The sequence below is a fragment of the Dipodomys spectabilis genome, unplaced genomic scaffold (assembly GCF_019054845.1).
Source record: "Dipodomys spectabilis isolate Male_0828 unplaced genomic scaffold, ASM1905484v1 ptg000301l, whole genome shotgun sequence".
In the NCBI taxonomy this organism is placed as follows: Eukaryota; Metazoa; Chordata; class Mammalia; order Rodentia; family Heteromyidae; genus Dipodomys; species Dipodomys spectabilis.
The window spans coordinates 13,237,937-13,382,115 of NW_024870978.1; the positions used below are offsets into that span (position 1 = coordinate 13,237,937).

General features: G+C 38.9%; 1 pseudogene; it reads right to left on the reverse strand.

Annotated features, from left to right (window-relative positions):
• Positions 1 to 16,951: 16,951 nt before the first annotated feature.
• LOC122127479 lies at positions 16,952 to 17,051 on the reverse strand (annotated as a pseudogene).
• Between the last annotated feature and the right edge of the window lie 127,128 nt (positions 17,052 to 144,179).

A 144,179-nucleotide genomic window follows, 5' to 3' on the forward strand; every position in this document is an offset into this window, starting at 1 on the left:
GCTGATTATTTTAGCTATTCAGGAGGCTGAAGTCTGAATATACCAGTTAAAAGCCAGTCCAAACAGGAAAGTCTATGGAGCTTTTATCTGTGTGTGCCAACCTTGTGCTTGAATTCATGTAGGAGCACTACCACTCCCAGAGTCTTGGTAGTTAGTTGATGAAAATCGTCTCATGGATTTTCCTGCCAAGGATGGCTTCAACTACAATCCTCAGATTTCAGCCTCCTATGTCTTTCTGGGCTTTACATGAGATTCTTATCTCCAATTAACCACCAAAAGGAAGAAAAATAAAACCTGGTGATTGAACTGTGGCTCCAATGGCAGAAATGAGAAAATGATTTCTGGGAAAGCATCCAGACCTTGATATACACAAACACACACACAAAGTATAAAATAAATAAATGTAGAGAAGGTAGGATAAGAAACAGACAATTTCAGAGATGAAAATGAGCTAAGCTTAAGTGGCACACACCTCTGATGGTAGCCACTTGGGAGATTCAAATCTGAGGATCACATTTGAAAGCCAGCCCTGGTAGGAGAATTCATGGACTCAAATCTAAGTAGCTACTTAAAACAAAACAAAAAGTAATAACCACAAGTTATGCAGTGGTTCGTGTCTTAGTGTTCTAATCTTGAATAAAAATTTCTGGGACTGCCTTTGATTTTTCGACCCACTACCAGCATACACAAGGAAATAGAAATACAAATAAAAAGGTCTAAGAATGGCGGGGAATGTGGCTTAGTAACAGACTGCTTGCCTACCATGTTTGAATCCCTAGGTTTGTTTCCTCAGTACCTCATAAATGAAAAAGACTGAAAGCGGCACTGTGGCGCAAGTAGTAGAGTTCTCACCTTGAGTAGCAGAAGTTCAGGGACAGTGCTCAAGCCCTGAGTTCAAGCCTCAGGATTATGAAAAAGAATAAAAATGTTGTGAGAAAATCCAGTTGAAGTTTCAAAATGAGCAATGCATGAAATTTTGGTCAATATGTGTAATCCTAGTGTCAGAAGGCTGAAATCTGAAGGTTGTTGTTCATAGCCAGCCTGTACAGGGAAGTGCATAAGTCTGCAACTAACCAGCAAAAACCGCCAGAAATAAAACTGTGGTTGTAGTTGTAAAGCAACAGCCTTGAATGAAAAACCAATTGAAACAATGCCCTGACTCAGAGATCCAGCCTCAGCATCACAATAAGAAAATTAATTGGTTGGAAGTAAGAACCCAGAACTGTTGGTTCATGTCTGTAATTCTAGAAAAGCAGGAGGCTGAAATATAAGATCTTATGTAAAGGCAAACCCAATCAAGAAATTCCAGGAGACTGTTTTGTTTGTGGTGGCCACACTGGGGATAGGTTTTTGTTGATTGATTGGAGATAAGAATTTCATTGATTTTCCTGCCCAGGCTGCTTTCAAACCATGATGGCCAAATTTCAGCCTCCTGAGTCAGGCCAATACTTGCATGAGTTCGAGCTCCAGGACCAACACAAACAAAAACAATGAAATAAATGAAAAGAAGGGTAGAAGAAGACAAGAAAGACCAAGTAACAGAAGTTTCATTGGGGACTAATGTTTGTAATTCTAGCTACTTAGGCTAAAATTTGAGGATACTGTTTAAAGCTCAGCTCAAGTATAGGTGTTCATAAGACATGTGTGTTTGTGTGTGTGTGTGTGTGTGTGTTTACCAGTCCTGGTGCTTGAACTTGCACTATTTTGCTCAATAATCTACAACTCTCAGATTTTAGTGGTTCATTGGAGAAAAGAGTGTCATGGACTCTCCTCAATTTTTAGCCTCCTGAATCTGGCTTAGCTAGACATGATTCTTTTCTCTCCAATTAACCAACCCACAAAAGCCAAATGTTATGATTGGTCCCATGTATGCCCTGAGACAACATCTGAGCTTCAATTTCCACTCCCAGAACAAGTATAAAAGAAAAAAAAGAAAAACAGGTGGAAGCAAGCACATATTAAAGTTTTAAAATGACCCAAATGTTGATGATTATATGTGTAATCCTTTTTACACAAGAGGCTGACAACTGACAATTGCAGAGTCAAGTTAGTCTAGGAAAGAACATGCTTGAGATTCTTATCTCCAGCTACACAGCACAAAGCCTTGAGCTATGGCTGAGGTGGTAAAGCACCAATCTTGAGTGTAAAAGCTAAGATATAGGCCCCAGAGTCAGAGGTCAAGCCACAGGACCCATAAAATTTTCAAAGGAGAGCGGATGAAGACAGGCTGAAATCTGAGAATCGTTGTTCAAAACTACCCCATGCAAGAAAGTCCATGAGGCTTTCTCTGTGTGTGCATCTGTGTGCTATGTTTGGCTTGAATTTATGCTGTTTTGTTCAAGGATAGAGCTTTACCACTCCCAGTTTTTCAGTGATTAATTGGAGCTGAGAGTCTCATGGGATTTCCTGCCTTTGTTGGCTTTGAACCCTGATACTCAGATTTCAGCCAACTGATTCATGCTGGGCTTTGCATAAGACTCATCTCCTATTAACTAACAAGAGTTAAAAAAAAACCTGGAATTGAGCTGTGGCCCAAGATGCAAACTGGGCAGTCACATTCTAGTACAGCACCCAAGGCTTTAGTTCAAGCACAAAGACAAAACAAGTATTGCCACAAGCTATACTTTGGCTTATGTGCGAAGCCACTAGTCTTGAAGAAAAAAGCTCTGGCATTGCATCCGGGCCCTCATATATAGCCCCAGGACTAGAACATATACAAAAGTTAAAAAAAAAACAAGGAAAATTATAACAAGATAAAGTGGAAAAAAACATATTAATATTTTTAAATGACCAGTGAGTTTGTGGTTCATGTGTGTAATCGGAGCACCTCAGAAAGCTGAAATCTGAGGATCATGGTTTGAAGCCAGACTACCCAGAAAAGTACATTAGAAACATGTCAAATAAAAAAAGCTAGAAGTGAAGCTGTGGTTGAATTTGTAAAACATCGTCCTTGAGTCAAAAAGCTAAGAAACAGAAGGGCACTGCTGGCTCTACACTGTAATCTCAGGAGGCTGAGATATAAAGACCATGGTTCAAATCCAGCCTGGTCAGGAAAGCTCATGAGAATCCTGTACTCCAATTAACCACCAGATAACCTGAAGTGGCTCTGTAGGTCAACTGGTAGAGCATTTGCCTTGAGTTGAAGAACACAAAGACAGTGTGTTCAACCCCTACCTCCCTTCAAAATAACTAAGAAACAGCAATGTGGCCCAAAGATCAGATCTATTGGACAAAATAAAAAAGTACTGAGTTTGAAGGCAAGAAAGAGCTAGTTAAAAATATTAAAATAAGATGGGCACCAGTGGCTCATGCTTGTAATCCTAGCTACTCAGGAGGCTGAGATCTGAGGAGCACAGTTCCAAGCCAGCCCAGGCAGGAAATTCTGTGAGACCCTTATCTCTAATAAAGCAGCAGAAAACTGGAAGTGGTTCTATGGCTCAAGTGGTAGACTGTTTGCCTTGAGCTGAAGAGCACAGAGACAGCACCTAACCCAGAATTTAAGCCCCACGAATGACCAAAAAAAAAAAAAAAATTAAAATGTCTGCGGTTGATTGCTCATGCCTTTAAATCCTAACTATCCAGGAGGCTGAAATCTAAGGGTTGTAGTTCAAATCCAACCCAAGCAAGAAAGTCCATGAGACTTGTTAATGTAATTACAATACTAGGGCTTGAATTTGCCCTGTTTTACACAAGGCTAGATAGAGTTCTACTACCCACAGCTTTTTGGTGATTAATTGGAGGTAAGAATTTCAGACTTTGCTGCTCAGACTGGCTTCAGACCAAGATCAGATTTCAGCCTCCTTAGTTGTGCTGGGCTTTGCATGAGATTTTTCAAAAGAATGAAGCTGGAAGTTTATCTGTGGCTCAATTGGCAGAACTGAGAAAAATCTCTGAGACAGTGGCCAGTCCTTACATGCAGAAAAAAAAACATAAAAATTTTCTTTTTTTAAATTTTTATTTTTTATTGTGACCATACTGTACAGAGTGGTTACAATTACATGGGCAAGATAATGAGTACATTTCTTATCAAGCATTGTAGTCTCCTCTTTTGTTTCCCCTTCCCATCCCTTCCAATCCTCCCCCACTCCCTCACCCAATCCTCCCCGCTACCCCCCTTCTCCCGCACCAAAGTTGTAAAGTTCATTTTTCGACATAACGACTTGTACATCTCATTGTTTCAATGGGTCCACCTGTACCCCTATTTAAACGATTTGTTTTTCCCCTTGCTCTCCACAAATTATGCAGACATCAAATACAGTGAAAGCAGGAGTTATACTGTGGGGAAGGGACATACAAAGCAACAAAGAAATCATCTTATAAATGTGTTAGAAACAATCGCATAAAAAAAAAAAACATTTGAATACATATCTTCGGGTTCATTTCCCTAACATTTTCAAAAGTAAATAATAGTAGTTTTATAATATAGAAAAAAAATCAAAAACTATGTTTAATACGATACAAAGGAAAACTATGTTTCTTTTTAAATGTAGCAAATGAGAACATAGTATAAAGTTTCAAAATGAAATGATGAGAGTAAGGGAAAAGGGAAAAATTTAAAAATTCATGTAAATATTAAATACAAGCTGACATGACCAAAATATAATGTGATCAGAAACTTATCTATCACTTGCAATTACTTACAAATTATTGTCCCTCAAGTTTCAGCAGCTACCATGGAAATTTAAACATGACCTCTCTATGCAGCCTAGACTGTGTAAGGGTCTTCCTGTTTTAGCCTCTTGAGTTAGATCTGCAGGCATTGCCCCCATTTTAATATATGAGGTTTCCTTTAAAATTTAAAGTTAATATTAAAATAATGGATTATCTGTAAAGCATGACTAAACATCAGAGATCCACCAGAGATCTTCTAAGGAATACAATCAAAACATTAGAAAAGCAACTACCACTCAAGGTAGGTAACAGAAAGAAAATTTAGCATTTTTTGGATGTGCTGGTGATGAACGCAGGGCCTCATGCTTGCTAGGCATGTATAAAATTCAGTGACATTAATTATATCCACACCATTACCTCTATTTGTGAACTATCTTTTTGATACTGATGAAATCCACACAATCATTGAGTAATAATCACCCCAATGACATGCCCCAGAAATTTTAATCTTCCATTTTCTGTTATAAAATGGTTTAGTCAATGTTTCACATAAATAGTAGATTACTTTTTGTGTCCATCCGTGACAGACATATATTAATTGCAGCATTTTTGTGGATGTCATAATCCATTAATGCATACCTCATATTCTGTAAACCTGTTTATCTGATAGACTCCCCAGGAATTTCTAACTTCTTGACTATTGTGAACTTTGCTGTTATTATTGGCATAGGAGCTATTAGTTTTTTCTTTTCAGCTCTTTTGGTTATGCAATGAGCAATGGAATTGCTGGGTAATGTGGTAATGCTCTGTTATGTTAGAAGAATGTGTCATATTGTACCATAATTGCTATATCACTTTTCATCAGCACAGAAATGTACAAATGGTCAATAAAATGTATTTCAAATGTATTTCAAATCTTCCACAGATGTGCCCTAAAGAATCTTTTTTTTTTTACTTTTTACTTGCTTTTATTTAGGCCATGCAGGCCTGGAGCTATGTAGCATTTTCTAGAGCTGAAGTGAGAACAATACCAAATACCACTGACCTTGCCTCCAAAAACATTTAATCTAGTAGCCATTTTTTCTAGAGATAAAATTTAGTGATTATATGCATTTTTACTCTTCTAAAATAAGGTTTTGAATTTTAAAATGAATTATATAAATGTAACACCTGTGTGTACCTTCTTTTTTTAAGAAGAAAAATTATATTTACAAAAAATATTAAAGGACAAAAAAGCTTCTCAGCAGGAAAATACATTACAATCATAGTCTGATTCTGACCAAAGCACATACAATACAATACAAAAAATAATACAATAAGAGCTAATCTAAAGTAAAATGAAGAGTAAGGCCAGGGGCAGGGGTCAAGTGGTAGAGCTTTAGGTTGTCCAGCACCAGCTCTGAATCAAAACCGCAGTACTGCCAAGGGATAAAATAAAGTATTGAAAGTTAAGGAAGCATGCAGATAAAATATGACGGACAACAAAGAGAGACACAGCTGTAATCACAACACTTGGGAGACTAAGCAGTAGAATTATGAAGTTAAGATCAGACTTGGCTACATAATGAGACTGTATCTTAAATAACATAGAATAAATAAATCAAACAAAAATTTTAATGACTAGGTGTAGTTTAAGTGTAATTAAAGTAGTTTTTGTATGCACAAAAATTACATGCTTTGATAACTACAACATTCAGTTTACACTGTAGTACAAGGTGCCCCGTGGATGCAATCCCTCCTGAGGAAATCTAAGGCAGTTGATGCAATTGTATTCTTGGCTGGACTGAGGGTTTTGCTAGGCAAACAGTGTTTTGATCTCAATTCGTGGATCCCACTTACAACTCTTTTTTTTTAGTACACCACCTACAAATCTCTCCCATCTCAATAACAGGGCCTTCTACCTTTCAAGTGAAGTTATCTTTGATATCTCTTAGGGTTCTTCTCCCCTTTGTCTGGAACTGCTCTGTTCCTGGGCCCACATTCAGCAGCTTATTCTGAGAAGATTTGTAACTATTTGCTAGCCATCTCTATCCACTGCCATCTCCACCTCAAATAAGTCTTTGGTATCAGTATGAGTCTGGTCAGATGATAGAGCCAGCCTGGGCTGGCTTTGAACTATGATCCTCAGACCTCAGCCTCTTGAATAGCTAGGATCATATGAGTGAGCCACTGGCACCCGGCCATCATTTCTTTCCTGCAGGAAAATTTAGGGGGGTGGAATAGCACAGCAGCACACACATTTGATAGCAAATGCCCCAGGGTGACCCAGATGCTCAGATAAAACCACTGACTTTGATATTGCCTTTGGTATCCAATAGGATATTGTTGGAATTAAGGTCTCAGTGTGTGATTCTGTTCTGGTGTGGGTAGTGAACAGCACTTACAATTTGTGTGAAGAGCCTCTTGGTTTCATCCTCATATAGGCGGCAGATTTTGAGATCCACCCCAGAAGGTATCTCCTACTGGCCAGATCCATTGATGAGATATACATACTCTTCTTTCTCCATCACCTGGTACAACCTGATGGTGAGTTTGTGCCATACCTTCTTAAAAATGTCCACCTCATTCTTTAACTGATGACTGGAGGACTCTCGCTGTTAGGCCATGGTTGCAAGATCCCCCCCCCCCCACGCCCCGCAAGAAGACCACCGAGAGTCAGACTCTACAGCTTTTTTATTTAAACGGGCTGCAGCTTGGGCCTCGTCCTACACTCTGACACAGCTGAGCCTAGGAGGAGAGCCCAGAGCTAAGGATTTGCAGGTCTTATAAAGGCACACAATCAACCAGGTGTTTGGATTACCACCGCGTGTTGTTTTGCTAGACAGAAACAAGCAACAAGTGGTCACTGTCTCAAACTTTAACCTTTCATTCACCCCCCCCCCCTTGATTTATGGTCCTGAGCCACAATCTTGTGGCTCTGGCCCCAAACTAAACTTCAACAGCTCTTGATCTTGAATGAGTATACCAATAACAATCAGCCCATTTTTCTTTTCTTGTGGCGTATGTGGAGTGGTTGGGTAGGATGCTTGGAGACTTCCCATGTTTCCCCATGGTCATCCAGGGCAAAGAGGTCAGCTGGTCTGGCATGGGAGCAGTGGATCCAAGCAGCAACGCCGTCCACCTTAAGGGCAGTGGTTGTAGCCAGTAGCACCATGTAAGGTCCCTTCAATCGTGGTTCCTGAGATCGCAAGTTGTGCCTTCGAACAAACACCTAGTCCCCTGGTTTAAACAAATGTGGGGTAGGAATAGAAGCAGAATCATATAATGCTCTAAGCTGGGGCCACATACTCTTATGCACCAGCTGTAAATAGTCAAGCTTACACAGAAATTTAGTATCATCCAAATTAGCAAGCAATTAAAGACAAGCCAATAGGGTGAATTTCTTATTCTAAACAAGGCAAAAGGAAGGAGCGATACCCAGTCTGCACCAGTCTCCAAGGCCAATTTAATTAAGGTCTCTTTTAGAGTCCGATTCTTACCTGCCCTGAACTCTGGGATCTACAAGAACAGTGCAATTTCCAATCCATCCCAAATGCCACGGCTATTCGCTGACTTACTTTTGAGATAAAGGCCGGTCCATTGTCTGATCCATTGGGGGATGGGAAGCCATACCTGGGTAGAATTTCTTCCAGGATCTCCTTAGCCACGACGTTTGTGGTCTCATGCTTTGTTGGGTAGGCTTCAACCCATACTGAAAAGGTGTCTACAAAAACTAGCAAATTTTTATATCCAAATTTTCCAGTTTTAATTTCTGTGAAGTTTACTTCCCAATACACACCTGGCCTAACTCCATGGAGGCGAGCTCCTTTTGTAACCGGCTGATTGGGGACACTGGTGAGCTGACAGGCTTTACAATTTTTAACAATGTCCTCAATGAGTTGGTTCCCTTGCCTAATTTTTACTTCTGAGTGGCGGAGCAAGTCCTGCATTCTTCAGGTTCCCATGTGAGAGACCCGATGGATTCTCTTAAGAATCCCCTTGGCCAATCTTTGTGGCAAGGTAAGTTTCCCCTCACCAGTTTTCCACCAGTCATTATTTCCTTCTCTGCCCGGGGATTTATAGGCCTTGGGAATTTTCTTTATCCACTCCAAGTCTTCTTGGGAATACTGAGGCTCAGGAGGCAAAGCTCGTGGCCCTGGGTCTACTAGAGTCAGTACTTCCACTCTGGGCTGGAGGGCTGCCTCCTTAGCTGCCTGATCAGCCAAGTTATTTCCTTTGGTTATTGAATCAGTTCCCTTTTGATAGCCAAGGCAGTGCATAATGGCAATATTTGCTGTTTCCCATAAGGCCCAGATGAGGCTTAAAATTTCTTGTTTGTTTTTAATAGTCTTTCCCTCAGCTGTCAGCAGCCCCCTCTCTTGGTAAATGGCTCCATGGACATGCACGGTGGCAAAAGCATACCGACTGTCTGTGTAAATGTTTAGTCTCCTCCTTTTTCCCATTTGTAGGGCTTTTTTTACTGCCACTAGCTCTGCTCTTTGTGCAGATGTTCCCTGGTGGAGTACTTCTACCCACACTATCACAGTGTCCGTGGTGACTTTTAGGCCCTCATACCTTTTTCCATCTCGAATGAAACTGCTGCCATCTGTGAACCTGGTATGCTCAGCATGCAATAGTGGCGAGTCCAACAAATCTGTCATCTTTTCCTTGGTCTGGTTTCTCTTTTCATGCTCCATTTTACGTTCTCTGTCCTTCCTTTCCTGACTTTGCTCTTCTGTTTCTCTTATTGTAAACCTTTTCTGCCACGTCTACTAGATCCCTAATAGACTTTTCACCAAGGCTGTCTAGAGCCTGCAACTTTATGTCTGGTGCAGTTTGATTTATATAGGCAAACATAATCATCTGTGTCGACTCCTGGGTCTCAAGTTCATATGGGGTATATTGATTAAAAGCTTCCATGAGATGCTCAAGATATGCTGTTGGACTTTCATTTATTCCCTGTCTTACATCATAAACCTTGGCCATATTAGTAGGTCAGCAAGCCGCTGCTTTGAGACCTGCCAACAGAGCCTGGTGGTAGAAGAGGAGTGGCTCCCTACCTTCAACTATATTTTAGTCCCATTTTGGTCGGATCTCAGGAAAATAGGCAGTGATCAGGGCAGGATCGGTGATGGGCGTTCCTGTGGGGCCATGGATATGTTTCTGGCCCGTCGCTCAGATACAGTCTCTCTCTTCAGTAGTAAAAAGAACCTGTAAAAGCTGACTGCAATCATCCCAAGTGGGCTGATGAGTAAAGAGAATAGTTTCAAGCAAACGAATTAAATCCTGGGGTTTCTCAGAAAAGGGGGCATTTTGAATGTGCCAATTTTATAGATGACTGGTAGAAAATGGACACTATTGGGTTGCTGTTGACCATCCACATCCACAGTACCTATGGCGTGTAAGGAAAAAACAGCTGCATTAGATGGGGGGTTGATCCTACTGTGGCGTTGAGTGACTGGCTCCTCAGAAACTTTAAAGGCAGTTGCCAAGTGTTCTATAGCTCCCTCCTCCTCTTGGTCATTCTCAGGTTCTGCAAAAGGAACCTGGGAAGGGGAGCATTTGTGAGGAAACATTTCTTCTTCCAAGTTATCTCCCTGAAAAAACAGTGGGTACACTTTCTTTTCCTCTTTCTTAGTTTCTTTTTGTAAGTCGAGGAGGCTAGATGGAGTGTTGCCCATGGTTTCCAGTCCTGTCAGTCATAAAGTACAAAAGACAATAAACAGTACAAACAAAACACATGCAAGCCTGACAGTTACAAAAAAAAAAAAGCTTACAAAGTGGAGATCTCCCAAGATGGTCTGCTGACTCCTGTCATGGTTCCATACCCATGCCCCACAGCAGAAGGAGTAGAACCACAGTGGGCGAGTTGGGCCTCGGTTAGGAGGGTCTCTTGGTCAGTTCAGGCCCCAAACCAAACCAACCATTGCCCCACAATTCACACGCCGAGGTTCCAAGGACCCCCCCGCCCCACAATGGGGTTCCAAGGACCCCACCCCACACGGTGGGGTTCCAAGGACCCCTGCTCCACACAGCAGGGTTCCCCCTCCCCACAAGAGGATCTGCGACGTCTCTCAGTTCCTCCAGGGTTGTCGTGCAAGTGGGTCCACTTTGAAAGCCCTTTACAAATTTGAGGGGATATCCTCACAAGGGAAAATGAAAGTAAAACAGACAAACGAGAGGACAAGACAAATTAACAAAGACAACACTGTTTTACCTTTGGAGTATGAGGTCTCGGGGGTCTTTGAGGGGTATCTCAGACGAACCCCACTAATATGTTATGCCATGGTTGCAGGACCTCCTCCCAGCAAAAAGACCACCGAGAGTCAGACTCTACAGCTTTTTATTTAAACAGGCTGCAGCTTGGGCCTCGTCCTACACTCTGACACAGTGTAGCCTAGGAGGAGAGCCCCGACCAAAGGATTTGCAGGTCTTATAAAGGCACACAATCAACCAGGTATTTGGATTACCACCACGTGTTGCTTTGCTAGACAGAAACAAGCAACAAGTGGTCACTGCCTCAAACTTTAACCTTTCATCCCTTCAGGAGTATTTTAACTGCCACTTCCATGTGTGTGAGGTGTGGATGGCCAGCTTCACTTGTCCATTGGTATCATGGTCGATGAGCTCTTTCATCTGGTATTGATTGATGATCTCTTCATTCAAGAATATGGAGGATGATTCTTTGTATTCTTCCATCCTTCTGCTTTGATGGCAGGTAGCAAGTCTACCTAAAATTAACTAAATAAAATAATGGAAACCCAGAAAAAATAAAAAGAAATACCAAAACCAAACGACAACTCACCCCCCCAAAATCAGAAAACTAATGAATTTTGTTTGAGTCAGTCCAGCGTGTCACCAATCAAGAGCTCCTAGATGTGTAAACTGACATAGGTTGGAGCACAGTGGCTTCCTATATACACTGCATGACCTCTCAAAACGGAACTATCACAGCCCATCATAGTGACATATATGACTTAGGCTTGTGATTACCTCAGGATAAGAATATAAGAGCAGTGAAGCATAGAGGACAGACAGAATTTTAACTAGCTACTCATAGGCTGAATCAGCTTAGGTAGTTACTCAAGAGGCTGAGATCTGAAGGCCACTGTTCAAAGCTAGTCAAATCATGAAAATACATGCGATTATCTCCAAAAAACCAGAAGTGGAACAGTGGCTCAAGTGGTAGACCACTACCTTTGGGCACAGAAGCTTAGGAATAATGCCTACTCAATATCAAGCCTCAAGAATAATGAATGTATGCATGAGCACATGCACATGTGTGTGCGCGTACTCGCACGAGTGTGCACACACACACAAATGAATATTTCAATGTGAAGTTCTTTAATTTTAACCTTGCTGTACTTTATTTCCCTGTATTAGTTTACAAATTAACAAAATCAGCTAAGCACTTATTTACATAGAACTCATGTTTCTCTAAAGTCTACTCTCACTTTGGAAGCATGCTTTTATTTGACCCAAAAGTAACTTATTCAGGAAGTCAATTCGTCTCTCTCAAGTCTGTTGTATTAGATGATTTTTAGGTTCCTCCTAGGAATATGATTTTGTGTAATCCTGCATCAAGCAGCATATTTCTTTCACGAGAAGGGAAGACCCTGTCAAACAATAATAGGTTTTTCTCCTCCTGGCGAGCATCTGTAGTTTTACTAACTTCATAAAATTCATGATCTGTCTGTGTATGCCAAAGACTGCTGTGCAAATAAAAAGACCCTTCTCAAAACTTAGCATTTGTATACTATTCATAGGTATGAGGTGTTTAAATATTACTGAAATTTCTTTGGAATAAATAATATTCATCTTGACTATCTTGAGAAAGAAGAATTGGTTTCTCAGCACTTTAGGTAAGAACATGAGTGAAAGAAACAAAAGGAAAAGTGAAGAACAATAATCCATATATTCAAATGAAACAAAACAACCCAAGAAAACATAAATTAATTCAGTACTGAAGAACCTGCAGAAAATGCAAATATAAAAAAAAAACTATGACAAGCTTATGAATATCCTGACTACATGGGAGTGAACTGTTGTAAGGATAGTGCTTAAAGCCCAGACTGGACAGAAAGATCTGTACACAATGCCATGCACCTGTTATTTTAAATTCCAGGAAGAATAACATAAAGTGTACTGAGCCCAAAATCAGATACAAGTAGGAAGCCAGATTCTATCTGAAAAATAATCAGAATAATTTAAGTCTGAGGACATGACAAAGTGGTAAGAACAACCATTTTGGGGGCACAAGACACTCAATTCAAACTCTAATATTATGGGTATTAAAGAAAAAACTATGATTTTAAATAATTGTAAAATTTGAGTATTTGAGTGGAGAAAAATCCATGAGAGAGATAGAATGAACCCACATTGCAATACTTTCTACTTAAGTGATAATGTTTTGTGGTACTTCAGACAAAACAGTTACCTTGCAAATGAGTATGGATGTGCACTTGGGTGATGGAAATACTCTACTTACACAGGGGTAAATTAAATAGATTTTTTGGGGTAGATTGTACTTCTTGAACTAAGAGCCTAGGTGATGTCCCTGAGCTTTTTCTCTCAAGGCTACCACTCTACCACTTTCATCCACAGTTCCAATTCTGATTTTCTGTTGGTTGTTTGGAGATAAGAGGATCATGGACTTTCCTGCCCAGGATGGCTTCAAACCACAATCGTCAGATCTCAGCCTCCTGAGTAACCAGGATTCCAGCCATGAGCCATCAATGATTTTAATAATTTGGTAAATTGTGCAGTTTCAGAAGTTATAAATTATCTTTATAACCTGTGTAATATATGTGTGTATGTATATATCAATGCATACGGATAGAAATATTTTAGCATATTTTTGTATCTACAATAGATTTGTGAAATCATCCTACATTACAAAATAAAATGGTAGCTGGGTGCCGTTGGCTCATGCCTGTAATCCTAGCTACTCAGGAGGCTGAGATCAGAAGATTGCAAGTCAAAGCAGACAGAAAAGGAAGTCTGAGAGATTCTTATCTCCAATAAACCACTCAAAAACCGGAAGTGGCATCGTGGCCCAAGTGGTAGAGTGCTCGCCTTGAGCTGAAGAGCTGAGGAAAGCACCCAGATCCAAGTTCAAGCCCCACGACAGATGAAAAATAAATAAATAAAAATAAAATAAAATGGAAACAAAACTTAATAAGGAGCAAAACAAAGGGAATTGTCACACGTTTCTTGTTGTTGAATGTAATATGAATTGTGAGAATCAGTTTGGCAAAATCATCTGTATTTGAACAAAATGGATAATAGCTATTAAATCCAATTAATCTATTTACCCATATTGTGCATCCTCACACATGAGTGTCAAAATCAAACCACAGTTTCTGCCTTTGTATTTAACTCACCTGTTATAAGTTAGAGGATAGATGAAGTAATCAAATAAAGATTAAAATAATAGTAAGTGAGGCTATGAGTTAGAGCTGAAAATGATTTTAAATATGATAATAGCTAATTAAATTGCATATTTCTTACCTTTACACTATTGTCATGTCCCTCATTCCCACATTAGAAAAGTACATAGAAGTTTCTCACTAAATAATATGTACAATTATGAAAAAAAGTATTGAAAAAATATGGGCACCGTGTGGTTTTAGCTTATTGTGACCTGTAGGGGGTAGTGTGTTTTTGAGGATTTGCAATACGTTCTAATGGAGATGAAGAGAGGGATGTGCTTATTCTGGAAAACTGACTAGAAGATTGTTCCCAGAAAGATAGTGATGAATTCTTCCAAAAGGTTACAGTAAAATCACTTTCACGACCATGTTCACTGCTGCACTATTCACCGTAGAAAACTTATGGAAACAGCCCAGATGCCCTTTGGCAGAAGGATGGTTAGAGAAAGTGTGGCACATATACACAATTGTATTGCACCCATCCATTATGAAGATTGTTACATTATTTGCAAAGAAATGGATAGATCTAAAAATATGTTAAGTAAACTAAGTCAGAGACACACATACAAAGGACCCATGCTCTGTCTCATATTTGGAAGATAGAACTTTATACAAGTTTTCACAGCAATATTAACCAAAGCATGCTATTAGCAGAGGAGAATTTAAAAGGTGTATTTTCTTATAAAATTGAATTTTTAATCCAACAAAATGAATACCAGGAAACTATCACTTAAGTTAAGAGGAAAATTCAAAGGGAAGGATTAAAAAGAGTTATGGAGTAAGAGAGTGAAGGCATAATATTCAATACAGATAGTATGAAAGTAGAAAAAATTAAACTGGGGTGAGATTTGGAAGGGTGTGGGGAAGTTATGTAAAGATCCATTGTACATAAAAACTGATTTGTGGAATGGAAATTCCCTTGTACAATTATTTAAGATAATAAAAATATAATTAAAAACAATGGAGACACTTTTTCTTAAACTGTGTTCTCTTAAACCATGAGTCAATATAATAGTTTCCTCCTCAGAAATGTTCTTTGCAGGTATTTTCCTCACTGTAACAGAAAAGTGATCAATGCAATGTATATCAATACATAACTTTGCACATCATAAAGAGACACATTGTAAATTCTATTTCCATCTCTTTTAAAAATAAAATTTTTTGCTCTATAAATTGATCAGAGGCATGGATTTTGTGGCTAGTTAGTGCATTACACAAGTCTCTCTCTTCCTCTCTCTCTTTCAAGGTTCTCATCGATAATATGATTGCTCCATAATTATCCTAATTTATTTTACTTTTATATTTTTGGTTGCATCATTTCACTTTCTGCTCTGCCATTTCTCAAATCATTTACATAGAAGGTATTATTTCCTATTTTCTCATTCCTAGAATAAGCTGCACATGAAGACACCACTGGTCCTCATTTTCAGTCTGTACCTTTTAATACGGAGGAAAATCTTTCCTCTGCTTTCTATCAATTCTCTACTCTCCAGTTAGAATATTTAGAATAGTAAAAATGGAAAAAGAGAAAACAAATCATGGTGAAAAAAAAGATGCAGAAAATTCACCAGTTTTTTCTGACTAGTTCAACCAATGTGAACTATTGGGGAAATACATGGACACCTCATTCCAACTGGTACTCAAAGTCTCTGGTTAGGCAATTCTGATGAAGACAAGGAACAAGATGAAAAAGTGAGGAATGGTATCATTTGCAAAAAAAAAAAAAAAAAAGTGGAGAAGGATCCAAGCAAATTTCTTCTTTGGGCTGCCTAATTAATCGGCTTGCTACAGTGTGGAGAAATCTTTCCAAAAAGGCCACTCGTGTGAATACTAGGGATGAAGATGAGTATACCGCTCTTCATCGGGAAGCCTACAGTTGATACTGAGACATTGTCCATGAGTTGGTGGCTCGAGGCAGATATTCATGCAATAACTGTGAATGGCTGGACACACCTGCACAGTGCTTATACGTGGAATACTTCCGGTGTGGCTTCTTTATTACTTCATCATTATGCAGATACCAGTGTCTAAACTAAAGGCCTCTTGACCCCCTTGCATCTTGCTGCTGGGAATAGAAACAGCAAAGATACGTTTGATCTCCTTCTGTTGAACCATTATATTAAACCAGGTCTAAAGAACAGCTTGGAAGAAACTGCATTTGATACTGCCAAAAGATAAGTATGTATGACTACCTCTTTGAAGTTGTGAAAGGCTGTACAAATTGTTCTCCTACGTCTTAATGATTTGGTTAAGTTACTTAAATTTCAAAAATGCCAGTCCATCCTTTGTCTCTGTACAAAATATTTTCACAATACAAAGCAACAGCAATATCTTACTTTAAAAATTCATGGATTCCATGGTATTCTTCCAAATGAATTGCCTGACTTTGATTTCAAAATATATTCAAGAGTTGTTTGTGTACATCTATAATGATTTCTGTAGAGCTTGTGATTTTTTAAATCAGAAATAATTTTAACGTATCTGTTGAAATGAGTAGTACAGAAACTAAAGATATTTCTGGTGCTTGTCTGAAGAAAGTATATTTTAACATATTCTGTATTTTGTTTGTAAGATGTCCATAATCTATTTCATTCTTTCCTAGATATAATACTTTGAATACTACATTGTTCTATATTATATATATTCATTAATAAATGTGTCCTTACAGATTGCATTCCATATAAAAACAGTTTAAGATTCTTTTTTCTCCTAGGTCCTTATAGTATTTTATTTCTTTGGGATAAAATTAAAATGTTATCTAATTTCAAAGTTTTGTAAAGTTATGCTATGTAAAGACCTTTCTAAGGTGAAGATGTAATACACTGATGCCAAACTAACTTTTAATTATATGAATCGCATGTGATGTTACACTTGTATTTTTGTAATCAACTTTTTAATAACTGTTTTTCATTTCTTGCATCTGAAGAATGAAAAATATGGAATACTTCGCATATTTTCAGATCATCCCTGTCCAAGTGGCATGTTAATCTCTATATTGTTGTAATTTATGTATACGTGCTGCCGAAGCATGTAGTATCCTGTGAATTTAAGTATTTAATGATGCAATCTTTATACAGGCATATATCCTTGGTTGCCTATTTGTAACAAGGAAACCTTATTGTTACTAACAATGCTATTGATCTTATTTCTCTGAAATTCTGTGTATAGTGGAAAAAATATATTGTTCGGTAGATTGCTCACACTTGCAATTATTTTGCCAATGACTATTTTAAGTCTTTTTCATTTTAAATTTCATCATACTTTGAAGCCTTTATAGCTAGATTCAAAGATATGGCTTTTCAAGTACTTATTTATCAACTGAGTTAGCTTTGTGGAGCTAATGGATTCAAAGTAAGCCTTGCTGAAGAGCTACTTCTAAAATTTTGCAGCTTAAAATTTCCCAAATGAGGTCTTACTGGCACAAATGTCTACTGGCCCTTTACCCTTCTTCCATGTAGTAACAGACCAACCAGAATATCTTACCCTGACAGCAAAGATTATCTTACTGGAAAAAAACTAATCTTAGTTACAAGGGATCATGGAGAAATAAACAGTTCTGACTAGAAAGTATTTTATCAAAATATAATTGTTTATTATACCTACCATTTCAAAAGTAGCTAAAGCCAAAAAGGTGAAAAAATTGTTCTTATGCATGATTACCTAATGTCCTGACCTGTCTACCATCCAACCAGGCAGGAACTTACACTACTGAATTTCTGTCACCAAATATTTCCATAGCTCCAGGAGAAGTCCATATTTTTTCCTTGATATTAGGCCTTAAATTGGTAATGTTTTAATCTCAGTGTTTCCTCTTGCCTCTAGGCTGTAAATCTACAAATGGTAAAGCTTTAGGTCTAACTCTACCAAACTCTGAGGTAGAGATAATGGAATAATACTGTAAAACAGAGTTGCCTTTGATACCCTAACCACAACAGAACAATGAAAAACATTCCTTATATTACATATAGTTATATATTTTATATTTATATGTGCTAATTTTATGTTTCACACAATGAAACTTACTAGAATTAATCGATAATTTGACAAATAAATTGATATTTATTACAATAAATAGATTGGAATATAAATAATTAAGTTTAGAATATATATTAGAATATAAGAAGTATCAATGCAATGTCTTCGATATAAACTTGTGATACCTTCTAAGTGTTCTTAGACTCCTGAATTCACATGGCAAAAAAAAATGTTGTTTTCCTTTAATATGTAAGGCATTTTACTCTGCTGCTCTGTATATTGTTTTAACTCGCTGGACCCAGAATGGTTTTCTCCATATTTCTGATCATAACCAAATTTTGCTGATATGATGTCCAAAAGGTATTATTCTTCTACAGGACCCACGCGTCCTAGGATCCCAGGTCCCAGTTATCTGTATCATCAGATAACAAGGGCAAGTCCTCATACCTAGGCCCATGCCACATGCCAACAGAAAGTAATTGAAGACTCATCTCAACTTCTCATTTCCTATAATAATGCAGGGCCCCAATTACATAGGATTTAGCAGTAAGCAATTGTGAAATGCAAGGCAACTTAAAATGAAAGATGAGATCACAAAATCTGAGAGAAACTTCTGTAATTCACACTTTCAATTTACAGATGACCAGCCCATATTAGTGAACAAGATCACAAATATCACAAGAATATTTTTAATACCCCTCTCCTAATGATTAATGAAAGATTTCAGTCCAGTATAAGTAGGCCAAAAAATAGTTCCTGGAAGGATAGATCCATAATTTTTCTACCAAGCCTAGGAAAACTTGACTTAGAAGTCAAATATAATTCAGAAAAACATTAATTGAGAAGATCCTTAGTGCTTCAAAACACTGGTACTTCAGTAAAACTTGGTTATGTAGTATAAAAAGGTTGTCATTCTCAAACCAATGGTAACCTATATTTAATCTCCTGAAAATATATTCCTATTCAAATAATTTTTTTAGGGGGTCCGGGCGTGGGGCCTGATCTCTGAGCCTTGGCGCTGTCCCTCAGCTCTTCAGCTTAAGACTAGCACTCTATCACTTGAGCCACAGCACACTTCCAGATTTTTTTCTTTTTGGTCATGTGATGCTGGGGAATTGAACACAGGACCTCATGCATGCAAGCAAGTGCTTTACCACAGAGCCACCTTCCCAGCGCCTCAAATAAACTTTTTAAAGGCACATTCGCCAAAATAACATTTGACGATTAGATGATACTTAGTAACATTACAAGTTTTTCAAGTGGAAGGAGCAAGTTAAAATAGAGTTGATTTATTATCCAGCACTAACACCAAACAGGTTCAACTATTCCTTAAATTATAGAAATAGTAGCCCCCACCATTTGTGTTGTTCAGTAGATGCCTTCCAGAAATGTGTTATATAGATCAGCCTTCCATATTTCAAGCCTAAACTTTAGCTAATAAAGTAAAGTTCATCAAATAATAAGGTACATTTTAAAAGATCACGAATAGTTGCCTTATCATGTTGTTTGATGTTTTCCTTAAGAAATATGAGTTTAAGTCTTGAATATGGATACTCATCAGAGATGTGACAAACATAAAATCTGTCTTCTATTTCTATCATATTCCTCCACAGTAATAAATTTTAGTTTTCTTCTTTTCCCAAAAGTTATACATAGTAGAGAATATTATCCCATGTAAAATAAAATAATCACAAACCATTGTACAAAGCCATTTATAAAAACTGGTAGTTAGGAAAACATTCTAAGCCATTTTTAAACTTTCTTGTTGACTAAATATTAATCTTCCAAATGGATGAGAATCAAATCATGTATAGGTGCTTCACGACTTCAGTCTTGCAAATTGTTATTGCAGATGAATTAATTATGGAAATATAAGCTGATATCAGTTCAAGTATATGCAGGATAGAAATGCCATAGAATGCATATAAACCTGTCAAAGTATGAACAGACAGTTTAACAGAATGACTATCAAAAAGTTGAGACCAGAGAAGAATATTAGTAAAAACATAGAATGAATGAAAAATGAAAAAGTGGCAAGTACAACTAGAATACTCAATGTACACATGTGATAAAGGAAGTGGTAAATCTGAAATAAATCTTGGAAAAGGGATTGGTTGAGAATGATAGAAGGAGTGACTCTGATCCAGGAGCATTGGACAATTACATGGACATATTTAATTGTAACACAATTGCACAACCTTTTGAAATTTAGTTAAAAACACAACAAAAACCAAACACACAAAAATCACAACCAAACAGCAACCTCTAGAGAGTATGAATATGACCTCTCAAAATTTTAAATAGTTAATCAAGGGCAGTATGGGAAAAACAGACCAACTGTTCAAAGAGGGCAGTTTGGGGTAGGGGAGAATTTTGAACAGATTTAAATAGATTGTCTAAGGTTATAAATCACTTACATCTGCAGCAAATATTTTCTAATGGGAGATCTCTTTGTCTGAACTGGATATTCCAGTCCTGAGATACATTTGATAGCTGGTGAATATAGAATGGAAGAAACAAGATCAAAACTCATTACTCCGTTGGAGAGAAAACAGTCCTCTATGTTTTCTCTCTTCTCTCTTTACTACTCTTTTTCATACTTTTCAGTCAAGTGATTTTGAATTATATCTTTCCTTCTTTGTTCTGGCAAAGTAATCGGTCAAAGTAATTCACTAAAGATTATTTGCCATTTTTTCTATTACGCTGTTTACTGTCCAAGCGAATCCATTAAACTTCCCTCTTGCATTTGGTTGCCACGAAAACCCAACATCTATGATAATGAGGACAAACTCTCATGTAAAACGTTGTCTCCAAAGAACCAGTCTAAGAAGCTGTGATCACAAATATTTAGCTATACTTTTTTTTCTTTTATCTTGAAAGTCTTCTTATGTCTAAAGTGCCCACAAAAATAAGTACTCCACCACTTTTTGTTTCAATTACTTCTAACCTCAAAGATATAGTTTGCTAACAAGATGCTTAGAGGAAACTGAAGAATACTCCACTTTTATCTTCTCACTTAAGACTCTCATTAGATACCATATCAGGAACAGTGAAGTTATTCTTTGCAAATTTACTTCAATAGATTATTTTTCTCTTGGTCTTGCATTTGCTTAACAAGATGTATGGAGAAGAATAGAGTTAAATCACCGATACCTTGGATGACAGTGTCTGTTACAAAGGACAATACTTCTATGTCCTATTTCTATGTCCTCCTCTTAGCTCTTACCTGATTTCCAATTAATCACAGCTTCTTGGGTTAAAGTCTAGTGAAGTGGAAGGACTATAAGGCCTCCCCCACTGCTAAGTCTTCATGGTTTCTCTTTTAAAACTATTTTATTTGGATGTGGAACTTATTTTTATGTCTTCATTCGATCTAGTGTGCATTGAAGTGAGCCACATAGGCTCTGTAAAACCACTTTATGTAGCAAAAATATTAGGACAATCTATTTTAAAAAGTTTTGGCCTCCCTCCACTGCTGAAGCTAATATGCTTAGCTAGGGCTTCTAAGAACACTGTTTTCTTACGTTTTCCATTTGCTCTTCTTTTCTGATCCCAAAACTTTTTGGCTTACGTAATAAGAGAAGTCTTCAAAGTCTCTTGTTAATAATGATATTATATTTTTGAGCCACTTAGAAATGTGAAATCATTCGTTTGAAGTATCCAATCAGATTTTTTCTGTGTTTCAGTGCTTTACGTGCAAAGACATTGTGGAAAGTATTATAAGCAGAAAAGTGTAAATCCAATATCTTCTTTCATTGTGGAGGGCACTTTCGCCCTAAATAGTTTGACCCCAATTATCTTTTTCAGAGAATTACTGTTTAGTAAGTAAAGGTCAAATCACAATTTTGATATCTTTTTTTTAAAGAACTTTGAATTTAAATTCCACTACAACTTTGTTTCACACAGTAAGAGTATATTTTTTGGGTAAGGACAATTCTCAAGGTAACCTACAGGATTTATAGCAAGGTTTGTGAGGTTTGTTTTTTTTAGTGTGAAAAAGAGCCATCTTCACCCACATTGCTCCCTCTCAGCTAAGTCTCCATGGATTTCTTTGCATGAAAGCCTATTCTCCCAGGCAATTTAAATTTTTTTTAAATAGGCTAAGTTTTTAAAAAGATTGAACAATTAAAATTTACCTGTCATAACTTTAAAACTCTTTTGAATTCCTTTAACAGAATCGCGAATTCACCAATCCTAATTCCATCTTTACCATATTAAACAGTTAACATGTTGTTTTCATGTTATCGTGTCCATGCAACTATTATTTTCCAGGGCCTTTGTTATGTTATATATATGACCATATATGCTGATGCTAAGCAAAATGAAATCCAAGATATGGAAACAGAGATTTTTATTTGCGGTTGTTGTTTTTAATGTACTATGTGATTTCTATTTTCTTTTGACATTTTCCCCTATGGTTTATTCCCTGCTGTATTTGATTTTGATACCCTGTGTATTGGTATACATTTACCTTAATTAGGGAAGGGAATAGGAAGAACAAAATGGTGAGAAACAGGACAAAGGGCAAACCAATGCAATAGCAATGCTCACAAGACAATATGATGAAAATGTACATTACAACTTGCGAGGGGTATTGTGGTGAAGGAAAACTGTGATAAAAATAAGAAAGGGGATAACAAGTTTGAAACATTATGTATTCACTACCTTACAATTACTATAACTCCACTGTACATAGCTTTGACAAGAAAATTAAATTAAATAAATAAGCTACATGAAATAAAATTTCACTGTATTGGCATAGTAAATATTATTATTTTTTAGTAACTTTTAAAAATCAATACTATTTGGCATTCAATTTGAATTAATTACCCCTTTTTAATCAGAGGGCCATCAACTTGAATGTTATCCAACTAGACAATATTTTCACAATATACTTGCCAATATTTTGAAAAAAGAATAAATTTAAACTTTCTCATACTAAAACAGTAAACAGTTTCATTCAATGGAAACCCATAACTTTTAAAAGTAAATAAGTTGTTAAGAGGACAGAATATATGTGTTCTTCAAAATTCCTATGACTAATAACTACTCATTTTCAAATTCTGAACATTCCTACCTGAGAGCTTCAAAAGAATACCTGTTTGCATATTATGTAATTCTGCAATAGATTCATATTCAATAGATTCAATAGATTCCAATGGGTTGCTACAGATTGAGAAGTAAACAGAAAAATAGCCACATTCCGGTAAAGCATAAAACTATGAAGCATCTGTAATAATTAATTCTTCAAGAGTAAGCAATTATTTATCAGAGTAAGCTATTATTTCTGTGACCATCAATCCGAAGACTTATGCCATAAAGTCATCCTAGCAAAACAGTTTCCAAGGTGTAGGGTGCACCTCAAAGTTCCCTTAATTAACAACACGAATAGCTTATCTTTATTGTGAAAAAAATACTACACCTCTGCTAATGTGATGCCCTCCATGTTCTGGAAAGAACACCACAATAAACTGGGTTGCATCATTTTCCCCCCCTAGTATTCTTGAGATCAGACCATTTGCAAATATTACTTATATTAATACTTTTTTAACTATCATAGATACTCAGGATGCTAAGAGCGCAATGTTACAGTTCAAAGCAAGCCCAGGCAGGAAGGTTCCTTAGATGCTTATCTCCAATAAACTTCTCAGCAAAAGCCAGACACAAGTGGCACTGATATTGAAATGGTAGGGAACAAGCCTTGAGCATAAACAAGCTGAGACAGTGTCCAGACACAGAGTTCAAGCACTAGGACAAACCAATAAAACAAAAACAAAAATAAAAACAAACCCCCAACCTAGCATTTTTCTCGTTGTATACAGAGGCACATAATTAAGGGAATTGTTTCCTGTGTTACATAGGTAGAAGAAAGAAGATGTCACACAATTATTCTCCTCATACTATGTTATACCAAAGCCTCAAAAAATTGCTTTTGATAAATTTATAAATTAATATCATGCATTTCTTGGCAACTCTGTCTACATTATTCACATTAACATTTTATACATGAGTTGTGGGAATTATCTATTAACTAATTTCTAATTATATCTCTCTTGAAAGAAAATTCTAGGCAAGTAGACTGCAAGAATCATTTGTGAATTTGTCTATTAAACCGTCTACTTAAAAATAATTTTGGGAGAAAGGCTGGACAAATGGGATTGTATAAGGTTGCATAGCTTCTGCAGGGCAAATGACATAGCTAGCAAGATCAATAGAAAGCCCACGGACTGGGAGAAGATCTTTACTAGCCATACAACGGACAAGGGTCTCATATCTAAAATATACTTGGAACTCAAAAAATTAAACCACCCAACAACAAATCCTCAAAGAAACAACTGCCCAATAAGTAAGTGGGCGAAAGACTTAAAGAGAAACTTCTCTGAAGAAGAAAGAAGGATGGCCAATAGACACATGAAGAAATGTTCAACATCCCTAGCCATAAAAGAAATGCAAATCAAAACAACATTGAGATATCACCTCACTCCAGTTAGAACAGCAAAAATCAAGAACTCTAACAACAACAGATGCTGGAGGGGATGTGGACAGAAAGGAACCTTACTTCATTGTTGGTGGGAATGTAAACTTGTTCAACCACTTTGGAAAGCAGTATGGAGGTTCCTCAAAAGACTCCACATAGAGCTCCCCTATGACCCAGCAATCCCACTTTTGGGCATTTACCCAAATGATCACAAACAAGGCCACACTAAAGCTATCAGCACAACTATGTTTATTGCAGCATTATTTACCATAGCTAAGACATGGAACCAACCCAGATGCCCCTCAGTAGATGAATGGATCAAGAAGATGTGGTATATATACACAATGGAATTCTATGCCTCCATCAGAAAGAATGACATTTCCCCATTTGTTAGGAAATGGAAAGGCTTGGAAAAAATTATATTAAGTGAAGTAAGCCAGGCCCAAAGAAACATAGGTCCCATGGTTTCCCTTATTTGCAATATCTAGTATAGGTATGAGTCAAGCGGAAAAAGTCAGATAATGTGATGTTAGGAAAACGAAACCTCAAATATGTATTTTAATGTTTTTGTTTCTTTCATGCATGTGTTTCTAACGCATTTATAAGATTATTTCTTTGTTGCTTTGTATGTCCCTCCCCCACAGTGTAACCCCCGCTTTCACTATATTTGATGTCAGTATAACATGTGGAGGAGATGGGGACAAACAAGTCGTTTAAGGATTCAGGTGGACCTGTTGCAACAATGAGAAGTACAAAATGTCATGTCAAAACCAGCTTTACAATGTCGGTGGGGGGGGAGGGGGTATGATTGGGTGGGAGGGAGGGGGGAGGCTGGGAAGGGAGGTGAAGGGTAAACAAAGGAGGAGGCTGCAATGCTTGGTAAGAAATGTATGCATTATCCTGCCCATGTAATTGTAACCCCTCTGTACAGTATGTTCTCAAATAAAATAAAATAAAATTAAAAAAAAATAATAATAATTTTGGGGCTGGGAAGGTGGCTCAGTGGTAGACTGCTTGCCTTACAGGCATGAGGCCCTGGGTTCGATTCCTCCGCACCACATAAGTGTAAAAACCCGGAGGTGGTGCTGTGGCTCAAGTGGTAGAGCACTAGCTTTGAGCTGAAGAGCTGAGGGACAGTGGGCAGCCCCAGAGTTCAGGCCACACGACTGACAAAAAAAGAAAGAATTTTGTAGTATCCAATAGAATATGAAATTACAAACAAAACCAAAATATTTATTTTAAATCTCAATTCTAATTTAGCAACATTTACAAAGTCCTACATTAGAAAAACTTTGCTATTTCTCCAGTCTTAAGCTTTTGTAATCCTTCATCATTTCTTTGGAATCCAACAGAATGATGTTTACTTACTTTCTCAAATTTTGGAAGGTAATCATGAGTCATTTTGCATCTAGGAATGTTCTGTAATGGAGAGAGAATTTAAAACACAAGTGAGGATTATATATGTGTTGCATTTCAATAAGAAACTTGACTTCTCAAAAAATGACAAAATTAGCCCAGCCTTCCAACTGTGTATTCCTTTCTTGTTTGGTTTGTTTTATTAAGACAAAATTATACTACCTGCTCCAGGGAAGGTATCACTATGTAATTCCACTCTCTAATCTTCTGTTTTAGTCTGAGTGCTAGAATTCTAGGCTTATATCACATTGCCCTGCCATAGTTTCTTATTTTATTTAATCTAGATACAGATTAGCAATTCTGAATTTCTCCAGTGATATTACCCACTACACTGCTCAGACTGTTCCTGTACTATTTTCAAAAATTTTCTAACATTTGACACAGGATATGAACATTTTCAGATGCACCTGCGGGGTCTCTGATTCATTCCTCAATGGATATGATACCTTTAATAATGATTACTTGACTCTCTTACTATCTCTGGTCCCTACCTATGTAATATTCATAAAACACTTTTGATAAAAGTAACTTTAGGACTTTCTAATATTAAAAATTATCACATGATTCTAGTTTTACTCAGGACATATTTTCTATTGTTTTGTAATTTTTCTACATATTATGAGAGTCGTTTCATTTGTGTATTTGTGTGTGCACATATAAGTGCCTCTGTGTGTATGTGTATGTTTGTATATATGTACATAAAAGCCTCAAGCTCTTATTCATCAATCTTGCTCATGACTGGTATTCCATCACCTGAGCCATTCTTCCAACCCAGCTTTTGGCTCCTCAATTATAGGTACTGTTGCAAAGACTGTTCTACCCTAGCTGGTTGCAAACTGAACTTCCCAGACTCCTTTACATTCTTAGGTTTTATTTCTCCAGGAGTATCAACTTTTAAGCTATAAACATTTTTGTGAGTGTAAAGTCTATGCTGTAGCCCAGGTTTTTAACTCAAGAATTCAAATAAAGACAGATTAATATACCCATTACATATCCTGAATGTACACTGTTAGAAATGTGATCGTAAGCTGAGTGGTGTGAGATCTGAGGATTGGGGTTCAAAGCCAGCCAGGGTAAGAAAGTTCTGGAGACACTTTTCTGCAATTAACTACAAGAAAACTGGAAGTGGCACTGTGGATCAAGTGGTAGAGCATTAGCCTTGAGCTGAATAGCAGAGGAACAGTGCCCAGGCCCAGAGTTCAAGTGCCAAGACCACCAATAACAACAATAAATATATAAGGAAAGAAAAAGAAATATCATCTTAGCCAGCAGTTCATTGCTAGTATAAGCCCTGTTCTCTCAAGATGGATTTTTTTCCAGTTAAGTCCATGCTCTTATATCTGACGTGCATTGGAATCAGAATTATACTTCCATTCTACTTTCTACAGAGTTGTGTCATTAGCAAGTGTGATTTAGAAGAGGAGTGGCCTCATACTTCGTGTTCCACCTAGGAGTAATGCTTTCTCTATATCACTCCCATAAATCTACACACTGGACTTGGCTTTATGGTTTCAATGTTGTCTTATTTGTAGAGTCTCCTATAGTGTACTGAACCCATATACTTTAACACAGAACTTCTCTTTCTCCTATTATTGCTATAGTTTCCCTTACTGTTAACTCATATACACTTGGGAAATAATGTGCTGTACATACACTCACAAAAAGAATGATCTGAGAACCTTCTTCCCATTTACAATTCACTTTAATTTACAGAGACCATAAAAAGTTTGAACTCAATATACTCATGGATAATATATTTATAAGCAATATAAATTTCATATTTTCTCTTTACTAAGTTTTTTCTGAAACACGTGTTACCTCATGTCCAAAGGTGTCCTTGTGTTATTTCAGTGAAGCCAGAAAACATTTATTATACCTCAAACAACACCATTGATTGTTACTGGAAGTAACGGTAACTGGATGTGAAAACTGATCCCAGGAGAGGAATGGAAAATAGAGGAATGACAAAGTTCAAGTTAACTTGTGCTTTCCTTTTTACTGTACAAGAAAAGAATCCCAAGGCTTGAAGAAAACTCTGTCCTGGACTTTTTCGAGTATGTTCTTTACTCATATAAAACTTTTCTGTAAAGTTCTAGTTGGTAGTATTACAAAAAGAAATAATGTGCCAGCCATCATAGAACAAAAGGAAATAACGTTGTTTTAAAAGTGTTCTACTGCAAAGAAACAAAGACACGGAGGTTTAAAGTGCCTTATGGATGGTTATTTCACCCCTGAGAGGAATCTCTATTTGCAGGAGTCAGTTATCAATTCCTTTAGTCTGGTCCTGAGTTCTCCAGAGCAATACGGATTCCAAAAAAGCAGGATCCAGTGAGTATGATCACCAAAAGGAACCTCTTGTCAAATGAGTACTCCTTTAAGGAGAGTCCCAAAGAAATATCTGGGTTATTTTGTTTGCTTGTTTGTTTAGTTTGTGCTGGTTCTGGGGCTTGAACCCAGATGCTGGACCCTGTCCCTGAACAATTTTCTTTCCTGCCCACCTGTCCCCAAAGCTAGTACTCAACTGCTTGAGCCAAAACTCTACTTGTGCTTTTTTGGTGTTTAATTAGAAATGAGTTTGACAGACTAACCTGCCTGGGTTAGCTTTGAACTAAGATAGTAAGAAAGCTAAGTGACATCAACTGAATAGACTTCTCTTTTGAAACAACTAATATTTGATGAAATTTTTTGTAAAGGTAATATTTGACTATTTTTAAAAGTAGAGAATATGTCCAGCAAAGAAGCCATAAAGTAAATAATTCAGCAAAAGTAGGTGCACTGAATCATTTTGGAATTTATTTTAATGCTTGGGAAGATTATTAATCTTGTCGTTCCTTTGGGGGAAACAAAGTCATATTTCACTTTATTTGTTTATCATGGGGCTTGAACTCTGATCCTGGGTGCTGTCCCTCAGCTCTTCAGGTCAAGTTGAGTGCTCTACTACTTTTTCTGCGGCACCACTTCCGGGTTTCCTGTGCTTAATTGAAGATAAGGGTCTCATAGGCTTTCCTGACCAGGCTGGCTTTCAACCACAATCCTCTGGTCTCAACATCCTGAGTAGCTAGTATTACAGGCGTGAACCACCAGCACCTGGCTCATATTTGCATTTATGTGCTCTGAATGACACTATGTAGACAAACAATGGAAATTTGAACCAAATGATGCCATTGCAGCTTTTCAGAAAATTTGAGGTAGCAATAATATGTCCTCATAATATGACTCATTAGCTATGGGATCCCTCCATTAGCATCCTCTACCATCTGTATAGGTGTATTTAGTATCAGGAAATGTTCATAGGAAAATATAGAAAGACAGATTTTTAGAAAGCAAAGGATATCGAGTATGAAAGAACAGCATAGAGAGAGATACATTTATCACACAAAGATTAAGAACTAGCCTAAGAGATTTAGAATGCTAAAGGCAATGAGGAATAAGCCTAGTTGAAAACTAGTTCTTCAATAACCAAAATTGTTTTCTAGAACAATTTCTGGTATACCCTAGTTACTATCATTTATTCCTTCCATCTGGAGTTTTTTCTCTTGTGTCACAACTGTTAATTAGCCTCTGCCTTTTTGTTGCAGTCATTGACCATAAAGGTTTCCAAATGTCACTTAGATTACCCTTCTCTTTGTGATTAGCAGTGACCACACAAAATCCTGGAATCTTTGAATTTCCAGAATTAATCTTCACCTGACATCTAAGCACATTACTGGCATTAATTGCTGTGACCTAATGACCAAAACTTTTTTTTCAGCACAGTATTATAAGTAAAATACATGAATTAGGGACTATTGTCAGGTTTCAGTTTGGAAGGAGCAATTATATATTCAAAGTAGGGATTCTTTATTTTGCATTTACTAATTTTTTCTTTTTATATTGTGAAAATACTGTACAGAATGGTTACAATTACAGGGGCAAGATGAGTACATTTCTTATCAAGCATTGTATCCTCCTCCTTTGGTTCCCCTTCTGACCCCCTCCCATCCTCCACCTGCCCCCAGACCCAATCCTCCTTCCCAACCCCCCCACCAAAGTTGTAAAGTTCGTTTTTGACATAACGACTTGCATATCTCATTGATGCAATGGGTCCACCTGTATCCCTATTTAAATGACATGTTTTTTCCCTTCCCCTCCACAAATTATAACATTATCAATTACAGTGAAAGCAAGGGTTATACTCTGGGTGAGGGGCATACAAAACAACAAAGAAATAATTTTATAAATGTGTTAGAAAGAATCACAGGGAAAAAAACCATTTAAATACATATCTTAGGGTTCATTTCCCTAACAGCAACTTATCTGATCTTTTCTGCTTGACTCAGACATACACTAGTTATTGCAAATAAGGGAAACCCAGGGCTTGCTTCCTTCCTTCCTTCCTTCCTTCCTTCCTTCCTTTCTTTCTTTCTTTCTCTCTTTTTCTTTCTTTCTTTCTCCCTTTTTCTGTCTTTCTTTCTGTCTTTCTTTCTGTCTTTCTTTCTGTCTTTCTTTCTTTCTTTCTTTCTTTCTTTCTTTCTTTCTTTCTTTCTTTCTTTCTTTCTTTCTTTCTTTCTTTCTTTCTTTCTTTCTTTCTTTCTTTCTTTCTTTCTTTCTTTCTAGCTTTAGTTTTCTACATGTAGTTAACCAGTTTTGCCAGCACCATTTACTGAAGAGGCTGTCTGTCTTCCATTCTATTGTTTTAGCTCCCTTATCGAAGATTAGATGGCTATAGGTCTGTAGGTTCATTTCTGGGTTTTCAATTCTATTCCATTGGTCCTGAGGTCTGTTCTTATGCCAATACCAAGCTGTTTTGATTACTATGGCTTTATAGTAGAGTTTGAAATTTGGTATTGATATTCCTCCAGCAGTGTTCTTTCCGTTGAGGAGCGTTTTTGCTATTCGGGGTCTTTTATTGTTCCATATGAATTTTTGGATTGCCTCTTCTATTTCTTTCTTTCTTTCTCTCTTTTTCTTTCTGTCTTTCTGTCTTTCTTTCTGTCTTTCTTTTTTTGCTCAAGGCTAGCATTCTACAACTTGAGGCACAGCACCACTACCAGTGTCTTTTTGTTTATGTGGTAATGGGGAATTAAACCCAGGGTTTCATGCATGCTAAGCAATCACCTAACCATGAATCCACATTCACAAAGCCCTAAATGACTTTCTTAAGATGGCATTATATTTTCATTCCATAACTATATCATAATTTTGGACAGGTGCTAGAAATGATGTAAAAACAATACAATACAATAAGTTCAGGAAGGTTAGATGGAAAATGAATAACCATCATGGTCTACCCAGGGCACAGAGGGGCTTACGTCATGGAACTGTTTCAATAGTCTGAGCTAGACAGCTCCTGACCCACAGCCCACCTCCTGAATGAGAAGGGTACCTTGGGTTCCAGGCACATAGGGACACTGGGCCACCTCATCCAGAAAACATTCAACCAGTTACTATGCGAGAGACGAAGAAAGAAAATCAGAATTATGCTTAAGTTGGGTGCCAGTGGCTCAGAACTCTAATTCTAGCTACACAGGAGGCTGAGATATGAGGATCATGGTTCATAGCCAGTCCGGGCAGAAACGTCTGTGAGACTCTTATCTTCAAACAACCACCAGAAAACCGGAAGTGCGCTCAAGTGGTAAAGCACTAGCCTTGAGCTGAAGAGCTCAGGAACGGCGCCCAGGCCTAGAGTTCAAGACCCACAACTGACAAGAAGTGGATTCTCACATGAAGTGGACTGAATAGCACCCATTGTCCCAAGGAGCATGGTAGAGAAGTTAAGCTGAGCTTCCTGTGACCTTGAGGTCATTAGTAGGTCACCCTGCTTCTCCATGCATCTGTTTCTCAGCTGCAAAACTCAACAGAGTGAAGGATCCCCTTCCTCATGGGGATAGGGTAATGATGAGAGCCATGTTTTGTTTCATAATCCCACACCTGTTGCACAATTAATAACAGACCCCACCTGAGCCCTTTCCGGGTATCTTCCTGTCATATGCTCACAGAATTGCCGAGAACCTTATCTGAGGTATGCTCCCTCTCTGCCTAGCCATGCTCCACAGAACCCTCTGTATAAATCCCTTGTTTCCTCACAACTGCCCTCTGAGGAGACTGAGGTCTGATGGTTTCGGCACTATCCAGAACTTCAGCTGTGGTCAAGAATCTGCTGGCATGGACTAAAAGTTTGGGATAATCTATCTAAACCAATAACTGAGCATGGCACTACATGTCTACCATCCCAACTAGAGAGGACCATGCTTGGTGGAGCATACCTGTCCCAGATAGGAGGATCCCGATCCAGCACAGCCTGAGTATTGATTCTCTTTCTCAGAAATGTCCAAGACAGAAAGGTGGCTCCTCAGAGCCAGGGAGAGGAAACAAGCAGGGGGTCATGGGGACCCCAGCAGAGTGTCTGACCAGCGACAGGGGTAGTGTTGGGTCAGCCACTCACCTGTGCTGCTCAGAGAAACTGTTGGCAGCTGTTCCAGGTGGGAAGAGCAGTGATGGAGGTGGCATTGTGGACACATGGGCACAGAGCAGAAGACCAGGGGCAGAGACCTGGTTGGGGCCTTATGACTGCTGGCAGTGCTCCATTGCCTGAGGTTTGAAACCCAGCACCGCAAGAAGCGGGGAGGGAGCTGGGGTGCTGGTGGGAGCATCAATTTCCTACTATACTCCAAACTCTCCTCGAGTCTCTTGCTCTACCTTCCTCAACTTCTGGTAGTGTTGTAAACAAACAGAGGGAATCCTGGTGCTCCCCAGCATCATGGAATGTGGGCGTGGTCACCATTCTTGTATCCCATTGGTCAGAAAGGAACATGAAAGAATGGGGGTGTGGCTGGAATCCAGTGATGCAAGCAGTATGGGCAGAGCAAGATGACAGCGGCTCCCCTAACCTTTTCCCCAGGGAACTCTGTCCAATGCAGTTGGGGACAAAAGGGTAACCTGCTTTAGCTGGATGGCTGCACAGATTGTTGTGTATGCCTGTTTGTTGCCAGTCCTGGACCATGAACTCAAGATCTGGACACAGTCTGTGAGCTGCTTTTGCTCAAGGCTGGCCCTCCACACTTGATATGTTGGCACTGAAGTTGGAAAGGGGTCTCAAGGACTTTCTTGGCTTGGGTGACTTTGACCATGATCCTCCTTTCACAGTCTTGTAAGTATCAAGGAGGACTGCTGAGAGCCACTGGTGCCTGCCTAATCATTGGTCTTGCTGATGTTCTTGGACAGACTGGTGAGTACCCTATTCTCGTGGTGAAGTGGTGGGAGCTGGGGCCCACAGTTTGAATCCTGATCCTGCCACCTCCAAATGGCAGGAGATCCTAAGAAACTTGTTCCTATCTGTATGATACCCAATGGAATATTATGTGTGTCATGATTGAATGGGCAGTTCTTGAATGCTTCTATGATAAAATTATACACAATTATATTATAGGACACTAATCAATTTTAGTTAATACTTTATTAAGCATTTAAACAATCAAATTCATAAAATGGTGACATAATGAAATACCTAAGAATTGGGCCACACATACTATAAAGGTTCCATTATTTTTCTGCCAGGACTGGGATTTGAACTCATGGTCTGGTAACTATGTTGCACTGTGTGGGAAATGGAAGTTTGCCTCCTTGATGTCAAGAAATTCAAGTCTGTTCCTTAGGCCTGATATCGATCCTCAGCGCTAGAAAACATCCTATTCATGTACAATTTACATATATGATTTATATTTACATACATATGTTGACTATATTGCACTCAGTGTAGTTATTTTATTTTTTTGTTTTGTTCATGTATTGACCATTTATTTTATTGACTATTATGGCACATAGAACATTGATTACATAAGGATATAGGTCTGCATATATATTCCACTTCATACCTGACACCCAGGACATTCACAGAAAAGGAAAACATGTGTTACCATCAGCTTCTTACTGGCATCTGAACTCATGGCCTACAAGGCCAAATTCATGAATGGGTGAGTGTCAGCATGCCCTCCTAGGGCAAATTGAGCTGACAGACTGTTCACAGGACTTGAGATTGAGCCCAGGAGTTAACAAAATAGGAACAGATTGACATGCAGATGGCAGTAAGCTAATAAATATATATCTTTATAGAGTGCCAGAGATGTCTATACATTATTTAGTTATATAGACTACATTCCTACCAATTCTTGGGTATTTATTATGTGTCCATGTAAGTAATGTAATTGTTTTCTTTCTTAAAAGAAATCAGTGTCCTGAAATTATTGTGTTCCAGTAAGTAATAATAATCTTTTAATGCTTCATATATATTAAATAAAATCAATCAGCCTTCTGAAATCATGCTGTCTAATTTTATAGGAGCACTATTCACGAACAACTCATTCTGTGACACTGGCAACATTCCATTGTTATTCCTATGGTTGGAAACCTATTTCTTAGTATCTCCTGCCATTGGATGGTCAGGGCCTATATTGCCACGTGGGCCTAAAGCTTCCCCAATAGTCTGCCAGCCTTCAGCAATGCAAGGTGAAGTACTCTTTGCAACAGTGTAATTCAAACTCAGGAGGGTCACGTGCAAAGGAAGAAAACCTAAAAAGGCCACCGTTTTTCTGTACATTGTTTTCCCTGCAAGGCCTGGGGGTCGAGGATCCCAGGAACAGCTGTGAGTCCAGTGGCTGCACCCCAGCCTAGGGTGATCGAAGCTGAGGCAGAGTTATCACGACCTGAGTTCAAACCCCGTGCTGAGAAAAAGTTTTAAAAAAATTAGCTCCCTGGCTTGCAATTCCAGCTATTTATTCTGCCAGGTGTTGGATTTGAACTAAGGATCAGGGTAAATCTGCAGCAATGTGGATGAAGGGGAAGATCACCGTACTTGAAGAAAAGAAAGTCAGGCCTGTTCACTAGTTCTGAATTCAAGCCGCATCCCTGGAAAACATACTATTTATATACATTGTAAAGATAGGATTTATACTTACCTATAGATGTTGAGTCCATACATGTTTGGTGTGGTTGTTCCTTGTATTTTTTGTTTTATTCATTTATTTACCATTGATTTTACTATATGAAACCCATTTTGTTTATTACATTGATGACATCCTATCACAGAGCACTAGGTTTGTAGAAATGTACTCCATCATGCTTGACACCTAGAATTCTCAGAGAAAAGGAAAACAAGTTTCACACTCAGCTTCTTACTCGATGATCCACTTGTTAATATTGCTGGGATCTGCACTCAGGTCCTAGAAGGAACAATTGGCCAATAAATCAAGGTGAACACACCAACCTGTGAGCAACCAAGGAGCTAGGTCATTCCCAGGATCTGACATTGATCCCCAGGGTGGTCCAGTATAAGTTCATAATTTCATAAGTTCATAATTTAAGCATAAGATCAACATTGACATACATGTGTGGACAGCATCTTGTGTTTGGTCCACTTCTCCTTATTTTGTCTCTAATTCATGGAGGTATTGTTTATTTTACTAAGAATGGTGACAGGTATAACTGTGCTGACATGGACGACAACCTGTTCCCATGGTTATAGGGTTGCCTATGCATTCTCCATCCTCTTCTTTCACAGGAGAGGAAAACGTGTGCAACAGCTGGCTTCTGACATCAGAATGAATCTTTTGTCAGTGCTGGGATTTGAACTCACGTCTGGGTAGCTCTTTTGCACTGTGGGAGAATTGAAGCTCGCCATCCTTGAAGACTAAAATGTCAGGCATGGTCCAGGGCCTGATTTGAAGGCTCAGCACTGGACAAAATAATAAGCCCACCTTTTTTAAACATAAGATCTCTCTTTACCTACAGGAGAGGTATGCATCTTGAGTTCATTGTAGTTATTCTTTTTAATTTGTGTCTTATTCATGGATGTATTGTGTATTTTATTGAGTATGGTGACAGATATAACTGTGCTGACATGGATGACAACCTATTTCCATGGCTATAGAGTTGCCTCTATAGCATTCTCCATCTGTGCTGAGACCCAGGACTTTCGCAGGACAGGAAAAAAGGTGGATCAATTGGATTCTCACATCAGGTTGAATATTTTGTCAGTGCTGGGATTTGAACTCAAGGGCCAGCAGGCCCAATCAGTGAAAGGAACATGTTGAGAACACCAGCCTGTGAGCCACTAAGGAGCTAAGCCATTCCCAGGATCTGAGATCCAGCCCTGGTGGGGGCCAATATAGCCATAAATTCATTATTAAACAGAGGATCTATATTTCTAAACATTGGTGGGCGGCATCTTGTGTTCGGTGTAGTCATTCTCTTTATTTTGTGTCTTATTCATTGATGTATTGTGTATTTTCTTGAGTATAGGATTACAGATATAACTTTGGTGAACTGGATGACAACCTATTCCCATGAGTATTGACTTTCCTATACATTCTCCATCCTAGCTGAGACACAGAACTTGCACAGCCTAGGAAAACAGATGCAACAACTGGCCTCTCACATCAGGGTGAACTTTTGGCAGTGCTGGGATTCGAACTCAGAGCCTATGAGGTCCAACTTCCCAATGGGTTCACATGATCACACCAGACTGTGAGCCACTAAGGAGCTGTGTCATTCCCTGGAACTGAGTTCGAGCCCCAGGGAGGCCTCAATAGTCCTCAATGCATCATTGAATCAAGGGACGTATATTCACATCTGTGTGTGGACTTCATCGTGCATTGAGTGTAGTTATTCTCTTTATTTTGCATGCTATTCGTGGATATATTGTGTATTTTCTTGAGTATATAATGACAAGTATACCTTCACTGACATGGATAACAACTTATTCCCATAGCCACAAGGTGGCCCATTTATTCTCCATCCTAGCTGAGACCCATGACTTGCACAGGAAAGAAAAACAGGTGCAACGATTGGCTTTTGACATCAAGATGAATCTTTTGGCAGGCCTGGGATCTGAACTCGGGACCTAGCAGGCCCAATTGGTGAATGGGTCCACATGAGCACACCAGCCTGTGAGCCACGAAGGACCTAGGCCATTCCCAGGACCTGAGATTGAGGCCCCCGGCAGGGGGAAACTGGGGAGGATAATAGTCACCCACTCATAAGCTGAAGGTAGTATGCAAATAAGTACATATTTGTGTAGAGTAGGAGAGATGGTGACTTGTAATGGAATCCATTCTGTGTGACTACCGTTTCTTGGATCTTTCTGGATGCCTCCATTTCATGACTGTGATGATAATTATCATGCTTCATCAGCTCTTCTCTACAAATAATCAATACTCCATGAGTCTTGCCTATCATTTCCTACTCGCATCATGCAGGAACTACTCATTCAGGGATGAGATCGATTGCTTTCCATGACTCCTCATAGGTTCACAAAATAGTATCACAGGGTCTCCCACAAATCTCTCCTTGTAGGAGGGGGCTGACTTCAAGCTTCAGACATGGAAAAGTTCATCTTACATACATTTTAAAGTTAGGATTTGTAATTCTGTACAGATGTTCAGTCCATATTGTGTTTGCTGTGGTTACTCATTTTATTTCTTGTTTTACTCATTTATTTACCATTTATTTTATTGACTCTGATGATACATGTACCATTTATTACATTGTTTACATCCCATCACAAAGCATCTAGATTTTAGATGTGTTCTCCATCAAACCTGGCAGTGTTAGGATCTGAACTCAGTGCCTAGCAGGCTCAATTCAAGAATGAGTGAGTTTGAGCATGGCAGCCTCTAGCCAATAAGGCTGTCACGTGGTTCCCAGATCAACCCCCAGGTTTGGCCAATACAGTGATACATGGATAGGCATATGGTGGTATACAAATAATTATATATTGGTAAAGAGTGTCAGGGCTGTCTATCTATGATTAAATGGCACCTACAACTTTCCTACCAAATCTTAGATATTTATTATACCGCCATTGAAGGAATATTATTCTTTTCATGCTTAATAAACTATTAATTAAGATCAATCAGCATTCTACGATTATTGCATCCAATTTTAGACTAGACCGGTGCATGAACTACACTTTCAGTCAGTATTCCTATGAATAGGAATGAGTCTCTTGTAATCTCCTGCCATTGGTGTCAGGACTGGGATTTGAATCCAGAGCCATGTTGACAGGTTGGCCTATGGCTTCCTTGATATCCCACCAGCCATCAGCAATAACAGGTCAAGTATACTTTGCAGCCATATCATTCAGACCTAGGATGGTCAACATGCAAAGAAAAAAACAAGTAAAACGCCAGCACTCTGCACCTCGCCACTTTTTGTGCTTTCCAGCTTTTTTTTCTTCCTAAAATCCCTCTGGGCCTAGGATCTCAGGATCGGCTATGGGTCTGGAGACTGCACCCCAGCCTAGGGAGATCCAAGCTGAGGCAGGGTTTCCACTACCTGACTTCAAGCCCCATGTTTGGCCAAAAATTAATTAATTAATTAATCATTTAACTAAATTTAAAAAAATAAAGCTCCCTGGTTTGTAATTTCTGCCAGTTTTCTTTCCTAGCCTGGGATTTAGAATCAGGGTCTTGGTAAATCTTTAGCAATGTGAGGGAAGAGTTGCCACTACATGAGTTCAAAGCCTGTGCCAACCAAAAATGGAAAACTAAGTCACTGACCTTGGCAGGGGGAGGTAGTTATGGAGATGGGAAGGAAAGGATAGTATGGGGAAAACAAAGCAGGAGTCAACAATGCTCAATAGAAAATGTACTCATTACCTTGCTCCTGTAACTGTAACCTATCTGTACAACATTTTTACAATAAAAAACGTATTTAAAAAAGGGAAACAATGTAATTCTCAGAGAAGCACTCAGGGAAGGATGTCTGAATAGCTGTACAAAATTCTACACTGCTTTTTTTTTAAATGTTCAGTATGGAACTGAAAAAACATAACTGCTTCCATTAATAAAAATTAAGTCACTATCTTGGAACTGGGGCCAGTATTTCTGCCATTGCTAGGATTTGAGCTCACCATGTAGGTAACTCTTTTGCAGCATGGGTGAAGGCAGAGCTCACTGTCCTTGAGGAAAAGAAATTCAGGCTAGAATTGCCATGTCCTGAATGAAGGTCCTGCAAGAGAAAAAATATTTCTATACATATGTAATATATGATATATATTTACATATGTATGTTAATTTCATATTATGATTTTTATTATTGATTTTTTATTTTATTTTTCTTTGATTCATTTATTGATTATTGTATTTAGTCTTATTATATACATATTGTTTTTTACATTTTGCACATATATTATAATATTAAACAATAATTTAGGATATTGACTCATTTTTCATTAATATTTTATTAAGTGTTGAAACACAGTACATAATTAAATGGAAGCATTTGTCACAGTCTTCACATGTTTAGAGTCTGCCCCAAGTATGAGCTTTGTCTTATCTTTGGACATCTTCCCATTGGGATTTCTTTAGAACGTTTATAGTCAGAAACCTTTTCTTGAGGATAGGCAGGTGAGGGATAAAATTGGAAGGGTAGCTTAGAAATGTGGCTTAGTGATAAAGAGCTTGCTCAACATGTATGAATGACTGGGTTTGAATCCTCAGTGCCACATACTCAGAAAAAGCCAGAAGCTGTGGAGTGGCTCAAATGGCTAGACTTGAGAAAAAGAAGCTCAGGGACACTACTCAGGCCCTAAGATAAAGCCCCAGAAGTGTCTAAAACAATAGGCCAGATGACAGTGGCTCATACCTGGAACCCTAGTTTCTCAGTAGACTGAGAGCTGAAGACCAAAGTTCAAAGACAACCTAGGCAAGGAAAAGCCTGTTAGACTCTTATCTCCAGTGAACCACCAAAAGACCCCATGTGGTGCTGTGGCTAAGGTGATAGAGTGTTAGCCTTGAGCTGAAGGGATCAGGGATAGTGCCCAGGCTTGAGTTCGAGAAATACACCTGGAAAAAAAATGAGGGTTTATCAAAGTACTTTTCCTAATTACTAATTAGGAGAACATTCTCTGGAAAATGAACACTGATGTACACCAGAATTGGAGTTAGAGCTCCAGGTTCAAGTGTAGCAGATCCATATACCCAGCCTCTCAGACTCCAGCATTGTAACTTTGTGTCCTACAGGGTTCTGAACGGTCCATTGTTGAAAGGCATAATATGCTCACCAAACACTTTGCGATAAGCATTTGACTTCCATTGTCAATGTCATTACAGTTCTGAACCTACCAGTGCACCAGTAGCTCATGCCCATCACCCTAGCTCCAGAGGCTGAGGTCTCAGGAACACAGGGTGAAGCCAATCAGGACAGGGAAGTCTATGACACTCTGACTTCCACTTCTGAAAGGTCAGATGTTCAAGAGCTTCTTGTGTTTCCCTTGGTGATGAGAATTTACTTGCACTCTAAATGTTCTTAGAGTTCCTGAGCTTTAGAAGAAGGAAAGAAACATCAATGACCCATCTGGGGTTCAAATGAAGTTCTCAGGATCCAAGCTCTAGCCCTGTTAGCAGGATTAACTCCAGTGTAACACTGTATCTGAAGGACAGAAAACAGTTGCAAAAGCCAGGCTAGGTGCAGAGACCTAGGCCTGCAGGATTAGGAGGCAGAATGTACACACTAAACAGGGAAGTGAGCTGCAAAACCACTTCATTCATTCCAGGAACAACCAGCAATGAAGGGAAACTTGAAATATTTGTTAGAGTTACACCAGGGTCAGGCTTTTCTCAGCCTCTTCAAACAATGACTAATTAACCTTCCTTCCTCAGATGAAGGGAGCCTCAGGCTATCTTTAGGTTACCAATAGAGAGCCAGTTTAGTGGGAGAGAGGGGAGGAACAGAGTAGAAAAACCCCGCTCTCTCGTCTAAGGGAGTTGGTTTTTGACTCTCCATCTGTCAGATTTTAAGCCCTTCTTCTACCTCTGCCAGTCTATTCTCCTTACTTCATTCTCCACTTAATGCAAATCCCCAGACCAACTAGAGGCAGGGCTGTTTCTCTTCTGTCTCCAAGCCCCTGAATTAGAACCTAGCTCTGCCCTCGTGGCTCTGGGACCTTTGGCTACCTTAGAAGTGGGAAAGAGACAGTGTTCCTGCTCTGTAATTGTGTGAAGGTGATGCTGGTGGCCTAGTACACTGCAGAAGGCCTCATGAATGGGAAGTGTTCCCTTCTTTCCTGCTGATATCCAAGACCAGATTTATCTATCAACTTTCTATCTATCTATCTATCTATCTATCTATCTATCTATCTATCTATCTATCTATCTATCTATCTATCTATCTATCTATCTAATCTATCTATCTATCTATCTGATCTACCTACCTACCTACTTAGGTATCTCTTTGCCAGTTTTTGGGTTGAACTCAAGGTCTGGGCACTGTCTGTAGCACTCTACTGCTTAAGCCACAGCACTAATTCTGGCTTTTTCTCTGTATGTGATACCGAGGAATTGTACCCAGGACTTCTTGCATGCTAGGCAAGCACTCTCTCACTAATCCACATTCCCAGCCCCTTCATATTTTCCTTAATGGTAGTTTTTAAACATAAGTATGCTACCATTTTAAGTCCCCTAGGTTAATTTTCTGAATACTGGTTACTTCTACAAAACCTGATATTCTTTTCCCCTGCCTGATTTGTGACTGGTCCTGCATTGGCCTCATAATTAATGTAAATAAAGGCTGCTAAGAGCTGCTGTGTGCATCATATAATGACACAGGACTGGAAACCTGGAAGAGAAAAGCCATGGGTATGAAATGAAGAAAATGGTGCAGTATGCACTAGGAGCATATTTGAAAAAATGAATGAGTAAATAAAAGAAAAAGCATTGCATACAGTCTGTTTGTACTCATGGAGGTAATATACACACATTAGTAGGTAGGGCATTGATAAATAAACTTGGCCTTCTCTTTTGAAATTTTTTTGTGGTCATCCCAGGGCTGAAACTCGGGGCCTGATGCGTTCCTTGGCAGTTTTTCCCAAGGCTGAGGTGTTACCACCACCACAGCTTCTCTTTCAGCCATCTGGTCATTAATTGGACATAAGCACCTCCCAGGCTTTCCTGCCAGTTCTAGCCTGTGTTTCCTGCTTGGCTTTCTCTCTCAAAGCTGGAACTCTTCCCTCTGGACCACTGCTCCACTTCTAGTTTTCTGGTGGTTTATTTGAGATAAGAGTCTCACAGACTTCCTGCTCAGGCTGACTTTGAATGGCGATTTCCTGAAGAGGCTTCAAGCAGCTTTTCTCAAGGATACACAGAGGAGCTGCTCCACACAAAACCTTATTGTAAATCTCAAGAGGAACTAGAGGAAAAGAGATACATGAAGATGCTTCTAGGGTGTTCTAGATACTTAAGGTTGGAGACACAAAACACTCATAATTATTAGATCATTTTATTGGCAAAAGGAACAATGCAGACATTATGAGAATCATTGCAGCTTTCAGTCCTCTCATCCTGAGACAGCAAATTCACTGCAACTCAATGCTAAGTGACAGAACTGGCATGTCCTGCGGATATTTTCTCCCAATTCCTGTGACACTCATTTCTCACTTTTGGATTCAAGCCTGTGACCAGAGGGGAAGATGAGGCGAGAAAATCCTTCTCAGTGAAAACAGCCATAAAGATCATTGGGTAGTTAACTTATAAATTCAAGACATTGGAATGACCCTGTTAAGAAGTCATATTGTACAGATTAAAAAATGAAGAAGAAAGAAGGTACCAGTGGCTGCTGACTGTAATCCCAGCTCCTTAGGAGGCTGAGATGTAGAGAATCTTAGTTTGAATCCAGCCAGCATAGGAAAGTCCATGACACTGTTATTTCTAAGAGATCACAGAAAAAAACAAAGTGGGGCTGTGATTCAAGGTTAATGCACTATCCTTGAGCAAAAGGAGCTCAGGGACAATGCCTAGACTCATAGTTCAACCCCAGGAACTGCCCCATCAAGGAGCCTGTACCTGCATATCTTTGTGTATGTATGGACGTATTCCTATAGGTGAAGCTCCAGAGTAGCTATGATGAACGGCACCAAGCTAGGAAATTTGTATTCAATAAAATGATTTCATAACAGAGACTGCTTTCATGACATTGCATGTTCCTGGGCTCCCTTCACTGGTCCCAGTAAACCTGTGGGTTTCTCTGCATCCCAGGCCTTGTGGACGAAATCTCTCTCATTTCCTGGACAGGCAGAAAAAAGGCCTCATTCCTGTACTGTTGTGTAACAAACAACTGCATCCGGGTCAGATAGTGAGAAGGAGTGCAGGCGGGCTCCGAAGGTCAGGAGAGAAAGGTCACTATGTACTCGCAACTATCTCTCTCCACAGTGCTCTGTTTTGACAGGAAGCTTTCATTTGTGCCACCTCCCATGGCAGGCCAAATACTGTGAACTTATCCTGCCTTTGTGAGACTATATACCAGTGTTCAGATACAGTTCTCAATGTAATTCAAAAGTCCTTCTGGCAGACAACTAGGGCACTGAAGCTCATGAAATGTTTCATTGACGGCAATGTTGGGCCTACGATGCCTTTCCTAGGTTTTTGCAAGCTTGGGAAATCCAAGCACATATCTGATATCACAAAGCTTCCCGTCTTGAGGGCTGGTGAATCTCATCAGGTTTTGAAACTTTTGACCTCTCCTAGTTGGGCCCTGGGTGGCTAGCTCTTGGGGACACTGGGCTAAGGTGTTGACCATGATCTCAGTGAAGAAGCTTGGTACCTCACCATTTTGTGTAACAGCATCACTCATAATCTGTGTGTGTGTGTGTGTGTGTGTGTGTGTGTGTATACGCGCATGCGCATGCATGTGGGCCCATTCACCATTCTTGGAAGTTGAACTCAGGACCTGAGCACTGTACCTAGATTCTCTTGTACAAAGATAGTCCTCTCTTACTTGAGCCACAGAACCACTTCAGGCTTTTTTTTTTTATTGATGTGGTCCTTAGAAATCAAACCCAGAGTTTCATATATGCAAAGCACTCTACCCCTAAGGCACATTCCCAGCCCACTATTTCAGGTTTGTTAGTTTCTATCATTTTTTATTGTTGTAGTAGTTGATATCTAGGCATGGGTGCTGTCCTTGAGCTATTCAGCTCAAGTCTTGTGCTCTACTACTTGAGCCAAAGCGCCATTTCAGCTTTTCTGGTGGTCCATTGGAGCAAAGTGTCTCAAGGACTTTCCTGCCCAGGCTAGCTTTGAACCATGAACCTCAGATCTCATCCTCCTGAGTAGCTAGGATGACAAACATGAGCGTCAAGCACTCAGCTTCCACTTCAGGTTTCTTAGTGGTGAATTGGAGATAGTCTCATGGTACCTTTTTGCCTGGGATAGTTTGGAACCCAGATCCTCAGATCTCAGCATCCTGAGAAGGAAGGATGACAGACTTCAGCTATAGACCCCTAGGCCATGGCTTCTGGTGCAAGGGGCTCCTTGGCTCCACATGGTGGAGTGCTATCCATGAGCCGAAGAGGTAAGGGTCAGTGCCTAGGCCCCTAGTTCAAGGTTCATGACTGAGAAAATACAAAACAAAACAATTGTCCGCAGGAGACAACTCACTAGTCTTCAGTAATAAATAATTTTGTTCCTGCCATGGGGACCTATCTGAGCCTCAATATTCTTGTCTGCATAATCATCTCAGTTATGGAGCTCTTACAAGGACAAGTTGAAAGAATGTACCCTGTGAAAGACACTGCACATGACACTCTTTGCATGACTCAGCACACAGCATCCTGTGAGAGTCTCAGCACCCAGCACCCAATGCAGGACTCAGCACACTCCACCTTGTGAAGGACTCAGCATATAGCACCATGGCATGTGCAGGACTCAGCACAGATCACCCTATGGAGGACTCAGCACAAAGCTCTGTTCCACAAGCTATAATTAGAATTAAGGTGGTTTCACATTCTTCGAGGATCATTTCGTATCTATTGGTTTAGTGGGGTGTTTTTATTTTGGGGGAGGTTAGTTATGGTGCTTGAGCTCAAAACACGGGGATACTATTCTAATAACATTTGCTCAAAGCTAGTGCTCTACCATTTCAAGCCATATTTCAAAGATTCTAGCAGACTTCCTGCCAGGATTTAAAGCCCCCAAGCAGCCAAGATGTCTGGGGTAAGCCAGGGTAAGCCAAAATGATGGGGGTAACCCATGGAGCTGGGTTACAGCAGTTTACATCTGGCTAAGTCAGGTTAGGTGACAGCTGTCAGCACCAGACTCCTAGCTTTCTCTGTGATGAGGTATTTGATGTCCTATCCTTCTATAGTTGCAGTGAGTATATTCTACCTTTTTTTTTTATCTTTTGGCAGTCCTGGGACTTGAGTAAGGGCTTTGACACTGTCCCTAAGTGTTTGTGCTCAAGGCTAGCACTCAGTTGATTGAAAGACAGCAGAACTTCTAGATTTACTTTTTATGTGGCACTGAGGGTTCGAACCCAGGGTTTCGTGCTTACTAGTCAAGCACTTAACCAACAAGCCCCAGGAGTGAAAGAGTTATAAATAGATAGAGGTTGCTGTGTATAATTTTCTATACACAAAAGATGTCTGTACATTATTAATTTATAGATAATATTACTACGAATTTTTAGGTATTAAGTTGTGTCTCCATTTAATCATGTGTCTCAGTTAACAATTAATAAAGCATTAATTAAAATTATAAGTACATACATCTGTACATAAATTACATATTTTATAGAATGCGACAGATGTCTATATAATTAAATTATGCATCATGTGTTACTACCAATTATTAGGTATTTATGTTTCCATGCAATTTTCTTTCTATTAATGCTTAACAAAATATTAAACTTAATCCATGTCCTATAATTAGTGTGTCTAATTTTATCCTAGATGATTCACTACTAATTCAATCTGTTTTTCATTTATTGTAGTGACAATTCTTCCACCAATGACATTTTTTACATTTATGGCATCCTATTACATAGCATATATATTTGCATCTGAATTATACATCCTGTCACTGAGCACTTTAAAAGAAAAGAAAACATGTGTCACGCTCGGCTATTTCCTCCTCGATTACATTTTTGGCAGTACTGGGATCTAAATTCAGGGCCTAGAAGGCTCAATTCATGAATGGGTGACTGTCAGCAAAGAAGCCTCTAGCCAATTCATCGGCCAGGCAGTTCCCAGGCCCTGAGATCGAGCCCCATATGTTGACCACATATTGCACTTAGTGTAGTTATTCGTTTTATTTTTTTATTAATTTATTTACTATTTATTTTATTGACTGTTATTACACATGAAATATTTACTCCATATATTACATAAGATATAGATTTGCCTATGTATGAAACTTCATACCTTACACCCAGGACTTTCAAAGAATCAGAAAACATGTGTCACCAAGGGATTCTTACTCCAAGATGCAATTTTTGTGAGTGCTGGCATTAGAACTCAAAGCCTATAAGTCCCAATTCATGAATGGGTGAGTGTCAGCACGCCAGCCTGGGGCATATTGAGCTAACAAGCATTTCTAGCACCTGAGATTGAGCCCCAGGGGTTGACAAAATAAGAACAGATTGACATGCAGATGGTAGTACACAAGTAAATATAGATCTTTATAGAGTGCCAGTGATGTCTATACATTATTCCTGTATATAGACTGCATTCCTACCAATTCTTGGGTATTTATTATGCCTCCATGTAATTAGTATTCTTGTTTTCATCCTTAATGAATTATTAATAAAGCAACAACTGTCCCAAAACTATTGCATCCATGTAATTAATACTATTCTTTGAATGTGTCAAAAATATTCATTAAAATCCATTGGTCACCTAAAATCACTCCATCTAATTGTATAGTGGTATTCAGAAACAACTAATTCAACTTTGCCATTCATAATCTTCCATCGGTAATCCTATGAATAGGAACGAGACTCTTAGTATCTCCCTCCATTGGTAGGGGTCAGGACTGTGCTTCAAACACATGGCCTATGTTGCTGTGTTGGCCTAAGGCTTCCCTGGTGGCCCACCAGCCTTCAGCAATGCCAGGTTACCAACATGTTGCAGCCGTGTCATTCAGTCCCAGAATGGTCTCTTTGCAAAGAAAACAAATGTAAAACTGGTAAGTTGCCAGTTTTTATTTTTCTGTGTCGCATTATTTATTATTGTTTTCCTGTCAGCATTTGAGGCCCAGGAACCCAGGTTTGGCTTTGGGTCCAGTGGTTGCACCCCAGCCTAGAGTGATCAATGCTGAGGCAAAATTGCCACTACCTGAGATCAAGCCCTGTGCTTGAGAAAATAAAAATACATGCATACATACATATTTAAAATATTTTAATATTTAAAATATTATGAGGCTCCTTGGCCTGGAATTCAGGCCATTGTTTTTGCCAGGCCTGGGATTTGAACTCAGGATGTGGGTAAATCTGTAGCACTGTGGGGGATGGAAAGATCACCGGGCTGGAAGACAAGAAAGTCAGGCCTGTTCCCAGGGCCTGAATTCAAATCTTAGCACTTGAAAAAATAATATGCGTATATATTTGTAATACATGATTCATATTTACATACACATGTTTATTGCATATTGCAGTTAGTGTATTCATTTTATTTTGTGTTTTATTTCTTATGTATTTGAGAGTGAGCATGATTACACATATAACATTTTGCATCCTATTACATAAGACATAGCTTTGCCTATGTATTCTACATCATTCCTGAGACCCAGGACTTTCATCGATACAGAAAACAAGTGGAACAATTGGCTTTTCGAACAGGATTAAGTTTTTGGCAATTCTCTGACTTGAACTCAGGGCCTAGCAGGCCCACTTCATGAATGGTTAAATGTTAGCACACCAGTCTGATGCAATTTGAGGACCTGAGATCAAGCCCTAGGAATGACCAATATATAAACAGGTAGATGTTTAGATTGCAGTGTGTGTGTGTGTTTGTTTGCGTGTGTGCGTGCATGTGTGTGTGTATTTACATATGTATATGCATCTATAAATATATACAGAGAGAGACAGATAGAAATTTATGTAGAATCTAGTGTATAACACAATATAAAGAGTGTTGTCTGTACCTTATTTTTATATATTCTATTACTCCCAATTATTTGGTATAAAATTATGCTTCCAATTATCATGGTAGAAGAATTAACAAAGTATTAATTAATCAATGACCTATATTTATTGCATACAATCTTATACTGGAATGACTAGCTAGTTAGTAATTCAATTAATAAATTTCAAATATTCTATTAATGTTCCTATAGATAGGAATGAGTTTCCTAGGATCTTCAGCTGTGTGTAGGTGGCAGTCCTAGGATCGATCTCAGGGCCTAGGTGTCTGGTTTGGCTCAGGCTTCACTGACAGCCCCTCAGCCATCATCCATGCAAGGTCACATACAATTTTCAAGCCAAGTCATTGAGACTCAGGAGGGTCACAGTGCTAAGGAAACAAAAGTAAAAACTGTTGTGTAACATTTCCTGGTTTTTCCTCCTCCATTTTTGTTGGTTTAATGTATTTTTGCCAGTGCTGGGAGTTGAACTGTGGTCCTAGGATCCCTGGATCATCTGTGGATGTAAAAGTTGCACCACAGCCTAGGGTAATCATGGTTTAAGACACAATAAAATGTTTCCTTGAGCAAAAGGAGCTCAGGGAAAATGTCTAGGCTCACAGTTCAAGCCCAGGACCTGCCACATAAAAAAGAGCCAGTAACTCCATGTGTCTGTGTATGTATGCATGCATTTGTGTCAGTGAAGATCCAGAGTTGCTATGAAGAACGGCACCCAGCTAGGAAATTTGCTTTGAATAGAATGATTTCATAGCACAGAGTGCTTTCAAGACAATCCATGTTTCGGGGCTCCCTCAGTGTTCCCAGTGTAGCCTGAGGGGTCTCCATACCCCAGGCTGCCGGAGGAAGTCGGCTTCATTGTTGGAACAGGCAGACAAAAAGTTTCACTTCTGTAAAGCTGCATAACAAACAATTCATCTGGGCAAATTAATGAGGATGAATGTGCGCAGGTTCTGAAGGTCAGGAGAAAAAGGCCTGTTTGTACCCCAAGCTATCTCTCTCCCCAGTGGTCTGTTTTGATAGGAAACCTTCATTTGTGCCACCTTCTGTGGCAGGCCAAGTTCCCTGCACTCATCCTGTCTTTGTAAGACTATATTTCCTTGTTGAAACAAACTGCTACAATTAATTCAAGAGTCCTTCTGGCAGACAATTAGGGAGCTGAACATAATGGAATGATATATTATTGGCAAAGGTGCCTCCATGTGGTGTGTGTGTGTGTGTGTGTGTGTGTGTGTGTGTGCATACACCATTCCTGGTGTTTGAACTCAGGACCTAAATGAAGAGCTAAAGTAATTCCATTTTAAGATCAAGCCCCCTGAGCTGTGCTGCCCTCAAAGTAACCCCCAAAGAGAGCTGTGCTGCCAAAGAGAAAAATAGTTCTCAGAAAAACCGCAGGTTGCCACCAACCCTGCCCACCTTTAAAGAACAGAACAGTTGCCCAGGTGTTCCAGCTGAAAAAGGGAAGTGTGATCAGGGTGGACATAAACCCCCTGAACTTGTGAACTTGCTTGTGTGGAAACCCCCTAAACTTGTTTGTTTGATACTATAAAAGCTGTGTCAATTTTATGCTTGGGGCCTCTTAGCATCACCAGTTACCAAGTACACATAGGACCAAGCTCCAGCTTGCAATAAATGACTCTTTGCTGTTTGCATTGATCATGGTCTCTGGTGGACTGAGAGGGGGCGTCCGAAATCTGAGCACTTTATGTGGGAGCTTGTCCAGGATAGCCCCCCCATAAGCCACACAGATACCTGATCAGCGAGTCATCCAGCTAGCCGGTAAGAGGGGGTGCAGCTGCTTTATGTTGCGTGTTATGTGTTTGATTTGCAAGTAGGGTTTTAGAGCTGGCAAGAAACGGTGGTAGATGTGCTACAAGGTAGCCAGCAGGCGAGTTGAAGAAATTCCCTGGGCCCTTGGGGAAGCCTTCCCCAGTGGAGTCTCGCTTCACTCTGTCGTCTTTTGGACCATGACTTCTCCGGCCTCTGCTACTCTGGGTTAAGGGTAGATTATCCACCTCCCGGGTAGGGACTCATCGGCCTCCGCCATCCTATGGGACAGGTACTCGTCTGGCCTCCACAACCATGGCTTAGGGGTGGATTCGAGCTCGAGATCAACATGCATGCTCTCTTTGTCTCATTTGTAGTTGCCATTTTAATTCAGCACCTCTCTTTCTTTCCTTTCCTTGTTCATTTAACTTTCATTTTCGGATCAGCGGGCATCCTGGAGCCCCCCGAATGGGGTGGCCAGACGCTCCTTTCACCTCAGCCGCTCTCCCGTTTTAATACATTTGGAATTTTAGGATGACATCAAAGGTTGACTTATTCTCTAGAAGAGGAGGCAGTGGGGGAAGGGAGAACCTGCAGGATCTAGAAATAACTTTGAAAGGGGCGTGCAGGGAAAACTCTAAGCCAGATGAATCTGCCACTGACCACCAAGTTCCACCAGCAAGATCTTAGCCTCGGGCCTTGGCCCAGAGGGTCTGAGTATGGGGGGGAGACTGTCAGTCTGAGGGGATGGCTTCCAGGGTCTTTTTTCCCTTGCCCCAAGATGACTGAGAATTCTCCTCCACCTTGGAAGGCCTCTAGATCAACATTTGCAGGAATCTAAAAAAAAAAAAGAAAAAAAGAAATCCTCTGGTGGTAAGATGTTGCCCAATTCATGGAGATCTGATTTTGTCTTTGTGGCCACTTGTCTGTCTTGTTTACTTTGGTGTCGTTTCTGTTCTATTTTTGAGGTGGGGAAATTCTGGGTGAGGGTGGCCAGCTCACTCAGCAGATTCTGAATTCAGCTTGCTGATTGAGAATGGCGCAGTTCTAGTAGGAATGAACTGAGGGCCCATTAGTCCCCAACTCAGCTTTTGGCTGTTGTCTAGTTCTGCTTTAGAATTGGTACCTGTTTTAAGTGTGGATTCTTGGTTTTTGTGTTTATTTATATTTTTGTTATTTATTTGAATATCTCTGAGGAAATAAAAGTTCTAGCCTCTGGCTGGGCTCAACCACAGACCTGCTAGGCTCGTGTCACTGTGAGGTATGTAAGGTTGCTGGACTAGTCTGGATCCTTTCAGGTCTTGGGCTGAATTTTCTCCTTGTGGAGGCTGCCTGAGCAGAGAATGTGGAAGGCTATGTACCTGGTTTGGATTTTTCAGCGAGTCCTGACAATGTAACAATTTGTAAAGTGCTCTTGTCTAAAATTGGATAAAATTCAGGCCAGTTTAGTTTTAGGTGACCCCTTCAACCAGCCCTTCTCCAACAGGTGGGATTCAAAAGATCCGTTGATGAATTGCCTTGCTAAACAAGCGAGCCCTGGGAAAATGAAGCTTAACAAAGGTATTTAGTTTAAAAAAATACTGTCTTAAATTTTTGTTAAAAAAACTTTGAAAAAAATCTATGTAAAACTGATTTTGATTTATGCACGCTTTAAGATCTGTGTGTTTTTTATGTGTTTGTAAACATGTTCAAGATAAAAATTGTCAACATGCTGTAAAAATTGGGTGAATTTAAGTTTAAAATGTAAAAGGTTAAGAGGTTTAGACATTACTAAAAATTTAAAAAACTTTCACATTGTTTTAAATGGCTTTTTGAGGATTGTTTAACGTAAAAATTAGAAAATCTGTTATTTTAAATTTTAATATTTTTAAATGCTTTGGCAGTTTGGGATTTAGTTCCCTTGGCTAAAATTTCAGGATAAATATTAAAAATTTAAATGGAAAGGTCAATTTAGCACTGTTACAAAACATGACATGTTCTGTCTGTCTAAAACTGTATTTTATTCAAACCTCCCTACCCCCCAAAAAAGGGAAAATTTAGAAGACTACCTAAGATCTATATTTAGGGGTGAGGCTGAATAGGCAGAAGTGTATTTAAACTGGTCATGCGTGGTGGGACCGACCCAGGGGGGGGTGCTTCATAGATGGTGGGACTGGCCCTGGGAGGAGTCCACACATGGTAAAAGAGGGCAAGCTGGCACAAACGCAGTTCATCTAACCTTAAAGAGTCAGATTGGGTGCAGGCACATTCCATAGGAGGGGCTGAGTTGCCCATCTTTGTTCTGTCCCTTTTCCCTGCAGATAGACCCTGAAAACATGATGGTTAAAATGAGTGATGTGATGATCTGATTAGTATTGCTAAAACTGCCCCTTGTATGTGTTAAAATTAAAATTAAAATGGCCTTCAAAAGAGGGTTAAAAAGTTTATTTATATAATGTAACTTGCTTTCAATGATGTTCTACAATTAGGATGTTTTTAAAAGTTATAAAGGTGTTAAGCCTAGCTTCTTGGCATAGTAATGGTGATTGTAATTATTTTTTTCTAGATTATTATTTGTTTTTATTGTGAAAATACTGTACAAAGGGGTTACAATTACATGGGCAAGATAATGAGTACATTTCTTATCAAGCATTGTAGCATCCTCCTTTGTTTCCCCTTCCCATCCCATCCTTCCCCTATCCCCCCATTCAAGCCTCCAATCACCCCTCACAAACTTTACAACCAAAGTTGTAAAGTTCGTTTTCGACATAACGACTTGTACATCTCATTGTTGCAATATTTCCACCTGTATCCCTATTTAAACGATTCGTTTTTTCCCTTACCCTCCCCAAATTATACTAACATCAAATACAGTGAAAGCAGGGGTTATACAATGGGGGAGGCACATACAAAGCAACAAAGATATCATCTTATAAATGTGTTAGAAACAATCGCATGAAAGAAAACAGCATTTGAGTACATATTTAGGGTTCATTTCCCTAACATAAATTTATCTGAGCTTTTCTGCTTGATTCAGACATATACTATTTATTGGAAATAAGGAAAACTATGGGACCTATATTTCTTTGGGCCTGGCTTACTTCACTTAATATAATTTTTTCCAAGTCTTTCCATGTACTAACAAATGGGGCAATGTCATTCTTTATGATGGAGGCATAGAATTCTATTGTGTGTGTGTGTGTGTGTGTGTGTGTCGCATTTTCTTGATCCATTCATCTACTGAGGGGCATCAGGGTTGATTCCATATCTTAGCTATGGTAGATAATGCTGCAATAAACATATCGTGCTGGTACCTTTAGTGTGGTCTTGTTTGTGAACATTTGTGTAAATGCCCAAAAGTTGGATTGCTGGGTCATAGGTGAGCTCTATGTGGAGTCTTTTGAGGAACTTCCATACTCCTTTGCAAAGAGGTTGAACAAGTTTACACTCCCACCAACAGTGCAGTAGGGTTTACTTCTGTCCACATCTCCTCCAGCATCTGTTGTTATTAGAGTTCTTGATTATAGCCATTCTACCTCGGACGAGGTGGTATCTCAATGTTGTTTTGATTTGCATTTCTTTTTTTTTTTTTTTTTTTTTTTTTTTTTGTCGGTCGTGGGGCTTGAACTCTGGGCCTGGGCACTGTCCTTCAGCTCTTCAGCTCAAGGCGAGCGCTCTACCACTTGAGCTACAGCGCCACTTCCGGTTTTCTGGTGGTTTATTGGAGATAGGAGTCTCACGGTCTCTCCTGCCCGGGCTGGCTTTGAACCGCGATCCTCAGATCTCAGCCTCCTGAGTAGCTAGGATTACAGGCGTGAGCCACCAGCGCCCGGCTGATTTGCATTTCTTTTATGGCTAGGGAGGTTGAGCATTTCTTAAAGTATGTATTGGCCCTTTTTCATTCCTCTTCAGAGAAGTTTCTCTTTAAGTATTTAGCCCACTTATTTATTGGGCAATTGTTTCTTTGAAGATTTGTTGTTGGGGGATTTAATTTTTTGAGTTCCAGGTATGTTTTAAATATGAGACCCTTGTCCGTTGTTGTATGGCTAGTGAAGATCTTCCCCCAATCCGTGGGCTTTCTATTGATCTTGCAAGCTATGTCCTTTGCCATGCAGAAGCTCTACAATTTCATGCAATCCCATTTTGTCCAACCTTTCTTTAATTTGTTGTCTTTCTGGGTCTCTATTAAGAAAATTTCAGCCTGTGCCAAGGAGACAAAGGGTTTCTCCTATTCCATCCTGTAATGTTTTCAGTGTCTGCTTTGACTCTGATGTCTTTGATCCATTTGGAGTTGATTCTCATGCAGCGTGATATATAAGCATCTAGCTTTAGTTTTCTACAAGTAGTTAACCAAGCCAGCACCATTTACTGAAGAGGCTGTCTTTCTTCCATTCTATTTTTTTAGCCCCTTTATTGAAGATTAAATGGCTATAGGTCTGTAGGTTCATTTCTGGGTTTTCAATTCTATTTCATTGCTTCTGAGGTCTGTTCTTGTGCCAGTAGCAAGCTGTTTTGATTACTATGGCTTTATAGTCGAGTTTGAAATTTGGTATTGATATTCCCCCAGCACTGTTCTTTCTGTTGAGGATAGTTTTAGCTATTCGGGTTCTTTTATTGTTCCATATGACTTTTTGGATTGCTTCTTCTATTTCTTTGAAGAATGAGATGGGAATTTCGATAGGTGTTGCAGTGAATTTGTAGATAGCCTTGGGAAGTATTGCCATTTTCACGATGTTGATCTTTCCAATCCAGGAGCATGGGAGTTTTTGCCACTTCTAAGTTCTGTTTTGATTTCCTTTTTCGTTTTTAAAGTTTTCATCATTGAGGTCCTTCACTTCTTTGGTTAAGTTAATTCCTAGGTATTTTATTTTTTTGTGGGGCTATTACAAATGGAGTTGCTTTCCTAATTTCAGCAACACTGTACTCATTGTTGGCATACAGAAAAACCATTGATTTTTGGGGGTTAATTTTTTACCCTGCTACTTTGCCAAAGTTTTAAATCAACTTGAGTAATTTGGGAGTGGAGTCTATGGGATTCTTTAAATACAAGATCATGTCATCTGCAAAGAGGAAGAGTTTTAATTCTTTTTTCTCTATTTGGATCACCTTTATGTTTGCATCTTGTCTTATTGCTGTAGATAAGAATTCTAATACTAGATTGAAGAGAAGTGGTAATAGTGGACATCCTTGTCTTGTTCCTGAGTTAAGAGGAAATGACTTTAGTTTTTCACCATTAAGTATAATGCTGGCTGTAGGTTTGTCATATATAGCCATTATTGTATTGAGGAATGTTCCATGGATTCCTAATTTTTCCAGAACCTTCATCATAAAGGGGTGTTGGATCTTGTCAAATGCTTTTTTTTGCATATATTGAGATAATCATGTGGTTCTTATCCTTGCTCTTGCTTATGTGATGAATTATATTAATTGATTTGCGAATATTGACCCAGCTTTGCATCCCTGAAATGAATCCTGTTTGATCGTGGTGTATGATTTTCTGGATGCGTTGTTTAAGACGACTGGCCAAAATTTTGTTGAGAAGTTTTGCATCAATGTTCATCAAAGTAATGGGTCTACAGTCCTCTCTCTTTAATGAGTCCCTGCCTGGTTTTTGGATGAGGGTTATCATAGCTTCATAGAATGAGTTCAGTAGTGAACTTTGTCTTTCAATTTTATTTAAGAGTTGGAGAAATATTGGTGTCGGCTCTGTTTTGAAGGCCTTGTAGAATTCCACTAAAAAACCATCTGGTCCTGGGCTTTTCTTAGATGCGAAGTCTCTTATGGCTGTTTCTATGTCAATCCTTGATATGGGCCTGTTAAAATGGTTTAACTCATCTTGGTTCATTTTTGGCATGTCAGTATTTGCTAGGAAAAGTCCCATTTCTGCCAAGTTTTCAAACTTATTAGCATAAATTTTTGAGAAGTATTCCCTTATAATGTTCTGTATCTTGGTTGTTTCTGTGGTGATGTTTCCATTCTTATCTCTGCGTTTATTTATTTGGGTGCGTTCTTTTCTTTTTCTGATAAGATTTGCTAAGGGTCTGTCAATTTTATTAATTTTTTTGAAGAATCAACTCTTTGGTTTGTTGATTCTTTCTATATTTTTTGGATTCTAAGTCATTTAATTCTGATTTAATTTTAATTATTTCTTTCCATCTACTGGATTGGGGTTTATCTTGCTCCTCTTTTTCAAGAAAGCTCAGATGTCTCATTAAATTGTTGGTTTCAGATCTCTCCAATTTGTTGATGTAGGAACTCAGAGCTATAAACTTGCCCCTGAGTATTGCCTTTGCTGTGACCCAGAGAAGCTGGTAATTTGCATGTTCATTGTTGTTGAATATCATGAACATTTGAATTTCCTTTCTCATCTCTTCCATGACCCACTCGTGAATCAGCAGTGTGTTGTTCAGCCTCCATGTGTTACAGGATTTTCTTTGGTGGCTTTTGGTGTTGAGTTCTAATTTTATTCCCTTGTGGTGTGAGAGAATGCAAGGTATAACTTCAATGTTTCTGAATTTGGACAAGTTTGCTTTGTGGTCTAAAGTGTGGTCTATTTTGGAAAATATTCCTTGTGCTGCTGAGAAAAACGTATATTCTGATGCTGCTGGGTGGAATATTCCATAGATGTCTGTTAAATCTAGTTGATCTATGCAGTTTTTTAGATCTCCATTTTCTCTGTTGAGTTTTTCTGAGTTTATCTATCTAGTGGGGAAAGTGGTGTGTTAACGTCCCCAACAATTCAAGTCTTTGGAGATATTGGGATTTGGGGGAAAATAGTGTTTCTTGCATAATTTTGGGTGCTCTGTTGTGTGGTGAATTGTGATTGTAATTCTTGCATTAAGAATAAATTCCATATGATTTTAAAAGTTTTAATGTGTATTTGTTTTAAAACAAGCAGCCATGAGACTTCCAGATTTTTCTGTGCATGTGATAGTGTAGAATTGAACCCAAGGCTTCATATATATGAGGCAAACCCTCTACCACTGAGCCCAGGAATGACAAATGTAGAAATACATATGTAGATTGTTACATATATATATATGTATGTAAGCACATATATATATATGTATAAAACAAGACACGGATGTCTGTATATTATCTAATTTTATATACTATATTACTACCAATTATTGATAAGTTATTCCTTCATTTATTTAAATATTACGGTTAAATACATAAAAAAGTATTAATTGAAAATTAGTCAATGTACTATAATTATTGTGTATAATTTTATAATATAATCATAAACTAACTACTAATGTAATTATTACTTTACAACATTCCATTCGTATGGATGTATATCGGAATGTGTTTCTTAGGATCTCCTTCCATTCATAGGTGGCAGTCCTGGGATTCGCACCCCAGGCCTAGGTTGTTGGTTTGGGCTATGGCTTCCCTGATAGCCCACCAAACTTCAGCAGTGCAAGGTCATGTACACTATCTGGGCCCTGTCATTTAGACCCAGGATGGTTGCAATGCAAAGGATAAAACAATGTAATACCACCTTCTGGAACTTCCCAGTTTTGTACTTCTCCTTTTTTTCCCCCTCTGCATTTTTTTCTTTTTTTTCGGTTTAGGGGCCAGAACTCTGGCTCTGGTGTTGTACCTCAACTCTTCAGGTCAAGGCTATCACTCTACCACTTATGCCATAGCGCTACTTCTGGCTTTTTTCTACTTATGTGGTGTTGAGGAATCGAACCCTGGGCTTTATGCATGCAAGGCAATCACTCTATTACTGAGCTTCTTTCCCAGCACTTCTCCTTTTTTGCCAGTCCAAAGATTTGAACTCTTGTCGTAGGATCTCAGGATGGGCTGTGTGTCCTGAGTCTGCACCCCAGCCTAGGATGATCGAAGCTGATGCAGAGTTGTCACAAGCTGAGTTCAAGCCCCAGTCCTGTCCAAAAATATCAAGGCTCTGGCTTGGAATTTGCACCATTTTTCTTGCAGGCCTGGGATTTGAACTCAAGGTCTGGGTAACTCTGTGGCACTGTTGGGAAGAGTAAGCTTACCGTCGTTGAAGACAAGAATTTCAGCCCAGTTTCCAGGGCCCGAATTCAAGCCCCAGCACTGAAAAAAAAAATATTCGTATATGAGATCTATTTACGTACATGGGTTTATTCCATATGATATTTATTACCCTTGTTTTTTATTTTATTTAGTATTATTACATATATAATATTTATTTCATTTATTACATTTTATCACATGGATGTATTTGCATAAGGATTATAGATCATACTGAGACCCAGGCCTTTCACAGAGAAGGAAAAACATGTGTCAAAATTGTCTTCTGACTCCACATATAAACTTCTGGTAATGCTGAGATTTTAATTCACAGCTCACAATGCCCAATTCATGAAAGGGTCAGTTGTACTACAAAAGCCTTTGGCAAACTGAGCTGCCAGCCAGTTCTGTGGAACAAGCCATAGTAATGGCTGATAGATATAGATAAAGATGTGGATATAGATATATAGACAGACAGAGAGAGAGAGTGAGAGATAGATAGATAGATAGATAGATAGATAGATAGATAGATAGATAGATAGATAGATGTGTAGTTTGCAATATATATGAGAGAGAAAATGTGAGGATATTAAATTATACATTTTATGAATTATTATTAAATTATCCCTCCATTTAATGAAATAGCATTAATGTAAAAGTAGTCAGTATTTTTTAATTGGGAGAATCATACAAAGGAGCTAGAATGGAAGACATAATAAAATATTTTTCGTGTGGCATTCTATAAGAGAATCATGAACTAATTGCAAATTTATTTGTTACTTTTATAACAATCCATTAAACGTTCACATGAATAGGAAAGATTTTCTCAAGATCTCCCTCCATTTGTAGGTGGCAGTCCTGGCAATCAAATTCCAGGCCTGGGTAGTTTACTTCGAAATGCAAACCATTAGCATGACACTGTGAAGATTTCAGTTTGTCACAATGAAAAAAAGAACAAGAATAAACGAAAGCCAGGTGTTATTTACTCCTGCCTTTAATCCTAGCTCTTCAGGAATCTGTGAGGTAGAGAATGCCAGTTTGAATTCAGCCTGGACAGGAAGTCCACAGCACTCTTATTCGAAGTTATCAAAGGAATAAAAAATCTCCATGAATGGAGCTGTGGCTCAAGGGCAGAGCTCTACCCTTGAGCAAAAGGAGCTCAGGCACAGTGCCTAGGCTCCTAATACAACCCCCGGACCTGCCTAAAAAGAAACAAACAAAAAAATCAAGTGACTCCATGTCTCCCCATGTATGTATGGATGTATTTTTATCGGTGAAGGTCCAGAGGCCCTAAGATGAAAGGCACCCAGCTAGGAAATTTGCTTTGAATAGAATGATTTCATAGCAGAGACAGTGCTTTCAAGTTAGTGCATGTTCCGGGGCTCCCCTCACTGTTCCCATTGTAGCCTGAGGTTTTCTTGGCACCAGGGACTGCTGAAGGAACTCTGCCTCATTGTTGGAACAGGCAGACAAAAGGCCTCACTCTTGTACATTTGTGTAACATGCAACTCCATGAAGGCCGATTAGTGAGGAGGAGTGTGGTCGGGCTCTGAAGGCCAGGAGAAAAAGGCCTCTTTGTACCCCAAGCCATCTCTTCTCCCCAGTGCTGTTTTCACAGGAAGCCTTCATTTGTGCCACCTCCCATGGCAGGCCAAGTTCCCTGCACTCATCCTGTGTTTTTGTTAGACTATGTTCCAGTGCTGAAATAACCTGCTACAATTAATTCAAGCGTCCTTCTGGTAGACAACAAGGGAGCTGAACCTAATAAAATGCTTCATTATTTGCAATGGTGTATTCCTAGTTTTCTGGAAGCTTGCTAAATCTAAGCACATGTTTAATATCACAATGCTTCCTGTCATTTAGGGCTGGTGAAGCTCATCAGGTTTTGAAACCTTTGACCTCTCCTAGTTAGGCTCTGGGTGGCTAGGTTTCAGGGTTGAACACAGGGCCTGGGTGCTGACCATGAGCTCAGAACTGGAGCTCAGTGCTTTAACAGTTGGTTTCACAGCTTCACTTCTGGTATCTGTGTGTGTGTGTGTGTGTGTGTGTGTGTGTGTGTGTGTGTGCATACACTTGTCCTGGAGCTTGAAATCAAGACCTGAACACTGTACCTGAGTTTCTCCAGTACAAGGATAGCACTCTACCACTTAAGCCACACAGGCACTTCAGACTTTTTTCTAGTGATGTGGTACTAAGGAATCAAACCCAGGGATTCATACATGCAAAGCACTCTACCTCTAAGACACATTCCCAGCCCTCAAATTCATGTTTATTTCTTTCTTCTCTTGGAAGTTGGAGTAATTGATGTCTAGGCCTGGGTGCTGTCCTTGAGCTCTTCAGCTAAAGCCAAGTGATCTATCACTTGAGCTACAGCACCCCTGCAGGTTTTTGGTAGTTCAGTGGAGAGAAACCTTTCAAGGAATTTCCTGCCCAGCCTGGTTTTGGGCTGTGATCATCAGCTCTCAGGCTCCTGAGTAGCTAGGATGACAGGTGCAAATCACTCGCGCCCAGCTTCCATTTCGTGTTTCTAAGTGGTGAATAGGAGATAGTAGTCTCTTAGGACCTTTTGTGTCTGGGATAGTTTGGAACCCAGATCGTCAGGTCTCAGCTTCCTCAGTAGGCAGGATGACAGACCTAAGCTGCAGATCCTAGACTGTAACACTCTGTTGCAAGGGGGTTCTTGGCTCCACGTGATAGGGAGCTAGCGATGAGCCCAACAGGGAAGGGTCAGTGGCTAGGCCCTGAGTTCAAAGTTCATGACTGAGAAAAATAAACCCAAACAATTGTCTGTAGGAGACAACACACTAGAGTTAGGAAATACATAATTTTGGCCTTGATATGGGGATATATCTGAGCCTCAAATTTCTCATCTGCACAATCATCTTACTTGTGGAACTCTTATAAGAACCAGATGAAAAAAATGCACCGTGTAAAGGACTCAACACACAATACATCATAAAGGACTCATCAAATAGCTGTATCCCACACACTGTCATTAGAATTAGAGTGCTTTCATCAGTATCACCATTCTTTCAGAATCACATCACAAACCATACAAAGTTCACATCTAATGATTTTGAGGGGTGGGGTTTTTTTGGAGGAGGTGGAGTCAGCCACAGGGATTGTATTGAAAGTTTGGGGGTACTGTCCTACGATCTTTTGCTCAAGGCTAGAGCTCTACCACTTTGAGCCACAGCTCAGAGTTTTGCTGACTTCCTGCCAGGGCTGGATTTTAAACCCATCAGGGTCAGATCTCAGTCCCCACGTATCTTGGATGACAGGGGTTAATGAGCCAGTGGCATCTGGTTCTGTGGAGCCATTTACCTCTGGCTAAGTCAGGTTAGATGGCAGCTGTCAGCAACAGACTCCTGGCTTGCTCTATGATGAGGTATTTGCATTGCTATCATTATATAGTTGCAGTAAAAATATTCTATCTTTATTTGGTGCCATTCCTGGGTCTTGAGTAAGAGTCTAGACACAGTCCCTAAGCTTTTATGCTCAAAGCTAGTGCTTTGAGTGGATGATTGTTGTAATTTTTCCTGTGGTATCCCTGATATTATTGATTTGGGTCTCCTCTGTTTTGTTCATTACTCTTGCCAGTGGTCTGTCAGCTTTATTGAGACTTTTTTAAACAGCTTTTTGTTTTATTAATTTTATTAATAATTTTCTTTGTATCTCATTAATTTCAGCTCTTATTTCAGTATCTTTTTCTGTCTAGCAACTTTAGGTTCAATTTTTCTTGTTCCTCTAGCAGTTTTAGTTGCATCATAACATTGTTTACTTGGTCTATGTTTTCTTTTTTTAATTTTTTAATTTATTTTTATTGTGAAAATACTGTACTGAGGGGTTACAATTACATGGGCAAGATGATGAGTACATTTCTTATCAAGCATTGTAGCCTCCTCCTTTGTTTCCCCTTCACATCCCTTACCATCCTCCCCCTGCACCCCCACCCAATCCCCCCTGCTCCCCCTCTTCCCCCACCAAAGTTGTAAAGTTAGTTTTCGACATAACTACTTGTATATCTCATTGTTGCAATGGGTCCACCTGTATCCTTACTTAAATAATTTATTTTTCCCCTTCCCCTCCACAAATTATACCTCCACAAATTATATATCAAATACAGTAAAAGCAGGGGTTATACTGTGGGGGAGGGACATACAAAGCAACAAAGAAATATTCTTATAAATGTGTTAGAAACAATCGCATGAAAGAAAAAAAAAACATTTGTATACATATCTTAGGGTTCATTTCCCTAACATCACCTTATCTGACCTTTTCTGCTTGACTCAGACATATACTAGATATTGCAAATAAGGGAAACCATGGGACCTATGTTTCTTTGGGCCTGGCTTAATTCACGTAACATAATTTTTTCCAAGTGTTTCCATTTCCTAACAAATGGAGCAATGTCATTCTTTCTGATGGAGCATAGACTTCCATTGTGTATATATACCACATTTTCTTGATCCATTCATCTACTGAGGGGCATCTGGGTTGGTTCCATATCTAAGCTATGGTAAATAATGCTGCAATAATCATAGTTGTGCTGGTAGCTTTAGTGTGGTCTTGTTTGTGATCATTTGGGTAAACACCCAGAATTGGGATTGCTGGGTCATAGGGGAGCTCTATGTGGAGTCTTTTGAGGAACCTCCATACTACCTTCCAAACTGGTTGAACAAGTTTACACTCCCACCAACAATGAAGTAAGGTTTCCTTCTGTCCACATCCCCTCCAGCATCTGTTATTATTATACTTCTTGATTTTAGCCATTCTAACTGGGGTGAGGTGGTATCTCAATGTAGTTTTGATTTGCATTTCTTTTATAGCTAGGGAGGTTGAGCATTTCTTCATGTGTCTATTGGCCATCCATCTTTCCTCTTCAGAGAAGTTTCTGTTTAAGCCTTTAGCTCACTTATTTATTGGGCAGTTGTTTCTTTGAGGATTTGTTATTGGGGGATTTAATTTTTTGAGTTCCAAGTATATTTTAAATGTGAGACCCTTGTCCATTGTATGGCTAGTGAAGTTCTTCTCCCAATCCGTAGGCTTTCTATTGATCTTGATATGCATGCTGAGAGCAATAAATTTGCCCCTCAGGACTCCTTTCACTGGGTCCCATAGGTTTCTTTCTGATGTATTTTCATTTTCATTGAATTGTAGGAACTTTTAAATTTTTTCTTTAATTTCTTCTGTAACCCATGTGTCGTTCCAAGAATGTTGTTTAATTTCCATATGTTTAAGTTTTATCTACTTTATGCCTTGTTATTGAGAACCAGTTTGATTCCAGTATGGTCAGATAGAATACAGGGTACTATGTCGATCCTCTTGTATTTGTTTAAATTCCTTGTATGAACTAACAAATGATCTATTTGAGAAAAAGTTAGGGAGTTTGCAAGAATAAGACCCTGCTGGTGGGAATGCCTGTAATTCTAGCTACTCAGGAGGCTCACATCTGAGTATTCAGTTTTAAAGCCATCCCAGGCAAGAATGTTCATGAGGATTTTCTGGGGTAGTTCAGCACCACACCCTGCCTCAATTCTGTGGCTGTTCACCACCTTTGCCAGCATGGGTTGGGCTGAGCTGCTTATGCAAGCCAGTATGGAGAGATGCTGCACCCCACTGCACGTCTGTAGTTGTTCACAGCCGCTGTCGATGCCACTGCTGCTGCCATAACTGATGCACTGCTTGAGCTGCTGCCACTGCCCCAGGATCAGCTGGGCCACATATGCAAGCCAGACACTCCACCACGAGTCAGGTGTTAGACACTGCTCTGCCTCTGGCTTGGCTGGGCCGCTTATGTGGGTCAGTATGGAGAGGCACAAACCACCAGGGGTCTGGAGTTGTTCACTGCAGCTGTCGCCACCTTAGCCACCGCTGCCGCCCTGGGCTGGTCTGGGCTGTTCCTGTGGGCTAGTGCCAAGAGGCATCGTGCCCGGAGTCTTGGTGGTTTGCTGCCACTGCCAGTTGCTGCTGCTGCTGCTCCAGGTTAGGCTAGGCTGTTTACACCAGCAGGACAGAAGTACCACAGTGTGAGTCTAGGGTCATTCACCACTGCTGAAAGCTGCTGCTGTTCCAGACTGCATTGGGCTGCTTGCACCAACCAGGCAGAGGCGCCATGCCAGGGCCACTGAGGGAAGTCTTCATGCGGGCTCTGCATTAGAGATTTCTGTTTGTATTCTCTGGGTTGGCACTGTACCTTGGGAGTCTTCTGGGAGCCTTGGGATGCTTGCCTGTGTGTGGTCTTTGGAGGGTCCAGAGCCAGGATACTTAAGCAGCCTGGCATGAATCCCCACAACTTAAGCTGCTCAGCACAGAGCCCCATCACCAACAATGGGCGGGGGAAGGGTCTTCCCACTTTACTGTCTGTGTAGTTTTTTCCCTTTTCTTTTATCACTTCCTATATCTCTCTGAGCAATTGCATTTTTTTGGGGGGGAGGGTGTCACTTGGTGAAACAGAGCATTGAAAGCCAAACACTGTTTTTGGTTGGAGAGAGCTGTGGTGTTTCCCTGCTGTTCCATTGCCATCTTGGCCCCTCCTTGTCAGGTGGAATTTTTCTTAGGCGGCAAGTGGGCCTTGGTTACCAAAGGATAGGTACATAAAAGAATATGTTGTAAAGCCAGCAATTTGTAGTTAGACATTTCTGTTAATATAGCCTTCACAAGATTAGGGAACAAAGTGAGTGGTCTATCCTAAAGTATTTCAAAGGGATTAAATTCTTTAACATAATGGCTACATCTTGCTTGAAGAAGAGCAAAGTGAAGGAGACTTACGTAGCCATGGCCAGTCTCTGTATTTAATTTAGTTAAAGTTTCCTTTAAGGTCATACTCATTCTTTCTAGTGCCTTGAATTCTGAGGTCTATATATGGATTGTAACTTCCAATTTATTCCTAGGGCATTAGTTAATAATTGAGAACTTAGGCCATGAATGCAGTGCCAACTTCGGACCCCACAAGTAAGGGTAAGGCAAATCAAGGAATTATTACATGCCTCAGCTCAGCCTGAAAGTGTCCACTATTATAATAGATACCAATACCCATACTTTCCAGGCTTTACCTCTGTGAAGTCCACTTGCCCAATTCACCATCTGAGGTTCCTCACATATGAATTCTTTCCATATGTTCCAGCTTTTCAGCTTTTACCTGTTGGAAATTACCTACACACATTACAAAGGATTGTCAGGCTGAGGCCCCACTGGTTTTCAGAACAGTCTTAGGCAGTAGCCTCGGGCAATTTACCTTGGTGCAAATATCTACATATAAACTGACAGCTTAAGCCTCTATGCGTTTTTCCCAAGTTTAGTTTCAAAATTTGCACACTTATTACCACTGTTTTTGCTTCTTCCTTTAATCTTAAGAACTAGTAGCTCTAGAGACCCCGTTGGTTTTAGAGTGGTCTCCCAAGCTACCTAACCAGCTCAGATGTTTCTCTGTATCTTAGGGTCTCTAGTTTCTTTAACTCCTGTATAGTACTCTGAACCTTGGATACTTCTTCCATTTTATTCTCCTCCTTTTCTCTCAAACTTGCTTTCATGATCCCACTCTCCTTCTCAATGTGCTCCTTAACCTGCAAATGTTTTGGCAGGGTCACATGAGAGTTCCTTTGACTGGCCAACTGCTGTTCCTTCTCACAACCCCTTTGCTTGCTCTTCAGCTCCTTCCTTAAGTTCACCAAGGTGCTATTGAGAGGTAAATTTTCCCACCTCCACCTGTTCCATTGGGACATGATATTTCTGCATTACATTTATGGTGAAGATCTCAGCAGTCTTTTTGGCTTTTTACTCTAGTAGTTTCTCTTTTTAGTTTTCCATTTCACTGTATTTTTGTGACAGATCTTTCAACTGTTTGTTTAGCGCTTCTGTTTTTCTTCCCAATGCTCTTTTCCTTTCCCCGGCATTCTTTATCAGACCATGTGGTCCTTTAACTCTTACTGAAGAGTAACAATCTCTTTCTTGAGCCTGATATTTCCTGTTCACTTTTCTTGGCCTCATCTTCTATGACATAGCACTTCCTCGTCTTTCTCTGTAACTATTCTTATCTTCTTTCTCTGTTGTTTTGAATATCTGGTGACACTCTTCAAAGCTTATAATCAACATGTACTTCAGCCTAATACATTCTTATATCAGGTCCAGCTCTTTTATTATGTCCACTATTTCTTAATGAAGCATCAGTATCTCTTCTTGGCCTCACTTGTGGTTAGCAAGGATGGTAGCATTGCTGTCTTGTGCTTCTGTTAGCCTCTGAACTGTGGTCCCCTAACTTGCCTCATGCTCACCCAGGCTAATGTACTTGAATTTCATTTAATTCTGACTGTTTTCTAGGTTCCTTTTGAGGATTTTCTTCTCATTTTTGACTCTCACAAGTTCGTAATTTATATCTTCAAAGCTTTTCTTCACGTCAATAATTCTCTGGTTTCTCCAGTGTACTCTTCTATTTGCTTTTAACCTCTTAGTCGGTTTTGTTTAGCACATATTGGAGATTCAATATTTTATAAACTGTGTTTTGAGATACAAGTGTGTGAATTTTTTCTTTGCCACATTTCTTCTTAATTTTATAGGGCTGTTTTTAAATTGAACACAGTTGGAATTCAGAGCCTCAAGCTCCTTTGCATGTTTCTCCAGAGATACAATCACATTTTCCAGGTGTTAATGGGATTACATAACCTGTCATTTTCAATCTTTCTCCCCCTTGGACATTCCTTTTTCCAATGTCCATTTTTCTTGCAATAAGCACATTGATCTAGTCCTAGAGGTTCCCTACTGCCATTTGCAAATGAATTGTACTGTCTTTGCCAAGGGTTTCTTGATCCCTATTCTAGTGCTCCTACCAAAACTCAAAGTCTCTTCTTACTCTTTTTTTTTCCAGGGTAACTCTGTTGTCAAACACCCACTGAGCAACCACTTGCAACTCAAAATACACCTTTCCCTCAAAACTTTATAACTTTTGAAGCTTTCTTCTAAGATATGGGGCTGACTAACAAAAGCCATATTCAGGGCTCTTTCATTCTCCAAGGCTTCAAGATCCATAGGCCTATAGGTCCTATAGGCTTCTGGGAGAAGTTTCAGAAAAGCATTAGGGTACTCACTGGGGAACTCTCCCATCTCACTCACCTTTCTGGCTTTCCAGCCTCTGCGGTATCACTGCTAACCAAACCTGGCAATAATTGGTAAACACTTCCATACCTCAATTGCTGTTAGTCTCAGCTTGGATAAATCTGGGGAAAGACTTGATCCAAATGGTCTGGTTCAATAGTGGAGCTACTGTCCGGTCCAGGGACCACATTCAAGTTACTGAGCTGTATTCACTCCCTTTTCTACCAGGTGAAAATCATCTGTAAAGTTTGCTGGCACTCATCCCAGTTGTGTGTGTGTGTGAAAATTACTGTCTCTAATGAGGTAATGAGCCCTGGTTGTTGTTTTGTCTGAAAAGGATGGATTTTGCTGTTTCCAGTAATACAGGTCACTAGTTGTAAAGGGATCATATATTAAAAAGGGGACCTGCCCACCATCTCCTCCATGTTCCCGTCTCAAGGGTAATAAGGGTAACATACCATACTGTACCACCTCAGGATGGTACAAGTAACCAATTTTCGCATGGGAGGACTTAACATTAGAGGTGCTGATGGCAAAGAATAGGAGAAAGAGTACATCAGTGCATCTTCTTCTGAGGGATTCTGTAACCCTGAGGGAGAATATTTTTGGGATATGACAAATTTAGGCCTTGTTCTCCCATCCTGAGAAAAGGAGTAAACAGAGGGTCATACAGGACACAGAACTATCAGCATGCACACACAGAACAATAGCCACAGACACTTAACCCACATGCCCCAAACCTCTCAATGTTGACCTCTATAGGAGGTCCCAGATGACAGAGAGGACATTCCAGATTGCCTCTTGAGGAGGTCACGGATGACCTCTGGAGGATGTCACATATGTCCTCCTTAGGAAGCCCTAGATGACCTCTCATGGATGTTCCAAATGGCTTCCCAAGGAAGTGTCAGATGAATTCCAAAGGAGGTCCCAGATGTCCTCTCAATGAGGCTGAGATTACCTCACCAGTAGCTCCCAGATGGCCACTCAAGGAGGCCACATATGAACTCCAGAGAAGGTTCAAGATAACCCTCTTGAGAAAGCCACAGATGACATCCTATATGGCTTCTCAAGGAAGTTCCAGATGATGTCCTAAGACAGCCATATATTTCTTATCAAGGTAACCTGAGATGACCTCCAAAAGAAGCTCCAGATGACCTCAGGAGGTGGTCCTAGATTGCCTCTTAAGGAAGCCCCAACCCAGATGCCCCTCAGTAGATGAATGGATCAAGAAAATGTAGTATATATACACAATGGAATTCTATGCCTCCACCAAAAAGAATGACTTTGCCCCATTTGTTAGGAAATGGAAAGACTTGGAAAAAATTATATTAAGTGAAGTAAGCCAGGCCCAAAGAAACTTAGGTCCATGGTTTCCCTTATTTCCCAATCACTACTTTTATAGAGGTCTCAGATGACCTCCTGAGGAAGCCCCAAATGACCTCTGGAGAAAGTCCAAGATGGCCCCAGGAGAAGGCTCCAGATGACCCCCAGGGTAGGTCTCAGATGGCTTCTCAAGGAAGTTGCAGATGTACTCTTGATGAGGTTCCAGATGGCTTCCCACGGAAGGGCTACATGACCTCTCAAGGAGGTTCCAGATGGCTTCCCAAAGAAGCCCTGCATGACCTCTCAAGGAGTTCCCAGATGGCTTCCCAAGGAAGCAACAGATGACCTCCAGAGGGGATCCCCAATCAGGCTGGCAAGCTTGCCCACACACCCCTAGAGGACACTAAATGACTTTTTGTCCATGATTCTCCTCCGGAGACAAACACTTGAGGTAGACTCTCAACCCTGAGTGCTGACACTCTCACCTATGGGGATTTTTCCCTGAGGCCAAGGCCTGATGCCATCCAAATGGATTATCTCGATGGGGGTCTCCAAAAATTAAGACCTCTATAGTTCAAGAGAATCCATAGAGACACATTTAATATCATAAATGTTCTCCTAACCACCAACCCCCAAAATTATGAAATCCAAAACTCCAAACATCAAAGGGCCAGCCTTTTTTACCCTTTCTTTTGTCTTTCCACTACAGAACTATACTTCCTTCGAGGTCTTTCCCTTTCTCCCTTCTACCAGTTCCTTCTTCTCTTCAGGCCTCTTCACTCTCCACAGGCCTGAACTGCTTTGAATGGGTCATCAGTTGCCATGCTTTACCTCCTGCCCTCCCTCAACTTCTCCTCCTCCCAGGTCTTTCTCCTTCTGCTATCAAACCACTTCCTTCCTTACAGGACTTTTCCCTTTTTCTCTCTCCTTCTATTGCTCTGAACCAGAAGCCTATATAACGTCTGTACCCCTTCTTCACTCCAACTGCCTAACAGTTTTCAACTGTCAAATCCCAAACTGCCCACAGTCAAATTACTTCTCCACAGCTCAGCACGTGATGATTAATGCCCCAGCCCCTCCCACAGAATGCCCCACCGTCTTTGGTGGCATACTTCATCCTCTCTAGCTGGCCAGGAGATGGGGCCACACTGGTTATCTAAGCCTGTAGATTATCGGGGCCCTGCTGATTATTACAGTATCCTCCTTGTGAACTAGTAGCAATTGAAATTGGAAATTTGATTGTGATATTACAAATTCGTTGTGACATCACAAACACATGTTGACATCATCACCACCACGACATCACAAACCCATGGTGACAACATTGTCATTGTGACAACATGATTCCCTTGTGACATCTCAAACCTATTATGATCTCTTAGCTTCTTTGAAAAATCACATGCCCTTTTCAACATCAGTCCCTTTGTGTACCCATATCCTTGTTGTTAACTAATGACAATGGAAAGCAGACATGCCATTATAACATCAAAAAGTGTTTGTGACATCCTCAACAGTATGACATCACATTTTCATTATAAGCGCATCACCTCATTGTGACATAATCAAACTCAATGACATAATCGTATTATGACAACAATTCTCATTTTGACATCATAGACACATTGTGAATTCCTATTCTGTGATTTCATTGTATTTCATATGTGGCATGAGAGTTGCTATCAGAAACGCATTTTTGTGCCTAAATAACCATTTTGACATCATAATCACTTTGTGCCATCACAGTGCCATTGTGATGTCACTAGCCCAATGTGACAGCACAAACCTCTCCTCTCCTCCTAACATTTGTGACATGCTGACATTGTGATATCAGACTTTTTGCCCTCATAATTTGTTTTCAACCTCATATTTCATGTATGACATTAGATACCAAAAATCCACTGTGACATCATGACCATTGTGACATCACACTGACAGATGTAATGATCATAGTGTCACATTGTGGCATCACAAAAGGTATTGATGACACAATTAATTGATGATGACCTACAGGTAAGGGGTCAGAGTAGGTCTATGATGTCACAGTTGGTTGGTGATATCCAAATGGCATAAAGGATCTCATTTATCATGAAATCATAGAGAATATGAGTTCCAAAACAGACTGTGCTATCTCCAAAGGCATGTGTTGTCACAAATGTGATGAAGTCCTAGGAGGATTGTGATGTCACAGTGTGACACAATATTTATGATATCTGTCAGTATGATGTCACAATGACAATGATGTCACAGTGGATTTCTGATATCACATATCATAACTGAAATATTATAAGGTTGAAAATAGATTACGAACTCATAAAGGGCCTAAGACATCACAATTGCAGAACATCACAAGACTTATGAGGACAGGTCAAGTTTGTGATGTCAGTGTGTTAGTGATACCACCATGGCACTGTGATAACACAAAGTGATTGTGATGCCATACATTTATGAGATCACAATGGTTTTCTGATATCAACCCAGAGGCCACATCATTTGAAAGAGAATGAAATAGAATAGACATTTACAAGGTATCTATGACATCACAATGATAATATAATGTCATAATGATATGAGGTCATTGTAAATTGGTGATGTTGCAAGGAGATAATGGTGTCACTCTGATGATGGGGTAACAAAGGTTTGTGATGTTACAATGGCATATATGAATACAATTGTCATGTGTTCACAATGAGGATATGGGTATACAAAGGGACTGAAATGTCACAAATGTCATGTGTGTTTTCAAAAGTACTTAGGGGCCATGATAGCTTCATGATACACAGTTGTGATGAGTTCACAATAGGTTTTTGATGTCATGATGATTTTGTAATATCTTAAACACATGTCCAATTTCAATTGCTTTTTCACAATGTGCATACAAGTTCACAGAAGGAGCTTGAAGTCCTAATGGGCATGAATTTTTAAAAATGTTATGAGGCCATATTAGGTTTGTGAATACACAATGGGACATTAATATCACCATGGCAATGTCAACTCACTGCGTCACGTCAAAATATTATTTTGGTGTCACAATTAGTTGATGATGCCACATTGGTGATGAGGTCACAAAAGATTGGTGATGTCATAATGTGTGGGGCATGTCAAAATGACATAATGTTTCTCAATTGTCTTTAACTTACAATGAGTATCTGAGTTCACAGAAGGACTGTAGTTTTTCCAAAAGTATGTGTTGTCACAAATATATTGAAATCCAAAAAGGTTTGTGATGTCAGAATTTGACGCAATGGTTATGACATCTGGCAGTGTGATGTTACCATGGTCATGATGTCACTGGGAATTTGTGATATCAAACGTCATATGTGAAATCTAATGAGGTCCACAACAGATCATGAGGACAAAAAGGCTTAAAAAAATTGCAGCATGTCACAACATTTATGATGACAGGATAGGTTTGTGATGTCATGGTAGGTTAGTGATATCACAATGACAATGTGATGTACAAAGGGGTTGTGATGTCACAATGGTTATGAATTCAAGATTTGTTTATGATATCAACCTACAGGCCACATTTGAAATGCAATGAAATCACAGAAAAGGCATTCATAATGTGTCTATGATGTCACAATGACAATGTCATGTTATAATTCTATCATATTATTTTACTTTTGTGATTTCAGAATGAGCAGATGGTGTCAAAACTACAATGTGATGTCACAATTGTGATGATCTCACAAACTTTTTGATGTTAAAATGTCATGTTTGATTCTCAATTGTCAATATTTCATGGTGGGGATTTGGGTACACAAAGGGACTGTGATGTCACAAAACTATGTATTTTTTTCAAAGGTTATAAGAGGTCATAATAGGTTTGGGATGTCACAATGTGATCCTGGTGTCAAAACAGCAATGTGATGTTACAATGTGTTTGTGATGTCACAGTGTTGGTGAGGTCACAATGGGTTAGTTATATCATGAGTTTGTAATATCACAAATTTGTCCAATTTCAATTTCTCCTAGATCACCATGATACACTTAATAACCAGCAGTGACCCTATCATCCATGGGAACAGATAGTCATCATGGCCTCCTGGTCTGGACCACAGGAGAGGCGGGTGCATGCAGCTGAAGGGAGCAGCAAATGCTGCTGAAGGAGATAGGTTGTCAAGCCCCACATTGTGAGCTGCCATGAAGTGATTGGGCATGGACATTTGGGAAGTGATGATTGAAAACTGTTATGCAGGAAACATACTGCAGTGGGGGAAGGGTACAGCCTATACATAGGCTGCATGTTAAGAGCAACACAAGGGGAGAGAAAAGAGGGAAAGGCCTGGAAGGAAAGAAGTAAAGAGACTGCAGGAGGGTAAAAACCTGGGAGGAGAGGAAATTGAGGGAGACCAAGAGGTGAAGGATGACAACTGGCCACCTGGACAGGGCAGGGCAGGCCTGTCAAGAGTAGAGAAGCCTGAAGAAAAGAAGGGAATGGTGAAAGGAAAAAAATGAAAAGACCTGAAAGGTAGGACAGGTCTGTAGAGAAGGAGGATGAATAGAAAGAAAAAAACCTTGTCCTTTGAAGTTTGGAGCTTTGGAGATCATTATTTTTGGGGTTGCTTATTTGCAGGCCAGATAACAAATGGTTGGGCTGCTCTTTGGAGGTCTGAGGGTTCATGGTTGAAGCTGCATTTAGCTGTGGGCATCTAGCCCAGGTCAAGGTAGACACTTGTTACAAAATTTATGAGGACGAGAGGTTTGTGATGTTACATTGCATTAATAATATCACAATGTCAATATGAGGTCACAAAGGGATTGTAATATCACAATGGTGATGTGGTCACAATGGGTTTCTGAAATCAACCTATATGTCACATTAGAGATATAATGAAACCACAGAATAGGCAATCACATTGTCTCTATGACCTAACAATGAAAATGTGATGTCATAATGCTATGACCTCATTGTCATTTTGGGATGTCACAATGATTTGATGGTATCATAACAACAATGTGATCTCACTCTGGAGATGATGTGACAAAGTGTTTGTAATGTTACAATGGCATGTCTGATGTCAGTTGTCCTTTGTTCACAATGAGGATATGGTTACCCAAAGGGACTGTGATGTCACAAGTACCATGTGCTTTTTCAAAAGTGCTAAGAGGTCACAACAGATTTGGGATGTCACAAGGTGACCGAGATATCACTGTGGCAATGTGATGTCACAATGGGTTTGTGATGTCACAGTGGTGATAAGGTCACACTTGGATAATGGTGTCACAAAGAATTTGTAATATCACCATTACATGTCCAATTTCATTCTACTAGATCACAATGAAGATACTAGTTCACATAAGGAGCTACAAGTCAGAAAGGCCATAAATTTTGTAAAATATTATGAGGAAATAATTGGTTGGTGAAAATGCAATGGTGAAAATCCCATTGGTAATGTGATGTTACCATTACATGGGATAGTATTGTTTTGAAGTCACAAATTGTTGGTGATGCCATACAGGTGATGAGGTCACATAGGTTTGTGATTTCCCAATGAGATGGTGATGTCAAAATCTCATGCCAGATCTCTAATTGACAATGAATATATAAGTTCAGGAGGGTTAATGATGTATCCAAAGGCATATGTTGGCACAAGTGTCATGAGTCTTAACAGGTTTGTGATGTCACAATGTGACTCAGTGGTCATGATATCTGGCAGTGTGTCACAGTGGTCATGATGTCACAGTGGATTTCTGATATCACATGTCATACCTGAAGTATCATGAGTTAAACAATTTATGAACTCAGAGAGGCCAAAGGGATCACACTGGAATCATGTCAAAAATTTATGAGAATAAGAAAGTTTGTGATGTCACAGTGGGTTAGTGATATCATAATTGCAATATAGTGTCATCAAGGTATTGTGATGTCATAAACATTATGTGGTCACAATGTATTTCTGATATCAACAAACCTGCCACTTTTGAAATAGAATGAAATCACAGAATAGGCATTCCAATGTGCCTGTGGCATCACAATGACCATGTGATATCATAATGCTATGATGTCATTGTTTTATGATGTCATGATGGGCTGATGTTGTCATAATGACAATGTGATATTACACTGTTGATGATGTCATAAAGGTTTTGCGATGTTAAAATGACATGTCTCATCTCAATCGTCATCAGCTCAAAATAAGGGTATGGATACCAAAAGGCCTGTGATTTCGCAAAGGCCATGCTTTCTTTCAAAGCTTCTGAGGTCATAATAGGTTTGGGATGTCACAATGTGATCATGGTGGCACAATGTCAGTGTGATATCCCAATGAGTTTGTGATGTCACCACGGTGATTAGGTCACAATGGTTTAGTGATGTCTCATCAAGTTTGTAATATAACAATGACATATACAATTTCAATTTCTTCTAATTCACTATGAGGATAATGTAATAACCAGTGGGGCCAGAATTATCTGTCTGAGCTGATAATCATTGTAAATTCTTGGCCTGGCCCACCGGAGAGTGTGGGGAATGCCGCCAAAGGTGAAGTGTCAAGCCTCACATGGTGAGCTGTCAAGGAGTGATTGAGCATTGGGCAGTTTGGGAAGTGATTGTTGAAAACTGTTAGGCAGAAGACCCGTTAGAGTAAAGAGAGGTAAACCTATATATAGGTTGCATTTTCAGAGTATTGGAAGGGGAAATAAAAATGGGTGCTACCTGGATGGAATAAAGAGAAAAATCTGAGAAGAGAGGAAGTTGATGGAGAGCAGAAGGTTGGCAAGTGGTCACGGGGGCAGAGTAGGGCAGGCCTGTGGAGAGTGGAGGAGAGTGGAAGAGAAGAAGGAAGTGGTGGAAGGGATAAAGGGAAAGACCAGGAAGGAAGGACAGCTCTGTAATGAAGGAGGGAGGAATGGAAAAGTAAAAAGCCTTGCCCATTGAGGTTGGAGCTTTGGAGATCATAATTTTTTGGATGGTGGTTTGCAGACCAATTAAAAAGGGTGGTGCTGCCCATTGAAGTTCTGAGGTTTGTTGGTCAAGGATGATCTTGGACCTGGGTATCCAGCCCAGGATAAGGTAATCACAGTCCCCTTTCTATTGTAAATTGTTTTATTATATTAAATTTGACTCAATGGCTTGTGTCCTTGCTTTAGGGGTCATAAGTACATGACTTCACAGAAAAAAGCTTGAAATCTCAAAGACCATGAATTTTCTAAGATGTGATGTCGCCATAGTAGGTTTGTAAAAACACAATGAAACAATGATGTCACGATGGCAATACCACAATATAATGTCAAAATAATGATTTCATACCACAATTAGTTGTTGATGCCATTCTCGTGATGAGCACAATAAATTTGTGATGTCACAATGAGTTCATGATGTCAGAGTGGCATGGCAGATCTCAATTGTCATTAATTGGGAATGAATATATGAGTTCAAAAAGTGACTGTAATGTCTCCAAAAGCATGTGTTGTCACAAACGTAATGCTGTTCTAACAGTTTTGTGATGTCACAATGTGACACAATATTCATGAAATGTGGCAATATGATGTCACAGGGGATTTCTGATATCACATGTCATACCAGAAATATGAGATTGAAAACAGATTATGAGCTCACAAGGACCTAATATATAACGAGGGCAGCATGGCACAAAACTTATAAGGACAGGACTGGTTTGTGATGGCACAACAGGTTAATGATATCACAATGGCAATGTGATGTCACAATGTATTGTGATATCAGAATGGTTATATATTGTCAAAATGGGTTTCTGAAATAGAATGAATTCATACAATAAGCCTTTACAATGTTACGTCTATGATGTAACAATGTCACTGTGATTTATACTGCTATGATGCCATTGTTGTTTGGTGATGTCACAATGAGTTGATGGTGTCATAATGACAATTTGATGTCACTGCTGATTTATGATGTTACAATGGTTATGAGGTCACATTATGTTTCTGATATCAACACATATGTCAAATTTGCAATAGAATGAAATAGCTTTGCACTGGTGGCTCACACCTGTAATCATAGCTACTCAGGAGGCTGAGATCTGAGGATCGCAGTTCAAAGCCAGCTCAGGCAGGAAAGTTCATAAGACTCATCTCCAATAAAAACAACTAGAAAACCAGAAGTGGTGCTGTGGCTCAAGCGATAGAGTGCTCACCTAGAGCGGAAGAGCAGGGACAGCAACCAAGCCCAGAGTTCAAGCCCCACAACCGGAAAAAAAAAATACAATTAAAAATAAGCATTCACAATCTATCTGTAACTTCACAATGACAATGTGATCTCATAATGCTATCTTGTCATTGTACTTTTGTGATATCAAAAGTAGTTGACGCTGTCATAATGAAAATGTTATGTCACACTGGTGATGCCACAAAGGGTTCGTGATATTACAATGGCATATCTGATACCAATTGGAAGTTCATAATGAGGGTATAGTTACACAAAGCGACTGTGATGTCACAAAGGTCATATGTTTTTATCAAAGGTGCTAAGAGGTCTTTATAGGTTTGGGATGTCAAAATGTGATAGTGATGTCAAATGGTAATGAAAGTTCTCAATGGGTTTGGATGTCAAATTGGTAATGAAATCAAATAGTTTTGTGAAGTCATACCTCAAAATCACATGTCCAATTTCAGTTGCTACTATTTCACAATGAGGATATGAGTTCACAGAAGAAGACTGAAGTATAAAGACCATGAATTTTCTAAAATGCTATGAAGACATACTAGGTTTTAGAAAACACAATGGAACAGTGATATAATAATGGCAATGTGATGTTGCAATATGATTACTTAATAAGATTTTCATATCACAATTGGTGATGCCACACTAGTGATGTTTACAAGAGGTGTGTGATGTCAAAATGGGTTGGTGATATCAAAATGACACATGTGATCTCAATTGTCATTAACTCACAATGAGTATATGAGCTCATAAAGGGACTGTGGTATCTCCAAAGGCATGCGTTGTCACAAAAGTGATGAAGTCCTAACAGGTGTGTGTTGTCAGAATGTGACAAAATGCTCTTAACATCTATCAGTGTGATGTCACTATGATCTAAATGTCACACTGGATTCGGGTATCACATTTCATACCTGGATTGGGTGTGAGAGGATTGGAATTTCACAGTGGGTTAGTGATATCACTATGGAAATGTGGGATCACAAAGGTATTGTGCTACCACAATGGCTATTAGATCACAATGTGTTTCTACTATAATAGGTTTGTGCTGTCACAATTTTTTTGGGAGGGGGTTTGTAATGTCTTGTGTTTTTTTTTTTTTTATTGTGAGAATACCGTACAGAAAAGTTACAATTACATGGGCAAGATAACGAGTACATTTCTTATCAAGCATTATTGCCTCCTCGTTTCCCCTTCCAAACTCTTCCCATACTCCTCCTCTCTCCCCACTCAATCCTCCTCCCACCCCCCACCAAAGTTTTTAAGTTCGTTTTTCAACAAAACGACTTGTACATCTCATTGTTGCAATGGGTCCTCCTGTATCCCTAGTTAAATGATTTGTTATTTTTTTCCCTTCCCCTCCACAAACTATACCAACATCAAATACAGTGAAAGTATGGGTTATACTGTGGGGGAGGGACATACAAAGCAACATAGAAATCATCTTATAAATATGATAGAAAAAATTGCATGAAAGGAAAAAAAAAACAAAAAAAATTGGAATACTTATCTTAGGGTTCATTCCAGTAACATCAACTTATCTGACCTTTTCTACTTGACTCAGACATATACTAGTGATTGCAAATAAGGGAAACCTGGAACCTATGTTTCTTTGGGGCTGGATTACTTCACTGAATATAATTTTTTCTGAGTCTTTCTAATTACTAACAAATGGGGCAATATCATTCTTTCTGATGGAGGCATAGAATTCCATTGTATGTATGTGTATATATATGTATATATGCCACATTTTCTTGATCCATTCATCTACTGAGGGGCATCTAGGTTGGTTCCATATCTTAGATATGGTAAATAATGCTGAAATAAATATAGTCGTGCTGGTAGCTTTAGTGTGGTCTTGTTTGTGTCACAACTGGTTGGAAATGTCACAATGGCATGCTGGATCTCAAATGTCATTAATTCACAATGAAGATATGAGTTGACAAAGGGACCGTGTTATCTTCAATGTCATGTGTTGGCACAAATGTGATGAAGTCCTAACAGATTTGTGAGTACACAATGTGACACCATGGTCTTAATATCTATCCATATGATGTCACAATGGTCATGATGTCAGTCAATTTCTGATAGATATCATATGTGCTACCTGAATTATTATGAGTTTGAAAACAGATTCTAAGCCTACTGAAGGACTAAAATATCTTAATGGCTGCATATTACACAAGTTATGACTAAAAACACATGGTCTTTGGAGCTTAAGATCCTTTCTTTGAAATTGTATCCTTATTGTGAACTAGTAGAAATTAAAATTGGACATGTCATGGTGATATTACAAACTCATATTGACAACACAAACTCATTGTGACCTCATCACCACTGTGACATCACAACCCCATTGTGACATCACATTGCTGTTTTGCCTTCACAATCACATTGTGACATCACAAAGCTATTGTGAGCTCTTAGCACCTTTAAAGAAACACATAACCTCTGTGGCTTCACAGACCTTTGTGTAGCCATATCCTCATAGTGAACTAATGAAAATTGTGATCACACATAGTATTGTATCATCACAAATACTTTCTGCAATAATTATGACTGTGAAATCACATTGTCATCATAACACCATCATCTCATTGTGACATCACCAAACCCCAATAACACCATACCATTTTTCTCTTTTTTTCTTCTGTGTCTTTTTTATTATAAGTACAGTGTACAGAGGGATTACATTTACATGAGCAAGGTAATGAGTTCATATCCTATCAAACATTGCTGTCTTAACATCACTTTGTCATTTTGATGTCATAGACCCATTGTGAATGCCTATTCTTTGATTTCATTCTATTTCAAATGTGCCATGTGGGTTGATATCAGGAAACCACTGTGAACTCTTAACTTTTGTGACATCAAAATCTCTTTGTCACAGCACATTGCCTTTGTTATATCACTAACTCACTGTGACATCAAATACCTCTCCTGTCCTCATAACTTTTGTGGCATGCTATTGTGATGTCTTAGGCCCTTTGTGAGTTGAAAGTCTGTGTTCGACCTCATATTTCAGATACGACATGAGATATCTAAAATCCAGTGTAACATAATGATATCACACTGCTGGACATCAAAACCATTGTGTCACTTTGTGACATCTCAGATCTTTTAGTTCTTCAGCTTTTTGACTACATATACATTAGTGACATCAGAATCCCTTCCCAAACTCATATACTCATGGTGAGTTAATGACAATTGAGATCCCATATGCCATTGTGACATCATGAACCCCTTGGGACATCTCCAATCTATTACGACCACCTCATCAGTATGGTGTCACCAATTGTGACATCAAAACATTATTATAACAAGATATTGAGACATCACATTGTGTTTGTGAAATCACTGTCCCATTGGGTTTTCTCATAATATGACCTCATACTATGAAGCTTCTTCTATCTCCTGGTATCCTCATATTGAATTCTAAGTAATTGAAATTGGATATATCATTCTGATATTACAAACAAATTGTGATATCACAAAACCGTTGTGATCTCATCCCACCACGGTGACATCAAAAACACAATGGGACATCTCATTTCCATTGTGACATGATGAATCACATTGTGCCATTCAGATTAGGACCTCTTACCACCTTTGAAAACACACATGGCCTCTGTGACATCAGAGAACCTTTTTTGTATCCATATTCTTATGGGGAACTAATGACAACTGACAGACATACCATTGATACATAACAAATCCTTTCTGACTTCATCATAATTGTGACATCATGTTGGCATTATGACACCATCAGCTCATTTTGACGTGTAAAACTACAATGACATCATAGCATTGTAACATCACATTGTCATTCTGATGTCATACACACTTTGTGGTTGCCTATTATGTTTTTCATTCTATTTTTAATGTGGCATGTCAGTTGATATCAGAAGCCCATTGTGAGTTCATGACCATTGTGATATCATGATGCCTTAGTAGCTTTACATTGACATTGTGATGTCACATTGCCAAATTGATGTCACAATGGGATTTTGATGTGACAATGGTTATGATATCACAATGAATTTCTGATATCAACCCACATTTCAAATACAATGATTAGGCATTCATAATGTGACTATGATGTCATAATGTCATAATGGCAAATGCTATAATGTCATAAGCTAAAGATGTTATAACAACATTTTGATGTCACACTGGTTATGACGTCACACAGAGTTTGTAATGTTACAATGGTTATGAGGTCACAATGTGTTTCTGATATCAACTGATATGCCACATTTGAAAAAGAATGAAATCACAGGATATACATTCACAATGTTTCTATGACAGCAAAATGGCAATGTGATGTCATAATGCTATGATGTCACTGTAGCTTGGTGATGTCACAATGAGCTGATGGTGTCATAACAACAGTCGGATTTCACATTGGTATGACGTCACAAAGGGTTTGTGATGTCACAATGGCATGTCAGATCTTAATTGCCACTAATTTATGGTGAGGATATGAGATTGAAGTCACAACATACACAAATGAAGTATGATGATGCAAAGGCCATGTTTTTTGTTACAAGTGCTAAAGTTGCTAACAGGTTTCGTTTGTTCAAGTGTTAATGATATAAAAATGATAAAATTATTGATATAAAAATGAGTTAATGATGTCCAAACTAGTTTGTAATAAATGAGTTAATGATGTCCAAACTAGTTTGTAATGTGACATCTTACTTCACATTTGAATTGCTAGAAGTTCACAATGATACAATTCACAGAAGGAGCTTGATATCCCAAAGGCCATGAATTTTCTAATATGTGATGAGATCATAATAGGTTTGTGAAAGTATGTAATATCACAATTGCAATATGATGTCAAATTATAACGTCATAATAGTGTTGTTATATCACAATTATTTGATGATGCCATAATAAAGATGAGTTCAAACTAGTTTTGTGATGTCGCAGTAGATTGGTGATGTGACAATGGCATTCCAGACCTCAATTGTCATTAACTCACAATGAGTATATAAATTTAGAACGGGCTTGTGACGATTCCAAAGCATTTGTTGGTACAAATGTGATGAAGTCAGAACAGATTCGTGATGTGACAATGTGACACAATGGTCATTAAATCTAGTAGTGTGATGTCACAATGTTCATGATGTCACAGTATATTGCTAATATTTCATGTCATACCTGAAATGATATGTCAAAAATAGATTGAGCTCTCAATGAGCCTAACACAGTGGCAACATGTCACAAAACATGAGGACAGGACATGTTTGAGTTGGCACAGATGTTTAGAGATATCACAGTGGCAATGTTATGTCACAAAGGGATTGTGATATCACAATGATTATGAAGTCAAAATGTGTTTTTTATATGAACCCACATGCCACATTTGAAATATAATGAAATCAAATAATAGGCATTCATAATGTATATATGATGTCACAATGACAATGTGATATCATAGTGGTGTGATGTCATTACATATTTGTGATGTCACAATGAGCTGATGTCATAATGACAATGTGACATCACACTGATGATTATATTGTAAATCCTTTGTGACATCCATACATCATCCATCCATACTCAGAGACATGGAGTTATTGCCTTCTTTTTTTTTCTTTGGCAGGTCCGAGGTTGAAATATGAGCCCAGGCCCTATGTCTGATCTCCTCTTGCACAAGAGTAGTCCTCTGCCCTTGCGCCACAGCCCCAACCCATGGGGATATTTTCCTGTGATCTCTTATAAATAAGAATGTCTTGGACTTTCCTGCCTTTGCTGAATTCAAATTGGCATTCTATACATCTCAGCCTCCTGAGGAGCTAGTATTACAGGCAGGAACCACTGACAGCAGGCTTTCTTTTCTTCTTGTTGTTCTTTTTTTCATTGTGACCATCTGAAACCTTCACAGTATTATTCCAATGGTTTTCATTGGAAGTAAACTACCTAACCCTGGAGTTCGAATGCCAGGACTGCCACCCACAAATGGAGAGAGATCCTAAAAGACTAGTTCCTATTTATGTGAATGTTAATGGAATGTATAATAACAATTAATTTTGCAGTTAATTCGTGATTCTATTTTATAATGCCACACAAAAATTATTGGATTTATATCTTCCATTCTAGCACCATGGTATGATTCCCCTAATGGAAGGATATTGACTATTTTTTATTAAAATTTTTATAAGTATTCAACCATGATACTTCATTAAATGGAGACATAATTTAATAACTAATAATGGGTGACTATATTTATATAATTTAATGATATCCTCACATTCTCTCTCTGTATATATATATGTGTGTGTGTGTGTGTGTGTGTGTGTGTGTGTGTGTGTGTGTATGTATATATATAGCCTTCTACACATCTATCAATATATATATAGGGCACTACTGTGGCTTGATCACAGGTCCTTAGAACTTCCTGGCAGCTCAGATTTCCAGAGGCTGGTGTGCTAAGACTGTGACCCCATTTATGGATTAGCCATTGTAGGCCGTGAGTTGAAATCCCAGCATCGCCAAAAATTTATTCATGTAGGAAGAAACCACTTTCGACACATTTTTTTCCTGAAAAAAAAATCCTGGGTCTCAGTATGATGTATAATCCATATGCAAATATATACTCGTGATAGGATGTAATAAATGAAATGTTATATGTGTAATAATAATAAATAAATAAGGGTAATAAATGTCATACTTACTAAACCCATGTATGTAAACAGTGATCATATATGAATATTATTTTTTCCAGTGCTGTGGCGTCAATTCAGAGCCTGGGAACTGGTCTGAATTTCTTGTCTTCAAGGACCGAGAGCTTCCCCTTCACTCACAATGCCACAGAGTTACCCAGACCCTGAGTTCAAATCCCATGCCAGCCAGAAAAATTATAAAAAAATTCCATCCAGGGCTTTATTTTATTATGTTTTTTGGCCAAACATGGGGCTTGAACTCAGGTCTTGGCATCTCTGCCACAGCTGAGCTTGGGATCCTAGGACCCAAGTTCAAATCTCGGCGTTAGCAAAAAATAAAAATAAAAAGGAGAAGGATAAAACAGAGAAGTTCAAGAAGGTGGTTTTACATTTTTTTGCTTTGCATTGTGACCATCCTGGGTCTAAATGACAAGGCCCAGAATGTGTACATGATCTTACATGCTGATGTTTGGCTGGCTATTATGATAGCCATAGCCGAAACCTCAACTTAAGCCTGGAGGTCAAATCCTGGGACTGCCACTAATGATTGGCGGGAGATTCTAAGAAACGCATTCCAAAATACATCCATACAAATGTTATAAAAGTAACAATTAAATTAGTAGTGAGTGTATGAGTATACTATAAAATTATATACAACAACTACACTACATTGACTAATTTTTAATTAATACTTTATTATGTATTCAACCATGATACTTAAAAATGGAAGGAACAATTTTTCAATAATTGGCAATAATATAATTTATGTAATTTAATAATATACACTCATCTTTCTCTTGTTTTATACATATATATATATATTTATACATCTACATATATATGTAGACATATATATATGCCGATCTACACATTTATCTGTTTATACACATCACTCCTGTGTCTCAGTGCTATAGTGATGGCTAGCACATACAAAGCCCTGGATTCGATTCCTCACTACCACATGCACATAAAAATCCGGAAGTTGTGCTGTCGCTCAAGCAGTCGAGCACTAGCTTTGAGCATAAAATCTTAGGGACTGTGTCTAGAGCCTTACTCAAGACCCAGGACGGGCACCAAAAAAGATTGAATGTTGTGACTGCAACTCTATAAGAATAGGACTTCAAATACCTCATCACAGAGCAAGCTGGGTGTCTCATGCTGACAACTGCAATCTAATCTGAATAGCCAGATGTATACCACTGCAACCAAGCGCCATGGAACCAGATACTGCTGGCTTGTTCACCCCTGTCATCCAAGATACATGGGGGCTGAGACCTGACACTGGTGGGTTTAAAACCCAGCCCTGGCAGGATGTCTGTGAAAATCTGAGCTGTGGCTCAAAATGGTAGAGCTCTAGCCTTGAGCAAAAGATCTTAGGATATTACCCCCAACATTTTAGTGCAATCCCTGTGGGTGACTCCCCCCCCCAAAAAATACCCCTCTAAATGATTAGATGTGAACTTTGTGCAGTTTGTGATGTGTTTCTGAAAGAATGGTGATACTGATGAAAGCACCCTAATACTAATGACAGCTTGTGGGATACAGCTCTGTGATGAGTCCTTCTTGGGTTTCTGAGTCCCTCACAGGGTGCTGTGTGCTGAATCCTGCACAGGATATGTGCTGAGTCCTTCACCGAGTTCAGTGTGTTGATCCTGCATTGGGTGCTGGATGATGAGTCTTTCACAAGATGCTCTTTGCTGAACCCTGTAAAGAGGGTTATGTGGAGGCAGGCACCGGTGGCTCATGCATGTCATCCTAGCTACTCAGGAGGCTGAGATCTGAGGATCGCAGTTCAAAGCCAGCCCGGGCAGGAAAGTCGGTGAAAACCTTATCTCCAATAAACCACAAGAAAACCGGAAGTGGTGCTGTAACTCAAATGGAAGAACACTAGCCTTGAGCTGAAGAGCTGAGGGACAGAGCTCAGGCCAAAAATTCAAGCCTCACGACAGAATAAAAAAGAGTGTTATATGTTTTGTCCATCAAAGGGTGTATTCTTTCATCTTGTCCTTGTAAGAACTCCACAACTGAGATGATTATGCAGACAAGAATATTGACACTCAGATATGTCCCCATGGGAGGGGCAAAATTATGTATTACTGAAGACTAGTGAGTTGTTTCCTGCAGACAATTGTTTTGTTGTGTTTTGTTTTTCTCAGTCATGAACCTTGAACTCAGGGCCTAAGCACTGACACTTACCTCTTGGGCTCATGGATAGCACTTCACCACGTGGAGCCAAGGAACCTCTTGCAACAGAGTGTCACGGCCTAGGGTTCTATAGCACAGGTCTGTCATCCTGCCTTCTCAGGAAGCTGAGATCTTAGGATCTGGGTTCAAAACTATCTCAGACACAAAAGGTTCCATGAGACTATTATATCCAATTCACCACTAAGAAACATGAAGTGATAGCTGGGTGCTTATGGCTCATGCTGATCATCCTACCTACTCAGGAGGATGAGATCTGAGGATCATGGCTCAACGCTAGCCTGGGTAGGAAAGCCCTTGAGACACTTAGCTCCAATGAACCACAAGAAAATCAGGAGTGGCTCTGTGGCTCAAGTGGTAGAGCAACAAGATTTGAGCTGAAGAGCTCAGAGACAGCCCCCAGGCCCAGCTTTCCACTCCTCCAACCGACAATAATAAAAAAAAGATAGATACACACTAACAAACTGAAGTAGAGGGCTGGGAATGTGCCTTAGGGGTAGAGTGCTTTGCATATATGATTTCTCAGGACCACATCACTAGGAAAAAGCCTAAAGTGCCTCTGTGGTTCAAGTAGGAGAGGGCAATCCTTGTAGAAGAGAAACTAGGTACAGTGCTCATGTCCTGAGTTCAAGCGCCAGGACTAGAATATGCACACACAAACACACACACACACACACACACACACACACACACACACATACACACACTCACACACACAGAGAGAAAGCAGAAGTGAAGCTGTGACACAAAATGGTAAAGCACTAGACTTCTGTTCTGAGCTCATTGCCAGCACCCAGGCCCTGTGTTCACCCCCAAAACCTAGTCATCCAGAGCCCAACTAGGAGAGGTCAAAGGTTTCAAAATCAGATGAGTTTCACCAGCCATAGATGACTGGATGCTTTGTGATATACAACATGTGCTTGGATTTCCAAAGCTTCCAGAAAACTAGAAAAGGCATCATAGACCCATCATTGCCCTCCGTGGAACATTTCATTAGGTTCAGTGCCCTAGTTGTCTGCCAGAAAGACTCCTGAATTATATTGAGCACTGTATATGAGCCCTGGAATATAGTCTCACAAAGACAAGATGAGTGCACAGAACTTGGCCTGCCATGGGAGTTGGCACAAATGAAGGCTTCCTGTCAAAAAACAGCACTGGGTAGAGATATAGCTTGTTGTACAAAGAGGACTTTTTCTCCTGACCTTCAGAGCCCGCTCACACTCCTCCTCACTAATTGGCCCAGATGGAGTTGTTTGATACACAGCTCTACAGGAGTGAGGCCTTTTGTGTGCCTGTCCAGGCAATGAAAGAGACTTCTCCCATCTGGCCTGGGATGCAGAGAAACCCTCAGGCTACACTGGGAGCAATGAGGGGAACCCTGGAATATGTAATGTCATAAAAGCAATCTCTGTGTTATGAACTCATTTTATTGAATACAAATTTCCTACCTTGGGTGCCATTTATCATAGCTACTCAGGAGCTTCACTTATAGGAATGTATCTATACATACACAAAGACATGGAGGTGTGCAGGTTCTTTTTGAGGGGACAGGTCCAAGGGTTGAACTATGAGCCTAGGCCTTGTCTCTGAGCTCCTTTTGCTCAAGGGTAGTGCATTAATGTGGAGTCACAATCCCACTTCTGGATTTTTCTGTGATCTCTTTGAAATAACAGTGCCATGGACTTTCTTATGCTAGCTGGATTCAAACTCAGATTCTCTACATCTTAGCCTCCTGAGGAGCACGGATTACAGTCAGCAGACACTGGCACCTTCTTTCTTTTCTTCTTTGTTTTATAATCTGGACAATCTGACTTCTTAATAGGGTCATTCCAATGGTTTGGACTTATAAGTCAACTACCCAATGTTCTTTATAGCTACGTTCTCTGAAAAGGATTTTCTCTACTCATCATCCCCTCTGGTCACAGGTTTGAAACCAAAAGTGAGAATTGAGTGTCACAAGATTCATGAGAAAATGTCCACAAGACATACCAGTTCTGTCACTTAGCATTGAGATGCACTTAATTTACTGTCTCAAGGTATGAGGACCGAAAGCTGGAACAATCCTCATACTGTCTGCATTGCTCCTTTTGCCTAGAAAGTGATCTAATAATTATGAGTGTTTTGTGTCTCCAAACTTAAGTATCTAGAACACACTAGAAGCATCTTCCTGTTTCCGTTTTTTTCTAGTATCTCTCGAGATTTAGATGAAAGATTTGTGTGGAGTGGCTCCTAGGTGAATCCCTGAGGAAAATCACTTGAAGCCTCCTCAGGAGATCATGATTGAAAGCCAGCCCTACCAGGAAAGTCTGTGAGACTCTTGTCTCCAATAAACCACCAGAAAACCAGAAGTGGAGCAGTGGCCTAGAGGGTAGAGCTCCAGCTTTGAAAGAGAAGGCCAAATAAGAGATACAGGCCAGATCAGTCAGGAAAGCCTGGGAGGCGCTTTTGTTTAGTGAACGACCTGATGGCTGGCAGTGGAGCTGTGGCAGTGGTAGAGCCTCAGCCTTGAGCAAAATAGCTGAGGAAAGTATCACACCCTGAGTTTAAGCCATGGGATGGCCACCAAAAAAATTTCAAAAAGCAAAGGCCAAGTTTATGTATTAATATCCTACTTACATGTGTATACTACCTCCCTGAGTGCAAACAGGCTGTATGCAATGCTTCTGCTTTTATTTACTGATTTATTTTTCAGATATGCTCATTGCGCATACTGCATCATTCTGTTCATTTCAACCTCATCATTTTTCTCTTCCCAGATTCCAGGCCTGTGTCCTTATATGATGCATACTAAAGCTCTCAGCAGCCTTTATTTACATTTTATTGAGGCCAATGCAGGAACCGTCACAAATCAGGCAGGGGAAGAGAAGATCAGGGTTCATAGGAATAACCTGTGTTATGCAAAATGCTAGCATACTTATGTAAAACTACCTTTAAGAAAAAAGATGAGGGGGCAGGGAATGTGGATTAGTGAGAGAGTGTTTGCCTAGCATGCAAGAAGCCCTGGGTTCGATTCCTCAGTAGCACATACACAGATAAAAGCCAGAATTAGTCCTGTGGCTCAAGTAGTAGAGTGTTAGAGACAGTGCTCAGGCCTTGAGTTCAGCCCAACAATTGTCAAAGAGATAGCTAAGGTGGTAGGTAGGTAGGTTGGTAGGTAGGTGGGTAGGTAGGTAGGTAGGTAGTTATTTAGGCAGGTAGGTAGGCAGATAGGCAGATAGATAGATAGATAGATAGGTAGGTAGGTAGGTAGGTAGATAGATAGATAGATAGATAGATAGATAGATAGATAGATAGATAGATAGATAGATAGATAGATAGATAGATAGATAGATAGATAGATAGATAGATAGATAGATAGATAGATAGATAGATAGATAGATAGATAGATAGATAGATGATAGATACATAGATACATAGATACATAGATAGATTAGATAGATAGATAGAGAGAGAGAGAGAAAGAGAGATACATAGATACATAGATACATAGATACATAGATAGATAGATACATAGATACATAGATACATAGATAGATTAGATAGATAGATAGATAGATAGATAGATAGATAGATAGATAGATAGATAGATAGATAGATAGATAGATAGATAGATAGATAGATAGATAGATAGATAGATAGATAGATAGATAGAGAGAGAGATAGAGAGATAGATAGAGAGATAGATAGAGAGATAGATAGAGAGATAGATAGATAGATAGATAGAGAGAGAGAGAGAGAGAGAGAGAGATACATAGATAGAGAGAGAGAGAGATACAGATAGATAGATAGATAGAGAGATAGAGAGATAGATACATAGATAGATAGAGAGAGAGAGAGAGATACAGATAGATAGATAGATAGATAGATAGATAGATAGATAGATAGATAGATAGATAGATAGATAGATAGATACATACATACATACATACATACATACATACATACATACATAGATACATAGATATATAGATAGATAGACAGACAGACAGACAGACAGACGGATAGATAGATGGATGGATAGATAGATAGATAGATAGATAGATAGATAGATAGATAGATAGATAGATAGATAGATAGATAGATAGATAGATAGATAGATAGATAGATAGATAGATAGATAGATAGATAGATAGATAGAAAAATGGTAGACGTATCTGGTCTTGGACATCAGCAGGAAAGAAGGGAACAATTCCCAGTAACGAGGCCTTCTGCAATGTGCCAGGCCACCAGCATCGCCTTCACACAACCACAGAGGAGGAAAACTTTCTTTTTCTCACTTTTCAGGTAGCCAAAGGCCCCAGAGTCAAGAGGGCAGAGCCAAGCTCTAATTCAGCTGCTTGGAGACAGAAGAGAAATAACGGTGCCTCTCCTTGAACTGGGGATTTGCATTAATGATGTGGAGAATGGAGGAAGGAGAATAGACTGGCAAAGTTAAAAGAAGAGCCTTCATATCTGACAGATGGAGAGTCAAAAAACCACTCCCTAAGACCAGAGATCAGGGATTTTCTATTCTGTTCCTCCCCTCTCCCCCACTATACTGGCTCTCTATTGGTAACCTAAAGATAGCCTGAGGTTCCCTTCACCTGAGGAAGGAAGGTTAATTAGTCATTGTTTGAAGAGGCTGAGAAAAGCCTGACCGTGGTGTAACTCTAACAAATATTTCAGGTTTCCCTTCATTGCTGACTGTGCCTGGAATGAATGAAGTGGTTTTGCAACTCATTTCCCTGTTGAGTGTGTACATTCTGCCTCCTAATCCTGCAGGCCTTTGTCTCCTTACCTAGCCTGGCTTTTGAAACTGTTTTCTGTCCTTCAAATACAGGGTTACACTGGAGTTCATCCTGCTAACAGGGCTAGGGCTTGGATCTTGTGAACTTCATTTGAACCCAGGATGGGTCAATGATGTTTCTTTCCTTCTTCTATAGCTCAGGAAGTCTAAGAACATTTAGAGTGCAAGTAAATAGTTATATATACAGTGGAATATACATATATATATAGATGCATATGTATTTGTAGCAATTTCCACACCTATCTATTTATATATTGGCCACTCCTGGGGCTAGAATTAAGGTCCTGGGAACTGCCTGGCAGTGAATTTGTTTGAGGCTGCTTTGCTTACACTGACCCCTTGATGAATTGGGCATTCCAGGCCCAGAGTTCAAATCTCAGCAATGCTGAAAGCAATAGGTAGAGTAAGAAGCCAATGTTGACTTGTTTTCCTTTCTGTGGAAATATTGTGTCCTAGGTAAAATGTGTAATATCTATACAAATACATATATATGATATATAATATACATGTATATGAATATTATTTTTGCCAGGTCTGGGGCTGGAATTCACGCCCTGGGAATTGACCCTGAATTTTTTTTCTTCCAGGAGGTTAGCTTCCACTTCACCCAGAGCACAATAGAGTTATCCAGTCCCTGAGTTAAAATCCCAGGTATGGCTGATAAAATGGCCCAAATTCCTAGCCAGGACTTTAACATTTTGCGGGGGTAGGCCCAGGGCTTGAACTCAGGTCGTCACAACTCTGCCTCAGCCTTCATTACCCTAGGCTGGGGTGCAGCTTTTATCCGGGAATCCTAGGACCTGAGTTCAACTCCCAGCTCTGGCAAAAAAAACCAAGACGGGGGAGGAAAAACTAAACCAGGAAGTTTTACACAACAGTTTTACTTTGTTTCCTTTGTACTGTGACCATCCTGGGCCTCAATGAATCGGCTTGAAAATTGTATGTGACCTTGCAGAGTAGAAGGATGGTGGGCTGTCAGTGAAGCCTGAGCCCAAACCAGAAACCTAGGCCCTGAGTTCGATCCTAGGACTGCCACCTACTCATTCCTATCTATAGGAAAAATCTATAAATTTATTTATAGATGCACATACATATGTAAATACACATACACACACACTGCAATCTACACATCTATCTGTTTATATATTGGCCACTCCTAGGGCTTGATCTCAGGTCCTCAAATTTTCCCGACAACTCCACTGGCATCAGACTGGTGTACTAACATTAACCCATTCATGAAGTGGGCCTTTTAGGCCCGGAGTTCAAATCACAGAACTGCCAAAAACTTAATCCTGGTGGAAGAAGCCAATTGTCCCGCTTGTTTTCCTTGTAAGTGAAAGTCCTGGGTTTCAGGAATGATGTATAATACATAGGCAAATCTATGTCCTATGTAATAGGATATCAAAAAATTTATACATGTAATCATACTCTCTAAAATATATAATAATTAAATAAAACACAAAATAAAATGAATGCAGTAAACATGTGCATATAAATAGAAATCATGTATTTAAAGTGAATACGAATATTATTTTGTTGAGTGCTAGGGCTTGAATTCAGCTCCTGGGAACTGGCCTGTCCTTTTTGTTTTCCAGCACTGTGAGCTTTCCCTTCCCCCACAGTGCTGCAGATTTATCCAGACTCTGAGTTCAAATCCCAGGCCCGGCAGAAAAAAGGCATGAATTCCAAGCCAAGGAGCCTCATAATTTTTTAAATATTTTTAATGTATGTATGTACGTATGTATGTATGTATATATATATATATATATATATATATATATATATATATGTAGGTAGGTAGGTAGGTAGGTAATTTTATTTTGTCAAGCACAGGGCTTGAATTCAGGGCATGGCAACTCTGCCTCAGCTTTGATCACTCTAGGCTGGGTTGCAGCCACTGGACCCACAGCCGAACCTGGATTTCTGGGCTTCAAAGGCTGACAGGAAAAATAAATAAAATGACACAGAAAAAAAATCCAGCAACTTGCTGATGGCTGCTGATTTTACATTTGTTTTCTTTTCAAAGTGACCATACTGGGTCTGAATGACACGGCTGAAAAGTGTTAGTAACCTGGTAGTGCTGAAGACTGGTGGGCTTCCAGGGAAGCCATAGGCCAACACAGCAACATAGGCCCTGTGTTTGAAGCTGGGTCCTGACCCCTACCAATAGAGGGAGATCCTAAGATTCTAGTTCATATTCATAGGAATACCGATGGAAGGTTATGAATGTCAAGGTTGACTTAGTTGTTCCTGAATGATACTAATGATAAAATTAGAGAGTGATTTTAGGAGGCCAATGGATTTAATGAACATTTTTGACACATTGAAAGAATTCTATTAATTACCTGGACACAATAGTTTCGGGACAATGGTTGATTTAATTAATAATTCATTAAGGATGAAAACAATCATATTAACTACATGGAGGCATAATAAATACCCAAGAATTGGTAGGAATGTAGCCAATATAACTGAATAATATATAGAAATATCTGGCACTCTATAAAGATCTATATGTATTTGTGTACTATCACCTACATTTCAATCTGTTATTTTGTCTATCCCTGGGGCTGGATCTCAGGTGCTGGGAATTGCTTGTCAGCTCCATATGCCCCAGGCTGGCATGCTGACACTCACCCATTCATGAATTGGGCCTTGTAGGCTGTGAGTTCCGATGCCAGCACTTACAAAAATTGAATCATGCAGTAAGAAGCCCATGGTGACACATGGTTTCCTTTTCTGTGAAAGTCCTGGGTGTCAGGTGTGAAGTTTCATACATAGACAAATGTATAATCTATGTAATAAATATAGTAAAAAAAATCCACGTGTTATAGCAGTCAATAAAATAAATGGTTAATGAATAAAACAAAAAATAAAATGAGTAACTACACTAAGCACAATTTGCAGTCAACATATGGGGCTCCATCTCAGGGCTTGGGCACTGCCTGGCAGCTGAATTGGCTAGAGGCTGCAGCGCTGACAGTCACCCATTCATAAACTGAGCCTTCTAGGCCCTGAGTTTAGATCCCAGCATTGCCAAATATGTAATCGTGGAAGGAGGACTCGAGCATGACACATAAATTTTCCTTTTCTGTGACAGTGCTCGGTGTCAGGTAGGATGTATAATTTGGGTGCAAATCTATATACTATGTAATAGGATGTAATAAAGGTAAAAAACGTCATAGGTGGAAGAATTGTGTCTACAATAAATGATAAACAGATTGAATTAGTAGTGAATTATTCTAGAATAAAAATTAGACACAATAAGTATAGGATGTGCATTAAGTTTAATTAATATTTTATTAAGCATTAACAAAACAAATATTACATGGAGACATAATTAAATAACTAATAATTGGTAGTAGCACATGATGCAGAATTTAATAATATATCATCCTCATTCTATGAAATACAAAATATGTATGGATATATGTACATATGTGATAAAATAATAGGATATTGAGTAATTATTAATTAATGCTTTATTAATTGTTAACTGGAACACATCATTAAATGGAGATATAATTTAATACCTAATAATTGGTAGTAATATCTATAATGTAATAATATGCAGCAATCTCTTTTGTGTATATACTATTTATATACAACAATATTTATACTTCGTTCACTCCTGGAGCTCAGTGGTTGAGTGCTCACCTAGTAAGCATGAAGACCTGGGTTCGATTCCTCAGTGCCACATAAACAGAAAACCCAGGAGTTCTGTTGCCTTTGAATAAATTGAGTGCTAGCTTTGAGCACAAACGCTTAGGGAGTGTGTCTAAGCTCTTACTCAAGCCCCAGGACTGACGCCAAAAAACAATACAATGTTCTAACTGTAATTATAGAAGGACAGAACTTCAAATATCTCATAATAGAGAAAGCTAGGAGTCTGGTGCTGACAGCTGCCACCTAACATGACTTACCCACATGTAAACTGCTGTAATCCAGCTCCATGGGTTACCCATGGCATCGTGGCTTAGGCCTATTATCCTAGCTACTTGGGGGCTTTAAAACCCAGTCCTGACAGAAGTCTGTGAGACACTGCAAAATGTGGGTCCAAGTGGTAGAGCTCTAGCCTTGAGCAAATTTTATTAGAACAGTATCCCAATGCTTTGAGCTCAACCCCCAGGGATAACCTCCCTCCCCAAATAAAAACACCCCACTAAACCATTAGATATGAAATTGTGTGGTTTGTGAAATGTTCCTGAAAGAATGGTGATACTGATGAAAGCACCCTAACTCTAATGACACCTTGTGGAATAGAGCAATGTGCTGAGTCCTTCATAGGGTGCTCCGTTCTGAGTCCTGCACAGGGTACTATGTGCTGAGTCCTTCAGAAGATGCAGTGTGCTGAGTCCGACATTGGGTGCTGGGTGCTGAGTCTTTCATAGGATGCTGTGTGCAAAGAGTGCCATGTGTTGTGTCCTTCCCCGGGTGCATTTTTACATCTTGTCCTTATAAGAGCTCCACAACTGCGATGATTATGCAGACAAGAATATTAGGGCTCCAATAGGTCCCCATGGCAGGGACAAAATTATGGATTACTGAAGACTATGAGTTGTCTCCTGCAGACAATTGTTTCATTTTGTGTTTTCTTGGTCATGAACCTTGAAGGTGGGGTTTAGGCTCTGACCCTTACCTATTGGGCTCATGGCTAGCACTCCACAACGTGGAGCTATGGACCCCCTTCCAGCAAAGGTCGTGGCCAAGGGGTCGGTAGCTGAAGTCTATCATCCTGCCTTCTCAGGAAGCTGAGATCGGAGGATCTGGGTTCTAAACTATCCCAGACATGAAAGGTCCCATGAGACTATTATCTCCAATTCACCACTAATCACCTGAAGTGGAAGCTGAGTGCTTGTTGCTCATGCCTGTCATCCTAGCTACTCAGGAGGATGAGATCTGAGGATAATGGTTCAAAGCTAGCCTGGGCAGGAAAGTCCTTGAGACACTTAGCTCCAATGGACCATCAGAAAACCTGAAGTGGCGCTCTTGCTCAAGTGGTAGAGTGCAAGACTTGAGCTGAAGAGCTCAGGGACAACACCCAGGCCCAGACTTCAACTCTTACAACTGACAACAACAACAACAATAAAAAAGACAGAAATAAACTAACAAAACTGAATTAGAGGGCTGGGAATGTGCCTTAGGGGTAGAGTGCTTTACATATATGAAATCCTGGCCTTGATTTCTTAGGATCACATCACTAGAAAATGTCTGAGGTGGCTCTGTGGCTCAAGTGGGAGAGAGATATCTTTCTACAAGAGAAACTAGGTACAGTGCTCAGGTCCTGAGTCCAAGCTCCAGGACTCATGTATGTGTGTGCATGAATACACACACACCAGCACACACACGCACGTGCACACACATACACACACATTCACAGACCAGAAGTGATGTTGCTACACAAAATGGTAAAGCACAGGGCTTCTGCGCTGAGCTCATGGTCAGCACCCAGGCCCTGGGTTCAATCCCAAAACCTAGCCACCCAGGCTTCAACTAGGAGAGGTCAAAGGTTGCAAAACCTGTTGAGCTTCACCAGCCCTAGATGATAGGAAGCTTTGTGATATCAGACATGTGTTTGGATTTCCAAAGCTTCCAGAAACCTAGGAGAGGCATCATAGGCCCATCATTGCCAGCAATGAAACATTTCATTATGTTCAATGCCCTAGTTCTCTGCCTGAAGGACTCCTGAATTATATTGAGCACTGTATCTGAACACCGGAATATAGTCCACAAAGGCAGGATAAGTGCACAGAACTTGGCCTGCCATGGAATGTGGCTTCTTGTTAAAACAGAGCACTGGGGAGAGGGATAGCTTGGGGTACAAAGAGGACTTTTTCTCCTGGCCTTCAGAGCCCACCTACACTCATTCTCACTAACTAGTCCGGTTGGAGTTGTTTGTTACCTAGCTGTACAAGAGTGAAGCCTTTTGTCTGCCTGTCCACACAATGAGAGAGACTTTTTCCAGCAGGCCTGGGATGCAGAGAAACCCTCAGGCTACATGGGAACAGTGAGATGAGCCCCAGAACATGCACTGTCTTGAAGGAAGTCTCTGTGTTATGAACTCATTATATTGAATACAAATTTCCTAGGTTGGTGCCATTCATCATAGTTACTCGGGAGCTTCACCTATAGGAATATATCCATACATAGACAAAGCCATGGAAGTACAGGCTCTTTTTGAGGGGGCAGTTCCTGATGTTGAACTATGAGCTTAAGCGTTGTCCCTGAGCTCCTTTTGCTCAAGGGTAGTGCATTAAGCTTGACAGCCTCACTTTTGGGTTTTTCTGTGATCTCTTAGAAATACCTGTGCCATGGACTTTCGTATATTGGCTGGAATCAAACTAAGATTCTCTACATCTTAGCCACCTGAGGAGCTGGGATTACAGTCAGCAGCCACTGGTACCTTCTTTCTTTTCTTCTTCATTTTTTACTCTTGACAATCTAACTTCTTAACAAGGTCATTCCAAAGGTTAGAATTTATAAGTAAAGTACCCAATGTTTATTTTCTTTCCTCATCTTACCATCTGGTCACAGGTTTGAGGCCAAAATTGAGAAATGAGTGTCACAGGATTTGGGAGCAAATATCCAGAGGACATGCCAGTTCTGTCACTTAGCATTGAGCTGCTGTGAATTTACTGTCTCAGGATGAGAGGACTGAAAACTGGAGCAATCCTCATACTGTCTGCATTGCTCCTTTTCCCTATAAAATGATCTAATAATTATGAGTGTTTTGAGTCTCCAACCTTAATATCTAGAACACACTAGTAGCATCTTCATGTTTCCTTTTTTCTCTAGTACCTCTCGAGATTTATATGTAGGGTTTGTGTGGAGAGGGCTCCTCGGTGAATCCCTGAGGAAAGCCACTTGAAGCCACCTCAAGAGATCGTCATTTAAGCTGGCCGAGCAAGAAAGTCTGTGAGACTCTTATCTTCAATAAACCACCAGAGAACCAGAATTGGAACAGTGGCCCAGAGGGTAGAGCTCCAGCTTTGAGAGAGAAAGCAGAGCAGGAGATGCAAGCCAGACCAGGCAGGAAATCCTGGGGGTTGCTTATGTCCAATTAATGACCAGATAGCTGGAAGTGGAGCTGTGGTGGTGATAAAGCCTCAGCCTTTGGCAAAACAACTCAGGAACACATCAGGCCCTGAGTTTAATCCCTGGGATGGCTTCAAAAATTTCAAAAAGAGAAGGCCAAGTTTATGTATCAGTGCCCTACCTACTTATGTGTGTATTTATATTACCTCCCCGAGTGCAAACAGACTTACGCAATGCTTCTGCTTTTATTTACTGGTTTATTTTTCAGATACGCTAGTTGCTCATACTGAATCATTCTCTTCATTTCAGGCCCATAGCTTTTCTCTTCTAGGGTTGCAGGCCTGTGTCCTTATATGATGCACACTGAAGCTCTCAGCAGCCTTTATTTACATTTTATTATGAGGCTAAGGCAGGAACAGTCTATAATCAGGCAGGGGAATAGAACATCAGGTTTTGTATAAGTAACTCCTATTCAGAAAATTAAACTTGAGAACATAAAATGGTAGCATACTCATGTAAAAACTACCATTAAAAAAGATGAAGGGTCTGGGAATGTGGATTAGTGAGAGAGTGCTTGCCTAGCATACAAGACACCCTGGGTTCGATTCCTCAGGCACACGTACACAGACAAAGCCAGAATTGGTGCTGTGGCTCAAGAAGCAGTGTGCTAGAGGCAGTGCCTAGGCCTTGAGTTCAACCCAACAACTGGCAAAGAGATAGCTAGGTAGGTAGGTAGGTAGGTAGGTAGGTAGGTAGAGAGAGAGAGAGAAAGAAGGAAAGAAAGAGCAAAAGAGCGAAAGGGCAAGAAAGAAAGAAAGAAAGAAAGAAAGAAAGAAAGAAAGAAAGAAAGAAAGAAAGAAAGAAAGAAAGAAAGAAAGAAAGAAAGAAAGAAAGAAAGAAAGAAAGAAAGAAAGAGAGAGAGAAAGAAAGAAAGAAAGAAAAAAGAAAGTAAGAAAGAAGGGAGGGAGGGAGGGAGGGAGGGAGGGAGAGGGGGAAGAAGGAAAGAAAGGAAAGAAGGAAGGAAGGAAGGAGGGAAGGAAGGAAAGAAGGAAGGAAGAGAGAGTGAGAACGAAAGAAAGAAAGAAAGAAAGAAGAAAGAAAGAAGCCAAGAAACAAAGAAACAAAGAAACAAAGTTGATAGATGAATCTGGTCTTTGACCTCAGAAGGAAAGAAAGGAACATTTCCCAGTCATGAGGCCTTCTGCAGTGTGTCAGGACACCAACATCACCTTCACCCAAACACAGAGCAGGAAGAGTGTCTCTGTCCCACTTCTCAGGCAGACAAGAGCTTCGGAGTCAAGAGGGCAGAGCCAGGTTCTAACTCGTGCTTGGAGACAGAAGAGAAAGGGCCCTGCCTTTTCTTGGACTGGGAATTTGCATTAATGATGTGGAAAATGAAAGCAGGAGAATGGACTGGCAGAGATAGAAGGGCCTTCAAATCTGACAGAGGAGAGTCAAAAACTCACTCCCTAAGACCAGAGAGCAGAGTTTTTCTACTCTGTTCCTTTTCTCTTCCAATTAAACTGGCTTTCTATTGGTAACCAAAGATAGCCTGAGGCTCCCTTTACCTGAGGAAGGAAGGTTAATTAGTCATTGTTTGAAGAGTCTGAGAAAAGCCTGACCCTGGTGTACCTCTAACAAATGTTTCAGGTTTGCCCCCCATTGCTGGCTATGCCTGGAATAAATGAAGTGGTTTTGCAGCTCACTTCCCTGTTCAGTGTGTACATTCTTCCTCCTAATCCTGCAGTGCTAGGTCTCTGAACCTAGCCTGGCTTTTGCAACTGTTTTCTCTCCTTCAAATACAGTGTTGCACTGGAGTTCTTCTTGCTAACAGGGCTAGAGCTTGGATCCTGAGAACTGAATTTGAACCACGGATGGGTCAATAATGTTTCTTTTATTTTTATTTTTTTGTGAACATACTGTACAGAGGGGTTACAAAACATGGGCAGGATAATGCGTAAATTTCTTATCAAGCATCACAGCCTCCTCCTTTGTTTATCCTTCACATCCCTTCCCAGCCTCCCTCAACCCCCCCACCCAATCCTCCTCCCCCCACCCCCCATCCCCGCACCAACTTTGTAAAGCTCGTTTTCGACATGACACCTTGTACTTCTCATTGTTGCAACAGGTCCACCTGTATCCTTAAACGACTTGTTTTTCCCCATCTCCTCCACAAGTTATACTGACATCAAATACAGTGAAAGCAGGGGTTATACTGTGGGGGAGGGACATACAAAACAACAAAGAGATAATCTTATAAATGCGTTAGAAACAAATGCTTGGAAGAAAAAACATGTTTCTTTCCTGCTTCTATAGCTCAAGAACTCTAACAACATTTACAGTTAAAGTAGCTTCTTATCACCAAGGGAAACACAGGAAGCTCTTGAACATCTGAACTTTGAGAAGTGAAAGTCAGAGTGTCATAGACTTTCCTACCCTGGCTGATTTCACCCTGTGATCCTGAGACCTCAGCCTCCTGAGCTAGGGTGATGGGCATGAACTCTTGGTTCTCTGCTAGCTTCAGAAGTGTAATGACATTGACAATACAAGTCAAATGCTTATCACAAAGGGCTTGGGGAGCATATTAAGCCTTTCAACAATGGACCTTTCAGAACCCTGTAGGACACGAGTTTATAATGCTAGAGTCTGAGAGGCTGGGCATATGGATCTGCTACACTTGAACCTTGAGCCCTGACTCCAATTCTGGTGTACATCAACGTTCATTTTCCAGAAAATGTTCTCATAATCAGCAAATAGGAAAAGTACTTTGATTATCCTTCACTCTATTTCCAGTTTCGTGTCTCAGACTGAAGCCTGGGCTCAGTGCCTGAGCCCTTCAGCTCAGGGTGAACATTCTACCACTTGACCCTCAGCACCACATGGAATCTTTTGGTGGTTCATTGGATTTAAGAGTCTAACAGGCTTTCCCTAGGCTGGCTTCAAACTCTGGTCTTCAGATCTCAGCCTGAGAAGATAGGGTTCTAGGTGAGAGCCACCGGAATCTGGCCTATTACTTTTGCCAGACCTGGGGCTTAGGGCTGGGTACTGTCTCTGAGCTCTTTTTTCTCAAGCCTAGTACTCTACCATTTGAGCCATTCCACAGCTTCTGGCTTTTTCTGAGTATGTGGCAATGAGGATTCAAAACCTGGTTTCATGCATGCTGAGCAAGCTCACTACCACTAAGCCACATTCCCAGCCCCAACCTTACAATTTTATCCCTCCACTTGCCTATCCTCAAAAAAAGGCTTCTGAGTATAAATCATCTAATGAAATCCCTATAGGAAGTTGTCCAAAGATAAATGAGATAAAGTTCATACTGGGGATAGACTCCAAATATGTGATGGCTATGACAAATGCCTCCATTTAATTATGTATCATGTTTCAACACTTAATAAGTATTAATAAAAAAGAGTCAGTGTCCTAAATTATTTTGTATAATTTTATATTAGATGTACAAAACATAATAAATAGTATGTGTATTGTACTACATACAATAAACAATAAAATGAATAAAATAAAAACAAAATTAATACAAAATCAATAATAATAATAATATGAAATAAACATATATATGTACCTATATATCATATATTACACATGTATACAAATATTTTTTTTCCATTGCAGGGCCTTAATTCAGGCCCTGGGAACTCTAGCTTGAATTTCTTTTCCTCAAAGACAGTGAGTTTCCCCTTCACAAATGGTGTAAAAGAGTTACCAGGATGTTGAACTCAAATCCCATCAATGGCAGAAATACTGGTCCCAGTTCTGAGACAGTGAAATAATATTTGTAATGGAAGCAGTTATGTTTATTCAGTTCCATATTGAACATTAAAAAAATATCAATGTAGAATTTTGTACAGCTATTAGACATCCTTCCCTTACCCCCAAAGTGCTTCTTGAGCACTACATTATTTTTTGTATGTTTTTTATTGTAAAAATGTTGTACAGAGGGCTCACAGTTGCATTAGCAAAGTAATGAGTACATTTCCTATGGAGCATTGTTGCCTCCTCCTTTGTTTTCCCCCTACCACCCCTTACTTCCCATCTCCACAACTACATTTCCCTGCCGAGCAGTGACTGATTATTTGTTTTTGGTTTGGCATGGGGTTTGAACTCAAGTAGTGGCAACTGTGTACCTTCCCTCACAATTGCTACGGATTTACCAAGACCCTGAGTTCTAATACCAGGCTAGGAAAGAAAACTGGCAGAAATTCCAAATCAGGGAATCTTCTTTTTTATTTTATTTTATTTTATTTTATTTGAGGAGGGGAATCTTCTTTTTAAAAATTTAGTTCATTAATTAATTAATTAAGCAACCACGGGGCTTGAACTCAGGTCGTGGCAACTCTGCCTCAGCTTTGATCTTCCGAGGCTGGCGTGCAGTCTCGGGACCCATAGCCAATCCTGGGCCTAGGCCCAGAGGGCTTGCAGGAAGCAAAAAAAGTGGGACAATAAAAAGTGGGGAGCTGTAGAGGGTTGGGGTTTTACAATTTTTTCTTTGCACAGTGTCCATCCTGGGTCTGAATGACACGGTTGCAAAGTGGACCTGGCCTGCCAGTGCTGATGGCTGGCAGGCTATCAGGGAAGCCATAAGCCAACAAATCAACATAGGCCCTGGGTTCAAATCCTGGTCCTGACACCAACCAATGGCAAGAGATCACAAGAAACTCATTCCTATGTATAAGAATACCCATTGAAAGAGTAGTTCATGCATTTGTCTAGTCTAGAATTGGATGCAATAATCCTAGGATGCTGACTGATCTTCATTAATAGTTTATTAAGCATGAAAAGAATATTAAATAATCAATATAATAAATAACTAAGATTTGGTAGGAACGTAGTAAATGTCATTCAATCATAGATAGATAGCTCTGCAACTCCTTAACAATATATATTTATTTGTATACCACCCTCTGCCTATTCATGTATCGCTGTTTTGGCCAAACCTGGAGCTCAATCTCAACACCTGGGAACCACCTGACAGCTGGGCTGGGAAGGTGGCTCAGTGGTAGAGCGCTTGGCTTGCATACATGAGGCCCTGGGTTTGATTCCTCAGCACCACATAAGCAAAAAGAAAAAAGCCAGAAGTGGCACTGTGGCTCAAGTGGTAGAGCACTAGCCTTGAGCTGAAGAGCTGAGGGACAGCGCCCAGGCCCAGAGTTCAGGTCCCATGACCAGACACCCCACTCAAAATAACAGAGTTTCATTCTTTCCTCAGAAGCCTGTCATTGCACTTGTTTTCCTCTCCTCTCCTGTGAAAGTCCCGGGTCTCAACTAGGATGGAGAATGCATAGGCAAACATATAACCTTGGGAACAGGTTGTCTTCCATGTAAGCACAGTTATAGCTGTCACCATACTCAGTAAAAACACAATACTCCCATGAATTAGAGACAAAATAAGGAGAAGAAGTGCACTGAATGCAAGATGCTAGCCACACATGTATGTAAATATAGACCCTATGTTTAAATTATGAATTTATGAATATCTGCCCCTCATTGGGGCTCGATGTCAGGTCCTGGGAATGGCCTATCTCCTTCCTTGCTCATAGGTTGGTGTCCTCGCCTAGACCCTTTCCCCAATTGGGACTGCAAGGCTCTGAGTTCAAATCACAACACTGCCAAAAGATTTATACTGATGTGAGAAGCCCATGGATTCACCTGTCCTGTGAAAGTCCTGTGTCTCAGCTATGATGGAGAATGCATAGGAAACCCTATAGCCATGGCAATAAGTTGTCATCCATGTAAGCACTGGTATATCTGTCACTATGTCCAGTAAAATACACAATCCTTCCATGGATAAGACAGAAAGTAAGTAGAAGTACACCAAACGCAAGATGCTGTCCACACATGTATGTAAATATAGATTCTATGTTTAAATAATGAATTTATGACTACCATGGCCCACCCTGGGGATCAATGTCAGATCCTGGGAATGGCCTAACTCCTTAGTTGCTCACAAGCTGGTGTGTTCACCTTAAACTATTTAACAATTGGTCCTGCTAAGCCCTGAGTTCAGATCTCAGCACTACTAACAATTGGATAATGTTGTAAGAAGCCGAGTGTGAATTTTTTTTTTCTCTGAGAGTCCAGGGTGTCAGGCATGCTGGAGAACATGTCTACAAATCTAGATGCCATGTGATAGTATGTCATCAATGTAATAGACGGAGTGGCTGTTTTCATAGTAAAATCAAGAGTAAATAAATGAAGAAAACAAAAATTACAAGGAACAACCACACCAAATGTGTATGGACTGAACATCCATAGGTACAAATCCTGTCTTTACAATGTATATAAATAGTATCTTTTCCAGGGCTGAGGCTTGAATTTAGGCTTAGAGTACAAGCCTGACTTTCTTATCTTCAAGTACGGTGAGCTTCCCCTTCTTCCACAGAGCTGCACATTTACCCAGACCCTGAGTTCAAATCCAAAGCCTGGCAGAAAAAACGGGGTGAATTGCGAGCCAGGGAGCTAATTTCTTTTAATATTTTTTTTGGCTCAACAAGGGGCTTGAACTTAGGTCGTAGCAACTCTGCCTCAGTTTCGATCACCCAATGCTAGGGTGCAGCCACTGGACCCACAGCTGATTCTGGGATCCTAGATCCCCAGGCCTTGTGTGGGAAAAAAATTGCATAGAAAAAATGCAGCGTGATGGCTTTTTTTTTTTTTTTTTTTTACCATTTCTTCCTTTGCACAATGACCCTCCTGGGTCTGAATCACACTGTTGCAAAGGTATTTCACCTTGCATTGCTAAAGGTTGGCAGACTATTTGGGAAGTCATAGACCCACGTGGCAATGTAGGCCCTGATTTTAAATCCCCCTCCTGACACCAACCAATGGCAGGAGCTTCTAAGAGATTCGTTCCCATCCATATGAATAACAGTGGAATGATATCAATGTTACGGTTGAATGAGTTGATTGTGAATGATGCTCCTACAAAATTAGACAGCATGGTTTCAGGAAACTGATTTTATTTAATGTTTATGAAGTATTAAAAGAATACTATTGCTTACAGGGAAGCAATAATTTCAGCACACCCTGATTGATTTACTTAATAGTTTGTTAAGGATGAAAACAATAACATTAATTACATGGAGGCATAATAAATACCCCAGAATTAGTAGGAATGTAGTCTATATAACTGAATATTGGATAGACATCTCTGGCACTCTATAAATATATATATTTATTAGTGTACTACCATCTGCGTGTCAATCTATTCTTATTTTGGCAACCACTGGGGCTCGATTTCAGGTCCTGGGAACTGCCTGTCAGCTCAATTTTCCCCAGAATGACATGCTGACACTGACCCATTCATGAATTGGGCCTCAGAGGCTGTGAGTTCAGATGACAGCACTTCTAAAAAATGAATCATCGAGTAAGAAGCTGATGGTGACACGTTTTCCTTTTTTGTGAAAGTCCTGAGTGTCAGGTATGAAGTGGAATACATATGCAGACCTATATCCTATGTAATCAATGTTCTATATGTCATATTGACTATATGTCTATAGTCAATAAAATGAACAGTCAATACATGAATAAAAAATAAAATGAATAATTACACTGAACGCACTATGAAGACAACATATGTGTGTAAATATAAATCACATATTTAAAATGTACACAAAAAGGATACTTTCTAGTGGTGGGGATTGATTTCGGTCCTAAGGAACAGACTTGAATTTCTTGACTTCAAGGAAGCAAGCTTCCCCTTCCCACACAGTCCCACAGTGTTAACCAGACCATGAGTTCACATACCATTCCTGGCAGAAAAATTGCCACTTTTATACTATGTGACGTCCGATTTTTAGGTATTTCATTATGCCTCCATTTAATGAATGTAATTTTTAAATGCTTCATAAAGTATTCATTAAAATCGATCAGTGTATCATAATGTAATTGTGTATAATTTTATCCTAGAATCATTCAAAAACTGCCCATTCAATCATGACACACATCACATTCCATTGGTAATCATATGGATAGGAATGAGTTTCTTAGGATCTCCTGCCATTTGGAGGTGGCAGAACCAGGATTCAAACTGTGAGCTCCAGCTCCTACCACTTAAACCCGAGGATAGGGAGCTCATCGATCTGTCTGAGAATATCATCAAGACAAATGATTAGGCAGGCACCAGTGGCTCTCAGAAGTCCTCCTTCATACTTACAAGGCTGTGATGGGAGGATCATGGTCAAAGTTACCCTAGGCAGGAAAGTTGTTGAGACCCCTGTCCAATTGTGCCAACAAAACCAGAAATAGAGCTGTGTGGCTCCAGTGGTAGAAAGGTAGCCTTGAGCAAAAGCAGCTCATGAACTGTGCCTAGATCCTGAGTTTAAGGTCCAAGAGTGGCAAAAAAAAAAGAGACATACAGAACAATCTGTGCAGCCATCCCGCTAATGCACGTCTCCCTCTTGCCTCCAACTGGATTGGACAGAGTTTCCTGGGAAAGGCACTGCTGTCATCTTGACTCCACCCATTCTGCCTAGATCACAGGATCCAGACCCCCATTCTTTCATGGTTATTTCTGTCCAATGGGATACAAGAATGGTGGCCACACTCACATTCCATTCTGCCCTGTAGCACCAGGACTCCCTCTGTTGGTTGACACCACTACCAGCACTTGAGGAAGGTAGAGGTGACTGAGTGGTGAGCAAGAGACTTGAGGCCTAAGAGAAGAGGCCTTGCTCAGCCCCACCACATGCTCGCCTGGGCCCCAGCCCTCTACCACCCTTCCTTGCAGTGCAGCATTTCAAACCTTGTGCTGCCTACTCAGACCTGTGGTGTCTCTTGTAGTCCTCAGGCAATTGTGCAATAGTGCGCCACCGGCTGGCTTGCGGCTCTGATCTGGTCCTGGTCACCCTGTACTCTGCTGCGGGCCAGAGTGTCCACCATGCCTCTGCTATCGCTGCTCGCCAGAGCAGCTGCCAACAGCTTCTCCCTGCAGCACATGTGAGTGGCTGCCATGCAGGCCCTCCCTGCGACCCCATATTCCCCTTTTTCCCCCCTCCTGACCCAGACCCGCACCTCCCTGGTGCCCCACATTCTGGCCCAAATGTGTCCCAGGGTGGAGGTGGGTGTTGACCCGAGGATCCCACCCCCATCCCTAGTGGCCAGTGTCCCAGGAAAAGGGGAGATGCAGGATTGGGTGAGGAGTGGGTGCCACAGAGTCCCTGACTTGGAGCAGTGGGAGCCACACAGCTGCACATCTGCACTCTTCCTCTCCCTGGTGGGAACCTGGTGGCTTTAGTCAGAGGGGAACAGCACCTCCACACCTGCCTTCTGGTGTCTTTTCGTGTGGGTGAAGGGTGTTGGATGCAGATGATATAACCCCCTTGCTGTGTGAGACCTTGTCTTCTGTGCTTGGTCACCCTTTTAAACTGAAGAGGGTCCCAGAAAAGCCCAGTAGGGAGGTGAGAGTGCTGGGGGTCAGAACAGAAGGTGAATATCTGGGAGGAACACACAAACACACACACATACACCCGGCCTGTCTCCCCATCCCCCCCCACCAGCTGTCAACAGTTCTCATAGGCTGATCACATTTTCCAGCTCTGCCAGCTTCTGCTGATGCTCCCGGTCCATCTGTTCTCCAACAAACTCAGGAGAGACACTGCTATGAATCTGTGTATGTGTGTGTGTGTGAGAGAGAGAGAGAGAGACACAGAGAGAGAGAGACAGAGGCAGAGACAGAGATTGAGAGAGACAGAGAAAGAGACAGAGAGATAGAGAGAAAGAGACAGGGAGAGACAGAGAGACAGAGAGATCATCTTTCTCCTTGTACAGCCTGACTGTACTTAGGTGAGTGATAAATTGGCAAATTACAGGTGCTTCATGGATAAGTCTTGTCACCAGTCTGGAAGTGTGTGTGTGTGTGTGTGTGTGTGTGTGTGTGTGTGTGTGTGTGTGTGTGCGTGCGTGCATGCGTGTGTAGAAGTGGGTTGTAACAAGGAAGCTGGATGCTTTGGTAACTTCTATCTGCTATCTTTCGGGGGGTTCATGGGCTTCACAGCTGAAGTCTGGGGGCCTGGAAGGGTGAGACACTTGATGGGGACTCAGCACATTTAAAGTAAAAGAACAAGGGATCTCTTTTACCTGGAGCTGTGTAATCTCGGGTCTGGTAGTTGGCAGTGGGGAGCTTGGGAAGACCTGGGAGTGGCCTGCAGTGGGTGGCTTCCCAGGGGTACAGAGAGCATGGCCATCACTTAGTAAGGATAGTAGTCCTGCTAGTATGGAGCACAACAACATAGGTCAGACTCCGGGTCTTGTCATCATGATGTCTGATGGGCAAGGCCAACTCTATTTTGAATCTTGAGCTGTGATATTCAGATCACAGTCTCCTGAGTAGCTAGGATTATAGGCAGGAGCTTCGGGCAGTGGGCCTCTGGTTCTTAGGTATGTTAGGGATTGACCTCAAGGCCTTAGGCTTGCCAGTCAGGTCTTCTACCATGCAAGACAAGCTTTTCTGTCTTGGATATTTCTGAGATGGAGACTTAATATATGCTAAGGCTGGGCTGGATCGCAGTCCTCCTATCTGTGACATGTGTGCGCCACCAGGCCCTGTCCTCTGTAGTTGGGATGGTAGACATGTGGTGCTACACTCAGTCATTGGTTTAGATGGATTGTCGCAAATTCCGTGCATGGCAGCCAGTTCTTAACGACAGGTTAAGCTCTGGGTTGGGCCCCCACCATTGGACTTCAATCTCCTCATGGGACAGTTGTGAGGAAACAAGGGATTAATACAGAGAGATCTCTGGAGCACTGCCAGGCACAGACGGAGCAGCCCTCAGATATGGTTCTCAGCAGTTCTGTGAGCATACGACAGAAAGATACCAGGAAAGAGCTCAAATGGTGTGTGTTAATGGTGAGACAGGCATGGGATTATGAACAAAACATGGGTCTCTTTCATTATGACCCTATCCCTATGAGGAAGTGGATCCTTCATTTTGTTCAGTTTTACAGATGTGGAAACTGAGGCACAGAGAAGCTAGGTGACCTACATGACTCCTACCTGACAGGAAGCTCAGCCTGACTTGCCCAGTCAGGCTCCCTAGGACAATGGGTGCTATTCAGTACACTTCTTGTGGTAGGAAGTCCACTTCTTTTCAGTCGTGGGGCTTGAAGTCAGGGCCTGCGCACTGTCTCCGAGCTCCTCAGCTCAAGGCTAGCACTCTACCACTTGAGTCACAAGGCCACTTCTGATTTTCTTGTTTTTTTTGGAGATAAGAGTCTCACAGTCATTCCTGCCCGGGTTGGCTGTGAACCCTGATCCTCATATCTCAGGCTCCTGTGTACTTAGGGTTATAGGCCTGAACCACTGGCACCTGTCTTAAGTGTATTTCTGAACTTCTTTCTCTTGCTCTCTCTCAGAAACTGATTGAATGGGTGCTGGAGGAGGTGGCCCAGTGTCCCCATGTGGTTGGAACCAAGGTGGTCCTCTCATTCTGGAGGTGGGCTGTGGGTCAGGAGCTGTCTCGTTCAGTCTGTTGTATGAGCTCCATGAGGTAAGCCACTCTGTGCCTGGCTAGACCATGACGGTTATTCATTGTCCATCTAGCCTTACTTGACACAGTATTGTGTTCAATGTCCATTTATAGCAAAAATTTCTGGACAAAATTATGATACATAGTTACAGAATGAAAATGTAATGCCATCTTAAGAAAGTCATTTAGGGCTCTGGGATTGTGGTTTCATGGTACGGTGATAGCTTAGCATGCCTGCAACCCTGGGATCAATTCCTCAGTACCACATAAACAGAAAAAGAAACACTGGAAATGGTGCTGTGCATCAACTGGTAGAGGGTTAGCCTTGAGAAAAAAAATCTGAGGAATAATTCCCTATCCCTGAGTTTAAGCCCCAGGACTGGCAAAACAACAACAACAACAACAAATATTTACCTAGTAAATGCAAAATAAAGAACCTATACTTGGAACATATAATTACTCCTTCCATACTGATACCTGAAAATAGTCCCTCATTCATGTACTTTACCTATATTAGGATACTGTGTTGAAAAAAAGTTTTCTTCATAAGGTCATGGCAATTAATGCCAAGAATGTGCTTAGATGTCAGGTGAAGATTAAACTCTGGAAATTCAAAGATTCCAGGCTTTTGAGTGATCACTGCTAATCACAGTAAGAAGGGTAGTCTAAGTGAGATTTGGAAACCTTTTTGGCCAGTCATGGCACCAAAAAGGCAGAGGCTAATTAATAGTTGTGACAGAAGAGAAGGAATAACTCCAGATGGAAGGAATAAATGGTAGTAACTATGGTATAGCAGAAACCGTTCTAGGGAACCATTTTTGGTTATTGAAGAACTAGTTATCAACTAGGCTTATTACTCATTGCCTTTAGCATTCTAAATCTCTTAGGCTAATTCTTAATCTCTGTGTGATATATGTATCTCCTTCTATGCTGTTCTTTCATACCTGATATCCTTTGCTGTCTAAAAACCTCTTTCTGCATTTTTATATGAACATTTCCTGATACTAAATACACATACACAGATGGAAGAGGATGCTAATGTAAGGGTCCCATAGCTCATGAGTCATTAATGTAACAGCATGGAAAAGTAGGACATACTTATTGCCACCTCAATTAATCTGACATGCTGCAATGTCACATAATTTGGTTCAGATTTCCATTCTTTGTATTTTGTCTTTTGTCTAGTGTCATTAACTGCACTAAACACAAATATGAGCCGGGTGCTGTTGGCTCATGCCTGTAATCCTAGCTATTCAGGAGGTTGAGACCAGAGGATTGTGGTTAAGCCTAGTCAGGAACATTCATGAAATCCTTATCTTCATTAAACCACCAGAAACCCAGAAGTGATGCTGTAGCTAAAGTGGTAGAGCGCTCAACTTGAGTTGAAGATCTGAGGGACAGTGCCCAGGATCAGAGTTCAAGCCCCACAACTAACAAAAAAGTGCAAATATAACTTTAAGTTTCCCCAAAAGGAATGATGAAGTAAATAGTAATCTTCCCAAGCAGAGATAATAATTCCAAAATGATTCAGTGCACCTACTTTTGCTTAGTTACTTAAGTTATGTCTTCTTTGCTGAACATATTCTCTTCTTTTAAAAATTGTCAAATATTAGCTTAATAATAATCTTCATCTAATATTTCTTAGTTCGAAAGAGAAGTCCATACAGTTGATGTCACTTAGCTTTCTTACTATCTTAGTTCAAACCCAACCCAGGAGGCAGAGTCTGTCAAACTCTTAACTGTAATTAAACACCGAAAAAGCTAGAAGCGCAGTTCTGGCTCAAGCAGTAGAGTACTAGCTTTGGAGGCAGGTTGGCAGGAAAGATAACTGTAGAGGGACAGGGTCCACCCTCTGAGTTCAAGCCCTAGAATCAGCACAAACTAAACAAACAAGCAAACAAAATAAACCCCAAGTATTTCCTTGGGACCCTCTTTGAAGGAATACTGGTCTGAGGAGGGGCTCCTTTTATTAATCGTACTCACTGGATCCTGGTTTTTTGAAATCCTTCTTGCTATTGAAAACTCAGGGCCAGACTAAAGGAATTGATAACTGACTCCTGCAACAAGAGAATCATCTCAGGAGTGAAACATCCATCCATAAGACACTTTAAACCTCAATATCTTTGTTTCTTTGCAGTATAACACTTTTTTTTGGGGGGGGGGTTCCGGTCATGGGGTCTGAACTCTGGGCCTGGGCGCTGTCCCTCAACTCTTCAGTTCAAGGCTAGTGCTCTACCACTTGAGCCACAGCGCCACTTCTGGCTTCTTTTCTTTTTGCTTATCTGGTGCTGAGGAATCGAACCCAGGGCCTCATGCATGCAAGGCAAGCGCTCTACCACTGAGACACCTTCCCAGCCCTGCAGTATAACACTTGTAAAAGAAAGTTATTTCTATGCTGGCCTTCAAATGGCATAGTGCTTCCTTTTTTAATACTCTCAACCAGAAGTTTACAAACAAGTATTATATGAGTAAAGAACACCCTCAAAAAAGTCAGGAACAGAGTTTCCTTCAAGCCTTGGATACTTTTCTTGTACAGTAAAAACGAAAGCAAAAGTTAACTTGAACTTTGTCATTTCTCTATGTTCAATTCCTCTTCTGGGATCAGTTTCCACATCCAGTAACAGTTACTTCCACTTACTTCCAGTAAGAATCTATGGTGCTGCTCTCCTGGGATCAGTTTCCACATCCAGTAACATTTACTTCCACTTACTTCCAGTAACAATCTATGGTGCAGCTCCAGATAAAATGAATATTTTCTGGCTTCAGTGAAATAGCAAAAGGACACCTTTGGACACGTGGTAACACATGTTTCAGAGACAACTTAGTAAAGAGAAAATGTGAAATTTAAATGGCTAATAAATACCTTATCCCTGAATACATTTTGTTCAATCTTCTTAATTACTCTGTAAATTACGGTGAATTTTAAATGGGAAGAAGGTTCTCAGATCTTTATTTGTGAGTGTATGTGCTGTGCATTAATTTCCCAAGTGTACATGAATTAACAGTAAGAGAAACAATAGCAATAATAGGAGAAAGAGAATTTCTGTGTTTAATTATAAGGATTCAATACAATATAGAAGACTACAAATATGACAACATTGAAACACTAAAGCCAAGTCTAGCATGTAGAGTTATGGGCGTGATATAGGGAAAGCATTACTCCTAATTGGAACATGAAGCATGAGGCCACTGTCTTTCTAAGTCATGCTTGCTAATCCCGAAAATTTGTAAAAAGTAGAATGGAAGAATGATTCTGTTTCCAATGCAAGTCAGATATACGATCATGGACTTAACTGGAAAGAAAGAGTCCATCTTAAGAACAGGGATCATATTAGCAATGAACCTGGTAGCTAAGATCACATTAATTTTTCTCTCTTTTTCTCATTTTTTTTTTTTTTGCTGTTGTTGGTCATGGCACTTGAACTCTGGGACTGGGCGCTGTCCCTCTGCTATTCAGCTCAAGGCTAGTGCTCTACCACTTGAGCCACAGTGCCACTTCCAGTTTTATATTAATTATTGGAAAAAAGGTCTCCAGCACTTTCCTACCCGGAATGGCTTTGAACCCCTGTCCTCAGATCTCACCACCACTCGGCTTATGATCACATTTCTAGCAGTGTACACTCAGGATATGGAATATGTATGTTCATCTATCTTTAAATGAATTCTTGAGTTAAAAATCTGGGCTACAGCTTACACTTTACATTCACAAAAATGTTTGTAGTTTAAAAGATGATACTCCTGGAAAAATAAAACCTAAGTATGTAAAGGAGTCTGGGAAGTTCAGATTGCATCCAGGCTGGGCAGAACAGGCTTTGAGACACTACCTATAATTAACCAGCCAAAGCTGGCGTATCAGTCATGATCAAGATTGCTGAATAAGTGCTTGAGACTTTTGCATACATACATACAAACATACACAGACACACATAGGCACTTATATGTGCACACAAAATACAAAATGAAACAATTCTCACAATATGTAGAAAAGTTAGAAAACAATAGAAAATAAGTCCTAAGTAAGACTAGAATTAAGTGATAATTTTTAATCTTAGAAAGCCCTCAAATGCACTATCTTCAAAAAAGTTGAGAATTTTACATAGGTAGGGACCAGAGATACTAAGAGAGTCAAGTAATCATTATTAATGGGATCAGATCCATGGAGGAATGAATCAGAGACCCCTGCAGGTACAGCTGAAAATGTTCATATCCTGTGTCAAATGTAAGAACATCTTTGAAAATAGTACATAAACAGTCTGAGCAGTCAGTCTACTGGATAAGATCATAAGAGAAGTTTAGAATTGCTAGACTGTTTCTAGATTAAATAAACCAGCACACTATGGAAGGGCAATGTGATGCAAGCTTGGAATTCTAGCACTCAGACTAAAACAGGAGATTAGAGAGTGGAATTACATAGAGATAACTTCCCTGGACGAGGTAGTATAATTTTGTCTCACAGCAGTTAACAGATGCTTTTATGAAATTAATGTGATACATTTTGTTGGTGATAGTGTTGTTGTTTTTGTTTGCAAGACATAGGCAATGTCCCTAAGCCTTTTTCTGCTCAAGGATAGCACTCTACAACTTGAGGCCCAGAGCTAATTTATGTTTTTAAGAATCTAACAAGTATTTTTTTTTAATTTTATTTTATTTGAGAACATACTGTACAGAGGGGTTACAATTACATGGGCAGGATAATACATACATTTCTTACCAAGCATTGCAGCCTCCTCCTTTGTTTTCCTTTCATCTCCCTTCCCAGCCTCCCCCCGCCCCCCCACCCAATGCTTCCCCCGCCCACACACCGACATTGTAAAGCTCGTTTTTGACATGACATTTTGTACTTCTCATTGTTGCAACAGGTCCACCTGAATCCTTAAACGACTTGTTTGTCCCCGTCTCCTCCACATGTTATACTGACATCAAATATAGTGAAAGCGGGGGTTACACTGTGGGGGAGGGACATACAAAGCAACAAAGAAATAATCTTATAAATGCGCTAGAAACACATGCATGAAAGAAAAAAAAAACATTAAAATACATATTTAAGGGATCGTTTTCCTAACATCACATTATCTGACCTTTTCCGCTTGACTCATACATATACTAGACATTGCATATAAGGGAAACCATGGGACCAATGTTTCTCTGGGCCTGGCTTACTTCACTTAATATAATTTTTTCCAAGCCTTTCCATTTCCTAACAAATGGGGAAATGTCATTCTTTCTGATGGAGGCATAGAATTCCATTGTGTATATATACCATATTTTCTTGATCCATTCATCTACTGAGGGGCATCTGGGTTGGTTCCATATCTTAGCTATGGTAAATAATGCTGCAATAAACATAGGTGTGCTGGTAGCTTTAGTGTGGTCTTGTTTGTAAACATTTGGGTAAATGCCTAAAAGTGGGATTGCTGGGTCATAGAGGAGTTCTATGTGTAGTCTTTTGAGGAACCTCCATACTGCTTTCCAAAGTGGTTGAACAAGTTTACATTCCCACCAACAATGAAGTAAGGTTCCTTTCTGTCCACATCCCCTCCAGCATCTGTTGTTGTTAGAGTTCTTGATTTTTGCCGTTCTAACTGGGGTGAGGTGATATCTCAATGTTGTTTTGATTTGCATTTCTTTTATGGCTAGGGATGTTGAACATTTCTTCATGTGTCTATTGGCCATCCTTCTTTCTTCTTCAGAGAAGTTTCTCTTTAAGTCTTTAGCCCACTTATTTATTGGGCAGTTGTTTCTTTGAGGATTTGTTGTTGGGTGGTTTAATTTTTTGAGTTCCAAGTATATTTTAGATATGAGACCCTTGTCGGTAGTATGGCTAGTAAAGATCTTCTCTCAATCCGTGGGCTTTCTATTGATCTTGCTAGCTATGTCATTTGCCCTGCAGAAGCTCTGCAACTTCATGCAATCCCATTTGTCCAACCTTTCTTTGATTTGTTGTGTTTCCGGGTCTCTATTCAAAAAATTTCGGCCTGATCCAAGGAGACCTAGGGTTTCTCCTATTCCATCCTGTAATGTTTTCAGACTGTCTGTTTTGAGTTCAAGGTCTTTGATCCATTTGGTGTTGATTCTGGTGCAGGGTGATATATAAGGATCTAGCTTTAGTTTTCTACATGTAGTAAACCAATTTTGCCAGCACCATTTACTGAAGAGGCTGTCTTTCTTCCATTGTATTGTTTTAGCTCCCTTATCGAAGATTAGATGGCTATAGGTCTGTAGGTTCATTTCTGGGTTTTCAATTCTATTCCATTGGTCCTGAGGTCTGTTCTTATGCCAATACCACGCTGTTTTGATTACTATGGCTTTAAAGTAGAGTTTGAAATTTGGTATTGATATTCCTCCAGCACTTTTCTTTCCGTTGAGGAGCGTTTTTGCTATTCGGGGTCTTTTATTGTTCCATATGAATTTTTGGATTGCCTCTTCTATTTCCTTGAAGAATGAGGGTGGAATTTTGATAGGCATTGCATTGAATTTGTAGATAGCCTTGGGAAGTATTGACATTTTCAAGATGTTAATCTTTCCAATCCAGGAGCATGGGAGGTTTTGCCATTTTTTAAGTTCTGTGTTGATTTCCTTTTTCAAGATTTTAAAGTTTTCATCATAGAGGTCCTTCACTTCTTTAGTTATGTTAATTCCTAGGTATTTTATTTTTTGTGGGGCTATTACAAATGGGGTTGCTTTCCTAATTTCAGCCCCACTTTTCTCATTGTTGGCATACAGAAAAGCCATTGATTTTGGGGGGTTAATTTTATAACCTGCTGCTTTGCCAAAGTTTTGAATCAGCTTGAGTAATTTGGGAGTGGAGTCTATGGGATTCTTTAAATACAAGATCATGTCATCTGTAAAGAGGGAGAGTTTTATTTCTTCTTTCCCTATTTGGATCCCCTTTAGGTCTGCATCTTGTCTTATTGCTGTAGCTAGGCATTCTAATACTAGATTGAAGAGAAGTGGAGAGAGTGGGCATCCTTGTCTTGTTCCTGAGTTAAGAGGAAATGGCTTTAGTTTTTCACCATTGAGTATAATGCTGGCTGTAGGTTTGTCATATACAGCCTTTATTGTATTGAGGAATGTTCCATGGATTCCTAATTTTTCCAAAACCTTCATCATAAAGGGGTGTTGGATCTTGTCGAATGCTTTTTCTGCGTCTATTGAGATAACCATGTGGTTCTTATTCTTGCTCCTGTTGATGTTATGAATAATATTAATTGATTTGCATATATTGAACCAGCTTTGCATCCCTGAAATGAATCCTGTTTGATCGTGGTGTATGATTTTTTGGATGAATTGTTGAAGTCGATAGGCCAAAGTTTTGTTGAGAAGTTTTGCATCAATATTCATCAAAGAAATGGGTCTATAGTTCTCTTTCTTTGATGAGTCCCTGCCTGGTTTTGGGATGAGGGTTACGATGGCTTCATAGAATGTGTTCGGTAGTGAGCTTTCTCTTTCAATTTCCTTGAAGAGTTGGAGGAGAATTGGTGTGAGCTCTCCTTTGAAGGCCTTGTAAAATTCCACTGTAAAACCATCTGGTCCTGGACTTTTCTTAGCTGGGAGGTCTTTGATTGCTGTTCCTATTTCAATACTTGATATGGGCCTTTTAAGACAATTTAACTCATCTTGGTTTAGTTTTGGCATGTCAATATTTGCTAGGAAGAGGTCCATTTCTGTCAAGTTCTCAAACTTATTAGCATAAAGTTTTGAGAAGTATTCCCTTATGATGTTGTGAATCTTGGTTGTTTCCGTGGTGATGTTTCCATTCTCATCTCTGAATTTATTAATTTGGGTGTGTTCTCTTCTTTTTCTGATAAGATTTGCTAAGGGTCTGTCAATTTTGTAAAGTTTTTCGAAGAACCAACTCTTTGTTTTGTTGATTCTTTCTATAGTTTTTTTGGATTCTAATTCATTTAATTCTGATTTAATTTTAATTATTTCTTTCTGTCTACTGGATTGGTGTTTATCTTGTTGCTCTTTTTCATGGAGGTTTAGATGTGTCATTAAATTGTTAGTTTCAGATCTCTCCAATTTGTTGATGTAGGAGCTCAGAGCTATAAACTTGCCTCTGATTACTGCCTTCGCTGTGTCCCAGAGGAGCTGGTAATTTGTGTGTTCATTTTCGTTGAATTGTATGAACATTTGAATTTCCTTTCTAATCTCTTCCATGACCCACTCATGATTCAACAGTGTGTTGTTCAGCCTCCATGTGATACCGGACTTTCTTTGGTGGCTTTTGGTGTTGAGTTCTAATTTTATTCCCTTGTGGTCAGAGAGAATGCAAGGTATAACTTCAATGTTTCTGAATTTAGACAAGTTTGCTTTGTGGCTTAAAATGTGGTCTATTTTAGAAAACGTTCCATGTGCTACTGAGAAAAACGTGTATTCTGATGCTGCTGGTTGAAATGTTCGGTAGATGTCTGTTAAGTATAGTTGATCTATGCAGCTGTTAAGATCTGCGGTTTCTCTGTTGAGTTTTTGCCGAGTTGATCTATCTAGTGGGGAGAGTGGTGTGTTAAAATCCCCAACAATTAATGTCTTTGGATCTATATGGGATTTGAGGGAAAATAGTGTTTCTTTGATAAATTTGGGTGCTCCATTGTTTGGCAAATAGATATTTAGAATTGTAATATCCTCCTGAAAGGGAGATCCTTTAATTAGTATGTAGCGACCTTCTTTATCTCTTCTCAGGAATTTTCATTAGAAGTCTATTTTATCTGATATTAGGATTGCAACTCCCGCCTGTTTATGGGGGCCGTTTGCTTGGTAGATTTTGTTCCAGCCTTTAACATTGAAAATGTGTTTGTTTCTACGGGCAAGATGTGACTCCTGCAAGCATCATATAGAAGGGTCTTGTTTTTTAATCCAACTAGACAGTCTATGTCGCTTAATTGGAGAGTTCAGTCCGTTAACATTAAGAGATAGGACTGAGAGGTATTTGGGACTTCCTGCCATGTTATCCACCTTCTTGGGGGCTGTGAAAACTGGGTTCTTCCTATGGTTCTTGGATTCTCAGTTTGGGTGCAGTTTCTTGGCCTTTATTGCGGTCTTGTTTGTTTTCTATGTGTAGGACATCTTTAAGAATCTTTTGTAGGGCTGGTTTGGTGGAGATGTATTGTTTCAATTTTTCTTTGTTATGGAAGGTTTTTATTTGGCCTTCAGTTATGAAGGAGAGTTTAGCTGGGTACAGTATTCTTGGTTGATAGTTGTTTGTTTTTAAGGCATGGCATACATCATTCCAGGCTGTTCTTGCTTTGATTGGCTCTGCTGAGAAATCTGAGGTGATTCTAATGGTTTCCCTTTATAGGTGATTACCCTTTTCTCCTTGACAGCTTTAAGGGTCTTTTCCTTGGTCTGAGTTGATCCTGTGTGGATTATAATGTGACTGTGGGATGTCCTATTCTGGTCTGGTCTATTTGGGGTTCTAAAGGCTTCTTGTATCTGAATAGGCCTATCTTTTTGCATGTTTGGGAAGTTCTCTGCTAGGATCCTGTTAAACAAATTTCCGAGACCATTAACTTCTGTTTCTAGGTGCTCCTCTACACCATTATCCTTAGATTAGGCCTTCTGATGGTGTCTTCCAGGTGTTGGATAGATCTATCATATTTCTTGGACTTGTCTTGGATGGCTGTATGTTCTTTCTCTATAATATTTAGGCTGTCTTCAATCCCTGAGATTCGATCTTCTGCATGGTCTAACCTGCTGTCAAGACTCTCTACTTTGCTTTTTATCTCTTTTCCTTCTAATTGGTCAGCTTTGATGTCTTCAAGTTCTTTGTTGAAGCTCTGTTTTAGGTCTTGTATGAATTTCTTTACTTCCTTAATTAGGTGTTCAGTGTTTGTTCTCAAATCACTTAGTTGATTGGTTATGGTTTCTTTGGGCTCCCATTCCTTCTGTTGGGTTCCATTCAGCATTCCCTTTGTGGTCTCCCTGACTTCCTTCAGCTCTTTGTTAATGGATTCCATGAATACCTTTAATGATCTTCGTGTGTTCTCTACCTGGTCTCTCAATTCCTATATTACTCTTTGATTAACTTCCTCCCGTTCGTGGGATTCCTGCAGTTCTCTTTCCTCCCGTTCTTGGTATTCCTGCAGTTCTCTTTGAGTGTTCTCAGCCTGCTCACGCCATTCCTCCCTTTCTCTTTGAGTATTCTCAAGTTGTTCACGCAAATCCTGTATCAGTTTTTGAGTAGCTTCCTCACGCTTATGATATTCCTGTATAAACTTCTGGGATGCCTCCTCTCTCTCCCTATCACGCTCATACAGAGTCCTTTGTAAGTTGTCAAACTTCTCATTTATCATGTTTGCCAGTAGTGTTTGTAGAGCTATTTGGAAACTCTCCTCTGGATTATTCATTATCTGTTCTGACCCCTGATTATCAAGATTGGGAATTGAGATACCCGAATTTGCCATTTTTCTTGTGTTTTTCCGGCTTACTCTGCCCATTTGAGATGAAAATAGCACCAGTTTTGTGCTAGAACACTATCTTAAGGCAGCCATCAACCAAAGTTTGCATTTGTACAGTCAATAGTCTACAGATACAATCTAGTTCAACAGATTCATCTATTCCACATCAAACAACTATATGTTAATGTACTTCGAACCCCAGAGAAGAATTTGGAAAACTGGAAATTATTAGGGTTAGGGAGAGATGTGCGTAAAAAATAGGGATAGATTGGTGTGGGGAGGCACAGGGAGAGTTAACTATGTCCTAATCACAATGCAGGAAATAGGTTGGGTAGGATGCAAGTAGAGAGAGAGAGTAAAAGAAGAAGGGGAAATGGGAATGAAAAGAGACCAGAAAAAAAAATAGAAACATAAAAATTAATGTTATTATATAGGTTAAAAGACCATCTATTTAGAGAGGAATGTGATTATTTTGAGAGGAGGTGAGGGACATAGATGAGATGTGAAAAACTTAAAAAAATGCTTAAAATATTATATAGGTATAAAGGGGTAGTACTGCTATTAAGGAATTTAAGTCTCAGAGGTTTTGAATTGATAATAAATTTGTGGATTAAGTGTGTACACAATGGGGGATAAGGTCTACTAGTTAACTACGGGTTTATCTGAGGATGTGCAGGACAAGAGTTAAGTCACATAAGGAAGAACAAAAGAGATGAAAAGGTGAAACGGATAGGAAAGGGAGAAGAAAAGATCAGAAGTTCAGTAGAGCTAGACAAAAAACAAAAAGATAATTAAGAAAGAAAGAAAAAGAAAGAAGACAAGAAAAGAAAGGAAAACCCACATTCACGTATTCCTAAAATAAAAATTATAAGAGGAAAGAAAAAAAAAGTTACTGGAAAACGATTATTTTTTTAAAAGAGACAAAAATTAAAGATTAATAAAAGTTTTAGAAAAGGAAAAAAAATTTTTATATATATAAGGTACCAAAAAAAAAAAAAAAGAAGAAAAAAAAAAAAAGTTCTTTGATTTTTTTGGGAGGGGTGGGAAAAATCCTGTATCTCCCTTGTGTCTGTAGCCAGCCTCTTGTTGGAGTCTCTGGTCTGCTTGAGGTCTTGTGGCTTGATTGGTTTCTTAAGTCAGATTGTTCGAACAGGCAGAAAAATGCTCTGCTTTCCCCAAGATTTTGAGATCCCCTTCCCAGGTTAGTTTAATGGGAGGGTGATCTGGTTTAAGAATCACAAAAGAGGGGAATGCAGTGATGAGGCTAGGTTCTGGGTAGAGTTGAGGCCTTTCAATAAACAGTAGCTTTTCCTTGGGGCTATTTTGTGAAAACCTCACAGAGCCCAGCCTGGAGCCATTCTCAGGGTTTCTGTTTTTCAATTGATTGTGGAGGCTGCTAGAGGGAGGGGCAGCCTCTGACTCTGGTTACCCAGTGCGGAAAGCCACTCCTATGGCTGGCGCCCAAGCTGGGTGACTTTTCCCTGGATGGAGCTGAGTCTGGCAGGTCACACCGCTGTTAAGTTCTTGTGATCTGCTAAATGACTTGTTTTATTCCAAGGCCTGAGCTGGAGCTAGCCGCTCCTCCAAGCTTTGTTGGTATCCAAGATGGAGATCACCAGTGCTGGGGGGGAGGGGTGGCCTTCCCTCCTCTGCTCCCTGAGAAGGAGTGAGGAAGTCGGGCTTCTACTCACGCCAAGTCTTGGTTCCTGGGTCGGTCTCTGGTCCGCAAACTGCAGGATGAAGATGTCTGCTCCTTGTCCGTTCTTGCTGGTGTTGAGTAGAATCCGCTCGCCCGCCACCTGGCTCCTTCATCCTGGACTCTGTGGCTCAGTTATGGTGCCCTGCAGTCGCCGCCGCGACCGCTGCCGCCGCCGTGGCGGCTGCTGGCCAGCGCTCAGATGTGTCTTTTTGCCTTGATTTCCCCTCTCTTGCCTAAACCTCTGTCCTGTGATGGCACACTTGGTGTGGTTCTCTGGCTTAGGGCTGTTCACTGGAACTCTAAAATTGCTTTCTATGTGAGAGCTTGTTCAGATTCCAACTTCTCCTCCACCATCTTCCCGGAACTCCTAACAAGCACTTTTCTGTCTGGGCTAGTTTCAAACATAATTTTAAGATCTCATTACCTAGAATAGTTTGAATTATAAGAGTGAGTCACTGCCACTTGCTTTGATGTATTTTTAATTTTAATTATGTTTTAAGATTTTTTTTATATCTCTCTACAAATAAATTTTGATATATGTATATATTTCTGATGACAAATAATCTCTAAAAATGTGTCATTGGAAACATAACATTTAAATATATATGCATATATATGTATATATATCTGAAGACAGACTCCCTCTAAAATTTTTTCTACTGTTTTTGACCTTTTTCGTTTCAAAGATATACACTCTATTTTTCGAAAAGTTTCCTAGTATAAAATAATTAATATTTCAATAGAAAGTAGAGTTTATTACTTTCAAGGGAATTTTATATATACACATGATATTGTAATAACATTTACAGTATATTACTTGAAAAAGTTCTGTCCAAACTCTTAAATATTTTTGTGTTGTGAGGAGGAAAGTGGAAGTTAATTTATACTGGTTAGGAATTTGCAATGCTTCAAAAATCTATTCCATAATTTGTTATGAGCACATAGTCAAGCTACCTGATATGGTTTAGTTTTTGTTGTTTCTTTATTTGTTCAAAATGTTAATATGGATGTATGCACAGTGGTAACATTAAAATTATTAATCAAAAGAAAAATAATAGCAAAATCATAGACACGTATCAGACTTCCAATGATTAGCACTATGATGCTAATAATAATTTTGATGAAGATGATGATGATGACCACAGTGTAGCCTGATAATGACAATGTTGTGATTGAAAAGGAAAAAAACTTTAGACATCTTTGAATGTAGATTTCCCACATTGAATACATGGATATAAACAGTGTTGAATTACATACAATAAAAATAACAAGAGGAGAGTTTCAATATCAATAAATAAAATCACATAAACAGGTACAGACAGTAAAAAACACTAACATTATTCCTGCAGTTTCTCTAATGTGTACTCACTTTTCTTGGTGGTATTTTTTTCTAATAAATAAAATTATTTATTTCCACATTTTGAAGGACTAAGCTATAGTTTTCAACTAAGTGTGATTTGTTCAAATAACATTCTCATATAGATAGTATTCAAACCAATGTTTCCAATGATATATTAAGAGTATGTTCTTCAGTACAGCTGTAAACATATGACCCAATTTACATAATACCACTTACATATCTGCAGTTACCATAAAAATACACAGGCCGTAGAGCCAATAGTTAAAATTTATTTTTATTTCTGCATGAAACTATTTGTGAATTTATACCAACAACTTGAATTTGACTCTTTATTTATAAGCTAATTTGGAAAATGTAAGGACTCTTCACTTATCTTTTTTCTTGCTCCAGAAGTCAACAAATATATTCTTCAATATTTCTGGTTGATTACCTCCATTTACAGATGAGAAATGTAAGGCCAATAGTTAATACAGTGAGTAAATAATGATACTGGAATTTGTATCTGTGCTCTTCACTCTGTGTGCTTACAAGGAGAGTAACTTGGTGATGGAGAGGACCAATATGAAAAGACGATGTGGAAAAATCATACTTTGTAAACGGTTTTTTTAGAGCTAGGGAATCAGTGATGAGTATTTGAAACAGGCTGGTGTCAGGCGCATTAAAGGGATTACATAGAAATTGTATTAGTGACAGAAACAGAAAATCTTGATCATTCATTTTATTTAATGACAGGGAGTAGAAGGGTAAGAAGAAATCTAAAGTGCATCCACATATCTGGCGAGGATTTGTGTTAGTTATATTCTTGGTGATAAGGACTAAAAGTGGAAATGATGGATTTAGAGGAAAAAACTCTCAGAAAATTCTAAAGTTTATGTTAAACAGATGCAAAGATAGGTCTGTTTAGATATCATCAAAATATCCACGACCATGAATATGAAAAAATAATAAAATCAGGGGTATTATTAAAGAAGAGGAAAAGGAAAATTCTGACACATGTGTGAGCAATGTGAGCAACGGTGTGCACAAGATTAGAAGAAAGAGATAAATAAGGAAACAAAAAAGTAATAAACACAGATTTACAGAAGTAAAGGAAGGAAAGAATTTGCAGGAAGGTATTGAAGAAATATGCTATTTGGATTTGAAAAGTAAAGGACATAGATAAGTTAAAAAGAACAGTGTTTTGGTGAAAGTCATATTGATAAAATTTTGAGATATGAATGTGAAGTCATGAAATTCTGGATCCATGAATTCAACAGATCCTCTTGATTTTAAAAACAGGGAACAAATGCTTTTATCCTGACCTTAGAAGAATTATACAGATATAACTCTAATTAACTACTTAGAGGTATTCTGTGAATATTTTTGAAGATTTTGTTTAACCAGGTGAATAAAGATTGAACTACAGCACAGGCAAGCCTAATTTGTGCTACAGTTCCAAAGAGTGACCCATGTATCCACACCAATTTGGGATTTTATTGAAATGTCTTTAGATATGTTTGGATATCTTATGAGCCTAATCATTATAAATGTAGGACAATAGCACCAAGTATTAGGATGAACATACAGCTTTACTGATGTGACTGAAGACTCTTCGAATTGATTCTTCTTTAGAATAAAAAATGCCTCAATAGCCATTGACAAATCATAACTGCCATATACTCTATTTAAACCTAATTTTTGTTAGGAATATCTCCATGCTGTAATAACCCTGTCAATCAACCTGCCACAAATTCTTATATGTAGGAAGTGCTCTTATAACCTTCAAGTTTTAATTGAATGGAAGAGTTCACACATTACCCTCACCACTAGTATTAAATGCCTAAAAAGATTAGACATTTTGTGCTAATGCCTTTTTTTATTTTTTCATACACATTGGCAAGTGGGGAAGGATTCTGATGTAACAATAATACAATTTTGACTTTTACTAACACAATATCTAGGATCTAGTGTTAATTCAGATACTTACTAATTAGCTCCATATTTTGTGGATATTTATATTTCTCCTGGGAAAACTAATGAGCTCCAAGAAAATGTCCTTACGGAGCCTTTCAATTCCAATATCACTGTATGTCTCATAATGATTTAAATTCAACAATACAACAAAAACAAAATGAAAACAAAAACCCAAAACCTAGCATATTTCTCATTGTATACAGAGGTACGTAATTGAGGAAATTTCTACGAACTTTACAACTTTGTGTGGAGGGAGGGGAGAAGAAGATTGGGTGGGGGCGGGGGAGGATTGGAAGTGATGGGAAGGGGAAACAAAGGAGGAGGCTACAATGCTTGATAAGAAATGTACTCATGATCTTGCCCATGTAATTGTAACCCCTCTGTACAGTATTTTCACAATTAAAAAAAAAGAAATTTCTTCCTGTGTTATGTATAGGTAGAAGAAAAAAGATGTCTCACAATAACTCTCTTCATACCATGTTACACCAAAATCTCAAAATATTGCTCTTTTTCTAAATTTATAAATTACTATCACCCATTTGTTGGCACCTCTTTCTAGATTATTCATATTATCACGTTATACATGAACTGTTGGAATTATCTATTAAGTCCTAATTATAACTCTCTTGAGAGAATATTCTAGACAAATAGAATGTCAGAATCATTTGTGAATTTGTGAATTAAAACTTCTACTTAAAAAGAATTTTGTAATATTCTGTAGAATATGAAATTACAAACAAAATATTTATTTTGAATCTAAATTCTCATTTAGCCAGGTCTACAATGTCCTACATTAGATATCTTTTCTATTTCTCCAGGCTTAAGCTTTTGTAATCTTTCATCATTTCTTTGGAACCCAACAGAATGATGCTTACCTTTTCAAATTTTTGGTTCGGAGTCATGAGCTATTTTGCATCTAGGAATATTCTATAATGAAGAGAGCATGTAAAACATGACTGAGGATGATATATGAGCTGCATTTAAATAGGAAACGACTTCTCAAAACAAAATGACAAAATTATCCCAAACTTCCAATTGTGAATTCCTTTCTTGTCCTTTGGTTTGTTTTATTGAGCAAAATTATCGTACCTAGCCCAAGGAAGGTATCTCTATGCAATCCACTCTCTAAACTCCTGTCCTAATATGAGTGCTAGAATTTCAGGTTTGTATCTCATTGCCCTGCCATTGGTTGTTGGTTTATTTAATCTAGAAACATACTAGTAATTCTGAACTTCTCCGATGATCTTATCCTCTAGACTGACTGCTCAAACTGTTGTACATTTTTCAAAGATATCCTATCATTTGATATAAGATATGAACATTTTCAGATGCACCTGCAGGGGTCTCTGATTCATTCCTCCATGGATCCGATCCCTTTAGTAATGATCACTTGACTCTCTTTCCATCTCTGGTCCCTACATATGTAATATTCTCAAGCTTTTGGGGGGAAAGTTCACTTGAGGACTTTCTAATATTAAAAATTATCACTTCATTCTAGTCTTACTCAGGACACATTTTCTATTATTTTCTAACTTTTCTACACATTCTGAGAGTTCTTTCATATGTGTGTTTGCTCATATAAGTGCTTCTGTGTGTATGTGAATGTTTGTATGTATGCATGCAAAAACCTCAAGCTCTTATTCAGCAATCTTGTTCATAACTAGTATTACATCACTTGAGCCATTCTTCCAATGCAGCTTTTGGCTGGTTAATTATAGGTGTTGTTGCAAAGACTATTCTTCCCAGGCTGGATGAAAACTGAATTTCCCAGACCCTTTTACATTCTTAGTTTTTATTTTTTCCATGAGTATCAAGTTTTAAACTAGAAATAATTTTTTAATGTAAAGTCTAAGCTGTAGCCCAGATTTTTAACTCAAGAATTCATACAAAGATAGAAGAACATACACATTACATATCATGAGTGTACACTCCTAGAAATGTGATCTTGAGCCGGGTACTGGTGGCTCATGCCTATAATCCTCTCAGGAGGCTGAGATCTGAGGACTGCAGTTCAAATGCTGCACAAGTAGGAAAGTTTTCTGAGGCACTGATCTCCAATTAACCACCAGAAAAAGGAATTGACACTGTGGCTCAAGTGGTAGAGCTCTAGCCGTGAATTGAAGAGTGGAGGGACATCACCCAGGCCCAGAATTCAAGACCCATAACCATCAAAGAAATAAAGAAAAAGAAATGTGATCTTAGCCACCAGTTCATTGCTAGTATAATTCCTGCTCTCTCAACATAGCCTTTTTTTTCTAGTTAAGTCCATGCTCTTATATCTGACTTCTTATATCTGACTAGAATAATTCTTCCCTTCTACTTTTTACAAATTTCCATAATTAGCTACCTGATTTAGATTTAGTAGAAAACAAGAGTGGCCTCATCATTCATGTTCCACTTAGTAGTAATGCTCTCTATATCCCATAGATCTACATACTGGAATGGCTTTATTGTTTCAAAGTTTTTTATTTGCAGAGTCTTCTGTACTGTATTGAACCATTATACTTAAGCACAAAACTTCTTTTTCTTCAATTATTCCTATTGTTTTTCCTAATGTTAACTTATGTACACTTGGGAAATAATGCACAACACACACACTCACAAAAATATGTTTCTGAGAACCTTCTTCCCACGTAAAATTGGTCGTAATTACAGTGCACATAGGAAGTATGAACTTAAACTACTCCACCATGGTTTTTTCATGTTTTTTATTATAAAATGGTGTAAACAGGGGTTAGAGTTACATAAGTAAGTAAATGAGTACATTATCTATCAAGCTGTTACCTCCTCTTTTGTTTTTCTCCTTCCATCCCTTTCCTCCCCACCGCCCCAACTCCCTTCTCCCCTGCTCAAGTTGTAAAGTTCATTTTCTACATAGTGCCTTGTACAACTCATTGTTACAATGGGTCATACTGTATTCTTTTTTCAGCTTTTTGTTATTTCCCTTCCCCTCCCCATTAAAAAAATATATATGCAAGATGCAGGTCGCCAACATCAAATATAGTGAAAACAGGGGTAATACCATGGAGGAAGAAAAAAATCACATAGTATATGTTAGATACATTAAAACAATAGCAAGAAAGTAAAAGCAAGTTGTGTCCCTATCTTGGGGTACATTTCACTTAACATCATCTTATATGGTCATGTGTACATGGATAATGTTTTATAAAACATTTAAATTACATATTTTCTCATTACAAAGTTATCTCTGAAACACGTTACCACATGTCCAAAGATGCGCTTGTGCTATTTCAATGAAGCCAGAAAATATTCATTTTACCTGGGGCAGCATCATAGATTGTTACTGGAAGTAAGTGGAAGGAACTGTTACTGCAAGTGGAAACTGAGCCCAAGAGAGGAATTGAACACAGAGAAATGACAAAGTTCAAGTTAATTTGTGCTGTCCTTTTTTACTATACAAAAAAATAATCCAAGGACTGAAGGAAACTCTGTCCCTGATCTTTTGTAGTGTGTCCTTTACTCATATAAAACTTGTCTGTAAACTTCCAGTTGAGAGTATAACAAAAGAAAACAATATGCCATTTGAAGGCAAGCATAGAATAAAAGAAAATAACTTTATTTTAAAACTGTCCTACTACAAAGAAAGAAAGACATGCAGGTTTTAAAGTGTCCTATGCACGGATATTTCTCTCCTGAGATGATTCTGTATTGCAGGAGTCAGTTATCCATTTCTTTATTCTGGTCCTGAGTTCTCCATAGCAATAAGGATTCCAAAAATCAGGATCCAGAGAGCATGATAAACAAAAGGAGCCTCATCTCAAACCAGTGCTCTAAGGATGGTCCCAAAGAGATATGTGGGTTTTTTCATTTTCTTGTTTGTTTGTTTAGTTTGTGCTGGTTCTGGGGCTTGAATTCAGAGGGTGGACACTGTCCCTGTACAGTTGTCTTTCCTGCACACCTGTCCCCTAACCTAGTACTCTGCTGTTTGAGCCAAAACTCCACTTCTGGCTTTTTTAGTGTTTAATTACAGATCATAGTTTGACAGACTCTCTTGCCTGGGTTGACTTTGAACTGAGACAGTAAGAAAGCCAAGTGACATCAACTGTATGGACTTCTCTTTTGAAACAAGAAATATTAGATGAAGTTTATAATAAAGCTAATATTTGACAATTTTTAAAAGAAGAGAATATGTCCAGCAAAGAAACCATAACTTAAATAACTCAGCAAAAGTAGGTGCACTGAATCAGTTTGTAATTATTTTTTCTGTTTGGGAAGATTACTATTGACTTCGTTGTTCCTTTTGGGGATACTCAAAGTCCTATTTGCAGTTTTTTTGTTGGTCATGGGGCTTTAACTCTGATCCTGGGCTCTGTCCCACAGCTCTTCAGCTCAAGTTGAGTGCTCTGCCACTTAAGGTACAGCACCACTTCGGGATTTCTGGTGGTTAATTAAAGATAAGGTTCTCATGGACTTTCCTGACCAGGCTGTCTTTGAACCAGTCTCATCTTCCTGAGTAGCTAGGATTACAGGTGTGAGCCACCAGCATCCGGCTTATATTTGCATTGATCTGCACTTAATGACACTATGTAGACAAAGAATGGAGATTTCAATCAATGGTGACATTGCAGCTTTTCAGAAAAATTGAGGTAGCAATAAATATATCCTCCTTTTCCATGTTGTTACATTAATGATTCATGTGTTTTGGGACTCTTACATTAGCATCCTCTGCTGTCTGTGTATGTGGACTTAGTATCAGAAATAGTTCATAGAGAAATATAAAAGACTAAGATTTTTAGAAAGTAAAGGAATTAAGGTATGAAAGAATAGCATAGAAGGATATACAATTTATCACACAGATTAAGAACTAGTCTAAGTTACTAGAATGCAAAAGGCAATGAGGAATAAGCGTAGTTGATAACTAGTTCTTCAATAACCAAAAATGGTTCCCTAGAACAGTTTGTGGTATAACTTAGTTATTATTATCATTTATTCCTTCCATGGGGAGTTATTCCTTCTCTTCTGTCAAAGCCATTAATTATCCTATGCCTTTTTGATGCCGTGACTTACCAAAAAGTTTTCCAAATCTCACAGACTACCCTTCTCATTGTGATTAGCAGTGACCACTCAAAATCCTGGAATCTTTGAATTTCCAGGATTAATCTTCACCTGATATCTAATCACATTCTTGGCATTAATTGCCATGACCTATTAACGGAACTTTTTTTGTCTTTTTTTGTTTTGTTTTTTTGAGGTCCAGTCGTGGGGCCTCAAATCTGGGCCTGGGCTCTGTCTCTCAGTTCTTCAGCTCACGGCTACCGTGCTACCACTTTTGCCACAGCAACATTTCCGACTGTTTTCTTTTTGCTTATATGGTGCTGAGGAATCGAACCCAGGGCCTCATGCGTGCAAGGCAAGCGCTCTACTACTGAGGCACCTTCCCTGCCCTTTAAAAAAATACTATTCTAATATAGGTAAAATAAATGAATTACAGATTATTACTAGGTATCAGTTGGAATGAGCAAATGCATATTCTAAGTATGGGTTATTTATTTTGCATTTACTAGCTAAATGACTTTTTTGTCAGTCTTGGGGCTTGAACTCAGGTACAGGAAACTGTTCCTGAGCTTTTTTTTTGGCTGAAGGTTAACACTTTACCACTTGAGGCACAGCTCACCTTTCAGTGTTTTTTTTTTTTTTTTTTCTATTTATGTGGGATTGAGGAATTGAACCTAGGGTTTGATTCTTGCTAAGCAATAACTGTTCCATTTAGCCACATTCCCAAAGCCTTAAGTAACTTTCTTACTTTTTTATATTAATACGTTTTCTTATTGTGAAAATACCGTACAGAGGGGTTACAATTACATGAGAAAGGTAAAGAGTACATTTCTTAGCAAGCATTGTTGTCTCCTCCTTCCCCTTAATATCCCTGCCCACTGATTCCCCATCCCTCCCCCGCCAAAGTTGTAAAGTTCCTTTTTCAACATAACGTCTTATACATCTCATTGTTGCAATGGGACTTGGTTAAGATGGCATTATTTTTTCATTCAATTACTATGTATCATAATTTAGGCCAAAGGGTAGAAAAGGAAGTGGAAAACAATACCAAGTCCAGTAAAGCTGACATTCCTATCACATCACTAAGGAAGTACAGTGTTAAGGCCTGCTGGACTCATAAGGCTTTGCATGTGACATTATTATGTAAAATATTATTGACCATCATCTCCGACATCCCTAATATTGTGCTTCCACTTTCAAGGTCACGAGCCAAATATCTAAGCCTTTTATTGATAGGGTGTGTTTCCTAGGAAGGAAGAAGGAAGATGTGGAAGGTGATGGTGGAAAAATATGTATATTGGCTCCCTGTCCACATTTTTTGCATTTTTAAAAAGTGCTACTGATGAACTCCCACTTACATCTAATTGACTATACTGTCTGCACAAGATGAAAATAAATGATGACATTTATTCTGGTGGATAATCACATATATTAACAAAATCCATTTCTGGAAAAAAATGATACTAGGTAAGAAAGTATAAAGTATTGTCTATAAAATGGTTTCTTTTCTTGGAGAACAAAAAGTGGAATTGAAATGCTTACTCCAACTTTCTTTGAGATTTGATGCTTTCTCAGGATCAAAATGTTCTCTAATTCCTGTAACATCCAAGCATAAAAGACATGATTTGAAGATCTCAGTAATTTTAGAAACAAAGGAACATTAAAGCTTCCTTCCTGCAGAGACATATGATAGCAAGTATGATTGATTGTACGGTAGTTCTCTTTTTTTTCCTCTTTATCTCAAGTGTTGCATATCTGGGCATTTTACTGTATGTCCTGCATCAGCTTCCTGTAGGTGAGATTTACTTCTACTCTGCAATGTCAAGATGGGTTATGTGACTTACTTCAGTTTACAAAAATGAAACAGAAGTGGTGAAAGTCTATTTCTAGGGGAAGATTTCTGTCTCATTGTCTGTGTTTAATAGCTGACTTGTTTTCCCTTAGCTATAAAAATAGCATATTTTCAGAAGGAGTCTTCTTTCAACTTATATATTGGAAGAATATAGCATGTGAAATTGAGGCAAAACTCAAATACAGCCTCATAGAGATAACTCAGGCAGAATTAGGCTAATATTAGAATATGATATTAAGATGTTAGTTTCTTATCATTCTTGTATACCTTTATGATTGTTCACTATAGCACATCAGAATTTAACAAATACTAAACAAGAACTAAGCAAATATGTAACATTTCCTGTTGGAAATTACTACAATTTTTAATAAATAAGGATTCTCCATGTGATCACTTATGAGGTTATATTTTTTCTATAGATGGGGGTAATCACTCTAGACCATTGTATCTAATATCCTTAATCATTATCCAGACCGTGTGATTGAGATGAGGAAGAATAAAATATCTAGAATTCTATTTCTCTTTTCCTCTTCCCCATTTTCCTAGTGTGAATTCTCATGCTTTCTCCAAATTCTTCTATTAATAAAGGAAGAATGACACTCTGTGGATATCAAGCAAAAGGCTTCAAATCAAGAATTTCATTCTTTCAGAATTAGATGAATGATAAATAAGAGTGCCTCAAGGAAGAAAAAAAACATGAATTTTTTTCTCTTTCTGGCTTCCACCATAGAGTCTGAACATGACTGCAAATATCTAATAAACCATTTGCCTTGGCTAACTTTTTAAAAAATATAGTTTGCTAAAGAAAAATTCTAAAACTAAAAAGATAAAATTTAAATAAATAGTAATTTGTGGTTTGCTTTTGAGAGGCATGAAATAAAACTGCATTAACACTGTGTGAGTTGAGAGGCTAAATTCTATCAGAATCTAAACATAATGAAAAATAGATGATTTTAAGGTAAATAGCTTGTAGGTACATTTTTAATGTGACATACCCACAGAGACATCTATTTTCTTTTCCTCTCCACACTGATTCAACTTCAATAAGCAGTTCACGTAATTCAAATAGTTGTGTTTCAGAAATAGATTAGACACAAAATGTTACAAAAAGAGAACCAGTATTGAGTGGTGATTTATTTAAAAATAGCAGTCAAATAAATATTAACCATAATTCCACAATAATAACAATCAACTCCTCTTGAAAAGAGAAGATTGTAGCAGAATGTATAAAAGTGATAGTGCCAGAACTGTTTCAGGAGCTGCTCTCTTGCATTTAGGATATCTAGTACAGGACAATGTTTTAATCAGGATTAATTGCTTTCAGGAACTAATTTTTTCTAGTGATATTTCATTGAAGAAATATGTTGTTCAAAATTAATGAACGGATAACAAGTTATAGTAGAAAAAAGTGCTAGAAACTCATTGTGGTTGTCAGTAAAATACCTTCCAATAATGCCTCTCATCCCCTAAATGTCTAATCCTTCAAATGTAGATATGCACTATACATATATATATATATATATATATATATATATATATATATTGTAAAATATTCATCTCTCATTACTCAAGGAACACGAATTTGAATAATTACCAGATGGGGGAAGTATAACTCAAATGGGTACTTAAAATCCCAGCTATATTTCAAAGGGGAAATGATCAGGTAAGAACCATCAGAAAGATGTAAAGATGCTACATGAGAAGATAAAGGAAAAGACAACAACCCAGATTCTGAATTTCTGAAAAGCGGAACAGGTTGTAAATGCCTTTCCACTAGAATCATCTAAAAATTCTTTTAGCCCTCTAGGTGGCTAGATTTTAATGTGGTGAGACTTCTTTTAGATTTCTGTCCTTTAGAACTGTAAAATGATAAATAAGGATTATTCAAGCCAATTAACTTGTAGAAATTTGTTACAGCATATTTGGTTTAGTAAACTAACTCAGCTACAGACTTTTCCTGATTGCAAGTATAGAGACATCACATATCCTAGTTTCTGAGAATAAGAAAAATTTGCCACTGGCTTTGTACACATGTATGAAGGATATAATACGAAGGACCTTGCATTAATGAAGTCTTCAAATTCTAAATAATATTTAAATAAGAAACTCTCTATCTTTAGTTTCACGTTTGGGGATCAAAGTACTAAAGTTATGTATAAAGCTAGGGTAAGAATATGGAAATGAAATCTGTCTCCTAATATTATAAAGATAATTAATGTCATTTTGAGTTACAGTTTCTAAACTGTTATAAAATAAAGTAAAACAGAAACAGAAACTCAATTTTCCATCCTTCCTAATTTTCCAACAGAAATTAGAGAATCTAGTAAAGATACAGCATTCCCAGGATGGTATAGGATGATATAGGATCACTAAACAGTGACAAAGAAGATAACAAAAATGGGTACCCTGGAACCATGGGAAACAAAATCTACACCTACAGGTTGTGATATAGCTACAAAATAGTTTTCACTATGCTGTCTTTGATATTTTATGTTTGTTTTCACAGCAACTTTCCTCTCTTAGGAAATGGCTCGTTATTAATACTCAAGCGTTTGCAGCTTATAACCCAGCAAAAATTAATGCTTCTAAATGTAAACAAGCATGATTTTAAGAGTAACCAAGGCTACTTGTGTTGCTATAGCTGATAAATAAGAATGTTGTTGGGGAATAGTCAAACAATTTTGAACTTTTTCATCTCTTTCCTCTTCTCCAACACGAATCATCCTAGTCAAGATACGTATGTAAAACATTAATAGAGGATTTTTATATTTTTTATTGTTCACACTAAAACAAATACAGTTTTCCTCTTTCCAAGCCTGACTTTGAAAGAGTTAGACCATCACAATTATTTTATATACAAAAGTTTACTGCTTTGGCTTAGGTGTTTTCCTGCCTTTGGGTGTTGCTCTTTATTATTTTGGTAATTACATAGAAAAAACAAGATAAAGCCATTATGCTTATGTTGAATTATTCAAAGTCAAGCTGTCTTCAAACACAGTTTTCTGTTCCCTTCTTCACTGCTAATTAAAGTTTAATTATTGCTCTTTAATGATTAATAAAAACGTGATACTTTAAGGTATATTCTCATTGAAACTGATTAAAACAGGAGTGTCTGCGATTGCTTTTAAATTTTTTCAAGTATTTTCCTTGGCTATTTTCATTATTACCTTTATTCCGGTCTTCTAATCAGGAACACAGGATTACACAAAAAGATCTTCCTAAGATATAGGATGTTAGGCAGAAAAAATTAGATGTATATTTAAAGATTTTCATCTCTTAAGAGACTAAAAAGCTCAGAAGATATTTTGCTATTATTGAAATATTTCAGATGACTTAAATGTTTTGGTTCTTAAACGAAGTGAAATACATGTAAAATGTTACAGTTTTTCCAAACAATGATTATGGCTTATACTTTTCTGCTCCAATGAGTTGAAACTTCTGACAAGATTGGAGGGCATATCGATTTCAGGGGAGAAGTGTTAATGTTAGAATGCCAAGGGAAATTCCTAAAACAGCACTGCCGATCACATATCTGTTAGTTATACTTATGGCATATAAGTGTATAAACCTACAAATATGATTTGAATAAGAAATGTGTGATTTAAACAATTCGTTCAATAACAACTAAAACCAGAAAACACTTCTATCTATTTACATAAACTAGTATATCTAGTGAGGTTTTAAAAAAAATTTTAGAATATATATTTTAACATTTATTTCAAAGTACGGTTTATTTTTAACTGTTTATTTTTAATTGTTGTCAGTTTGGGGGCTGGAAATCTGAACCTGGACACTGTTCCTCAGTTCTTCAGCTCAAGATTAGTGCTCTACCACTTGAGCCACTCCAGTTTTCTTTTGTCTCATTGGAGATAATATACTCACAGACTTTCTTGCCTAGGCTGGCCTTGAGCCATGATTCTCAGCTCTCAACCTCCTTAGTAACTAGGGTTACAAGCATGAGCAACTATATCCATTAATTTCAGCATGTAACATTTCTTTTTAGTGAGAATGCTCAAAAACTTATCTTCTCGCTGTGATGAAATATCTATTCTTAACTATGATCACTTTTTTTCTTGTAGTATAAAATTAATATATTAACTTTTAGTCATGGAAGTCTGCTAATTAAAGTTATATAAAAATTAATTGTAAAGTGAAATTCATGGTTCTATTTCTTGTTTTAAGTAAACAATTCTGCGTTTTGTTTTCAATTATATTTCTTTGGGAATGTGTAATATTCATTGATTTAGCTGTTAAAATTGATAACAATTACATTATATCAAGTTGATTCAAACTTGTATTTGAAAATTGCACCCTTACCACAAATATACTTCCACTTTCCTCTATCACATAATTAAAATAACAGTAAAGCAAAGATTGGTGTTAGCCATTCATGTGTAGAATCCTAGAAACTCAGGAGGCTAAGACCTGAATACTTTAGTTCAATGTCAGTCCAAACAGACAAAAATGTGAGAAAACTTATCTCCAATTATCCAGCAAGAAGCAGAAGGTGAGAATGTGGCTCAAGGAGTAGAGCAAAAAATTAGAGCAAAAGAAATAGAACAAAAAAAAGCTATGAGCAAAAAATTCACGGAAGACCATAAAACATTGAGTTCTAGCCCTACAAATGGCATGTACACAAAAGACAACAACAAAAAGTAATATGAACATCAATAATGACGACAAAATAGTAGAAAAGATCATGAGAAATATGTAAACATCTGGAAGACAGAAATCATTTCACAGAATTTTGATTCATGAAAGGGAAAAGTGGCAGTCTCATTTGTACAATCTCCTTGTAGTCATTTTTATTGAAACCAGGCTATTGGGTAACATGTGAAAGAGTAGATTGGATTACCTGACTTAGCAGACCTTGCCTGTGACTATGCAACATCCCACTATACAAAATCTAAAATAATGCTTGTTAATTTAAATAAAACCTCATGTTAGGGACTGTTTGGCCCACATAGACTGAGTTCCTTATATTGAGGCTTCAGACCAGTGCTTTTGTTTATAACCACTCCTGTTTTAACAAGTTGGGACAAATAGAAGTAGTGGGTTTAATTATAAAAGGGAAGCATGCTACAGACTTATTTTTGTTGCTAAGGCTCTAACCACTTTAGATTATTTTTCAGGCCAAGCCACCGTTGAGTAATGATCACTTACCTATGGTTTCCACAAACGTGAGATATCAGAAAATTTCATTATATCTAGCTTTCTTTGTTTTTGTAGTTCCTCATGAATTTGTGTTTTTCAGAACTGGCCCTCATATCAGTCTTCTAAATCTCCACCTTCTAATTAGCAAGGTATATTTCATCTCAAGCTTGGACCCACATTATTTTTCAATGTAAACTTTCAATATTGACTTCTGTTTTCTAGATATTAAATTCTATCGAGGTTAGTATGGATCTTTATGACCTTATAAGAACATAGATAAATCCCTTGAATATTTTTCCAATTTATTTAAATATTTCTAGTATGACATCACAAACAGAACATTAATGTCTCAAGTACCTTATGCAGAACAGTTAATTTATTTTGTGCACATATTTAGTCCAACATAATTTTATCAAATCTATATTAATATCCAGTATTTACAGATACATTTCTTTACCAAAAATAATTGTCTCATGTTTCCCTTTTATAATTAAACCCACCACTTCTCTTTTTTCCATCCAAAACCTGTTTTATCCTGGCAACCAACACATTTTTTTTCTCCGACTTTTAGATCATGCAATAAATAAACATGATTGCCATCAAATCTATGGTAGATTATTCTCAGTTATTGTATGCCTTAACTCGAGTTGCCTTTTGGTTCTGTTATTAGAGAATGTAGCACAATTCGTTTCCCATTCACTTGAAGAAAGCCTGAATTGATTTCCTTTTCTTTGACTAGAGGAAATAATGCTGCTATAATCCTCTGTGTTTTGGCGTTTGGGTGAATGTTACATTTTATTTCTATGAGACAAAGCCTGGAAAGATCAATTATTCTGTTATACAGTGGGTATTTGCTTATTTCATATGCTAAGAACCTGTCAAATGTTTTCAGAAGTGGATTTCGCATTTGACATTTCTGCCAGCATCCATTTTCTCTGTTTCTAGATAACATTTAGTATGGTCATTATTGTATTATGTGAAGTAATTCTTATACATATTTTATGATGTCATTTTGGTTTTAATATGCACTTATTTGGCGACTGATGATGGTTTTCTTGTGCTTATTTTTCACAAGATATACTTTGCTGGTTTCTAATTGATGTTCTTTTTAACATTAGGTTTTGAGAGTTCTATGTAGAATCTAGATTTGAGGCATTCTTCAGGTATAAGATTTATACATGTTTTATCCTTGAATATGGGTACACCTCATCATCATTATAATCATAAACATCATCATCATCATCACTACCAGTATTACTACTATTACTTTTCTACATGCATGTATGGTCCTGGGGCTTGAACTCAGGGTCCCTGAAATTTCTTGCAATTTGTTAAAAATTTACCATTTCAGTCATGCCTCACTTCTGGCTTTTTGCTGATTAATCAGAGATAATATTCTAAAGGACTTTATTTTGTGGAGGGCTGGCTTCAAACAGCAAAGCTTAAATCACAGGATCCCAAGTAGCTAGGATGAGATACATGAGCCACCTGATTCCAACTTCTATTCACTACTTGTATATGAGCTTTCACAGACCAAATTATTTTACACTTTCATTGAGTTCTACTATATTGTTTTCCTTACCTATAATTTTAATGCCAAATTTAAGAAAGCTTCATCTCCAAAATTGTCAAGACATCTTTCTTTGTTTTACATTTACATCACTCGTTTTGTTTTATATGCCACGTTTTAATCCTGCTTGAAGTTAATATTTGAATAAATTGTTATGTTTAAGTCAATGTTTACTTTTTAATTCTCCCCAATATTGTCTAACCTATCACCACTTATTCAAAAGAATGTCATTCCACAAATGTTTGGTTTTACCCCTTATTAAATATTCCTTGATAATATTTATGTGGAGCTAATCTGGTGCTGTACAGACCCATTAAGCTGTAAAATTTTCCTCTCCAAATATAACAATTTTATACTAACAGCTTTAATATTGGACAGAGAAATATATTCCATTTTATTTTCCTTTGTGAATGAGTCAGAGTGCAGGTCAGGTGTTTTTTAGAAGTTGTCATAAACATAAATAAAACTGTGAAGCTGGACGATGTTGGCTCATGCTTGTAATCCTAACTGCATAGGAGGCTGTGATCTAAGGATTGTGGTTCAAAACCAGCTGGAGCAGGAATGTCCGTAAGACTCTTATGTCCAATTAACTACCAGAAAACCATTAGAGCACTCATTTGAGCTGAAATGCATTGGGTAAGTGCCCAGGACCAGATTTCAAAACCCACGAATGACCAACAAATAGGGGAGGAGAAAATTTATATCTTGGCTCAATTGTATCCTCCAATCCACAAAAATTATATGTCTCCATTTATTTTGATTTTTGCTTTTATATTCAGCATTGTATATTTTTCAATGATGGTGGGTGAACAGCACTTTAAAATTTTGACGATGTTTGAAGTTAGCAGAAAGAAATTCACAGAAAACAGTTTAAAAATAAAGGGCAATGGAATGGAGAAAAAAAGTTTAATCAGGCCCTTGGTCAATATGAGAGTGTGTAAAGTATTTCAATAAGATTTCTTCGTACAATTAATATACATCAATTAATAAATATCTTCCAAAGGCATTTGTATTCAAGTATGACATAAAGGATATATACAGATTCTGTGGTAAAATGAAAGAAAGATAGATGAGAAAATACATACTTATAGTAACTGTGTAAATAAACTAAGAAATTTGGTTAACATTCTGAGGACACATGGCTCATTAGATGAGAAGGCTGTTGGCATCTAAGATAATACCAAAATGTTAGACTTGAGCCTAACTTTAAGACTGCTTAATACTATTGCATTTTGAGTCAGTATTCTTTTTGTTGTTGTTATTGGTGGTGGTGGTGGTCGTGGGCCTTGAACTCTGTGCCTGGGTGCTGTCCCTCAACTCTTCAGCTCAAGGCTGGAGCCATAGCACCACTTCCAGTTTTCTGGTGGTTTATTGGTGATACCAGTCTCATGGACTTTTCCTGCCCAAGCTGGCTTTAAACCGCGATCATCAGATCTCAGCCTCTTGAGTAGCTTGGATTATAGCTATGTGTGAGCCCCCAGCACCAGGCTTCAGTCAGTATTCTTAGTACAAGGAAAAAATACAAATGGTTTGGAACCAAGCTGTAGAAGACTGCCTTTTTTTCTTTAGAAGAGAGCTGTCAGGTACCTTATGAGTAGATAGATTTAACAAATATTGAACATATCAGTCCACACTGAATGCTACCAAACATTTTGCAAAGTTCCAAAAGTGATAAGAACGTTAACTGTAATAATTACCTCGACAATAAAGGACATGTTTGAGTGTTCTGTCTTTATTGTTACTGTTGTAAACGTACAATGCCATTATATTCATTTTTGTTGTTGTTTCCTTTGTATGTTCTTTCCCCTATTGCATATCCCCTCTTGTCACTCTACTCAGTTTTGATACCCTGCATCATGTATATACATGTTTAAGCTGGGGAGGGGAAGGAGAATTATAAAACGGTGAAACAAGGACACAGGATGACACATTGCAACAAACATACTCACAAGACAGTATATTGTAAATGAACTTTATTACTTCATGCAGTGAGGGGTGGGGAGATAGGAATGTGAGAGCTGGGGGATGGAAGGGATAGTTGGACAACAACAAGGAAGGGAAAGGATAACAATGATCAACAAGTAATGTACTCATTGCCTTACTCATGTAACTGTAATAACTCTGTACATCTTAACCATAAAATAAAATAAAGTAAAATCAATAAAGGACATGTTTGGCAAAGGAAGTAAAATGATAACTTACAGAGAAATGAAAATAATATACATATATGTCTGTATATATGTATATACACATATGTATTTTCATATATGTATACATATATAGGCATTTGTATGTATACACATAAAAGTATGAATATATGCACATGTATACATAGTGTGTATACATATTCATTTACTTAAAACACTTGAATCAGAAATATATTAAGAGCATATTAATACCAATGAAAAAATTTAACCATCGTGAATAAATTATCAAAAATTGAAATACATATGTCTATATTAGTATAACAACAACCAAGGACATATGGAAGTATCATAACATACCTAGACATTGGCTACATATAGAGAGTAGTGAAATAGAAACAACAATGAGATTGCACTGCACAACCACTATGTAGAAATTGGAAACCTTATACATTGGCACTTGTCACTTAAAATGATATAGTCAGTTTGTTATACATACTGGCAATCTTTAAGATATTACACATGGAGTTGCTCTATGATGCAGCGTATTTTTTGTTTTCTTTTTGGTCAGTGGTGGGGCTTGAACTCTGGGCTTGGGCACTGTCCCTGCACTCTTCAGCTCAAGGCGAGTGCTCTACCGCTTGAGCCACAGCGCCACTTCAGTTTTCTAGTGCTTTATTGGAGATAAGAGTCTCACGGACTTTACTGCTCTGGCTGGCTTTGAACCATAATCCTCAGATCTCAGTCTCCTGAGTAACTAGGATTACAGGCATGAGCCACCGACACCCAGTTTGATCCAGCATTTTGAATCATAATTTTATATACAAAATATATTTCAACATATATCCAATGAGACACATGTACAGGAATAGACATAGCAAAACCTTTTTCAATAACATATAATAAAATATTGAAATGTCCATTGAGGATGTTATATAATTATTCACATGCATACAAAACAATATACTCCATCCATGAGAAAAATTTACATGGTCTTACTTTGGAAACAGTAATATTACATGGGAGAAATGGATAGACTACATTTTATAATAATGTGAGCTTTTTAAAATTGGCACATCTGTAGAGGTAGAATATGAAATAATAGCTGCTCAAGCGGAGGTAGGTTGAAATGATGACAGGAAGAGACTACTAATAAATATTGGAGTATGTTGAGAGAGTAGTGATGATAAAATGTTCTAGAACTGAAGCTGATGTTCTTACTCCAACTCTTTAAGATTTTAAGAATCATTGTACTTTATTGAAGAATTACAGAGTGCATTTGCATTAACGTTAGGAAAAATTTTTATAATAGTAGTGTGTGAATCTGAATAGTAGTATGTGAAAATTCAGAATTTAAAATCCCAGAATTCTGTAATGCATAACTTTAGTATGTTGATGAATAAAACTATCAATAAAGTATAATCAGTGATATATTCTCTGAGTGACTATATATATCATTGCAAGTTAGTGAATATTCTACAAAATTATGTAAATTGAGGGATGAGATAGGATTGAGAAGGATGAGGGATAATGATCTTCAAGGTGCACTGTATTGGCCATGGAATGTGGCTTAGTGGTAGACTGCTTGCCTTGCATTTGTGAAGCCTTGGGTTTGATTCCTCGGTACTACATAATTTTAAAAAAAGCTGGAATTGGCAATATGACACAAGTTGTAGAGTGCTAGAGTGAGGAAAAGAAGCTCTTGGGCATTGCCAAAGCCCTGAGTTCAAGCCCCAGGACTACCAAAAAAAAAAGCTTCATTGTATAAGCCAGGCACTAGCTGCTCACGCCTGTAACCCTCAATAATCAGGAGGCTGAGGATTGAGGTTTGAAGCCATCCCAGGCAAGAAAGTCTGTGAGATTCTTATCTCTAATTACATCTCAGAAAAATCTGAAAGTGCTGCTATGCCTCAAGTGATAGAGTTAAAATGTTCATGCAAAGGAGCTTAGGGACAGCGCCCAGACCCAAAGTTCAAACCTCAGAAGACAAAAAAGAAAAAAAAAACCCTCACTAAACACTATTCATAAACTGCTTTGTCAAACAGCAACTCCCATACAATTACTTAAAGTTAATTAAAAATATGATTAGAATAAAATACAAATCATTTTGGGAACCAAACATAGATAGAATACAGGGGACAGGGTAAATTTTATATCACACAGATTGAGTTGAAATGTGTTCTTCATTGTTCTTACATCATTTATGAAATTGACAATACTGCCAAATATAGGTCAATTTCCTTGAGGAATAGATTGAATTCTATTGTCTTTTTTTTTGGGGGGGGTCTGCTTGTGGGGCCTGAACTCTGGGCCTGGGTGCTGTTCCTCAACTCTTCAGCTCAAGGCTAGCGCTCTACCACTTGAGCCACAGCGCCACTTCCAGCTTTTTTCTTTTTGCTTATATGGTGCTGGGGAATCGAACCCAGGGCCTCATACACTGCAAGGCAAGCACTCTACCACTGAGCCATCTTCCCAGCCCTCTATTGTCTTTTCATAGTAAACCATAGATGTGATTTTTTTGCCTCTTATTGAAGTATATCTGACACTTTAAAGTAGATTTTTCCTAATATAATATTAATTTAATCAATAATTTATTAAGGTGATGTTGGTCAGATTTTTTTCCAGTAAATCTTATTCCTTATAATAAGTGAAAGCGTGCTGTGTCAGTCTCCTCTCAATATCACTAAATACTGTATAAAATTAACTTAAGTTAGGAAAAGATTAATCTTGGCTTCTGATTTTATACATTTCAGTTTATGTTTCTTATCCTACTTGCTTTTGGTTGCTGGAGGCACAGTACCCCATGTCAGGAACATGTGGTGGAATTTATGTATTCATGGAAGCCAGGAAGTAAAAAAGAGGACTAGGAGTGGGAGAGGGAAAAAGAGGAGGAGGGGAAGAGAGAGAGCGAGATGGAAAAGAGAAGGGGAAGGAGAAGGAAATAGAGAAGAAAAAGAAGGAAGAGGAGGAAAGGACTTTGATCTTAACATCCTCTTTGATCACAAGTTCTCAGTGACCAAATCTCTACAACTATGCCCACTTAAAAGGGTTCACTGCTTTAAGGCAACATAATGAAAGCTAATTATTAATCCCAATCCTTTATGTCTTCAGATTTAATTTCTAGAGTGGTGGGTAGATATTTCTACACATTTCGATAACTTCTGTTATTAAATATTGACTTGAATTAATCAGAGAAGCTATTTGTCATGGAGGTGGTTTGGTTATACCATTGCGGAAGAGATGAATGAAATATTTTTAGTGCAAATACATTGTATTTAACAGCTAAGAAAGTTTTAAGAGATTTCATTTTGAGACCTTCAAAAATGACTATTTCATCTAACTCATAATGACTTGAATTTTTCATAAACTTTATGGCATCTCCATTCAAGTTTTTGTCATCTATAGTGAGGTTCTTTCTTTCAACTTGAAGGAAAAATTAATATTATCATGATCATTTATTTCTTAAAATATTTTATAGAGAGTAGGTATAATATGAATTTCCTACCATTCAAAAATAAGTTATATTCAAGTCTATAGTGTAATGCCAAGGTCTCAGGAGAGACCCCCACGAGAAGACCACCGAGAGTCAGAATCTACAACTGTTTTATTTAAAAGGGCTGCAGCTGGGGCCTCTTCCTACACTCCGACACAGCGGAGCACAGGAGGAGAGGCCCAAGCTAAGGATTTGCAGGTCTTTATATAGGCACACAATCACCCAGGTGTTTTGATTACCACCACGTGTTGCTTTGCTAAGCAACACGTGCTGGTCACTGCCTCAAACTTTAACCTTTCATTCCCCACCTTGGCTTTTGGTCCTGAGCCACAATCTTGTGGCTCTACCCCAAAACTAAACTCCTACAGCTCTTGATCTTGAACGAATATACCAATAACAATCAGTCCATTTTTCTTTTCTTCAGAAGTGGTTGGGTAGGATGCTTGGAGACTTCCCATGTTTCCCCACGGTCGTCCAAGACAAAGGGGTCAGCTGGTCTAGTGTGGGAACAGTGGATCCAAGCACCAATGCCATCCACCTTAAGGCAGTAGGTGTAGCCAGTAGCACCATGTAAGGCCCCTTCCACCATGGTTCCAGAGATCGCAAGTTGTGCCTTTGAACAAACACCCAGTCCCCTGGTTTAAACAAATGTGGAGTATGAATAGAAGAAGAATCATATAATGCTATAAGCTGGGGCCCCATACTCTTATGCACCAGCTGTAAATAGTCAAGCTTACACAGAAATTCAGTATCATCCAAATCAGCAAGCAATTCAGTCTGAAGGCTAGGGATAATTGGTGGAGGGTGTCCATACATTATTTCAAAAGGAGTAAAGCCAAGCCAATAGGGTGAATTTCTCATTCTAAACAAGGCAAAAAGAAGGAGCGATACCCAGTCTGCGCCACTTTCCAAGGCCAATTTAGTTAAGGTCTCTTTTAGAGACAGATTCATTCTTTCTACCTGCCCTGAACTCTAGGGTCTCTAAGCACAGTGCAATTTCCAATCTGTCCCCAGTACCGCGGCTATTCCCTGACTTACTTTTGAGACGAAGGCCGGTCCATTATCTGACCAGATGGTGGATGGGAAGCCATAACTGGGTAGGATTTCTTCCAGGATCTTCTTAGTCACGACGTTCGCGGTTTCATGCTTTGTTGGGTAGGCTTCAACCCATCCTGAAAAAGTATCTACAAAAACTAGCAAATATTTATATCCAAAATGTCCAGTTTTAATTTCTGTGAAGTCTACTTCCCAATGCACAACTGGCCTATCTCCACGGAGGCTAGCTATTTTTGTAAC